At 37.8% G+C, this 144,179-nt stretch overlaps 1 long non-coding RNA gene and 1 pseudogene across 1 annotated transcript; one reads left to right on the top strand and one right to left on the bottom strand.

Moving 5' to 3' along the window:
- Window positions 1-3,880: 3,880 nt before the first annotated feature.
- Window positions 3,881-24,125, bottom strand: LOC121233645. Its single transcript, XR_005933564.1, has 3 exons — window positions 24,099-24,125; window positions 13,298-13,304; window positions 3,881-3,891 (listed from the first exon to the last, which is right to left on the bottom strand). It is a non-coding gene; the product is annotated as an uncharacterized LOC121233645 (long non-coding RNA).
- Window positions 24,126-49,006: 24,881 nt separating this feature from the next.
- Window positions 49,007-111,444, top strand: LOC115334097 (annotated as a pseudogene).
- The last annotated feature ends 32,735 nt before the right edge of the window (window positions 111,445-144,179 follow it).

Here is a 144,179-nt window from a genome sequence, read left to right as displayed (position 1 = left end):
TTCCCTTAACTGTGCTGCTAATTAATTTTGCTAATGAAGGTGTAATCTGGATGTAGAGATGGAATTTTATGGGGGTTTTGATGAATTTTTGGAACCTGTGATAATAAAGTTCTACCAGGAATTTGGGATTCATGGTAAAGTGACAAGAATGATGTTGGAAGGTCTAATTATGGTAATTCCTTAGATTGGGAAATATAATTAGAATGTACCAGTCATCATCTCATATCACTCATTAGCAGTGACAAAAAATTTTAAATAAAGCTTTTCATATAAGCTGAAAAATTGAACATTGTAATTATGAAAACCTTTTATTTCAGACATAGTGGGTTTCATAAAATGTAGAGAGATCAAGCAAAGTGGCCAAAAGAAACTGTTAGAGGCCTCCTCTGAAAAACTTTAAAAGTGCAAGTGACAATTCTTATCGAACCTTAAGAAAACTGAACATAGCAAGTAACTTTTACTCCTGTAGTAGTCTGAAATGCCACATGCACCACATGCTGCAGTAAGCTTGAGTGGTCTTTCACAGAGCACCTATGACAAGAAGTATGGTACAAGGATTTTTAAATAATAGAATCTTTCTCCTATCCCAGCATAAACTTTGGATACTACACAAGTCACCTGTTGGCTGTACAGCCTCTTCTCATCTAACCTACACCCAGATACGGCAAATCCCCATTCCATTTTGCCAGTGCCTTAGTGAGAGTATGGACTGGTGTGATGCAAGTGTTTGCAACAAACTAAAACCATCCTGGGTTTGACCCATCTCACATATAGTTTTCTCTGTTTTTTCTGTTTCCCTTCTTGAACTACAGAATTTCTAATTTGTTGTGAAGTATGTGTAATAACGCTGACCAGGACAGGCTCGTTCCCACTAGCCTACCATTACAGTTTAAAACTGATCATTTTTACTGAGAGTCTCTCCTAAAGCTCTACATATAAAGAGCTATATCCTCAAGGGCACTTAGGATTGTTCCTCAGGTGTCCTCCTAGCCTTTGGAGTTCAATTTTTAGACTCACCGAGAGAAGAATTAAGATGCCACTGAAGAGACCTGTAACAGGAATATTAAGATTGATATGAACTATGAATGGAAATGCATACATGTAAACATCAGAAGAAACAGCAAAACAAGGGTTAAGAGAGTGGCATGTACTGTTAACAAAAAACACTGTTCACAGCAATAAAATTGAAAAATGTGTTGCTTCTATCAAGGCTGGAAAGCCTGCAGTCTGTAAGATCACAGCACAGACAACTTGTTGGCAGAAGGCACTGCACTGTGACAACAGGAGGATGAAAACAAAGTTACAGCACACCACACATGCCATTATTTCTTCTCTTTGTCCAAAAGGAAGACAGGCTGTAACCATAAAGATTTGTGTATGCCAAACAAAGAGAAAGAGGCAATGAGTGGCAACCTTGTCTAATATTTATGGAGGCTTACATAAGCTGAATTCTGATGCAAAAGAATCACATAAGTAACTGTTGGCATCTAAAGGGTATAAAAAGACTAACAGAAAAACTAGTCATCACTAATCAAAAATACCACAAGAGATGTGATGAGGACTCAGTAGCTGGTATACAAGTGGTCCTGGCCAGATCATCTGAAGCCCCAGCTTGCAAAGACAGGAGTGTGAGTGTATGAGTAAGTGAAATGACTTAGAAACTTTGCGAAAAAAACATCACCTTCTCCTTCTATAAATTCCTACAGTGAGTTTTGTTACACTCATTTCCTACACCACAGGCTCCCAGAAATTGGAAAACTTGGGGAGGGCAGGGAAAGGGGGGGCACATAAACTGGCCGGGCAGACTGATGAGGAGAGCTTGTTGGACTGTAATTAAAAGTTGCACTGTGTGTCTGACACCACAATTAAAAGAATGCCCAATTCTGTCCAATATCCTTGTCCCTAAATCTTCTATAATTAAGCATCAAAACATGCTTAGCTTTTACCTACTTTCATATTAGCAGAACAAGAACCTCTCACATGAGTAACAGGCACAAAGCACTAGGCTCACCCATCTGCCCTGTTTAGGTTGATCATGCCTGGTTCCTTTTTGACCAACATCAACTCCATTAAATAAGCCAGAAGAGTTTCTACTAGAGACCTTTTATTTTAAAATAGTCAAGCATTCTCCACTGGTATAATAAACATCTGGTTTAATCATATGACACTACAAGGACTTGAAAAATGTCCACATACTTCTAAAACTAAATTAAAGTGCCTAAGGATTTTAGGTGTCTGAAATGTTAGACAGAAAATAGCAACATTTTGGAGGATCTCAAATGGCACATAAATTTCCATAAATTCCATTCTCTATTTCCAGTAAAACCTGAATTTCTTGCTAAGCTTTTATTTCTTCTTTTTTTTTTTTTTTTCAATATTTGCATAAGTTTTAAACCCATTGTCCAATTTCATCAAACATAGCAAAGGAGAAGTGGTATTAAAGGTAATTATATTTCTGCAAGCTTTGTAAAGTAAATGGCTAATTAGAAGAGTTAGTTAATCTTTTTGACTGTCTGACAGTATAGACTTCCATCTTAAAATCTCTTCATCCTAAAATTTTCACTGTCCATCCTAAGTTTCAAGGAATAATGATTGACTTGCCTTATAGAATCTTACTGTTTGTGTCCAAAGTGTGAAAATTTACAAAACTTTCTAGACATAATTATTTTTATTTGTTTCAGTGACACATTTTCTTTCTGTTTTCACTGTCAATCTGAAATGATCCCACAGGCTTCTGCTATTCTAAGTCACTAAAATGAAAATCAGAATCTGGTCCATGGTGTCATCAGTGAAATTTGAAAAGTGTATTTTGTGCAAGATTCTGTATTATATAGAATAAATTACTGGCATTGTCTCTAACTTTTTCTATTCGGTTTTGAGATTTATGTATGTTTAATCACTGAGTGACTTTCAGGGACTTTTTCATTTATTATAGTAATTTTTTATTTTTCATAAAGGAGAAAATATTAAATGTAAAATTTAAAAGTAAAACCTTAGCAGGAAATTAGAAGCCCTATCAATTCCACTTTTTAAAAAAATTGGAAAAAAAACAGTGTGCAATTTCAGATAATTACATGTAATCCTTAGTAATCCTCCACAGACAGCGTGAACTGGCAGTCATTAGTATGCTTTGAGCCTTTTATTTTGCATACACACCAGGATATGCAGAATGTTAGTGTCCTTGCTGACTTTCCAACTAAAACATGGAAAATAAAGTAAGATAAAATCAAATCAAATAACTGTTCAACTTCAGTTGAGAACAGGGAGAAAAAGAATACCGAGTACCATGGAGCAGTAACTTTTTCTCCTCTCAAAGACTTAAGTAAAAATAAAATGCAGAAGTCTGTTTTGGGGGATTTTCTTTTTTATCTCAAATCCAGTGGATAATTGAGTGCTTCCTGTTCTGACAGTTCTAAAAGTAATAAATTAATATACTTGATTCAGTTTGGGGGTTAGTTTTTTTTTACATTTCTTGAAAATCAAAGAAGTTGTCAAAAATTGAGAAGGTTATTGTCTCATGTGCACAAACTTTAGAAGGAAATTTTTAAAGGAATAAGAATACCTTTCAGCATTCATTTTTTCATGCCACCTATTGCAAACCTTGTGGTTCAAGCACTCAGCTGGGAAGAAGGGTAGGTGGCTACCAGGTTCTGAATTAATAACCACTCAATTTATACAAATTGGAACAGCTTCACACTCCAGGCTGCTCTATAACTTGCAGAGTAAGGCATTTTGCTGAGAGAGGGAAAATTTCTGAGCTAGAAATAGAGAGAACTCGACAGTAGCCTGTCCCTTCCGGTAAAATTCCCTCGGCTTGTCTTAATAATTCTGGTCTGAATTTGTGGAATTACACTTGGATCCCAACATGCCTCCCTGAGGACCAAAATCAGACTATTACACCTGTGAGTGGCTGAAATTATCTTCTCCGATATTTTTGAATGTTTCATTTATTTTTGTTCAACTGAAAGTATATATTCAGTCTGAATTTGTGAGTAGTTTCAGCTACTAGAAAAAGTTTGGTGAATAAGTTATTTCCAAACAAAAAAACCCCACAACCTCCCCTTTATTACAATGTGCTATATAGTCAAGAAAGCCAAAATTTCCTAGTACAAAACTAAAACCTGTTTCAATTGTTAAAATACTTGCAAATGCAGAGACTTAATACTGCAAAAGTCTGTTCAGGTCAATCTTTTCACCCAATCAACATCACTCTTAAAGGCATCGTGACTATTCTATTCTAACATAGTAAACCTTGGCAAATCCTTCCTTGTCCTGTAGAGTAGTTAGACCAGTCCTTTAGCATGATTTTAGCCTGATGAAACCAGTGTTCTCACAGACACTTTCTAAACATGGCTTGAAGAGAATATGAAGGCCAAGTGAATTTCCAGCTACTAGTTTGAATGCAGATGCCATATTCTGAAGGGTAAGAAAGTATAGTAATGGCTAATTAGATATGGCTTATTTGTGTCAGTTGTTCTCAAAGCCAGAAAGCAGGTCTTGACACTGTTTAATTTACTGCTACTGATATAGCTATGTGTCCTGGTTTCTCTGAACATGTGTTTGGCTGTTTTTTGGTTTTTTTTTTCTACCTAGAGGAAAAGGAATTTATTTAGGTGGGAGATGAGGAATTTGGCCATTTGTGTTGGATTCCCAGAAGTACAGTTGCTCTATCAGAACAAGAGCAATTAAAATAAATTAAAAGAAAAAGCAATTAAAAGCAGTTGCATAGAGTCGAAATCATCAGGAATGCACTGGATTGTTCACAGAGTGTATCAGTAAGCGTTTAACATACCTGACACATTTCCAGTGTGCTGAACTGGCTGCACATGTATTCAATGTCCACATGGTGTGTGCAGAATATGATAGGTTCAACAATCAAGCATTGCACAGTTCACAGCATGTTCACCATATTTCTACTTGGGTTTTTGGAGATAGAAGAAAAAAAGAGGTTTGGTATTTGCAAACTGACCTGAATATTTAGATTACAATTTAAAAGCTTGATAGTGAAATCCGGTTCATGGTGCAAAAGCTATCATTGACTTCAGTGGGATCCAGATTTGTTTCTTTCTGGTATTGCAACTATTACTGCGTAATTATGCTGAAGCGTACAAAATGCCTTAACTGCAGTAGGTTTTGCATTATGTTGACAGTGGAAAAAAGAAAGGAGATTGTGGAACAATTAGATTAGAAAGGTGTTCAGGCTATGCCACTGGATAAATGGTGGAGACAGGTGTAGTGTAGAAAAAAGTATGCATAGAGGAAGAAGTGAGATGTCTCATCACTCAGAGTAGCTTCACAGTAACTTGCTGTGGCACAAAGAAGGTGAAAAACAGTTATGGTCATTGGCATACATCTTTACTTAAGGGGTTCTTGAATAGATTGAATAAAACAGCGGGAAATAGAAAATTGTCTTCCAACCTGCATATGATCACTTAAGAAAAGAGTATATAACATGATAACCAAGCTGATACTCTAAGGAGTGGTAAATATTCATCATGCATACAATATGAGTATGTATCACTACACCACATGGAACTACTTCAGTATACGAAAGTGCTTCTTATGTCATATTAAGTAACCTATCAGTAAAATGTGTCTTAAAAATGTAGAACCTTCAGTGTGGTTTAATACTAATGCAAACATATTCAGCACTTGATACTTTGACATATTTTAGATTCAATCTCATAACAAATTAAATTTCAAAACTCTTTAAAAGCTCTTTAAACCTGTATTAAATCAATCTGAGTATGAAGTATTATTCAATATGATATGGCTATTAGTCTAAAGTACTTCAGTACACTTTTATATACCATTTACATCACTGAAAATATCTAATTAAGGCATATTTGAAGCCTATAATATTAATTTTTTTAAATACTTGTGTTGTAGTTCAATATTATTACATAAAATATTACAGAAATCAGACAGGTATATATTCTGAAGTATTTTTTCTTATTTCAAAGCATCTCTACCAGTTTTGTCAACCCTTTCTTGTATCATTAAATGTTCTAGTGAAAGAAACAGTTCATTACTGATAGGACTTAGAGCTGCTGCAATTGTTTTTTCTATGACTGCTATATAGAAGCAAGTTCCAAATTTGAGTTTGACATGCCTTTTCACAGACAGAATAAAATATCTCTGTGTGTAATGTTCAATTCTGGGAAAACATTAACATGCAGAAGTAAGTTTAACATTTATACAACGTTCATTTTTATCCCTTGTACATTTATTCCAGGTTCGACAAAATGATGCAACTGGAATGTGGAGGTGAAGTAGAAGAACTGTTCTTTATTAGCTCAAATGAGAAAAAAAACCTCTGGAAGTAGACAGTTACAGCTTAAGCAAAGGAACGGTGACAGAAACTGAAAGAAAAGATGGAACACATTTGTACTTTGCAGAAGGAAAGTGACAAAATTCATTAGCAAAGAGTGTCTACAAATGGGACAGTCATTACAGCACACAAATAATTTGAGCTATTAGAATTTTACAACATGATTTCATTTTTACTTGGGTTTTTTTTTTTAATGATAGTTCAAAAGTGCTGGAAATTGAACTTTAACTGTCTCTTCTCAACATATTGGCTTTGTCTAATTAAGCAAAATTGAATGTGCTCATAAAATCATGAACTTCTTGTCTCAAATCACACTATGTGCTACAACAATTAAGAAACTTGTGCAGCAGTAAAGGTGCTACTTAAGAGGAAGAGAACAGTAGATTAATTTAATAACCTGTGATTGCAAGTAGCGCACTTTTTAAATGCTAGCTGAGGTCACAAAAAAACATTAATCTGACAATATCCTCTTATTCCCCACTGACCTGCTTTATGAAAGGCCTCTAGAATTCACAACTGCTGGCATTTTCTGTCAACTAGGCTTTCAGAATATTTTAAGTATATTGTTTTAATTTATTTTTACTTGCACACCTCCAGAAAAAGCAGTCGTTCATTCCAATATATGTATCTGGTCTTATTTGTGTGATTCAGCTGTATTGCAGCTTAGAAATTGAAGACACTCTGACTTCAGTTTGACTTTCCTTGCAATTTTCACTCAGTAATAGAGGCTTATGTGGAAAGTGTCAGGTGCACATACAATATTTGTGTCTTGTGAACTTGCTAATTAAATCATACTTACATTGACTTGTGGTGCCTCACTGTGTTCTGACGAGGTAGATTATTTTGCCTTTGTTCCTATGGCTAACTTTAAAATTTCAAAAATTCCTGGATCTACCTATTGCGGACTACCTATTGTAATCAACTGAGTCTGATGCTTAATAAGCAGTTGAAAATAATCAATTTACATTAGTCTGCATATTTATCATACTCATTTGTGATATTTCAGCAATTCACCTACTTATTTTTTCCAGTAAAATACTTGTTTTGTATTGCTACAGGAATGACCTGACTTGTAATACTAGAAGTTCAGCACTGTAGTTCTCCATCAACTCAAATGAAACTTAATTACCTGTGACCTCAGTTCATTATCACCTTAAAGGTCCAATAGTTAACAAACAGTAATTCTCGTTTTATCACAGTTTAAAAACCGAAACAAAACAAAACAAAAGAAAACAAAAACCCAAACCCCAAAACAAAACCTCTCAAAGAATCTAAATTTAGTGTGGGTTTTGTACCCTCCCCGACTAAGTTCTCCTCTTCGAGGACTACCGTGGTTTGACTAAGGTTGTCTACCACCACCTAGTGGGCAACGTCCTTAATGAACCGGTGACAGAGCACTGTGTACCCTCAGCAAAACTGTGAGACAGCAAGTGTTCATATTATAATTAAATAACGAATACAACTTACAACATCTGCGTGGATTACATAATTGAGGCTCATGGGTTCTGTTAATAGCTGTGATTTAAAGTGGACTTTAAATGGTCCTAGCCAGCTTTATTGCACATTGTAATTGTTTCAGCTTTGTGGAACTCATTGCCTAAAAAAACCTGCAGGCTTTCTACAAAGAGTTATCACACCTCTACAGTCAGCAAATACCTATAAATATTTTTCACAAGCTGTGTCATTAAAGGATGAAAAAAAAAAATCTATCATCAATACCTTTCAAGAATTCTTTGCATCTTTCTATTATCAAAATTCTGACCAGAAAATCAGAATCTGCTTTATCTCATCTGGTCTGGTGAATGGAGTGCAAAGTCTGCAGCTTTGGTTTAGGAAAAACCTTGCCTGTTAAAGTGGACTCAATATCTGCATTGTAGGGTTACATGAGCAGGAAACTGGAGATACAGGCATCTTTGAATTCCTATCTTTCTGTCTCCTCAAGCTAAACGTGCAATCATCCGCTTTGAATCCACAGGGTAAAACATGCTTTCAAGAAACTGAACAGTTCTTATTCTCTTTTAAATAATAATAAGGAGGGAAATGGAGGTGATGTTTGCTTGTTCTACATTGGATTTAGAACACTTGTTGAGGAAGTAAAACTCCCAGATTTAGTTTTCTCTTTGTTTACAGAGTGTTTTAAACTCCACTGACAAGGTCACTTGTCTTTCACTCGCTCTCTTTCTGGGCTTCTGAATCAAGTATTTCTGGCTGCAGAGTGGCACAGCTTCAAAAGGAGGAATGATGAGGACACGGATCACCCCATAACCTTGTGGGGTCATTCCTTGTATTCATTGACAATGTCTACTCTACTAAATTAAGCAGGGCCAGGACATATGGTCTAATACTGGCACTTTCTCATTTATAGGGTTCTATCATCAGCATGGTTTCAGCATGGTTTTGGCTCATACCAGCCCATACCATACTAGCACTCTTCCAAGCACAATTCCAGACATAGCCAGACCAGGGTTTGTTCCAGTGAAACTGTATGAATGGAACCACGAAGAGAGTTTCACCATAAGGACATGAGGTATGCCACACCACTTACCCTTGCGGTCCTAGTGCATTCTGTTTACTGGTCTAGAATAGATGGAGGAGATGGAAGTTCAGACCTTCCCAGGTTAAGGAGAACTGAACCAAGTACTATGCAGCCCACCACTGTACTATGCTCCTACCACTAAACTATTTTCCAGAAAGGCAGGGTTTTTACCTGCTTGTATTTTAAGTGAAAAGAGGGACCTGTGCATATGAACCAATGTGGAAGTTGAAAACCCTAAATCCCAGTTGCACAGAAGCAGCTAAGCAAGACCCTGCAGAAAAGCACTTTCAGATGCACGTCTGTCTTTGATGCTTTTTAGTCTTTCTGCTAAGAAAAACATCCCAGATTTCAGCATTCTGGTCAGTCTTCTCTGCATCAGCCTCAGCCTAATTGCATCCCATCCTGGAGGTGAAGGTACAGGGATACCTGTAACACTTCAGTGAGAAAACTGCATTATAGTCTCAGAGTTAGATGCGTAATTTATAGACTTTATAACTCAAAGTGTTACAAGACCTACCTCTACTTATTTGGCTGACTATGGATATTTTAAGAATAGTGCCAAGATATAAGCTTGAAGATTAAATGGTGACAGTATGAAGGTTTTCAAAGTCTTTTTTTTCTTTTAGTATTTAGATGTTTAATGTCTACGTGTAATATTAAGAGCCTAAAGTCTTCACATAGTCAGTGCATATTCCAAGTGCTAATGAACCAGTCTTAATTTCTAATATAGGAAATGTATTTAAAAGATCAGCAACTTGTCCAAGGCTTTTATTTTTTTCATTTTTGTTTATCAATTTTAGTCATATATTTCTTTAAAACATACTAGAAAACCAAAAGAATGTATTTAGCCAGATAGATAGGGATAAGCAGTCTGGGTAATGGGTGTTCAGGAAGATGAACAACAATATTTGAAATAAAAAGAATATTTAGGTAAGAGAAGGGACAAAAATCTTATCCTCAGAGTGAATATCAGTTGTCCTTTATGTGTAATAGATTCATAGAGTAAAACAAACCCTAATATACAGATTTTGCTGTTGCAACAGCAGCTGGCAGTAGTCACATGACAAGATACAGATTGTGTCCTATATTTCTCTTGCTTTTATGTTTTCATAACTTTAAGAAGATCATCTTTGCCAAGCGTGCCAGGATTTTGCTCTGGAACTCTACCCATCCATTAAGACAGACAAATAACCTTTTAGGGTTCATTTGTACCTGAAATGTGCCTTTGATATAAATATGAATAGGTTTTGTGATTTTTCTGTCACTCTACAAAAAAAACCAAATCAAACTGTAAAAATAGCTCATAAGGATTTTTCAGCTGTAAAAATGCTGTATCCCCGTTCAGTTTACAGGATGTATATTCTCAAGAAATAACAGGAAATGTTCATCAGTGGAAGAATAGCATAAAAGCTCTAGGTAAAATTTTCACTAAATACTTTTTCGTACGTTTGCTTTAAGGAACCAGTATTCCCAAATGCCTAATTATACTCTAGATGCAATCTATGACCTTTTATAATTGCAAATCATTTAACACTTGAGGTTTAACCTACTGATCATTAGTAGATGTCATACATAATTCTAACACATATAATGTGTGTTATGTGAAATTTGCTGAGACTTTGGATGTAAACTCAATATAAATAAGTTGAATGTATTAAAGAAAAGCATCTTCAAAAAATACTTAGGAATTTATTTTAAAATAACAAAATCTCATATATAATTTGTCAAAGTAATCTGACACAGTGACAAAGCAGCAAGAGTCCTTTTTAATATGGTGTCTGTAAACATTAAATGTCAAGCTACAAAATATTGAGGCTTTTCCATGTTACCTCCCTTGTCAAACTGCAGGCCATTGTTTAGAAGCCATGAAATGGTTTCATCAAGAAATGCCGAGTCCCCCTTCCTATCAAGGGGAAAGGAAACTTTTCCAAGCAAAGGAAATCTACTTTTAGTAACAATAAAGAATATCCTTCTGCCTAGATTGATTCAAAGATCCTGCAGTAGGTAATGAATTAGAAGTTCTCCATTTTATTTTGTCCTTTTTGTCATACATCAGTGTGCATTTCAAGAAATTTAATTTTTTTGCAATGTGGTCTTTAAGGAAAGGGAGCTTTGGTTTAAAAAACAACAATATATAACGTGAAAACTTTTGACCACTCTAATTACTTACTGACCTAACAGTCATTCTTAGAGACAATGGCAAATACTTGTAAAGTAGTATTCTATATAACATAAATGATCATGAGATCAAAGATTAGGAGACTTTGCCTGCATAAAGGCTAATGCTAAATGACATTAAATAAGGACTTAGGGATTCGGTGCATGGGCATGCAATTTAGACATTATTCAACTTCACTTACTGAATGTTTTATCTTATTATAGGTTTGCTAAGAAAGAACCTGTATAATTCTTAAAATCAGTCAAGAGCACTCTGGATTGAAAGAGCTATAATTGTCACATGAAACAACAGAAAGAACCTCCAGTTTACAAATTAATAAAATGGAGCATAAAAGACAAGTAATTCTCCATACTCATTTGAAAAATCAGTAACACAGGAGTTTCATGTGCCCAGGTCTTTTTCTATTCTTCCAGACCCCCACATCACTAAAACAATGTCTCACAAATCAGCTTCAGGCTCTCTTCTTTTGGGGGGGAGGAAAGACTAGTTTGATTTCCTACCTAATAAAAACCACTACTGAAAATCTTATTGTAACAAAAGGGGTACAAAAAAGCCAAGTGCATCACCACAGCCAATTAAAGAGGATTATTTTTTCTTCTATAAGTGCATTAACTTACTATTATGGATGTTCTGTAGACGTAAACAGCATATTGAGGCAAAAGTACTTTCAATAGAAAGACAGGGTGCCAAGTTATCAGGAAAAAAAATTAACAACAGTTTTTGTAAATACAACCAATTAGGTTCTCTGTGCTACATTTAGTGACTAGCAGAGCTACAGTAACCTGAGGGAAAGATAGAGCCTTCTCCCATGTACCTCTAAAGAGATGCCAGTGGAGAGAAAATAGGCTTTAACCTAGATGGCTGCCATCAGCAGAACATGAAGCGATGGGCCATAGGGCACTCTTTAGGGAACAACGTGTCCAGGAAGAAGCTGCAGTGACTCAAAGGACTCCAGAAGTAGAGGACTGGAGGAAACAGATGAGACAGATATGTTGCTTCGGTTCTGATGTTCTATATCTTCCTAGCTGATAACTAAATAACAAAGAAATTTGGGCATCATCGAATCAAATTAAAATAAACGTGAATCATCTTGTGTGTAAAGAGCACATTTTCAGACCTGAAGCTTTTTTCCTTGTCAATAAATACTGTTCTCCTCCATTGTAAATCTTTAATTTCTGCAAGTGAAGACACGAACAGAATCTGCTGCACCAGTGGTGCTGGGGATAACTGGGGAGGGTGATGAGGGACAGTAATAGTTATCAGATTTATCTTTGATGTAGGCAGTAACATTGCATCAGAGTAACCTGAAGCCTGGATTTTCTGTGTGAACAGATATGAGAGCACTGCAAAAGACAATTTTCAGCCAGTACTCCAACACCTACCTGAACGATTATGGTATATGTACTTAAACAGCCAGACAGAAATCAGATGTTTTTCCTGACTGTGCAGTGTCTGGAGCAGACACTCCTGGGCTGGCAATGACACTACTGTCCATCAGGAGTCTTTTGCCCTGAATGTATCAAGTACTGTTGCATTTCCCCCATCATCCCTGCCCTACTTTTTCATCTGGATCTTTATATAACACTGATTTTTAGCTCTTGTCAATAGCCACCAATGAAGTAACTCACTGATATTTTATTTGCACTATCCACCGATGTGTTCTGGAAACTCAAATCAAGGTTTTTAGGAGCTGTCTCTGTTGTTGTTTTTGTGTGTGTCTCATTTTAAACTGCACACTGTTTCTGATATTTCTCAGAAGTTTTCAGTCACCTTAAAACATTCATTTTTTCCATATTTTTTTCAATACATACATACTATGGAGTATAGGCGAAGGGGATATGTTAATTTTGGACTACATTAAGGCTAAGATAAGGATCCATCAGTATAAGAGTATCTTGTTTCCAGATTGCTGCTTGGAAGTTGGAACCTAAATCTCCATGCACCATAAATTACCTTTATCCATACACATTTGGAAACTCATATGTCAGGAAATAGCCTTACAGATTAAAAAAAAAGATCATAATCTGAAAGGTTGTTGTACAACTAAGTAGTTATTCCCTTATTCATTAAGGAGGTAAAGCATACTGAGTACTGACTGGGTGCTTTGCACTTCAGAGGTAGAGCAAAAGCAGCCTGGTACATATTTCCATTGTTTTTTAAGAAGTATGATGAATCTGCTCACTCACACACACCTTCTCAGCTGTTTTTTGTGTTGCACTCCTATTTTTACGTGACTTTCATACATTTATACCAACTTACTATGAGATGGTATAACTCCTTATTTAAGTCACCTGTGAATCTTCTAATAAAGGTTTATTTTTGTAGAATCACAATTAATAAGTACTAGTAGAATAACAGGTGAACCTAGAGTTTCTTAAGATGTCTCAAGCAGATTAAGTCATTTTAAAACCATGCTGCTGCAGCTAAAGATAGACCACCCACACCCTGCAGTATCCCTCAGCCATGCCTTCCTCCCACCCCTCGTGTGCTGGGAAAAAAAAAAAAAAAAGTTGTCAGCATAAGGCAAGCAACAGAAACATGCAGTCAGGGTACAAGACACGGACTGGGGAACAGTTGGTGGACACTTCACCACCCCACTCCAGAGCAGGATTATAGTAGCTCAAAGGGGTTGTTACAGGTCTTTATGCAAAGCTATATGAAGTTAAAGATAAGAAATAAACTTTTAAGAAAAATATTTCATGGTTTGAAATTTACTACTTTTGTCTGTCTTGCAAAATGGCCAATGTTTCCCTTTTCATGCAGTTTCCTTCAGTTTTCTGCTCACTGTCAAGACCAGGGTCTTCTGGGGGCCACCAGCCAGTGCCCATCCCATTGCCTCACCCAGGAGCAGGGCAGCTGGGGGGCACTGGGCACCTTACTGGGGTGGGGACAGGCCAAGGTCAGGCTGGGACATGGGCCCATCGGTGGGCCTGGCTCAGAGGGCCCATGGCCAGGCTGGGCAGGGCTGTGGGGAACTGGAGACCAGCCCTGCTGCAGCATCCCTGGGGCAGGGGCTGATGGCCACAGGGGGCTGAAATGGGGGCCTGGGCCATGGGCAGGGTCGGTAGGGACCTGGAGAGTGGGCAGTGACAGCAAAGGCTGGCGGTGGACTTGGGGGACCCTCACAATTAACAGCTTTATCTGCAGTAATCATTCAGTGTGTGAAATTGCAGGCTATACATTTCAGAAGAGGGAGAAGCAGAGTAGCATGAGCAGGTAGGAACTGAAACATGTGAGGAGAAACTGTGGGTCTCCACACATGTGAGCTGAATTCAGTTTCCTCCAGTGTGGGTTTTATGAGGAAATGCATTCGCACAATCTTTCTTGCCAGAAGGAGTTGTGAAGTTGTTAAAATATTGTAAAGAGCTCAACAATACCCTTTTCGGTTTTTCTCCTTTGGCGTTAGGCATAAGGGAGTTAAAATTTAGACAGATCTTGGTGCTTGTGGAAAGCTTCTGAAAGGCTACTTGTCCTTGGACTATATCCAGCTGTTTATAGACAGATACATCTACAAAAGCCTAACACCAGTGCTTGTGAACTGCCCTCATTAAGAGTACCTCTGCGGGAGAGACCACAAACTGGTGGCACTTGAAGACTTTGGGCTCTGACTGGTGAACTGAGGTAAGTAATCTGGTGTAGGACAACATGGGTGACCATGCACCCCCTCATCCATCCCAGACCCTTCAGCCCCTCCACGTGACTCAGACTGTCTACCTCCCTCTTCCTTCTCTTCCACAACGGAGCGTAATTTTTCCATCCTCGTAGCACGGTGCTGCTGTGCTTGGGGACGCTGCCTGCTCAGGCCCAAACTGGTGTCACTGGCCACACAGGGTTTACTGAACAGGTTGATTTTAAAGTAAATCTATGCATGTGTTTGGGTGGAGGGAATGTTAGAGTTTTATTATAAATATTAAAGGAGGGGGGAGGAATGTAGGGACAGAGTTATGCTGTTGTTGGGCAAGTCTTATTCTCTTCTTTTTTATCCCTATTTGGAAAGGAATGGAAAAGGACAAACATGTGAGAAAAGATGAAGACTCCTTACATGCCCGCCCAGAGGGAAGATGGAAAAGAGAAAGCAAAGAGCAAGTAAAGTATTAGGCTATGAGTTTCTTCTCTGCTTTTTCTCACAGAAAGGGAGCCAGATGAGGTAATGTGAAAAGCAGCAGCAGCAACTAACCATAAAAGAAAAAGGCCTGGCTGTAGCTTGACCTGAAAATAATGACAGGTGATGTAGACAGAGTTTAAGGCACAGAAACAGCAACATCCTGGAGGTCTAATGTGAATTACCACCATGGGGGGAATGACATAGGGGAGCATATAAAAATAAAGAGAATCAAGATTCTGTGGCTATGACAACTTTCTTGGACTGTGTCCAGCAGCCTCCTTGGGGCTCAGTAAGTTCAAATAGTAAACCTTGCTGTGCCTGGACAGGCCAAGCAGACTCCCAGGGGTTCCTTGAATATATAAGACGCAGAGGAAAAACAGAAGCAATGGACAGCTCATATAAAATCACAGTCACTGTCAAAACAAAATATCAGCGTCTCTTCTCTCTATATATTACTCTTATGAGATAGCATTGGGCAGGTATCCCAGTGCAGTTAACATACTCAACTGGAGTGTGGAACAGCCAAGTTTAGATCCCTTTTCCGAATCAGACAAAGACAGATGTAGTGTCAGAGTTGGTCTAGATATCAACATGAAGGCTAAGCACCTGCTTATTGAGCACTGCAATGGCTATCTTTCCTGTTAGAGTGGGCTCCCTCTGTAAGGACTGTTTAAATATTCTGTGAGTCAGAGACTCATGCACTAGAATGATCTTTTGGGTTTTATCTGATATATTCACTAGAAAAGACAGTGATACCAGTTACAAGGTTTTTTTCAGTGACTGTCCAATTATTTATATGACATGAATGGGTTTCCTTCCTCCACCTCACCATTCTTTACCCTTAACACAGAATTACAGGTAGCATTACAGGTGTCAGTATGGCTTCAAATCTCTTCAAAGTAGGGAACTGAATCCCTGTCTCGCAGTCTTGGGGGAATGCTGTAATTCCCAAACTGCTGGATAAAATATATATTCAATGAATCCACTTTTCTTTACTTTTAGATTTCTTACAAAAAGCCCAATACCAAACATTTTATTTTCAGTTCAGATGGAACAATGCATTCACTACCAAATGAAACAAAATTGTTCATCTCTCTGCATGATACGCAGTGCTTTTTGCTATGCTTAAGGTAAAATAAACATGCGACAACTAAACTTTAAATAACAAATGGTGGGCGTTTAAAAATAGCACACTGAATCTGAACAGTATGTTTGTTTTTTACACCATCTAAAAGATACAGCAGGGTGTGTTGTTTTGAATGTGTGCAGGTGTGAATAATTAAAAAAACACATTTATGTGTCTGATTACGCGATCATTCTCATAGCTACAAGTGATCCTAATCAGCTACACTAAGAGGTGATGGGACCTTTATAAATAGCATGTACAGTAAGTTTGTGTAACCTCTGTGTAGTTTGGATCTCCTTCTTAGCATGCACATTGCTAAACAATAATAAACTTACAGCAATAGACAACACATTTCCAGAACCTCTTTTTCCTCTCATTGTATTGCAGCCTTCAAAATAACTATCCTTTCAATGTTAAGTAGTCGTGCAATAGCAATTTCCTTCCTCCAAACTGATCCAAAACACACGCTGACATTCTAAATGTCTTAATGACAATTTAATTATAACAAGCCAGCAGATATCGATTATTTTGATAAGAAGAAAAAAAACCAAAACACCAAAAAACCCCCACCACGCTGAATGAATTCCCCCTCTCTCTTTTCTATTCCTTTAAAAAGGAAAGGAAAACCCAAACAAATCTATGACAAAGTTTTGTATTTCTTTACCTTATGCAATTCAAAGAACGATGCCTCATTCACAAACCAAAGCCTCCTCATAAACAATACCTCTGATGACACGCTGTTGTACTCACATACAATAAACTTTTTGACAGCTCTTGAGCATTAGTTGTTGCCTTAGCCTGAGTGCACCTTGTCTTGGTTCTCCTACTACTTCTTTAGTGAAGTAGTGACATGCTGATCCATAAACCTTTTGTGCTTCCAGTGGGGCTACACTTACCAGTTGTGTAGGTGACCTAATCTATCCACCCACCACTCAGCTGTTTTTATTAATGCACCAGTACCTGGAGGGTGTCAAGGAAATAAGGGATCCAACGTCCCAACCACTTTATAAGTTGCCCATGCCTCAATGAATTAAATTATCTCAACACATACAACACATATTGCAGGTAGAAACCTACAAAGGTAGAAGGAGAAATGACAAAAATGACTCATTTGAGATCTTTTAGGAATCAATAGAAATAGAATTTGGATCTCAGGATACCTAATCAGTGCCTGGTCCCATCAGTATAGTGTTACAGTATAAGCTATCTGTCTACATTCAATTCATTAATCATAAGTCTTAAAGGTCAACAAAGTTTTCTGGGACAGACTTATCAGGTAGGAATTAATAAAACAGGTGATCAACAGGAAAAATATGTTATCTCCTCACAAAAATCAGGAGTTAGTCTGGTCCTTTTTCACATCTTAATTCTTCCAGGCACACTTGACCTCTCCTGGATAGGATCTTTTTGCTAAAGTGTTGAGCAGGCTTTTGTAAACTTTGAAAATAGGACAAGACATTTGTATGGGAAAAATCGGGCACCCATAAGACTTGTAGCTACTTTTCCAAACCACTTTGGTAAAGAGAGGTCATATTGCCTAAAGCCATGAGGTTAAACATAAAGTTTTTGATTCATTTCCAAACAATCTAAAAGACAAAAATCCTGCTACTCAAGCTTTACACCCATAAAGTAAGTTTCACTTAAGGGTGTTCAAAACGCAAGCCTAGCCTAAATGTGAATATTGATTTTGATTAAATACACACTAGAAATAAATTTTAAAAAGGGAAGAAAAGTTAAAGGTTCTAAGGATGGGATAAAATTAAGTGGGTTTGAATCTGGCAGTAAATGGATTTAACTTGTTACCAAAACTATTTAAAAATTAGTTTTTATATTACTCATTTGATAACTTACTAACAATCTGTGCTATAGTGCTGCAACTGTGAGGCAGCTGCTTTCCTCATTCCACAATACTACATAACTGTTATAAATTATATAACGATCTGACTGTTCATCTGTGAGTTGTGAAAATAATGCTTGAGTCCCATTTGCATTAGCTCCAACCCCAAACAAGCACAAAACACAAAGCAAAGCAACAGGATTTCAATAAGACATCCATATTGTCCAAAGCGTTCCTTTATTTGTGTGCATAAAATTTCTTGGATGGTAAAGGGAGGAAGATAGGTGACGAAGAAAACTTTTAAAGCCTACAATGACACATTTGAGCCCACAATTACACATCTACCATATGTAAGAGTTTGGGATATAGCTGTATGATATGAGTACCTGTCCCCTTAGAGTTGGGTGACAGTACCCTACTTTCTTGAAGGGTGATTGAGGTGGTGTGCTCCCCCTACCACCCCCCCCTGCCAACTTGACCTGTATTTCCCATAATCCTGCCCAAGTGATAACCACAAGTGGTGGTTATAATGGATGCGTCTGGTCGTGATGGCTGCATCTGCTCTACGTGGATTCAGGGGAGACAGATAACAATACAATAGCCAAGGGCTAATGAGAACAATGTGCCCACCTAACCACAGTGCTGGTCGATGTCTGACAAATTTGGAAGAATCTAACACTTGTAGTCAGTATGCAAATATTACTATGAGTCCATTATCTTATTCTATAAATAGTGGACAGCACAAGGCCTGTTGAGCATTCCTGCACAGCAGTGGGCTGCACATCAGGATCTCCCCTTGAGCAGGGACGCCTCTCAAGGTTACTCCTCAAGGGTGGCACATTCCTTGCTGCAACAGATTCTCGGTAAGTGATTAATAGCATGCTAAACTTTGAAATCTTAGCTAAGTGATATAAAGGATTGATTGCACATATATAATCCTTTAGACAGTTGACCAAGTCTGGGACTAGGAGTGGATCCAGCTGGACATAGACTCCTCTCTGAGAAGGAGTTTAGAAAGCAATGAGGTCCATTCTGAACCTTGTGACTTAGCGGGAGGGTCTCTCTGTCGGTTTTGTCTGACCCTGTCCTCTATGCAGTAAATATTAAGTGAACCTTGCCATCAAATTTTGTTAAACCACTGGCGCACTTACTATCAAACTTTGTCAAATCAGTTTTATATCAATAAACCTATTGCTACTCTCTCTTATGACTGAAGAGCTCACTCCATCCACAACAGTGATGCAGCACTTTTCCCAACATACTCCCCCATCTCCTTTCCTGCCTTCCTTAGCTGCTTGAGGAAATAATTACTTTGAAGCCACAGGTGAAATATTGAACTCTGAATTTCTTGCTCTGCCTGACAACATTCAGTTATATACAAATTCACAGAGTTGTTTCGTTCAAATTTATTTGCTTATTTCTGAACTCACAATAAAGATTCTTACTTTTCAATCTTATAAAATGAGCAATTGTTCTTACATTGTGGATCCAAAGGGAACTTATAGATTCCCTGTAAATCAGAATTATGACAGAAAGAGCATTGTCATTTCCTTTGAAGTGGTGTTCAGGATTTAGAAATTGTCAACAGTGAATTATAAGCTTCCTTCTTTAATGTTGAACAAAATTACTGAAATAAAAATAGCACTGGTTTTCATTAGAGAAAGAGAGTGTTCTCTTATTGCCCTTTTTTAAGTTAATAAGAAAATAAGATATTCATAATATGTCCATTTAAAACTGTTTTAAAAAGAAGAGTGATGTTCATCAAGATCTTGATAGAAAATAAAATAGAGGATATTCATATTAGTGGCAAAAAGTTCTATTTTGTATCAGAATGGTCATTTTACAGAAATGTGAGAAATAAGGTTTGTGTATATTTACATGTACTTCAGTAACACTACTGTTTAAGTTAAGCTTTTCTTAAGTTTCAAGTTTTGGGGGTTTTTTTGCATAACTTCTAGAAAATATAGAACATTGCATAATAATTCTGTGAAAGTACTACAGAAAAGATGATAGCTATTTTTCAGCTGTTCCCTCATTTCTGAAAAACTAGTTTAAAGTAGTTTATGAAATACATATATGTATAAAACATAAGTGTTCAAGAACACAAGAATTGTAGTCACAAAACACAAAAAATTGCAGTCACATCACAGGGTTTTACCTATAGCAGATGAAATTTTCCCATGAACATATACCTTGAAGAAAAATTATTATTTTAATTTCTTAAAATACATCTTTCTTTAAAATTTTACTTTATTTTATAATTCCTGCTTTACCAAAAGAATTAAAACACCAACAACATTTCTATTGGAGAAGCAGGAAGGATTATTCTAGAGAAAGTAAGTGAAGAAAAAAAAATCAAAATGAAGGGTATGGAATCTTAAAAATACAGTCTTGTTTGGTTGGTTGGTTTTGTTTTGCCAGAAACAGAAAACAAACAAACAAACAAACAATTTTTGTTTATATCTTCTGGTGGTTTTGGTTATTTATTGCTTTAACATGTGAAAAATAGTTGTTGATTTTCAAGCTGTTCTAGTCTGATTCTCTGTTGAGTTGATCTGTATAGATGAGGAAACACTAGCTTAAGGAAAATGTTGTGACAACCTGGCTATATTTAGTCACTATCCTTTGTGTGGTTGCCCAAGAAGCTTGCTCCTCTGCCCCTTGAAGTCAGATTCAGATACAGAATCAGGTCAAACAGCAGCTTCACAATCCTAATTTCAGAATTCAAAACCTAGAGCCTTTGAATTGTTATGGTTGCCCATATTTCCACAAATTATATCAATAAATTGCACATGGTCCTTTAATTCTTTCACTGAGCATGCACTGATATTACCCCAGCTCTTGTAGATTCCATAATCACAGCAAGTGAGGAGAACCCTACAGAGAATTAGGAAATATTGGAGAAATAGTATTGAGTTGTCTAAACAAATATCCTCCAGCTGCCACCCCAGAAGGATGTGGGCCTCTCACAGAGCCTGTGAGAGCTGTAAATTCTGAGCAGATGTCTTGAATACCCCAGAGTGTATAAAATAGCCTATGTTTAGGCAACTCGGCCTGTCCTCACTAGTCTGAGAAAGATACACCAACCATATCAGAAAGGAAACACCCAGACAGTGTGTTTTCATCAGCCCTCTTTTATCTGGCTTTTGGCTGGACAATTAAAATTTTAAGAATGTCAGGTCCCAATATCTTTTGCTGTGTGGGGAAGACACACACCAACATGTCCAACAGAAAATAGCCCTTCCACCAAGAAATAAGCCTGGGGCTAAAAAAGCTCTTTCAATTCCTGCTATGGAAGCTCCACAATATTTGTGTGAATTAAGTAAATATTCACTGGGCCTAATAAAGAGAAAATTTAGAGATCGACCAGGTATCCATTCAATCTTTCTTCATGCCAGTGAATATTTCATTGGCTTTACAATGCACAATGACTCCACAGCAGAGACTGAAGTACATACAGTCATTCAGAGCTACCAGTAGTCTAGCCCTGGAATGTGTTAAAGCTGAGTCCGAGTCCTTTTCCTAATTTGAAAACAGGTTCCCTCAGGGAGTATCAAACCGAAAGTGAGATGCTTAGTAAAAAGAAATTGGGGCAAAATAGTGTCCCAGCATAATTCTTTTCTGGGACTGCCCTTTGCCCAAGAAGATCTCACCTGTTTTGAATACTTATCTCCCACTGCATTATAACAGAGATTACACATCCCAATAGGAATTCTCATATAACAAACATTAATTACCTTTATTTATCAATTGCTGTTCTTTGGATGAAGATGTGTGTACTAAATATACCTTTTCAAATGTATTTTTATATAAACCAAGGTTTAGGCAACTCATCAATAGCGCTGCTTTTTTTGTCCACTTACCTTCTATGATACAATTATTTGTGAAGCCTGTAGCTTTAAGTTAGTCACAAGTGCACAAAGATGAAAGAAAAGGTCAACACGTTTTTTACCACCTGTCATCATTATCTTCTGTTACTTCTGATAAACTCTAAAGTACATGCAAACACATGATATCATTTACAGTTATGAAAGTAGATTATCTACATCAGCTACTTTACTTTCATCTATGCCTGGTATCGCTCATCACAGGCAATCTGTGTGTAAGTGAGACAGTGTTTAATAGCTCGTCTTGCTGGTATCACAATAAATTCTCCCTTATTGCAACTTTGTAATGAACTAACATGTATACTCTTCATACAGTCTTGCACTGTGCAGAAAGCAAATCAAACAGAGCTTGCAGCTGTTTTCATGTTTAAGAAAAAGACATAGAGTAACGTTAAGAGAAAAAGACAGTAAATAAAACCTAAATCTAACTTAATGTTATTAGTTTAATGTTGTTAGTTTTAAAGATATAAGAAAAGCCCTTTAACAACAACAACAACAACAACAACAACAAAAGTGTTCATGGTGAGTATCTATCCTAAGATTACCAGTGCTTCTCTAACAGACACATCCAAGCCAAATTCAAGTTTCTGTTGCTGAGCCACCTTACAGCAGAAAACTCATTTCATTCATAACAGTTTGAGCAAATGGTTACTATAGTGGGAACCCACTACCAAGGACCAAATGAAACATTAACATGATTCACTCCCCTGTGCTATAAACAATTCTTATAGCTAACATTCTTGCACTTTTTGCAATAAAATGGAAGGACATCAAACTCCTAAAGATATTGGCAGCTCTGTGACAAGCTTGTCATCTGTACATGAGTGGTAGTCAAGTCCTCTGCCATCCATTGGCAGATTTCCAGAGTCAGTGTGGGGCTTGCTACTTATTTGTCACGCTTAGCCCTGGGAGATGCATGGGCTGTATCTGCATTAACAAGCAGCTGCCCAATGGGAGCAGATCCATACAGAGGAACAGCTGATGCTAAGGATCCAACATGCACAACACATTTCAGGAAATTTTACTTCTGACTTGTTGCTTTGTGGACTGAGCAGTCAACTGGGCATGAAGTGTGCTAGGTGGCTCCCAAAGTGAATCATCTATTCTAGTTTCAGCAGAAAGAAGTCTAACTTATGTGCCCAAGATCTTGTTGTGTCACAAATGAAAGCATAGTACCAGATACAACTGCGAGATTTCCTTCAAACACACGTTCCTGATCCAAACTGAAACGTTAATATAGACATCCTAAAGTTACTCTGGCTCTCAGCAGAGGCCTCTCTCCCATTTACATGCAGGTAAAGTTGCAACTCTATAGCTCCCCTCCTCTGCCCTGGTAACCTTGTTAAGGAAGAGCCAAAAGCAGATAATTTTGCAGCAACTGACTTTGTGAGTACTTCTCATAGAGAAGGGACCTTTTATAGGAAGGGACTATCTGGACTATTGAATACAGTTCCTTGAAGGCAATTACATCATAGATTATTTGTTAATGAATTAAACACAATTTATGAATTACTTTTTGTCCTCCATATTCCCACTGGAAGGCTGTGGGACTCTTGCATAGTACAAGATAATTTAGTACCATCATTGTCCACTAATGAAAGCAGCTATGCTTCTGGTTGCCTCAGTATCACTCATTTCCCACACCCCTGCCCATACACACTGACCTACCATGTGCCCCTTACTTTCTTTTTCTAGACCTTTGCTAAACAGATTTACTTTTTGTACATCATGCTTATATACTTGACGTTCAGGCACTCCAGATCACCATAGCAGTTCTCGTTTGTATTTATTGAGGTTAAATTCATCCTTCTTCTACATGGGTGACTTGCATGACAGAACTGCTCACAGTATCTGTTAAATTGTAGGCTCTACATTTTGTTAATATTTTCCAAACCTGACTGGAAATATTTAGACTGACATTATCTAGGATCTCATTTCCATTTTCACAGCCATATGACACATGTTGCTCATAGTCAACCTGTAATCAATTAATGTGAAAAGTTCTCTTTCTTCCTCAGTAAATTCCAACTGCTGGCATTCCAAGAGTAATGCTTAGATTGTTGTTATTAGTTCCTAAGAGTCTTCTGAAATCCTTACTATTAAATTTCATTCATATTCATTAGACAAGTTCTCAAGATCATACAATTTCTCTTGATACTCCAGCAAGCTTTTATTGTAGTGGTATCTCCGAACTTGAGAATATCAGCAAATTTAACCAACATATTGCTTCACTGATTTTAACATTTGTCCTATTTTGATCCTTAGGGAACTCTGACAGTAATGTAATGATCCTGACATCACTATCTATTGTAATTTTCCTTTTAGCTCATTCTTTCTTATGCATTTCTCTGTAATTAATGATTTTCTGTGTCCCTCCTATGGAACTGATATTTTACTAAAAGTCCAGAAGCATGGCATCTACTCTGTTTCTTTCATTCAGAAAATAAGTTTATTAAAGAAAGTTACCAGGTTAGTTTGTCAGCCACTATGTGTACTAAAATGAAGTTGCACCTTATTTCATCTGACTGAGCTGATTCATCATGATCATTGCCATCGAAATAATGCCCACGGTAGAAATAATAGTCAGTGCTTACATAGTACTCTGAATTGTTTAAAAGCAATAGCAATAGATATTTTGGGAAAGAAAAAGGTGAATGCTTTTTAGATATGGTGGACTTAAAGACAAGAGAAAAATTACATAAAGCTGGTGACAGCACTGGAAATGAAACTTGGTTGTTTTGAAGACCCAGGTTGATGTTCAGTCTTTCATTCCACAGAGTATACCACACACAAAATTTAATAACATGCTTGCACTTTAGGAACTTTATGGTAGCTTATGGATGGTTTGAGATTAGCGTAAATTACAAAAATGACTGGATATTCTTTTGGTAGAAGATGTTGAACCTGTATGCTATTATGGTGCCAGGATGAAGAGGGAAATAGAACAGAAATCAGTAGAATTCATTGTGTTTCGTGAATACTTGCTAGTTGGTCTGAAAACAGTATCTGTCAAAACAATTTTTTTTTTCTGCCACATTTTACTAGCAGAGCTTCTGACAGAGCATAGATGTTTATTTTAATCGGTACCATAAAATTCTGTCATCCTATTCTTTTGCCTCTGAAGATTTTCAGGTTGAACTGATATGAATAGTTATATAACGGCAAGAACTGGAGCTTTTTCTGTTTAACAGGGGACTTAAACAGCTTTATTCCTCTTAAGAAAACATTTTTTAAAAAAACCATACAGATACAATGGTAATTTCACAATATTCTGCTCAGCCATTCCAGCACGGTTTCTTTCTATGCATATTAACTGGGGCTCTTAACATGTAAGGTTTTAAGAATTCACCCTCTACACTTCAATCCAGCAAAGTATTTTATGATCTCATGTTACAAGTAATCATTATTTTGTAGCATATGGCCATGAATTTGGGAAAGGTCATTTTACATGTGCATGTTTTGTCTTTGAAGCTCTTTGGGATGGTTTGTTTGGTTTTTTTTTTTTCCCTCCTTAGTAACTAGTACTCTGAGAGTTTGTCCAGAGGATTTACTGGCTTCAGACACAAGTATCTTTGCTATCTATGCTCTACAATATTAATAACCTGCAATAATTAAGATCCACCCAATGAACAGGAGTCCAAGCCTGTCCATGAACCTTCTCATTCTTACACCTACCATTTTGGTTTTTAAAATTTCCAAGCATCAAAATGTTGAAGTATTAGCTTTGTCTCTCTAAACTTCACAACACTATTAAACAAAGATTAAAAGAACTGGTAATAATCCTTTCACTAATGACTTGCAAATCTTGCTGCCTGCAATCCTGCACAATGATATGACTGTGCATATGCATACATGCATGCACACAGGTCATTGCTCTTTTTTTCTGGAAAAAAAACCCACAAAATTTTACTTTTTTGTTGCAGAAAGAGTTAGAATAGAATAGAATAGAATCACTTAGGTTGGAAAAAATCTTTAAGATCATCAAGGCCAACACTAACCCAATACCACCATGCCCACTAAACCATGTCCTGAAGTGCCTTGTTTACATGTTTTTTGAATACCTCCAGGGATGGTGACACCACCACTTCCCTGGGCAGCCTGTTCCAATGCCTCACAACCCTTTCAGTAAGAAATTTTTCCTAAGATCCAATCTAAACCTCCCCTGCTGCTACTTGAGGCCATTTCCTCTCATCCTATCACCAGCCACCTGACAGAAGAGACCAGCACCCACCTTACTACAACCTCCTTTCAGGTAGTTGTAGAGAGTGATAAGGTCTCCCCTCAGCCTCCTTTTCTCCAGGCTAAACAACCCCATTTCCCTCAGCTGCTCCTCACAGGAGCTGTGCTCCAGGCCCCTCACTGGGTTGGTTGCCCTTCTCTGGACACGCTCCAGCAACTCAATGTCTTTCCTGTAGTGAGGGGCCCAAAACTGAACACAGTACTCAAGGTGCGGCCTCACCAGTGCCGAATACAGGGCGACCATCACTTCCCTGCTCCTGCTGGCCACACTATTTCTGATACAGTCCAGGATGCCGTTGGCCTTCTTGGCCACCTGGGCAAACTGCTGGCTCATATTGCGCCCACTGTCGACCAGCACCCTCAGGTCTTTTTCTGCCAGGCAGCTTTCCAGCAACTCTTCCCCAAGCCTGTAGCGCTGCATGGGGTTGTTGTGATCCAAGTGCAGGACCCGGCACTTGGCCTTGTTGAACCTCATACAGTTGGCCTCAGCCCATTGATCCAGCCTGTCCAGATCCCTCTGTAGAGCCTTCCTACCCTCAAGCAGATCAACACTCCCGCCCAACCTGGTGTCATCCGCAAACTTACTGAGGGTGCACTCAGTCCCCTTGTCCAGATCATTGATAAAGATATTAAAGAGAACTGGCCCCAAAACTGAGCCCTGGGGAACACCACTCGTGACCGGCCACCAACTGGATTTAACTCCATTCACCACAACTCTCTGGGCTTGTCCATCCAGACAGTTTTTTGCCAGTGAAGAGTACACTTGGCTAAGCCATGAGCCGCCAGCTTCTCAAGGAGTATGCTGTGAGAGACTGTGTCAAAGGCCTTACTAAAGTCCAGGTAGACAACATCGACAGCCTTCCCCTCATCCACTAGGCGGGTCACCTGGTCATAGAAGGAGATCAGGTTGGTCAAGCAGGACCTGCCTTTCATGAATCCATGCTGGCTGGGCCTGATCCCCTGGTTGCTCTGCACATGCCGTGTGAGCATACTCAAGATGAACCGCTCCATAATCTTCCCCAGTACTGAGGTCGGGCTGAGAGGCCTGTAGTTCCCTGGATCCTCCCTCTGACCCTTCTTGTAAATGGGAGTCACACTGGCAAGCATCCAGTCGTCTGGGACCTCCCCTGTTGACCAGGACTACTGAGTTATAACAGACCAGATCCTATTATGCTCAGATCTCATTTCTCTTCAACAGAAAAATCATTGAAATAATAAACCAAAATGCACTAACACAGAAGCATAATCACCCATATTCCCATTTGTAGAGAATGGAAACTCAAGGTTACAGCTGAGAAGGAAGGGGTCACAAAATCCTGTACAAGAAGTTCTGTCTGTATCCAGGCACGAGAGCTTACATCCAGCAAGCTAGGTAGGAAGAAGCACCAATGTGCATGAAATTGAAGATGTTCCAGCTGACTGATGGGCACATAACCATACCATTTATAGCCTGTATCCCTAAGGAAACTACATCTATATGATCACATTGTGGACGTGTGTCTGTGGCTTTTGAACCACTGGCCAACTTCACCAGGTTCTCAAAGAGGTATAAAGGCCTTTAAGTAATAAAGTTCCTACAAGTTTTATGAAAACCAGCTGTCTTGTTTAAGAATAGTACTGTTAGTCACCTTACTCAGGGATAGACTATAAGGTCAACTTAGCCTTATTATGCTTGAGAGAATCCAAGCATAATGCAGGAAGCTATAGGGAACAGGCTTTTGCTGCTCACAGGATTATGTTATGTATAGGAAATTAGGGCTTAGTTTACAATTTTATTGAACACTTTTTGTATAGAATCAGATAGCAATTTAGGTTGGAGAGGACCTCTAGAGGTCAGCTACTCCTCGTCAGGCTGCTCAGGGCCACAGAGTCTCTGTTAAACCCATTCCAGAGCTTAACAGCTCTTTGTGAAATTTCTTTTTTCCTAGTATCCAATCAGATTTTTCCTTGATTCCAATTTTATTTTCTCTTTTTCTTTTGCTGCACACCTCCAAGAACAGTATGACTCCATCTTCACTATATTCTGCCATTAGAGAATTAAAGATGGGAACTAGGATCCGTATTTAGCTGTCTCTTCTTCAAACTTAACAAAATCAGGTGTTACAGTCCCACCTTATAGGTCTCATATATATATATATATAACCACAAATCAGTGAAATGGCAAGGCTTCCTTCTTTTTAACATTCGTCTTACATATTCTGATTCCTCTTCAATCACTAAATAAATAAATAACAACATTCAGATATCAAGAGGCTTAATCAGAATTATAGAATTTTGTAAGAAACGTAAGGAAGTGTGGGTTGTGTGGAAAAACTATAATCTAATTAAATTTAAAGGTGGTAATAAATCTCTTTTGTTGTACTTTTGTGGTAATGAAGTAGTTTATTGGCTACATCTGCAGTTTTTAATTGCAGTATGACATAGTATAGGTTCCTTACTTAACAATGAGCAATGAATTTTACACACCTCTAATAATCAGTCCCATTAACTCAAGTGTGGCCAGCTGAGGCACCTAACTTCATTCTCAACCCACACCATGTGAAATTCAGATGGAAAAGAGAGGCAATGTCATTTTTTTAAATCCTGCTTTGAAGTTTTCCAGAAAAAGATCCCAGCAAACCTTTCACACATCATCAGAGTAATAATGAAATGCATTAAAACTAATGTTCATTTCTCTTTTGCTCTTTGAAGCAGAAGAGGAGCCCAATGAAATGAAGATTTATAACACTTAGTGACTCCCTGAAAAATGCAAAATACATACAGCTTAAACTGTGCTGGATGGAACCTAGTATTTATCCTCTAGTAAGGGCATTTTCTTCTAATGTAAAAATCACAATCCTTTACACAAAAGCTGTGAAACATATGAATTGGCAAATGTCTTAAATGTATGTCAGATGTATCATCACTTTTTTAAATGTATGAAATCAAATACATGGGTAAGTATGACAAGTGGTCAGCAGCAGACAGTAGTGGACCCAAAGCTAAAAATATATGTATCAAGCAACTGTAGTTGAACCCACTGTTCAAAAACATGTGTATAACAGAATGTGCTTCATGCTCAATTGGAATCAGTCAGGTCTCATCATGGTGAACGTAATACCATGAGAAGAGTCAAGCATCAAAATTTTATTCAAGCAAATATACCTTTTTACTGGAGTGGGAGGGGAGGAAACAGAACAAAGTAGGTAACCATCAATGTGAAAAATATTTTTTTTCCTTAAAAACAAAGATAAGGAAGAATACTGATACTGATGACAGTCAAAGTTTTTAAAATATTTCACTATCCTCTTCCCATCTCATCTGTGTCTATGCTTATCACCCAGTTTAACAACTTAAAATTTTGTGCTAGTAAGATATTATTTTAAGCTATCATTTGAGACTGTGATCTACCAAGAAAATTTAATATGCATTATATGTAGAAGACAGTATATATATCATCCATCAACTAAATGTGATCGTGCTGGGTAACCCACCTAGGGAGCAGGCCGTGACCTTCTGGATTAATTCTGGGTTTGAATTTTTAGTCTACACCCAATTATACAAATTACAGCATCATAGTTTGGAAGAGCCAAATATGTCTTGGAGTTGGTAGGACTTTGCCTGAGGGGTAAAGGAAAATGTTCCTGGAAAAGTGCAGACAAAAAGTAAAATTTCTTTGCAAGGGTATTGTTTTGGGTTTGTGTGGCAGAGTTTTGGTAGTGGGGGAGGGGCTGCAGGGGTGGCTCCTATGAGAAGCTGCTAGAAGTTTCCCTGGCTCCAAGTCAGACCCACCTCTGGCCAAGGCCGAGCCCATCAGCAACAGCGGTAGTGCCTCTGGGAGAACAGATTTAAGAAGGGGAAACCTGCAATGAGGGTGGGGAGTGGAATGTGAGAGAAACCCCTCTGCAGACACTGAGGTCAGTGAAGAAGAAGGGGGAGGAGGTGCACCAGAGGAGGTTGATGCCTCTGCAGCCCGTGGTGAGATGGCAGGCTGTCCCCACCTGCAGCCCGGGGAGAGAGGAGCCCACGCCGGAGCAGGGGGATGCCCCCCAGGATGGCCGGGACTCCATGGGAAAGCCCATGTTGGAGCAGTCTGTACCTGAAGGACTGCAGCCTGCAGAAAGGACCCATGCTGCAGCAGTTAATGAAGGACTGCAGCCTATGGGAAGGACTCATATTGGAGAAGTTCATGAAGGACTGTCTCCTGTGGGAGGGACCCCATGCTGGAACAGGGGAAGAGTGTGAGGAGTCCTGCCCCTGACGAGGAAGGAGCGGCAGAGACAACGTGTGATGAACTGACCCCAACCCCCATTCCCTGTCCCCCTGCGCTGCTGCGGGGGAGGAGGTAGAGAAAACTGGGAGTGGAGTTGAGCCTGGGAAGAAGGGGTTAGGGTGGGGGGAAGGTGTTCTTAGGTTTGGTTTTACTTCTCGTTATCCTTGTTTCGATATGATTGGTGGTAAATTACATTGATTTTTTTTTGCCCAAGTTGAGTCTGGTTTTTGCCTGTGACCATAATTGGTGAGTGATCCCTCCCTGTCCTTGTCTTGACCCATGAGCTTTTCTTTATTTTTTCTCCTCCCCATCCCACCAGGGAGGGGAGAAGTGAGCGAGCAGCTTCGTAGTGCTTTGTTGCTGGCTGAGCTTAAGCCATGACAGATATTTTCTAGCTAACTAGAAGTAATAGTAAAATCAGTATGATATGAATGCTACAAACTACTTTAGCTATAAGACAGTAGAGAAGGACACTCAGAGTGACAATCTGCCTGTCTTGCAGGTGTGTTTTGCATGCCTCAGATCTGCTCCTCAATTAGTAGATGCATTTGGTAACAAGATTTTTTTTTTATGGGGTGGTAGAAGATCTAGTTCACCTAAGCTTAAGCAGCTACAAGGTTTTTCCATAGCAGGCTGCAGTCAAAAAGAAATACACAGAACTTTATGGTTACTTCTTTGCTAATACACACGCACACACATGCAAAAAAAAAAAAAAAAAAAGCCACAAACAAAAAAAAAAAAAAAGGCCAAGGATTCATCTCTGGCACAGAGGGAGAACTGCATAGTACAATTTATGTTGATACAAGTAAATTCTCTTCCCTTCCAAACAAGTATGGTTTTGTCCTTCCTGATTGCTAAATAGGATAGCCCCTGTTCTGTATGTAAGAGCTAACTAATCATTAATATAGTTAATCAAGAGCTGGTACTTGATTCAGTGCCCTTACTGAGTTTGATAAAACAGGCAAAGCCTGTATGAGGTTCTACCTTTTGGAGTCCAGTTGGACAGGTGCCCATGTAGGTATGCCCAACTTGCACCTGAGTTTTTCTTGCTAGCTGTCCACTCTCTTACACCTCTGGATCTTAGATGTTTCACCTTCTCTTGCCATGGCTGGAGCCAGGGTCCTGAAGACAGTAGGCGAGAAGTAGGTGAGTCACAGCTTCTTACATGACCTTAAGATTTTAACTAACGCTGTGAACAACCTCAGCCCATTTCAGTGCAAGTCAAACCGATTAGTTTGTCATCTCCAAAGGTAGTTTACACTCAGCTGTTTTGATTTTGCAGTGAAATGGACTAGGTATGCTTACATGGTTAGTGACCAGCAGTTACCATCAGTATCTTATTTTGGAGAAAGTAGTCAGCTGCTTCTTAAACTGTCTCTAAGCTGCAAATGAGGCTGTAGGACAGATGTCTTCCTTTGATCCAGGTGCCTCAGTACCTGACATTGCTCCTCAACACTTTCATGAAGCATGTGAGTATTTCACAAATCTACCATCATTGCAGCATTGTGAAAACCAGCTCCATTATTTTTGACCAAAAATTTGGTGTTAAATTGTTTTGGCAAATTAGGGAGTATTCATACAAATTATGCCTCTGACAGATCAATGAAGGCCAGAACTTCTTAGGAAGGCATGACAAGCAGCTAAAAACCCTAACCTTTTCTACTGCCATAGAGTGATCCAGAAGAAGATACCTCTTTTCAGATTGATTACATGAACTTTACTTGTCTTTTTCAATGCAGTTATTTGTTTGCTAAAACCAACTTCACTAGTGGTATCAATTAACCTGTTAGATTTCTAATTGGAGAAACAAAATAAGAGCAATCACACTGAGATCATGCATCAGCTGGGAGACAGTGAACTCAGTGGGGTAATTCCTATGTAACTGCACTTCCCAAATTATGCAGAAAGTTCTAGGATACAGATTTGTTAAGACATGCTGTTAGCAGAGCTAACCTTCAGCTATTCTCTGAACTTCATTTCTTGAACCTTTCAGATGTGCATGTGGAAACTCACAAGTACTTACTGTAACACAAAGGTGGCAGATCAAGAAATTAATCAGTCATAAACTTGCCCTGAACAAATGATATAATGTGGATGTGCCACAATTTCTGATCAAGCCCAGCAGGTATTTTGTATTACTTTTACAAAGGTTTCCATTTGGTCAAAAGTCAGTTCATCGTGTGAAACTAGATAGAGAGTTCTGTTTTCCATCAGACTTCCCATTTCCTGAAGTTTTCAGAAGAAGATAAAATAAATGTCTAGGATATCTGCTTTAGGCAACAATAAGTTATGTGGTCTAATTCTGATGATATTTTATGGCCTGTCATGTGCAAAACCCCAAATAGGTGGGTCTAAGATCTCTTCTGGCTTTAAAAATCAATTTTCAGATGTCCATTAGGTTTATGAAGGAGAACTGTCTAAATATGATAGAAGACTTTGCTTATGTTTACCAGAAATGTTCTGTATTTTGCATTCTGGCATCAAAATCTTTGCAGTCAGCTTTTAAATAGCTGTTTGGGCAGGTATTTTTCTGAGATTTCTAAATATATTAAAGTGGAAAAAGGATGTCTTTCTTGACAAATAGAGTTCAGCAAGGCAGTTCTTCCCACATCTCCCCTTATAATGGAGGACTGTAAATCCACGGATGTTATAAAATTATTCTGGGAGCTAAGTGAGCATGGTAGTCTCTAAAACAAACAATGCACTTTGGGAGAGATCACATGGTTTTAAATTATAATTTCTAGATGAAATAACTGAATCTTTAGGACCTCATATGCTGTGTATTTGGGAATTGTTTTCCTATCTAATGTTGTATATGAAAAGTGTTTATTTTAAAACAGTTTATTTCTTGTTAGACGCTAATTTCTTGTTCAATTTAAGAGACATTTCTTAGATTGCCAAACATAGTTTAGGAAAAAAGTAGTTTGTAAAAAGAACAAGAAAGGAAGAAGGAAAGAAATAACTATCAGGGAAATGAGGGAGGACACAAGTCTGATGAAAGATGTGTTTTGACTTGCATACAGAAAACAGTGTATGTTTAACTTAAAGAGCATGTGCATAAATCACTTATTTTCACAGTGATGGTACCCAATACTCAAAGGGCTGCAAAGATTCAAAGCTACTGGTTAAAACTCAGGAGCTACAATGTATTAAAAAAAAAAACCAAAAAAACCCAACCAAACCAATGATAATGAAAATAATACAGTGGGTGTCCAAGGGAAGCACAGAGAGAAAAACAAACTACTTTTTCTTTATTACCTGGAAACAGAGAAGCTTCTCAAATATTTTTACCTCTAATTATTTACATCAAAATTCAATCAATTCTTTAAGCAGCAAAAATACTTTGTTCCTCAATATTGTGATACGTCTCATTTACTTTAGCTATCCATAAATTTAATATCCAATCTAAGCTACTTCTCCCAATTCCCTCTACGGCAATGGAGAGAGGTAGTTACTTCCTCTGCTGATTTATCTCCTCTGTTTTAAACACCTGTTTTAGAACAGGATGAAAAGGCCTCCAGAGATGCCTCTCTCTCTAATTACCTAGTTATACTGGAGAAACAGTGTCCCCAACTCACACACATGATTTGAGCAGCAGAGAAACCAAGGCCACACATGAAATCTGCACCTGAGCCGAATTCAATACAATACTCCTGAGTACCACTGACATGCTCCATGTCCTAGATCAACAAAATACAAAACTCATTCTTCAATTCCTCTTTTCTCTTTCTTTTGCACGATTACCCTGTTTTTACAATATATCTTTCCTCATATGAAAAAAGATGCTTTGTGTAGTTACCTGTGTTAGAATCTAAGAAAAGGAGACAATTCTTAAAAACAAGAGTGAAAAGGATAGTCCTAGCACCATAGGAAGTGAACTGCCTAATGACTTATGGACAAAAATAAGGGGCAAAAAGAAATAAATGAATATTTTTTTTTTTTTTTAAAAGCCACATCCAAAAGTAGCTTGGTTGAGGAATACATATGTAAAGACATGAAAATATGTATTCTAACTTTTTATGTAGACAGATTGAATACCCAAAAGGTACACACAGAAGAATTCTCTTCTCTAGTAGAAAGTTTAGCTCATGTCAGGTCTGTAATCCATCTGTCACTGAAGAAACAACGAGAAAATTTCAGCCAAAATGATTCAGACATTTCTAAGAACAAGTGAAGTAAAAATATTTTCATTGCATATGTTAAAAATACTCTGGCAGACTTTTCCTGAGAACGTTTAGCAATTCTTATTTTAGGGTGACAATGTACGCATTGCTGACTGAAGGAGATGATCTTTGTGTCTGGGATGTGTCTTTGCTGCTGATGAAAATCCAACAGTGTGAAGCCAGACTGCTGTGGTTTTGGGGAAAAGGAGAGCAAAGCTTGCAAAAGTTTCATAGGTACTCTTTTCTACAAAGAATAAAAAAATGAAGGTGAAGGAAACTACTTGATATTTCCACACTCTGCAGTGTTTGATTTTGCCATATGTTTTCTAATGCCTTGTCTTTGTATGTGTGATTGTGTGCATATACGCATGTGTGTACGTGTGTGTGTTTGTGCTGTGTATTTGACACTCATATTTATTTAGTTCTTTGGGAAATAAATCAAGCTTTCTTTTTTATATGTACAGAATCAAGCACCTGAGGTGTTATTGATATGAAACTAAAATATGTCCAGGAGAAGTAGTATTTTCCAAAAAGGTATCTGTTATTTTTTATTAAAATTACCATGCACCAATTTCTTTACTCAGAGTGTACTCCTAAGTTTGTCTATTTACTGCAAATATTGACAGGAGTGCGTTTTTCCTTTGTGCACACATATATTAACAGAAAGTGAAAGCCCCACCAATGTTCTTGGTATACTGTGTAAAGCACTTAATATTCTGTCCTGTGAGTTTAAAAAATGGTGTTTGAAGAGTGCAAGAAGTGCACAGAAGAAAACTCAGCATATTGCATGCAAACCCATTTCAAATCAAGTGGGTTGTGATAGGATTTTAGAGCTGTCTGTTTCATAGTAAAGAACTGTGAATTTTTAACATAAATACACCTCTCGTTGCGGCATCTTTATTATTCCTTGGCAAGAAACTGTAGCACAAGTCACAAGCCAGTCCTGAACAAATTTCAGGTAGAGCAAATAGAAGGAACAAAAGAATTATTTAAATGTAGAAACACCTATTCTTTTATTCATTACAACAGAGATCAATTAACAGGGAAGTTCAGAAAAGGCCTTGTATTCAGTGGTAAGGCTGGCCTGTATTTGACAGAAGCTGTCCCTATCATATTTTCATTAAACATACTAAGAAGAGATTAGCAACTAAAGAAGAAATGACAAAGCCACCTTCTCCATTTACAGGTATCTGACTGAAAACTTTTGGTTTTCTTTTTCTTTTCTTTTTTTTTTTCCTTTTTCCCCAGTATAGGCTAAGGACAGGACAGGGCAATAACAGCTGGCAAATCCTGGCATCACACACTTCTGTTCTGAAAGGACCAGAAGGAGACCAATGTCCAAAGTGCTGTTACCATGTCAAAAGCATTGTGCGTCCTGACATATTTCAGTAGACCCATTGGTCCCTATTCACTCCAGGATCCAAAATGCTTTTATTGTACAATATCAATATTGCCACAAGGCCAAACAACTTGCTTGTTCAGATCAAAATTACACCCACACCTCTTTGGGTTGATGCACAGAATAGGTTCAAACAAGAGTATGAACAGTAGATTCATATATAGTCATCTCATGTGTCCCACATTAATTGAATGGAGAAAAAAATACTATTTATTTATTTACTCTGATCAATATAACCCGGAATAAATATGGTTGTTTTGTTGTATCAATGGTTGTTGACTACTAAAACACATTATTGAGTTTCCAGTAATGTTCTTCCTTTGAGTATGCTCTTCAGACTTTGTTTTCTCCTATTGCATTTATCCTTGTGTCTGTTATTGTCCCTTTTGAGCATAATAAAAGCTGTGTTATTTATAGTCCTGGACTATTTAAGAGAGCTCAGTCAGACTGTCCACTTGAGACAAGATATTTGCTTCTTGCTAGCCAGAATATATCATGAATATATCTGTTTTTCAAGATTTTATTTTAAAATTTAAAAATAGTCATGAGACAAAGGATCTCTGGGAAGATGAAGACCTCTGCTGAATTTCTACAGTTCTAATAAAAGCTGGTATTGCAGAAGTATAGAATGATTGAATGAGTTGCTGCATTTTCTTTTGTTTGATTGCTAAGACAAACAATGCAGTCTTTTAAATGCAACATCTCTAAATATGTTAGGCTACATAGCCTTTTCCTGTTTAAAAATTATATTATTGCCTTATAATAATAAAAAAAAGAAAATAAGGAGGAGAGATGTCATTAAAAGATAATTGTTTTATCTGCAGCTTAATCCCTTGAATATCAGGCTACAATTTCCCTTCAGGAGATGAAATACTTTGAAATGGCACTGCTAATTTGAGTGGAATATCAGGACATTAATCAAACATCCATAATACTACTTTGCTGGGTAGGCATGACAAGTCTTTAAGGAATTGAGCTGGCAACTTGAATTTCTAAGGCATCTGGAAACACAAATAAGCAGTGGATAGTTATAAGTCTACACGAACTGAGGTATGGGACCATCACATTTACATGCATATTTAATTCCAAGGTTAAATGAGTTGTGGAGGATTAAAGCAGTTTTGTTTGTAGTTACTATGCTAAAAACAATATTCTTGAAGCCTTGACTAGCTATATTCTCTATATTTTGTTTAATTCAGCTGTCAAAATAGAACTGCCCTCAGCATGTATAAAATACCTCACTAAAAGGTCATCTTTGAATGTATTTTCATATTGCAGGTAATCAAAACAGAGTATAGCAGAATTTTGTTGGTAACTGATAGCAGAGCAGATATGGAACAGGATCACTGGGATGTGATGATGTGAGTAGTCCTAATGAAATGCCACTAAAGCTACTAACCATTTAGACTGGAAAATAGGCTCATGTGGGATCTAATGTTTCACTCATGGTAAAGCTTGATTTTCTGGCTCAGTAGCCGCCAGCCACATGGGTGGTGTTGCACCTACCTGATACAGTGACTGAAACACACCACTTCACTCTGTTCTTCCTCTCTATTCCTTTTGAATTGTCAGGGTTATAAAGGCGGCTGTTTCATGCTGCATAATTCACAGTGTGTACTTTTCTTTAAATGCAACATTACTTTTACATTTCCAGTTTAACATTTGCGGTTTTGAGAAGACAATAATATTCTTTAAAGTACTCTTTCTCTTGACATATTGTTCTATACTCAGATTATAACTTCAAATTAATTACATATTTTTGCATGTAAACAAACTGGGAGGGAATGAAAATGCTCACTGTAAATGGCTACCTGCCTCATAAGACCCCATGCAGACTCAAGACTGAGGATCAGGGCTCTGATGTTACGTGGCAAGAAACAAGGATATTGGGAAAAATACCACAGCCGTTAAATTCATCAAGCTCTTCTTCTGGGAGATTATATTATCACTGAATGTCTGAGTTTGGAAGGGAGCTCTGGAGATCACCTAGTCCATCCCTTCTTCTCAGACCAGGGTGAACTACAGCAGGTTGGTCAGCAATGTGTCCAATTGGGTTTTTAATATCTCCAAGGATGGAGACTCCACAGCTTCTCTGGACAAGCTATTCATTATCATTATTGACTTGTAGTTTTATCACGTCTGTCAATCAGTAGAAGTTTGATCATATCAAGAAAGCAGGATTTATCCTCTCTAAATGACAGAAGTGAATTCACTCAAACACATCTGCAATATGCCCACTTTTAAACTTAAACCTTGGAAAAGGTTTGGAAAATTCACTTTTTTTTTTTTTTTTTTTTTTTTTTTTTAAATCTTTCTCATCCTTCCCACAGTTTAAGGCAGAAACAGGAAAAGGAATATAAACTCCATCAACCACCACCCTCCTAGCCAAGCAACAGAGTACCAAAAGCAAACAATCTCCTCAATATTACTGGGAGTCTAATCAACTAATTTGAGAATTCCAGTTTGATTTACTAAGCTGAACAGGTCAGATTTGGTTCATATTTGCATTCAATAACCGAGATATATATCTGTGTGGAAAACTTAATTTTTTCAAGTTGTGTTCACCATTTGTTTGTGTCAGTTAATGATTTTTTGGCTTTGTATTTGACCTTTGAGCAACACAAGTTTTCTTCTTTATTAGTCACTTTAATAATATTTAAACCAAATTGTCAGGAATATACTTGGAACATCTTTCAAAATTGATCATATGATCTAGTTATACAAATCTATTTTCAATAATCACAAGGAATGGTCAGTGCTAGCTGTTGATGAATGAATTAGAGCTTAGCTCTGGAAAAGATCAAAGATGGTAGTTTTTCATGAAAAACAGCACCTGCAACTTAATGGTTACAATAGTTACTATCCTACATGTTCAAAGAGATGAATTCTCTCAAACAAAAGTAAATTAGCAAGAAATGTTCTTGGAATTTACAGAATTCTGCTTACTTCAGTGAACTTTTGATCTGTTTGCCATTTCTTAAGAAGAGCTTATAAGCTCCAAACTAGAGCTTCCAAACTAAAGCTTCTAAGCTTCCCATCTGCAGCTCTCAGAGTCAGGCCAGCATGAATCACAAGGAGCCAATTACTGCAAAGTGTTGCCATGCCAGCAGTGGCATTCACTTTTCTTTAATATTTTCACTAACCTTATTTCCCCTGTGAGCAAAATAGCTGCTGCTGTTTGTTCAGACTTGGCGGCCGTGGTAAGACTAGCTGTCAGACAGCCTGAGCTCCTTTTGCTAATTTCAAGCTCTGTTGAGCAGTACTGTGGTGGCAAGACTATCACTCAGTGTTTAGGAACAGCCCCAGCAGGGGGTGAAAAAAAATTTAAGGATATGTATAGATTTTGCTTATCAGAGAAAAAATGTTGGAGTTTTTTATGGAAGAATTCACTGTTACTCCTTTACTTTAAACAAAAGTGACTAGAAGGAATCATAAGACACTGGACAGCACCAACTGCCGACATATACTAACACATGGTATAGGTTCAATTAGGATGATTAGAAATGTTAAGAATATCTGAATGAGAACCATTTAGCTTACTGAAACTGTTCATTTTATAATATCATGGCCAAGGTAACACATATCTGAGCACCATAGGTACAGAAAGACAAAGATAAATTTAGAAATAAAGACAGGCATAGTGATGCAGAATATACCTACCACAGACCAATAGGTCAAAACCACATTGTTGTCTTTCTTCTTCCTTTTATTTTTTATTTTTATAAGTGACATAAATTAAATGTGACACTATTAACCACAGAGAAAGTACATAGACATCCTAAGTAGGCCCACTTCCAGGCCATTAGCAAATACTGCCATTGGGGGAAACCATTTCCTAGCAGGAGGATATCAAGTTCAACAAAGGGAAATGCCAAGCTATGACCCTGGAGAGGAATAAGCCCATGCGTCAGTACATGCTGAGGGACCAAGCAGCTGAAAGGCAGTTTTGCAGAAAAGGACCTGGGGGTCTGGCTGGACAATGAGTTGAACATGAGCCAGTGATGTGCCCCTGCAACAAAGTAGGCCAAAAGCACCTCTAGTTCCATTAGGGGAAAAGCATTGCCAGCAGGTTGAGGGAGGTGACCTTTTCACTCTACTCAGCAATGGTGAGACACATCTGGAGTGCTGTGTTCAGATCTCAGCTTCCCAGTATGAGACATGGACATACTTGAGCAAATCCAAGAGAGGGCCATGAACCTGATGAAGGGACTGATGCAACTGACATGCAAGGAGAGGCTGAGAGAGCTGGAGTTGTTTGGCCTGGAGAAGAGAGTGCTCGAGGGGATCTGATCAATGTATGCAAATACCTGATGGACATGAGGTAAAGAAGACAGAGCCAGACTCCTGTTGTTGGTGCCCAACAACAGGGCAAGAAGCAGTGGGCAGAAGCTGAAACACAGGAATTTCTACTTGAACATAACAGCTTTTTTACTGTGAGGGTTACTGAGCACGGGAACAGGTTGCCCAGAGGCTTTGTGGAGTCTCGATCCCTGGAGATTTTCAAAACCTGACTGGACATGGGCTGGACTGGACATGGTACTGGGCAACCTCCTAGTTGACTCTGCTCTGAGCAGGGGGGTGGACTCCAGATCTCCAGAGGATCTCCAGATGTCCCTTTCCACCTCAGTTGTTCTAGGATTCTGTGATTCTATAAAAGGCTGAAAATGTTCAGCAGACAAGATCTGACTAGATAGAAAGGAATATCCTGAACCTCCTCCAGAACAATCTGGTGAAGTGAAGAAGTGAACAATAATAGGAGATAGATCATGTGGATAGATAGCTGTGTCTGTGATGACAATAATGACAGTATGCTGACTTAAGACAGTGAAGAACCTCATGGTCTAGGCAGTGCTAAGATGGTAACAATGGTCACGGCCCATATTTGTAGCATGACATGGGACAGATTAAGCTTCTGTTCATATACAAATCATTAGAAACAGAAAAAATCTCATTAAATAGGTGGAATGTCTATTTTATGAAACTGTCTATTTTAGATGAGCTTCAACTAAGTGAAAATAGAACCATGATGCTGAAACTTAAAAGTTTATGGGGAACTTTTACATTAAGCACTATGGGAAAGTACAGAGCTGCAGAAGAGCACACAGATCACATAGAAATAAACTCTTTAAGTAAAGAGGAATGAGGGCTTTATAAAACAATGAGGAATAAAAAGCCAAGTTCATTTTCAGCAAATGAAACTCCTTTTAAGGAAGGCATATATAAGGAGACAACCACCCCAAGAGGAAGTGGACACATTCAGCTATTTAAATGTTTGAAGTGTAAAGCATAAAATGGATGAATTAATTACCTTGCCTGATTTTTAATGAGGGCAGTAACTTAACAGACTTATGAACTTGGGAGAAGGAAGCTAATCTTTCAAACATGTCATGCCAGGTTACAAATTACTTAAGGAGGCCAGACAAAGGTTTTGGCTATAGCAAATAAAGTAATAAGCCACATGGCTAAAAATAAAAAAATTAAAATGCTTACATAAATGGGAAGAGGATGATATTACAACTTTTATATCAATTTTTGTATACTAACTGTCACTAAAAGAAACCAGAAAAGCTGAAAGAGCAATAAACACAGTAATGATGGGAAACTGTAATTATTTCCAGGCAGATTTAGATAAATATCTGAAAAAGTAGTACCAGATCAAACTTCAGATGACAGAAGCTACTTTGTTAGCTTCTCTTGAAACAGCTATTCAGAAAGCCTACTCTTGTGAGTAAACAGTTCTTGTGAGATGTACATTGGACTTGTTTCAAAATGTATCTCTCAAAAAGCCTTTCTAAGTGTGATACACTCCAGTTCAAAACTACAGCAGGAGTGAAACACACACACAAAACAAACCACTACAGAGATGTTAATTTCAAAAAGGGAAATTATGTAAAACCAGAAAACTTGCTAAAAGTAAACTAAAAGAATCAGCCAAAGAATATGTCCTGGTTTTGGCTGGGATCGAGTTAATTTTCTTTCTAGTAGCTGGTATAGTGTTATGTTCTGGATCTAGTATGAGAATAATGTTGATAATACACTGATGTTTTTAGTCGTTGCTAAGTAGTGTTTATACTAAGTGAAGGACTTTTCAGCTTCTCATGCCCAGCCTGCAAGAAGGCTGGAGGGGCACAAGAAGTTGGGAGGGGACACAGCCAGGACAGCTGACCCAAACTGGCCAAAGGGGTATTCCATACCATGTGAAGTCATGCCCAGTATATAAACTGGGGGGAGCTGGCCAGGGGGGCAGATTGCTGCTCAGGAACTAACTTGGCATCAGTTGGTGAGTGGTGAGCAATTGCATTGTGTATCACTTGTTTTGTATATCCTAATTCTTTTATTATTAATATTGTCTATGATTATTATTATTATCATAATTATCATTATCTTTATTATTATCTTTATCATTATCATTGTCATTATTATCATTATTATTATTTTCTTCCTTTCTGTCCTATTAAACTGTTTGATTTTTACTTTTTTTCCCAATTCTCTCTCCCATCCCACTGGGTTCAGGGAGCGGTGAGCGAACGGCTGCATGGTGCTTAGTTGCTGGGGTTAAACCACGAGAGAATAAAACTTCTGTAGGTAGTATGGAGCTTCCTTCAAGAAATCTTATTAGAGGGACAAAGTAAGTATAAAACCAATCTGGTTAAAGAATAGAAACAGTAGAAAACAGCAATAGTTAAACAGCAAAAATAAAATTGATAACAGAAGAGTTATCTTTCAGAAAATAAGGACTGTGTCCAGATAAGGTGAAAGGAAAAGAACACAAGCTCTGGCAAATTAAATCTGAAACTTTAATAGGCAAAAAAAAGACTCTGAAGAACAATTTGCTAAAGGCATGAAGTTATTAATAAGATGTTTTTAAACATGCTAGAAGCAAAATACTTGCCACAAAGTTTGTAGGGTCAACAGATACTTAATATAATAAAGGAATAAGACCATGGTAGAAAATCTGAAGCAGTGATTCACATCACTTTTCACTACAGAAAAACTTAGGAAGAGTCCCATGCGGAAACCTTTCCTCACAGGAAATTACTTGGAGGAACTGTCTCAAATTACAGTGTCAGCTGAATGTAAGAACAAATAAATAAAATAAATAATAACTCCTTTCTACAGCTAGGTAGTATTTAATTCTAAGCATTAAAGGAACTCAGAATTAAAAAATCTTTAACTAGTAAGTGTGTTATACAGACCAACATTTAAATTACCTGGAGAACTGGAGGAGTGAAAGGCTAAAATTATAGCAACTTTGGAAAAGTGCTTCAGGGACAGTCAAACTATTACAGACTAATAGGTTTGATTTCAGAAATAGGTTAATTGTTTAAAATTCTAATAAAGAACAGAATAAGTAAATATTCAGTTAAATAAGCTAACATGGAGAAAGAATCAGTACAGCTTTTGTAGAGGGAAACTATGTTTTGCAAACATATTAGAGTTCTCTGAATTATTCTGCAGGCTTGCAGGGTGATGATCAACTCGTTAAACACACTAGACTTCCAAAAGCTTTTGATAAGAAAGTATCAGCAGCAAAAAGTTTGCTGCTTAAGCGTAATTATACAGCATGGTAAAAATGAAATTTGATTGCAGAGAGATGCAGAGACATCTCACAGTATGGGGAGTCTGGGTAATAAAATGACAAATTATTGTAATGTAAAAGCCCATGGGTAAAACAATATTAGCTATTGATGCACAATCATGGGCTCTAAGTTAGCCATTATAGAATCATAGAATCATTTAGGTTGGAAAAGACCTATAAGATCATGCAGTCCAACTGTTAACCTAGCACTGCCAAGTCCACCACTAAACCATGTCCCTAAGCACCACATCTACATGTCTTTTAGATACCTCCAGGGATGGTGAGTCAACCACTTCCCTGGGCAGCCTGTTCCAATGCTTGATAACCTGTTCGGTGAAGAAATGTTTCCTAATATCCAATCTAAACCTTCCCTAGCACAACTTGAGGCCGTTTCCTCTTGTCCTATCACTTGTTACTTGGGAGAAGAGACCTACTCCCACCTCGCTACAACATCCTTTCAGGTAGTTGTAGAGAGAGATAAGGTCTCCCCTCAGCCTCCTTTTCTCCAGACTAAACAACCCCACTTCCCTCAGCCACTCCTCATAAGACTTGCCCTAGACCCTTCACCAGCTTTGTTGCCCTTTTTTGGACATACTTTGTTCAGCCAGGACAGTTTTCTTCCCTGCTGGCTCATCTTTTGGCACATGGCTCCTGCACCTTTAAGATTTTCTTCTTGAAGAATGTCCAGCCTTTCTGGACTCCTTTGCTCTTCAGGACTGCCTCCCAAGGGACTCTGTCAACGAGTCTTCTGAACAGGCCAAAGTCTGCCCTCCAGAAATCCAAGGTGGCAGTTCTGCTGACCTCCCTCCTTACTTGTCCAAGAAGCAAAAACTCTTATCATTTCATGATCGCTATGCTCAAGACAGCCTCCAACCATCACATCACCCACAAGCCCTTCTCTGTTCACAAACAACAGGTGGTTATTGCCACCCTGAAAGGAGAGCTTGGAATCACTGTGGATAGATTTATAAAATTATCAGCTCAGTGTTCGATGACTAATTGCACTGAAGACATATTGCATTTTTAAAATTATTAGAAAAGGATAAAGGAACAAAATAGAAAATATCACTGTGCGGCTGTATAAACCTCTAGAGAGGTTTGAAGTCTGTATGGAAATCTCAAAAGGGATAGCCCCTGAAAGGCCTAAAAAAGAAAATCATCAAGAAAAGGGTAGGTTTCACATTTGAATGTCCAAAGTGTATTGGATGTAAGAGCAAATGTAGCTTTTTATTGAAAAATATATAAAGGACTCAAAGCTACCTTTACAGGTTCATGATCTCATCTTTTTCTACAAAGAGACAAAAACAAGCAATCAAACAGAACTTTTTTCTCCAGGACCAGGGCTGGCATTCGGCCAAATCTAAGAATGAAAAATTTCTAACATGTCTAGCCAGGAAATATATAACTTGCCCCGAGTAAGATGTCTGTCACTAGATTTTATGCATTATTAGTCTACAATCCAATTCATATGCTTTTGTTAATGTGCAAAGAGTAGAAATTTAGGGAGACAATGTCTCTAAATAAGTAATAAAAAGTTGAAATTCTTATTAAATGTTTTGGAGAAGACCAGAACATTGAAAGTAATGTACAGAAACAGACAGGAGACAATTTATATCCTAAAGGTATTAATTAGAAGAAGAAAGAGCAAACAGTTTGAAAAGTAATCAGTACAATGTCTTCAGTATTACGATCCATTTGACAGAGAAGGACAGACTCAAAGACCACTAACTAGTCTGTGGCCTGGAATTCAGCTGAGCATTTTCCATCTCCTGGATCATTTTCTATATCTGTCACGATCAAATGTGAAAAGTAACCAGCAAGCACTATAAAATCATTAGATGATTTTGGTAGAAGGGCTAAAATGGAGTGGTTTACATTAAATCTTCTGTGAGTGAAACACCTCTATAGAAGCCCTATAGTGTATAGCCAGGGATGTGTGACTCTTCTTGCTTCAAAGAATCTGTGCATTAATGAACAGTTTCTTAACTGTTTGAAATCAAGTTCATGGAGCAAAAAAAGCCTTGTTTAGGACTAGCCATATGCAAAACAGGAAGTTTTTAACATCACATGCTTTTGAGTTACCCTTAATAAGAACAGAATTCTTGAATGGGATTAATCTGCCCCAGTTTAGGCATTTAAAATTTAGCCAGCTGAATTTCAGGTAATCTCACAAGGTTCTCCTTATAATTAAAGGCGAGAAATAGGCATCTCCAGGGGACAATTCTACTTCCCACTTTCCCTTATTTTAAAATCCTGTTTTGGAATGAAATGAATAGATCTCTAGAGGTTTCTGTTTCTCTCCACTGAGAGGGAGCCTTAAGTTATTACAGCTATATGGCTAACTTTTGATGCCTAAATTAGGAGAGAAGAATCCCATCTTTATTAATCTTTTCTTTTCCTTTGGGAAATATTTTTTGCCATTTTGCATCATTCAAATGAAGAAAATTATTTTCTATTAACTTTTAAAGATAAAGTGTATTTCTCATAAACTTCAGCCAAGAAAGTTTTAGTTTAAAGTCAGACTTCTGCAAGAAGTTATGTCCAAGTGGAAATAAGAGTTTATTACTGCAAGAAATTTTGCAACCTTAACTTATAGAGTTTGACTATAATACACATGTAAGAACAAATTATGTTCTGTTGCCAAGACAACAAAGTAAAAAGCAGGGAAACTAATGGAAGCAATTTACAGCTCTGTGGGACAGCCAGAGATACAATAACATACTGCATTTCTTAGAGAAGAAAACAATATGATCTATCAAAGTTCTTATTTTATTGCAAGAAAAGATGCAGCACATGACAATGAGGAAAATCACATTTCCAATAACCCAAAGTAAGGTTTATTTAATAGACCATCAGGTGAGTATGAGGAAGCATATATATTTCAGTCTAAGAATTCTGTCTCACTCACCACCACCTATCCCATCCCATACTAGGGGGACAAAAATGCTCAGTTTTGTTGTTGTTATTGTTGTTATTGCAGTGGAATCCCTGTTCCTTTATTCTTTCTTCTTCCAAACAGTTTAATATTGTTTGCAGAAACATTTAAAAATTGTAACAAGGACAGTGTGATCCAACATTTTCTGCACAGCTACTCTGCAGAAGACTGTATAGCCTATAGGCCTACAACACAATAAAAACAAAAGAACGCCTGTCTCGAGAGAAGACCAAACATTTTTCTGAAAAACTTATGGCCAAATTGTGGCCTCTGATTTTAGAACAAATTTGTTATTACATCTAGACAGAATTACAGGTCCAATGGGGGAGTCTGTCTTCCAATAGTTTTCATAGTCACAATCATATTTAAAAAGATGGCAAAAGTGGCAAAAACATAGTTTGAAAATTTTCTTTAAAAATGCTGCAGCAGCATCTAAAAACTTGACCTTGAATAATCTTGCCTGGGTCATAAGGCACTACCCAGAGTAATGCAATAGAACCTATCATTGAAAATTATAGGGTTTTCTGCAATTAGCTTCCTAAAATAAAGCATATCGAAACCAGCAGCAATAAAAAAGTAGCACAGAGTCCATACATTTCCTCAGAGCTGACAATATGTTTGCTTGATCATGTAAAAAAAAGAAGTAAATGAAGAAAGAAAATTTAAAGCTACTAAGTAACTAACTGGACCTCAGATATTTGTGGATTTTTGGAGGGATTGTGATTTTATTTTTTTTACAGTGACATAAGATCTCTGTCATTTTGTGGCTGAAAACTAAGTCATAACTAAGCCCATATGAAGATGATGTCTGCAGTTCACTTCTAAAATCTCTGAACATTAGGTCACCTGAACTAAATCTGTTTAAACCTCAGAAGTAATAAGATAGCAAAGATATAGAAAATTCAAATGCTGTTTCCATCCCATGGAGTTCAGAATTACATTATACACAGAATATAATTAACTCTACTGTATTCTATTCTAAATAGTAGGTTAAGAGAGTAGAATTCATCTATTAGCATAAACAGAATTAGAGCAATGACATGTACTATGTTAACTAAAACATCAGCAGAAATTGAGTTACAGGGGAAAATGAGGATGTAGGCAAAACGCATAGTCTTATATCTAGGGAGTGATATGAACTATAATTAAAGTAACAAACTAGAAATTAATACAGGAGTCTGGAAGATGATGGAGATTTTCAAATCACTGATTAATACAGGAAGCAGCAGGAGAAGCAGAGAATGAAAAACTCTCTCTCTGTAAAGAATAGTATTTCACCAGGGCTATGCAATTCCCAGGCCTTAAAAAGCAAGAGATCAAAAGACAGAATGAGAATGTGACATCTAATGGTGGGATTCATCTCAGTTAACTCAGTAATCTAAAATCTAGTCTGCTCTACTAAGCTAGTTATCAGTGCTCTTGCTACTGCCTACTGAAAAGGTGGGCTACTCAGAGGGCTGATCACCCTGTATTATTATACTGGGGTGAATTACGCAGATGAAGTTTATCTTTCTTTGCAACTGCGTATGGAGGGAGCCTGGACAGCCCTGTGAAACTACACTTCTGCCTTTTAAATAGCTAATATGAATGTCAGTTAATCCCAAACAAAGTAAAAAAAACTTTTGTGCAAGGAATATTTCATTTTCAAATATTTAGTCTTAATCTGTGCAGAAAATAGTGTTCAGCAGATTTAGAATCTGAGACGCTTCTTGTAAAACAAACACTGTGAACCTATACCAAAACTTTAAATGAATTCCGCAATGAAACTGAAAGGAGAATATTTGGCAAAACAATTAAAAATCTTGCCCCTCAGAAAAAATGTGAAGGGATATTTTTATAAATAGACACTGCAATAAAGACGACAGTATGTAACCAAGAAATAATGATGGTCAGAAAGGCTGGCTATTGAAACTTCTTATGCCATTACTCCTGAACAATAGAGAGTGAAGGATAGGCTATATTTATACTATCTAACATAATCATGTTAGTGAGAGGAAAGTGGAAATGTTTCCAGGAAACATTCTCACTCATTTATACAAATTCAAAATCACAGATTTGTGCTTGTTGTTCAATGTTTGTAAAATCCATAGCAGGAACAAACATTCAGACCTAATATGTTTATTAAAATGGTAACACAACTTCCTTGTATCTTCTGGGTTTTTTGCATGAAAGCATTATTTTGAAAATGTAATTTTTTTTTTTTATTCAGATAATACAAAACACAGCAGTTCCTGCAAAGTGCAGTTAATCCCTGTCCAGCGTGTGCCATTCAGCCCAGGCCTGCAATTACCTTTGCCCTGTGCAGGAAGAACATTTCTCCCTAAGACAGGCTTTGAGGACTATTTCCTGTCATGCAATAACTTATTCCTGTATTAATAGATTTTCTGGCAAATGTCTAAGCTCTTGTTAAGCTCAGGTAACAACACCACCACATCAGAATGGCCTGTTGTGAACTATATCACCTTAGTCGTGTGCAGTGTGGCATTGACACAGGTATGCACCTTTCATTCACACAGTGCTGCAGGTCATACAAATGCCTAGGTGTTTTCGCATGTGGCAGTGTTATCCCCCTCACACCTCAGAAGTCTGAACAGTGAGAAAATATTTCACAGTGTAAACCTCTTTACAAGGAGTAGGAAGTATAACCTGAAAGCTTACTTTCTTTCATAAACATGGCTGTTTAAAGGCACCGTTAAAGAAGGTGCAGTCAGTGACTATGTTAAAAGTAGTTTTATATTCAAATACAAATGATTAACAGCATCCACTCTTCCATTTCCCCTATAAAATTTCTCTTTTGCAATATTGAGGGCCTCTCTCTTGATACGCTGCATCCTACCAGACTCTGAACAGACATACGCTGAGGTAGGCCCCATCCTAGGGAACCCTGTCACAGCTGACAAAGTGCTGCACCATATTGCCAGTTATAAAATGTGGGATTTAAAATCACCAGATGTAAGTGTGGCATTTCAATCTCAATATTGTATGTCTACTCTATTCTCAGATGTAAGGCTTCATCCAAAACATATTAAAGTCATTAAGAATCTTTCATTTGGCCTCAGCGAGCCCTGAATCAGACCTCCAAAAGCAAATAAGTTGCTTTCTGATACTGTTTTCTTGCTTTTACAGTAGCCAAATGGAACCAGAGCTTACTCATCTTTAGCATACTCTGAGGTCCAATCATGCAGTGTTTACTCAAATTAAAATCCCACTGAAAACAGTGTGGATTTTTTTTCCACCTCACAAGTGTATGATAATAGGTCAACAGACAAGCCAGCAAAATTCAGCAGCTCTCTATTAAGCTTATTAAAAAATGGAATGTCCTAATTAAGGATGGAATAGGCTCCTCTGTGAAATCTACTGCCAGCAGTGAAAAGGACAATAATACAACAGTGTCTTTTCACAGTTAGGCTCAATCTGTGACATACAGTAACTGACTAATGATCTAGTTTCTTTCAGAGATGTAGACCAGATTTTGAGCTAAGGTAGACTGATCTATGTCCTTTTCTTCAACAAACCTATATCAACTTATATCAGTTGGAATCTGACCCATTTTTTTGTGATGTCGCCAGTGCCCACATGTTCCTAATTTGTCTAATAAGCCACACAGCTTTGCTCAGTCAGTAAAATATGAAATCCCTCTGCTCTTTTGCCACTGCTTCTCTAAACAAACATAGTATCAGCAAGGAAATGTGTGCTGGAGCTGATTTTTTATTTTCATTTTTTCTATATGCATGAACTATAAAAGAAACAAACAATAGATACAAAAGAATCATATGCTCTTTTTTTAAGGAATGCACCTCATCGAAAGATTAGAAATCATATTAAGTGCTGACTGCAGAGAAGTCTGGAGTTATTAGCTTCTGCAGAGATGAGGTTTTGGGGTTTTATGGCTGTTTGTTTTGATTTCTTCCTTCTGGTTTCTTTCCCTTGTTTACCTTAGTAGAAATGTAGGACATAAAATGCTTAAAAGAAGACATGTATCTGAACAGAGCACGGCAGTACGCTGACTAATGAGCATCTCACTAAGTACATCTATATGAAAGAACAACTTTGAAACTCTTCATTCTCTAAACATGTTCATTATATTCACTTTAGACCATGTAATTGTATGGCAAATTGAATCACACTAGTGAGCTGAAGGCAACTTAGGAAAGATCATTATTGTTTATTTTATTATTCTTGTTACAGAATTTAACTTAATTTGAAATCTGTATTATTGCCCCAACAGTGAAAAGCACTGAAATCTTATTCTGGGTACATTATACACTATTTGATAAGCATATCTAAGTGTGTGTGCTTATGTATCATTCATTCCATAACAATAATTTTATTTGTCCAAATAAATGCATTTAGATACTGATTTATTTTTTTTTCCTGGACAGCATATTCTTATATTTTATATTTAATTGTATTTTCACTGTTTTCTCTAAGCTTCTTTTCTGTAAAACTCCAACAAATGTAGGGAATTTTATGACAGTAAAAGGAAAATTTTTACATTCCCATATACGTTAACCAGATGTACAAAGTATCTCTCTCACACTGAAATGATGATAGTCTCAAATTTAGAACTATTTTTCCCTTTAAAAAGAACTGTTCATGATTTTCCTATACACACTCTACTCAATATGGCCAATTAATATGATTTTGAAACTCATTTACACTTGTGTGTATCAGAGGTAGACCCAATGAAATGTGCAGCACTATCCTGTTGTAAAATTGTATGCAAATCAAGCTTATAAACTTAAGAATATCAAATGAAGTAATGCATCAAATCTAGTATCCACTCTCTGCATGTGTCAAATGGTTAGTGCTTCAGAGAAGGGCAGATCTGCTCTGGAGTCCAAACATAAAACCCAACAGCCAGGCTAAAGAGACAGATCTGTGGGATGAGCAAAATAAGAGAGGACACTCAGCCCCCTGTTCCTTACGTTACCGAGCAGAAAGAGAAAGAACAAGAGAGCTGTCCCCCACAGAACTACGTCTATTAACAGCCTGAGAGTACTCTGCCATTATCCTCTTCTCTGTGCAGTGTACTGCCCTCTGAAAGTTGAGAAAGTATTTTAGAATAAGAAAATACCATCAACATTTTTTAATATTAGCTTTACACACACCAAACTGAATTAAAGAGATTTCCAAGAGTATTACTTTGATCTCAGATCCTTGGCTGGAGAGATTTGCTGGTAAAATTTATCAGTTCTTGCCATTACAACAAAAGAAAAGGGCAGTAAGGACAGGTTTAGGAACAGCTGTGCATTACCCTGCTTGTATTTTACCAGACAACACTGCTATGCAGTCTCTGAACGTTAGTGCCCTGTGAAGGACTGTGTCCTTGAATTTTCTTTGACAGACTTTATTATTATCTGCGTCAGTAGAGGTCACAGAAGCAAAAATCTATTTTACACATTGTTTAAAGGTTGTTTCTCAAGAAACAGTATAAGAGTTGTTTCCTTTTGTACTGGTTAAAAGATGCTGCTTTCCAAAATTTGTGCAGATGGATATTCCTGTAGCAGATTCACTATGATAGAACAGTTCAGCATTAAAACAAGGCACTAGAAGAAAAAATAAGTTTTAAAGTGGAAATGTGGCTTGAAGGATTTGAACGTCTGAGAAAAAGGGATTTTTCTCTCTTTTTCTTTAATTTGAAAAAAAAAAAAAATCTCATCTGTTTCCTGTGATAGTTTACTGAAACAGATTGAATATATGGCAGAGCATCTGTCATTGCTCTTTAGTATAAACAGAAAAATGCAGCTACTCACTTATTGCTAAGCTGCTTTTAATTTCAATAATGTCCATACTTTTTTCACAAACATGTTTGTGTTTTGCTGCAAAAATATTGTGAGCTGTTTTCTAAATTAAAATCAGATATTTTAATACCATATTTAATCATTAGATAATTATGGTTTCCTCCTATATATATATATGGGTGATAAAAAGTAGGATTCATCTCATCTATTGTCAGTTAAAGTTAATCCAAGCACGAGGAGCTCTCTCTGTCTTTCCCCCTCTCTCTCTGGTTAAAGGAGAATAAATGCATTCAGGATACATGTCAGGCACCTATATTAAATATCTATTGTAGGATGGAATTTGATTGTAGAAGGATATTAGATAGCATTGGTTATTTCCAAGAAGAGAAGCCAAGTCTTGTCCCTAATGAAGTCAACTGAAAGTGTGGATTGTGATTTATGTAACTTTGACTATTGATTGTAATTCTCTAGAAGTTCAGTGTCAGAACTTCTTATATCAGGAGCAGCTTCCAAAGTTATTTTATCAAAGTCCGTTCCATAACTGTGGAATATTTTAGTACAGGAAAAGGCTAGAATGATAGTTAGGAGAATGAGGACTGATGACCTATGCTAAATCAGGGATTATTAATTTACAGTTGGCTAACATGTCATGACATTTGGAAATATACTTATACCTTAAACCACTCTGCAAATCCAGATTTCTTTAAAACAAAATCAAGAGTGATGTCTGCAAAATTGTGAAGCATTTGACCAAAGCAGTTCATCAAAATTTAATAACTTTGTTTAGTAACAAAACCCTGAAAAACTGTGTACTTTCTACACTGGACAACTCACAAATTAAATGACATTATAATAATGATAATTAGGCTTTGCAATTCTTTTACATATATTTCATGCAGTTACAAATTTATACTATTAAGCAAACTTGTTCCCTGAAATTTGATATGCACAGCTAAACAGTATTAATGTGTTGGCTGCTATCAAGTCATTCATTTTAATTTTAAATCCCACAGTGCTTAGTACATTTAATAAGTGACAAGCAAGGTAACAGCAAAATCTGAAGTTTACAAAATTATTTGAGTTAATCCAAACCAGAGGATTAAGTAAAATGTTAGAGAGAACTAAACAAATGAAGTGAAGGGGGAAATGATATTCAGAATAAATAAGTGCAAAGCAATTTACACATGAAGAAAATCTTAAGCTGCTTGCTTACCTCTGTCTCAAGAAAGGAACCATTAGTCATTGCAGTAATTGAGAGATATTTTACTTAATTTACAACTACAGTCAGAAGGCAAACAAAACATTGAGCTGCATAAGAAGTAAAATGATGAATAGCACAGAGTTGCAAAGTCCTTTTGTATATATCAATATTTTAGTGTCATCTGGAACACTGTATGCACTATGGCATGGTGCTAGGAAAGAGATTACACACAAGATCCCAGCCTTTATGTATTATTCCAGCTTCTACCAGGCTTTGCAAGATCAAGAAAGAATCTGTGCACAGCGGAAGGGAATGGGTTGCCAACATCAAAATAAGACAACTGGGGACAAAGGTGAGTGCTACCTAAATCTCCTGTTTCCTGTTCCAAGAAGGTCCATGTTTTTTATTCATTACTTACCTCAAAAAACTAAAATGGAGAAAAGAAGCCTGGAAAGAATGACCAAGATTAAGGAAGCACTCATTTGAAAAGGATTTGAAAAGACTGAGATTTTTTTGCAAAGAACATTCATAGGAAGAGCTATGATGAATGCATATCAAATAATGAATGGCCTACAGAAGTTAAATGTCTGTTCTTCTGATCTTATACCACAATTAGAAAGACAGCACAATGATAACAAAAGAATCAGAGATTTTGAAAAACAGTAGGAGAAAATATTTCTTCACATGATGTGTAATTAGACTGTGGGACTCATTTCCAACAGCTTAGGAATACTAATGAGGAAACTGAGAAAGACTGCTAAGACCTTAGCCTCAAAATGTAAGCTGGACACTTACTATGAGACATCACTTTAGTGGAATGATATCAGATTTGTGAGGATAACTGGTTACTGCATATTCAGCGTAAGAGTCTAGTATGAGACGCATGAGAAGGGAAACATTAAACATCCAGGTATATAACCCCTAAGGTACAGGAGATAAGAGACAATACCAGAGATCAGGACTCTTGGGTTTCTTATTGATGGGCCATTGAAGGAATCACCCAAAACCTTGAGGAAGTTCAAACTGAACTTTCCAACTGATAAGAATGGGGAAACAAGATTATTGTTAGTCTTATGGGAAAAAGCAGATTTATTGTGGTATCGCTGAGGTGTTATGTGGGATTATATAAAAATTATTATGGGACATGTAAAAGAAGAACAAAAGGCATAAAAAGGAAGGGATCCAGGTGATTTGGAGAAGAACAAGTGCAGGAAAATGTAGAGAAATGGGGATAAAAGAGCTGCCCGAATATAAGCAAACTGTTACTATTCTTGTATGGCCAAGCCTGCACCTGACTGCTGTCCTGTCTCCTCAGTAAGCTTTATTCCTGACTATTTGCTGTGTGAGTGTGCTCTCCCCTGTGTTTCAGCGGGGTGTATGCATGCAGTCACCAGCAAACTTCAACCACCAGACTAGGTGGCAAGTCAGGCAAGAGCCCTGGGTGGCAACAACTGGAGAAGGGGCTATAGGCCACAGAGGCTTTTCACTGGGGGACCAGGAACTCTAGTGGCTGGGATCTGGGGGTCAGCCTTAGATGAATAGAGTGACCAGGGCCAACCACTTGGTGAATCTCTGGGGGTATGTGTGTGTGAGAGACATTAGCAAAGCCCCATCCTGATCTGCAGAGCTGGGGCCTATGTTGTCCGTGTTTATGTAAGTGCTGTTGGTGTTTTTGTGGGTGCCAATCAGGCACTGCTTTTGTGGCTGTGTTGAGCAGTGTGGTGGTTATGTTTTTGTCTCTGCATCTGCATGTTTGGAGCTCCTTGTTACTGGTCACCTGCAAATGTGAGCAGCATCAGCCTCTTCTATCAGACTGGGACAGGAGGAACCTGCAGGTCCAGAAGCCCACCAAGTTTGGAAACCTTTAATATTTAGAGCACAATGTGGCAAAGACTTTACCCAATTCTGCTTATGCTGAAGAACTTTGACTTTTTTTGAAGGCTCTGGTACTGGTCACTGTGCAAGTCAGGCACAGGACTGCATGGCCCTCAGGTCTGCCAATATATACCAATTTCTTTTTGAAGACTTTCTGTGTGAAAAAAACTCTTCTTAACTACCAAAATTTATATGAACAAAGAAAATACATGATATCATGTAAGAAATATTCACACTAAACAAGAAATGATGTGGACTCAATTTTGCTTCTTGTAATAAATAATAAGAATGTAAGAACAGTTTGTGCTTAATATTTGTACCATCCTTACCTATAAACTTCCCAGTTCCATTTCACTGTGACAAGCAGCCTGTAACAAAGAGATTATATTTACTATGGTAAGTACCATGCATAAGGATCATATTTCATGCAAGTTATTTTTCAAATTTAATGTTATGTAGGTAGCAATTTTCATGGTCGTAAAATTGAGTTAACTTAAGAGAGACCTATAAAAATTAGACTGTGTATATCAAATACAGTGGTGAAATGTCACACTGAAATCCATTGTGGTAGCCTGTGTAACTGTATATTCAGAACATTGGTTCAATTCACTTTGGAATAAATACTGGAGTGTACAAAGAACTGCAACTTCTATTGAATTTAGTGGTGATTTGACAGAAATAAAAAATGAAAAAAAATTAATAAAGATTTTAAGATTTGATTTTTTGATAATGTATTACATGATACTGCAATACCATGTTCCAGTTCAGTTAAGCACTTGGGAAAATCACTATTTATTTCTGTGGTTTTTAAGGACATACTTAAATGATGCACTGACAGACCATCAAACAGCAGAGCACTGTCAGGACTGTATAAACAATTCCTTTTAAACAGGCAGAGGTAGGTTTTCAGAGAAAAAATTCCATATGTACATAACAACAGGTGCAAAAGTAGTAGCTGCACCAGGGAAATCCAGTAATGTATGTGCACCATTCTTTACCCTGATACCATCAGTACTATCTCCCATGAAACTACAAAACTTTTCAATATGCCTTAATAGCCTGATTTGCCTTTTTAGTGAAGAACAAAACTCTTTCTATAATGTTGTCCTGGTTTCAGCTGGGATAGAGTTAATTGTCTTCCTAGTAGCTGGTATAGTGCTATGTTTTTGAGTTAGGTATGAGAAGACTGTTGATAACACACTGATGTTTTTGGTTGTTGCTAAGTAATGTTTAGTCTAAAGTCAAGGATTTTTCAGCTTCTGATGTCCAGCCAGCAGAAGGCTGGAGGGGCACAAGAAGTTGGGAGGGGACACAGCCAGGGCAGCTGACCCAAACTGGCCAAAGGGGTATTCCATACCATGTGACATCACGTCTAGTATATAAACTGGGGGGACTGGGGGCTGGGGGGATCTCCGCTCGGGGACTAACTGGGCGTTGATTGGCAGTTGGTGAGCAATTGCATTGTGCATCATTTGTATATTCCAATCCTTTTATTTTTACTATTGTCATTTTAGTAGTGTTATAATTATCATTATTAGTTTCTTCTTTTCTGTTCTATTAAACCTTTCTTATCTCAACCCACGAGTTTTACTTCCTTTCCTGATTTTGTCCCCCATCCCACTGGGTGCAGGGGGGAAGTCAGTGAGCGGCTGCATGGTGCCTAGTTGCTGGCTGGGGTTAAATCACGACAAATGTATGAACAGCTATTGAAATAAAAAACTATGAGCCAACAGTGAAGAAAACAGTCTAGTACTAATAGGTTAAAAGTTGGGGGATGGGTTTTTTTGTTTGGCTTGGGTTTTGGGTTGGGGTTTTTTTTGAGGGGAGGAGTATCCCAAAACATTTTAGTCCTTATTAGAAGTCTGCATACTGGAACGTACAATTTGATACAAGTGATGAATGGCAACTTTTGGCATCAATCCAGCTGCCAAATGACCACAGAGAGAAATATAGGAGTTATTTTCTCTAAGATTTCTTGCAATCTTTGGTTTCTTTGCTAAGATCACTTAAATAATACTATTTGTGATGATCTAAAATGGGCATTTTGGCTTTTGTGTTAATCTGAACAAAACAAAACACTCTAGAAGACAGCCTGCAACTGTAAAATAGCCAGTGTGTATCAAGATATAGAAATATCAGTTGCTATAATACATACAGAGTCTTAGACCTTTATATATATATAGCCCACCCTGTCTGTCTCTTTCTCTCTTTTTAATTATGTAGTCACCTTACAATTGTAAAATAACTGCCACCAAATACTATAAAGTAGTTCATCATAAACTAAGCCACATTCAAACATCTAAATGAGATGTGAAATGCTTTGTAGTCTTTCTTCAACCCATCAATTATACCGGTCCTCGATATCTTCTACTTTTGAAAGACTGACTGCAAACTGTAAACATCACCCACTTTGCCTCTGCTCATCCTCAAAGACAGCAATATTTCTTCAGATAGAACAATTTAATCTAAACCATTAGAAGACTATATTTTTTTGTATACTGATAGCTGAGACATCATTTCTTGTGCAAGTAGTAAGATTTACTAATCGCTGGTTATCTCTTCCTCCCCCTTTACTTTTCCAGTTGTCACCCCTTTGATGCATATAAAGGTCTAAGAGGAACCAAGGCATCCAAACATTTGGGGTGAGTCTACCCAGACTTTTTCTTAATGTGAAGCCTTCAAAGATGATTTGGAGGCTTATAAAATCAGGAAAAGCACACTTTTTTGAACGAAAATTTAAAACTCCATGTTGTGGTTTAACCTTGGCTAAGGGCCAAAAGCCCACCCAGCCACTCTCTCACTCCTGCTTCTCAACAGCACAGTGGGACAAGATAGCATGAGAAAGCTTATGGGTGGAGGTAAAGACAGGGAGATCACTTACCAATTACCATCACAGGCAAAGCAGATTCAGCTCAGGCAAAGTTAATTTATTGCCAAGTAAAATAGATTTGGGTGGAAAGAAATAAAAGCGAACATTAGAACAAAACCGTTCCTCCTCCCTCTCCCAAGCCAAACTTCACCCCTTCACTCCTGCCTCGGCCCACACGCAACCCCTGAGCAGCACAGAGGAGATGGCAGGCAGTCAGTCCACAGCAGCTCCTCTCTGCCCCTCCTTCCCCCTTACATTTTTCCCCTGCTCCCGCGTAGTGCTCTCTGTGGGCTGTATTTCCTTCCAGGAATGCTCCAGCTGCTCCAGTGTGGTCACCCCAGGCTGCAATGTGGTTATCTGCTTCACTGTACTCTTCCCCACGGGCTGCAGGGGTATCTCTGCTCCGGCACCTGGAGCGCCTCCTCCCCCTCCTCCTTCTCTCACCTTGGTGCTCACAGGGCTGTTTCTCACACTTTTTTTCCTCACTTCTCCCTGCCACGCGGTGTTTTGCCCTTTCTTAAATCCGCTTTCCCAGAGACGCCGCCATCTTGGCTGGGGGCCGAGCGGTGCCCTGCGGCGGGCGGGTTGGAGCCAGCTGGAACCGGCTGTGTCCGGCTCGGGGCAGCCCCGGCCTCTCCTCACAGAGGCCGCCCCGCAGCCCCCCTGCTATCGAATCCTTGACACCTACACTCAATGCAACTTTGAGGGACAGCCTGTAGTCTGCCCTTTCTTGAAATTTGAGAGTATATCCCTAAAATTCCCGATGAGGAGAACCAGAAGTGTACCCTGGTACTACCAAGTACTGACTGACTACTCATCAGGGATCCATACCCAAGAAACCTAGAGCGTCCTCTTTCTACCACCTGACTCTCCTCACGTCTAAAAAATGCTCTCCTGCAAAATTTCTAGACTCTCATTTTAGCTATAGAAGATATAAAATCATCATTATTATATGGTGTGTTTCCTCAAAATCTTCAAAAAATTTTCAAGTCTTATAGTATATATACATACCACTTCCAACCGTGACAGACAGCTGTCTTATTCTTATTTCTAGAGTAAATGTAATGACATAGTGAAGGTGTAGGCATTCAAGAAAGGAGTTAAAAGACAAAAATTTGGGAGATCTGTTAGCACAACCTACAAGAATCATGTGCGGTTTGTTTGCAGTTTGCAGTTCCCTGCATATGTTTAACTATTTGTTTGTGTGGATTTTCTTGTAATGGCAAGAAATTTCAAAGGAAATGGACAGGCTTAGCTACCAAGTAAAAATCACTGATATTAAAAGGATTTTATACTGTTAGAAAAAAGAATTCAGTGTTATGTAGGGAAAGTAAAAATATAGATTTTAGTCTCATGAGCTGCATTTAATGTTTTTTCAATTAGCAATCTTCAAAATGTAAATTTAATCTGTCGGTATTCACGAGTCTCTATATATTTTTGTTTAGGACTGATTACATTTCTCACTTCCTCCCGCACTGTCCCACAGCAAGGACATTTCCTTTGTATCACTTTTATTACTATTTACTCACATTTTAAATAGCCAAAGATGTTTCTTTAGGACTTAGATGCATGGTAAGAAAGGCAATTACATTCCTCAAATCATCAGGAAACAAGGTCATGGAACGTACAAATGTACTGAACATTCTGTGTATTGAAAATAGGCTTAAAAATCAGCAAGCACATGGAATTGTAAACGTTAATATTCAAAAATAAATTATTACAATCAGCTATCATTTATGAATTTTTGCAGGCAAGATCAGAAACAGCCGTTCTTTAGGATTAAATACGCATCCACAGCAATCATTGTTCCAACAGCTAAAGGAGGGTATGCATAAATTACTCTGCCGAAACTCTACATTTATATAAACAGGAATAGTAGTTAGGTTCATGAAAATTTGAAAATGCTCTTGACCCCTTCTTTCCCCTCTGCTCTTTCACTTTGTATTTTCACATTCTCTGGGATATGCCAAGGAGACCTCCCATATTCATTCAAAATTCAAAATGAGTGGAACTTTTGTAACACAAACCAAAAACTATTTCAGGCCTCAAAGTAGTCTCTATAGATTCATGATATTTATAAGTGAAAAGCCGGAATACTGGTCTAGACTAGAAGTAATTATCTTGTTACAAAATAATGATGACTGCTGGAGAAATAAAAACAAAACAGTTGCTTTCTTTTATCCCGTTTCCCTTTCAGAGGCAGACTAGACTTTCCCATTCCAAAGCAATTCAAATTAAAGCACCAGGCAGAAGGAAAACCATTTTGGTGTCTGTACTATGCCTTTTATTCCCTCCTTCCAAACCAGCTCTTTTTCTGCCATCTTGCAGCTGGCTTCCAAACATCACTAATTCAGCCTTATCATCATTTCTCATCTCCCAGTTTTCCAGTTCCAGTGCTAATAGTTTAACATTTCTTTCAACTCAGAAATATCCTAGGTCCTCATTAGGATTTCAGAATGCAGATAACCTGGGTTCATAAAGAAACTTTTAATTTACTTTGATAGCCTGTGACAGAAGGGAAGTATTCTTGGAAAACAGTATATTCAGAGGTATCTTCAAATAAAACACCATGGAAAAATCTCAGAGGACATCTGGGCCAATAATTTCACACAGCACAGTGCCATACCATTCAAACTTAGCAGCTCAGGCAAAGAGTGAATCCAAGTTAAAAATGCTGGAAGCAATGTCATGAAACCAAGTTAAGTATGTCAGACATGATTTCACCACATGGAGATATCCAGCCAGCTTTGACATCCACCAGAAATATAATTGAATACCCCTGAAATCTACAAAAAGCACTGTGATTATAGAGTAGTAGGATTTCTGAAGTGGCAAGGACTTTGTAATCAGGTGCAGAAGACATTTAGTAACATCATTGCCATCAACCTACCAGCCACCTATTGGTTACTCTAGAAGTAGTGGATTCATACTAGAATAGGTTCACAACTGATGAAAAGACAGATTTTTCCTTTACAAAGGACAGTAGGGACATAGAGTGTAGTTATTTGCTTAACTGCCCTATCTAACAGTCTTGCCAAGGTATTTTGGGTGGAATAATAGAAAATATAAAATTATGATATAGCAACCACAACAATAAGAGGAACATTATAACATGCTTTTATTTTTATCTCAAATCTATTCTTTGGAAACCAAAGCACTGACATAACATAGGACTGGAAATAACCTCTTGCATCATCAGATGTTGCTGCCTATCATTGTCATTAACTTTTCCAATTCCATCAAGAAACATTTAATTTTCTACCACCACTGTCATTTGGAAGGATGAACCTGATTGCTTTATAACCTAGGAATTTCTTTTAACTTCTAGGCTAAATTTACTTATAGCCAGCACACACATCCTGTTTTTCTCTAATCTTTTAGAAGCACCTGGTATGTTACACCCAGGGATAACCATTACCTTCTCTATAGCCTTACTACATGCATAATTATTAAACTTCAGTTTTCATCATATTGAAGCTCAGGGATGTCCTTTGACTAATCAAAATGGACAGATCTTTTTCTTCCTCTGTCATTTTCATCCACTCTGCCCAAGTTTATTGTGGATTCTCCTATTAACTCCTGAGCAAGTGACCTTGAGCTTTGTTTTATTATTATATTACACCTGATTTCTGTTTCTTAAAGCTTGAAAGTAGTCGACTTTTCCTGTATAACATTTTTATCATCCCCTGTGTTGAAATGCCTTTATATCAGCATCAGATTTCACTAGCTCATTACAACTTCTTCTGACAAGGTCATCTAGTAACAATCTTCAAAGACCAAGATTCAGTTATTCACTGAGTTTAACAAAAGCATGTTGTTGAGGAGGTTTTTAAGCCTCAGCACTCTGTCGAAATCATACCAGAATTAAAAAAACTCCTAAGTTTCAACATTTTTTGCTTTATTTAAGAAACATAATTGCTTCATAATAAAAAGTCAGTACCATTTTTCAGAAACCTGAAACAACTCTCATGTTTGAAATCCAACTCTAATATTCAGCACAGTTCCACTACTGTGAGTGTAACTTGTCACAAGTAGTTGAAATAATATGTAGTTGAAATAATTCCCCTAGTTTATCCTCTCAACCACAGTTGACTGATTTACAGTCTGAGGGGAACAGGGCTGTTGATAATTCTAATTTGTAACCACTTGGGCCCTTTATCACTAAGGTATTTAAAAATATGCTGAATGTAAGTACAAGTCTAGTTATCAAGGGCTTCTCTAGGAATGGTATAGTAGTGGAAAGACTCTGGTATCTCACTATATTTCCAAATATTTGAGTCTCAGTTTCCCTCTGGAACCATGCTGAGGGCTGCCCCCAGTTAAAACAGCTATAAATATGTTTCAGCCATTTTGTCTGGAGAGTCAAAATTACTAGATACATTACTAATTATCTCATTTTATTCCACACATTGGCTAGAGAACGTAGCATTCCTTAATCATACCAGCCCAGTTACTATTTTTTACTTACATACTCTGCTGAATCAGGACTGTTGGCTCAGCAGGTCTATTAGGATATTTTTTATTCCTCTGGTGTTCTACACAAAAAATAATCAGTACTGGAATTCTCCAGTCAGCACAAGTGGCTTGAACAAATACCAAAACATGTTTAATACTGTGGAAATGTATTATACAGTATATATTACAAACTTACTCCAAAGCTTTACTTTTTTCTCTCAGCAAATAGAGTCTATAAAGAAAGCTGCACTCAGAACCCTGAGGCAGATCAATTTTTATGGCCATAAAATTGTTTTGCTATTTTATTTCCTTACTAGACATCAGGAAGAATTTCTGATTGATGATGTTTTCTGATGTTCGATTAATTATATACAAAGGTAAAGAGACAATGTTGCTAGCTGGAGAACAGTAATATTTCAAAAATGTAGCAATCAAGCAGTAAAGGCAACAGAAAATCTGTAATATAAAGTTTATTGTGACCTTTTTCACCATATTGTTTTTATAGAAGAGATCAAAATTTGGGGGCAAATGACTAGTTTATCTAGTACAGCAAGCATGAATCTCAGTAAGCTTCTGTGCAAATTCTGCATTACGGAACAAAGTACTATTAAACAATGGGACCAGAGTTGTTTTGCCACATGCTGCAGTCTGACCCATCCCTTGACACTGAGGCATCTAGTGTTTCTACATTATGAAAGGAACAAATTTCTAGTATTCATGAAAGGAGTGGCAAGAATGTCCAGCTAAGCAGCTTCTAAGAATTAATAAAGTACAATTCCAAATGTAGCTATCATTCAACACAGTGACTCAGTGGCTGCATTCATAATAGTAAACAGTTTCATTTACTGAGACCAGCTGCCATGAAACTGCCAGTGCATCTGTGAATAACTGTCTTTTTCTCCAGAACAGGGTGACTGCATGAAAACTGCTTAATGGAAATGGTTCCTGGAATGTTCTGATTTTCGAGGAACATTTTAGAAGAAATTTGAGAAGATCCATTCTAACAGCTTATTAGTATCAACAATCACATCGCAGTGCAATTAAACATTTCAAGGTACTGTTTAATTTAACAGGTGTAGATTTAGAGCCCAAATATATACTCTAGGTCAATTAAGGCGAGTGTCCAATACTATGGAAAGTGACAGAGAAGGTGAAGAAAGAAATAGAACAAATAGGGGGAATTTTTCTGTAGATTTACTCCCAGTCAGTAGGGAAGGATTGTTTGAAGATCTGAAAGACAATTTGGGAGTGATTTTCAAAATCTGTTATGATTCTTGAAGAAAATTTCAAGAAAATTATTCTCAATAAAGTCATCCAATTAGTAAGAGACCTTGCATGTGAAGAACGTCAAAGGGAGAAAAAGTGTCATGAGGAACTGACATTTTCTCAAAGAAATTACATTGAGGGCACTCGTGTAAACTATGACAGCTCAAAGAGGTAGCAAGTGACCTACTTGGATAAATCCAGTGCTTTTTGTTGATTCAGAAGTAAGGGGAAAGCATGCAAAGAGTGAATGGAAAACCAAACCAACCAAGCTCCTCAGAACCAGGTGGAAGTTGATTTGACAGACATGAAATGAGATCCAAATAGGAAAAGACATCCAAAGTATCAAGACTCAAGTCCACAGTAATAATAGTAAAAAGAAAAACAAGGCTGTAACTGGTCACAACTCAACAAGAGGGAACACTTTATAACAAGCAGGTGACCTAAGTATAATTTAGGACACCTTTGCCCAATTGAAAAGAACAACTTGAATTAATAACAAAAACCAAATGCTGAGATCTTCAGACAGAAAATGAAAATGGGAGCTAAGAGCATATTTCATTTTTTCAGATTGGCTGGATCTGATGAATTTCATGATAAGGTAATTAAAAGATAGCTGAAGTAATCTGTGAAATGACAGCAGTTATCCTTGAGAATTTGTGAAGGACAGGACATGGATCAAAAGACCAGAAAAAGGAAAAATGCAGTGCTGAACTTCAGCAAACAAAAGGAGAATACCTCCAGGATTATAGATTCTACCTTCAAAAGAACTCCAAAACAAATAATCAAATAGCCAATTTGTAAATATGGGGAAGATAACAAGCAGCTGATGTATATTTGTCAGACCAAATCACATTAAGCAAAGTACATTTCTTTCTACAACTGACTAATAGATCTTGTGGGTACGAAAGAAGTAGTACAAATATGCATCTTGACTTTAGGATGGCTTTTGACACTGATTAATATGGCAGTATTGTAAGCAAGCTAGGGAAAAAAAAGTTCTGGAACAAGTATAAGATCCTCCACAGGCAGGATGCACTAATACAGGAGGGAGGAAACCATTATATATAATTTATATAAAAGATGTAATGTTGTTTAGCCTAAGAAAAGGGAGGAAAGATAATACTGTTCAAGTACAAAAGAAGCTGTTACAGATGAAGAAACTGTCTTTTCCCTTTTTCCACAGTGGATATGAGAAGGAGAAAACCGCGGCAACAAAGACTCAGGGAAACTCCTGGGGAAAAGCACTAGTGGTTTGGAATAGAAGGTCAGACCAGTCCGTGGGCACCAGGAGAGAAAGGCAGAGTGGGCAGGGCCATCACAGGGCTTTACAAACAGGGAAGGTAAAGGTGTGTCAGGAATGCAATAGGTACAGTTGATACTGCTTTGAGTGAGGAGCTAGACAAGATGAAATTTAGCACCATGCAATTAAATTTTCCTATAACTCCCTCACCAATGCCTGCTGAGGTGTCTGCTGTTCCCACAGTACAAGCCTTCATGTTCTTTGCTGGGTATGGTAGGTTCAGTTTTGAACATCTCTCTAGAAAAAGACAGATATAGCAGCCTCAAAGATATGATAGAAGGATTTGGAAGCTGATACAGACATGCTGCCTCCTTTATACTTAACCTTAGCGCTGTCCAGCATGAAGTTGCAAATTCTGAGGTGTATATATGTTTGCAGGGAGAACACAATATCCCACTGCAAAGGTCACAAACCATTAAAGGTAAACCAGAACTTCTTTGTGAAGCAGAAAACCTCATTTCAGGCTTTGGAACTCCCTTGTTTACTTTACCCTATTTGTAAAATGCAGGTGATTATATTTTCTTATTTCTTGGGCATTTGTGTTGGGCATAATGACCTTATTTCAACAAAGTAGCATGACAAAATGATTTGATTTGAAGACATACCTTAAACAAAAAAAACGAAAGTCGAAATGCTGCCAAAAATAGCAAGAAATTCCATATTTCTGCTTCTTTTTCATCAATATTGGTTTTGTCTGGTTTTGTAAAAAATGACAAACCAATAAAGATCATAACATTTTCAGCCAGCTAAAAAGAATTTTAATTTTATTAAGCTTTGGAAACTTAGAATAATTTCTAGATACCTTTAAGCATTTATAAAAAGACAAACCAACCTGACATTTGGCTTTGCAAACCATGCTAAAATGAATAAAAGTGCCCTCAGTAAGTAACAGAAGATCAGAAAATAAAAAATATTAAATGCAATTCTCTGAATTGCAGGTGGTGTTCTATCTTGAGTGATGTTGAGATCACACAATCAGATGAGTTTGGAAACCTAGAGGATCCCTCCTTCTGCATTGCCCGGACCTCCTGCGGCTGTCTGCAGGGCCTGGCTACCTTCTAGTCTGTCTCACTCACTCAGTCTCTCCAGTAGTGAGGCTGACTGTGTATACCTGGTAAGTAGTTTATGCTATCTACAATATACATTGTATATACATATGTATATATACAGGTCTGGCCACAGATCACAGGCAAACACACAGAGAACTCGCATGAACACCAACAGCACCAATGATCTCATCCTCCTCCCCTCCCTGACTGAGCAAGATGGAGTTCCGATGGTGAAAAAATATGGATATGCATATGTACAAGGTGGGTCCATCCAGCAGCTGGGCTCAGACACTCAGTCTGCCCAGTAGTGTCCCTTGATCCCAGTCTCCCCAGTTGCTGGCGTCTGGGCATATGAGCCCCCAAGGCCTCAGCTCCATGCCAGTGGCTGGTACAGACCCCCTCACTCACACACATGCCCCCCCCCCAAACCCCAGTCCCACAGCCAACCTGCCTGTGCTCTTGCCCATAGAGGCACAGAGGTATTTTCACACCCAGGCTTGGCCCTTAGAGACCCACTCACCTGCTGGCTCCCAGACCACTTCATCTACTCACTGAGTAGTCCAGCTTGATCTTTGCTAGTGATCACACACACTTGCACATCTGCACTTGCCCCCATAAACACACAGACTAAAGACCCCCTTACCAGAAAGTAGTTGAAGGTGGAGTTTAATAAAGAGATAGGACAAACTGAAGTGATCAGGCACAGGACATGGATAGACAAGTGTATCGACGAGCAAACTATTTGTATGACAATGGACCCATTTATTTCCTCATCCCTCTATTTCCCATACTTGTTCCTACCCACATCAATTAAATCCCTCCCTTTTTCTGCCTGTGGTTCCTCCCCTAAACATCCTATAATAAGCCCTGTGAAATCCCCAAAATGCTCTTTCCCTGCATCATATAATGTATCCCACACCCCTAGGCAGTGACCCCCTCCTTAGTCTGATAGGTGATCCAGAGAGCTGCTCCCGATGGGTCATTGTGACAGGTCTCACACCTGGACAACGGAGCTGATGGCTCTTCTGGGACAGCCTGTTATGGATGCACAACTAACCAAATCCAACAGGTGTTAAAACTCAGGTTTATTCTTCAGCAAAAGTTAGTTAGAAGTCCGGTAACATTTTATAAAACCACAGGCTCAATGATGTAAAGAGAATTAATACTACACGGCTGACTTAAGAATCCCCAAGATTTAAAGTGATGGCTCAAAATGCGCATATCACTCACCTAAAAGCTGAGGGCTCTCTCCCTCGAGGAGTTACCTCGGGTGGTGCCCCGACCCGAGGGGGAGTCCCCGACTGCAGACCCGCTGCTCCGAGGAGGACTGATTCCCACATGTCCTCCGGCGGGACCCCGTTTATAGCCCTGTCAAATCTGACCTGTGGTCATTTAATTCTAGTGGCCAGGAGGGTCACCTTGGTGTACCTGGCGCATCTCGATTGGCCAGTTCAAATTTCAACTTGTAGCCTCCAGGGTTTCCTTCCCCTTCTCCCTGCCTGGAGAAGTTTTGTTTCCTGCTGGTGGGATCGGGGGGGATGTACTGCCACACAGCCCCGGGAGGGGCCTGGGAAAAGTGGACATTCCTCCAGAGGGTCTGATTTGTGTTTGTGCCTGTCATTGTGCCCCTGTGCTCCTCTGGTCTTGCCGAGATAGTGGTTCCTTTGTTGCTGGTGGCCTGGGAGCAGCCAGGGCAGGTTATTGAGTTACTCCTCCTGCTATTGTTTCTCTGTTCTTTCTTTGTGTGTGCAGATGAGCTTCTTGTCACTTAACAAGTACTACATGATATTAAGTTATTCCTTGACTTGAAATTATGTAAGGTTCAGAATACAACTACTAGAGAAGGAAGGATTTGTGAATATATTTTAGTGTAGTCCTCTCTGCTTTTGTGAAAGGTAACTAATATTAATCTTTTCCTAAACTACTTTGATAGATTTTCATCTAAGTGAATGGCTTAACCCATCAATACAGCAGTATGTATGGACCTAACAGATGCTGCATTTCCATACAATAAAATGGATTTTTTCTTTTTTGGTTTGGAGATAAGAAGACTTAGGGGAAAATGATAGAATTAAATAGGCATTTCAAAACTATTTTCACTCTCCTAATCTCCATTCCACTTTAAAGAGTTTTCAGAAGTTTCAGAAATAATCTGAAGCTCATTAAAAACACACATCAGTCTCCCTTTTCTTTTTGCTAGCAGCAATATTCCCAAGGAAACATGATGCCAATAGCTCCTTGCCCCTACTGGCACACTTGCTAACTCTCCTGAGAGTTCCTGGAGTGCAGAGCATGAGTTATTTTTAATCTAATATCTTTCATTTATGCTGGATTTCATAGCAGAAAATTCACCTTGGTTCATCTGAGGAAAGCATACCTTGTTTAGCATCTGCTCCTTATCATCTACACTTCTAAATCAAGATTGTCCCTGTGATATCTAAGAGAATCACAAATGTATTAAACTAACAGAAGGAGATCTCTTTATCTTTCCTTCCTTGCCTTCTGCATTTCTCTTGTAAAGGTTATTTTTTTAAAAAAAGGAAAAGTTCTGCTTTGGTTTATTACTTGGTACATTAACTCAAGAGATTTTGCTGTTGTTGCTTGGAGACAGTTGGAATGAAGTGGGGATTTCACATTGTGCAAGCAGGTTTAGATATGTTATCTCTCATTCTGCCTACCTGTCCATGTCACCTGATCCAAATGCCAAGCCGAAATCCTCAGGCAAACAAGAAACATGTCCCATTTGCTATGCTTCCTTTTCCATGCACTAAGGTACGCCTCACATGTCTCTTTTCCTTTCACTGAAGAGAGAGGAAATAGCTTTACCAAATTCACTGTGAAAGAAACTAATTGAAAGTGTTGCCATTACAGTGATCACAGTCCAGGTGATATATGTATGGATAAATTGAAATGTTGATAGACACATTCATAGACAATACAAATGCTGTGTACAGCAACGTTAAATAAACAAGATGTTATTCATAATTCCAATGTTATGTTTTCTTCAATACCTGTAATAGTTGTTCTTCCTGAGTTTCATTCACCACACAATTATTCAACTCTTCCATATGAATGACAAAGATACTACAAAAAGAAGATACTGGCTAATGTGTAGCATTTATTGCATGGAGAAACTCCTTTTAACCCATATAAGTGTCTCTGTTCTATGCTTACTGGAAAAAATAACATGGTTTAGCAAAGCTGGTTTTGATCTCAATGTGAAAAGAATTTCGGCAGCTCCATTCCCTTAATTGGATTTGCTATGCATTGTAAACCAAGCAGTACCTTTCACTGAGCTACAAAAATAAGCCAAGCTTTAAAAATAGTGCAGTTGCAGATATTTACAATATACATTGAAAGTCACTAACAGGCATCTTTTTTCTTCCTCACATAAAGGCTAAACAATGCATTCATGTCTGCTACTTGTAGAACATAAGGGTTGGGTGCTGCAAAGTACTAAATGCCCAGAGATGCACCTGTGCGATTCTAAATATGTTCTTACTCCCAGCTGGATGTGAATTACCATTTAAACTGAGGTATGTGTTTAAGTGCTTTGCTGGATGAATGTAAAAGTTTTGACTCTTCATGAGATCAAGCCCTAGGAAAGAAGTAGTAACTTCTTCCAATTCCCTTTCCAACTAAGGAAAAGTGTAACATCATACAAACTTCAACATCATATAGAATGTAATGACATACCTAAGATAGATGTCTTATTCGAAGAATTTTGTGTATACATAAAAAAGTATATCTATATCTACTGTTGAAATGTGTGTCTTTTTAAGTGGTTATTCTAGCATGATATGTTATAGTGACTAGCCTCCGAGAGTGCTGGGACACTTTTAAAAAACCCCACAATTGTATGGGCACATCTGTCACCACTGTGACCAAAATGTTTACTTTAGCATATAATACTCTATTAAATTACAAAGTGAATTCTTTGACTTTGAATGTTTAGAGGAAACCTGGCCTGCTTTCTTGCAAGCCTTGTTGTTTAAACATAAAAAGCTGATGATGGCTTTGAAGTCCTGAATTAGATGCATGAACTCTTGTACTTGCTCTAGATTTAGGCAACACAAAGGACATATTTGCTACTTATTATTACTTATTTAACTGATAGTCAGTTCCTTTCACCTTTGACTGATTCTATTTTAGCTGGACTAAAATCATTCCTCTCCCTTTTCAAAGTCCACGGTCCTTCACCTATAAGCCCTGAGAATTTTTACACACTTGCATGCAAATATTCTCACCATCTCATTGCAACATGTATTTGTTTTCTCAAATAGTGCTTAACCTACAAGATGGCTCTTGATGCTGCTTTTCCTTGAGATTTTTCCAGTCTTTTTTCCAGTATTTTTTTGTAATAGCAAGAGTAAGGTAAATTCCTATTTGTAGCATATATATTTGTTTTAATGAGTATTTACTTGGGTAAATGAGTGCCTGCATAATTGAGTAATACAGAGGCCAGATATAATTAAGCATAACAATAAGTTTTGTTACCTGTTTACAAATAAAAGCCATTAGTTCAATGTTTAGTTTCTTGAAGCATCTTCTCAACATTAAATGATTATATTGCTGCTTCCATACTGTGGGCATCTCAAGATTCAGTTAATTTATATCTACTACCTAGAATAAAATTTTATAATGGTCAGTTTTATGGGGAGAACAAAGTGATTCCTTTTAATAAGGAGCAGAATTGACTTCTTTCAATAAAGAAAAACCTTCAGGCTGGATTCTGCCTTAGGCTATATGTAATCTCCTGCTAATTCCACCATATTTAAATGTTCATGGATATGACTCCAGTGTGCATAAGTGCTACCTGTAAGAATCTGCACAAGCTTTTCTAGGAGTCAAGAAGGGTTACAGTATTAGCAAAAGATTTCTGGTAGTTTTGTTAAATTCCTAGCTTCATCACAGACTTAAAAGATGAGCTGCTACAAGCTATTTAGAGACTAAGCCAAAACATGGATCTTAGCTCCCAAAACAAGGTTGTTCAGACTAAGTAACAAGGAACCTTCTGTGGTCCAGAGTACCTCAGGCTAGCACCACCACAAATCAATTGCATAACCTAGTGAGCAAGGTCCAACAGTCCCTGAAACATCTGTAGTTCTTCATTGTGCATATATCTGGAAACATTTTAACCCGTGTTCAAGTCTCATCCAAACTCCACTGAGACTAAGAAAATAAGCAGACCAATATGTAAACCCACTGACCTGGTCAGCGTCGTCAGAGCAGCGCTAACTCCCTCAAGAATACCCACACTTTTTGGAAAATGTAACTGAAGCAAGTCAGGAGAAAGAAAAAGGGTAGTAGTGGAGGTATGAGTACTCAGGTGAGGTACCACTTCCATTCTATTTGCATTTATCACCAGATCATGCTCCTGCATAGTTGTGCAATAGCAGCACAGCAGGAGAAGCATAGGATTAATATACCCAGATTATCTTCTACTGGGTACACTCCTGGGAGATGTGCATTTGTATCCCCTTAGGCTAAGGAGAATACTGGATCTGGCTTTTCCAATTCCCAAAGTATTAATTCTTCTTTTCATTGATTAGCTAAATTTTTACTTTTTAAAAGAAGCATGGATTTTTAAGATGACACATTTAATAAAAGAGTTTGGAATTTATGTTATAGCTGATGCTTAGGGTGCATTAAGTAACCGTAATTCAGGAATGGTAGCATTCTAAAGCAGAAACATTTCATATTATGATTATTCAGAACATAAGTTTTTAGATTGCTTTTCTGAGGCATTTAAGGCGAAATTTAGGGTTCCAGTATTCAAAGACCCAGTTTTCAGACATCAGGGTCTTTTATTTGATCTAATACGTACATTAAATATTAATATCTATTAAATGACTATGTGATGTTCACACATTACAGCATGAGATCTTCCCTATAAACTTTATTCTATAAAATCCTTGTTTTCCTTTGCCCTGACTTGAAATTTATGCTATATTTATAACTTGTATTGCACAAGTAAGTGAGTTTAGACTCGGTGATTAGTGCAAGGTGTGATGAGAAAAAGTATTTGATTATATTAAAGCTGGAAAAGCTTCAGTTTTTCTCTCATCAAAGTAAACAAAAATGAAAGATTTTGTATGAAATAAAGATAAACAATTTGTTCAACCAAAAATTAAACATTTTTTGTCATTAGAATGAAATTTTTTATCTGAACATTAAAACAACTAAACTTTTAAACAAAATATCTAATAATGAAAAGTGGAAACAGTTTTGAACATTGTAAAATACACCATTTTGAGTATTTGAATGCTCAAAATAAGAATTGAAGAGAGCAGGAGTTGAAGACAAGGCCAATCATTTGCAGAACTCGAAGTGAATTTGTAAATAGTTCTACTTGCCACAATACTTTTTTACCAGCAAAAAAATCACACAGTGCTCATCACGATCCACTGATTAATGAAAGGCAAGTTGAGCTGATCAGCAGGTGGAGCTAGTATTACACGACTCGGTACTTATTTATGGTTGAAGACTCAACAAAGACAAACAAGTTTACAGCCACAAGAATAATCCTTGTTTCAGAAAGTCAATAAAATGAATTTATATCAGCCAAGGCTGCTTACATCTGTGGTAAAGTTATATTTTTATTTAAAAAAAAAAACCAACCCGAAACAACCAAAACCCCAGCATTCAGTAGTCGGTGCAGTGCAGAGCAGCACTTATTTGCATTTTATTCCCTTTCCACTCTCCCATGTTAAGGATCATTCTTCATGGCTCAGAAGCCTCCCTGGAACTCCAGCACCACATGGTTGCAATACTGTTTAAGGCATTTGCCTGGAGAATGAAAGCTGGAGACTTGGAACCTCTGTTGGTAGTGGTAAACTTGAATTCAAACCTCTCTCTTCCCATGCATATTCTACTTGTATATTACACTAACAATGGCCACTGTCCCTTCCATGTTCTTGGCAACCTTCAACAGAAAACAACAACTGATGTCTGTCTATAAAAATATTTTTGACTGACTCGAGGGAAACAAGAAGGAGTTTCTGGGTAGTGAACCTTATTTCATATGGTCATTTATGTCAGTACTGAATGCCTGTTTCGTACACACTTGAAGATCCCCCAAATCTATTGACATCATGCAGTTAATTTTCTCCTGGGTAGCCAGCATAAATCCCAATGACATTAATGCTTAATGATTGAACTACAAACAGTTTTTCAAATTAATTTATTAAGGAGAGTGCCATAAAGTAAAATAAAATTCTTTAACCCTTTTCTAACCATCAAAAAGCATAACAATACCTAGCTTCACTCCCATATTTGAATGAAAGTTACTTTTAATGTCTAAGTTGTTCTAATGATTATTGTACTCATCATAAAATTGAACAAAGTTGCAAACTTAGATCTAATTCAAAGCCCACTGAAATCCCTGAATGAATTTCACTGTCTTCACTGATATTTGGATCAGACCTTCTGATATGAGGAATAATCATAAATAATCAGTAAGAGAACAAAAATAAACCTGCATCTCATGAATACAGGGTGAAAGCTACCATGCATAATGTGAAAATGCAGATAGGAAAAAAAAAAAAAAACATAAATGGGAAATCCTGAACAGCATGCTCAATCAGATCATTTCAATGATATGCTTGCTGGTGACCTTCCACTAGGTGATAAGCATAATTGGAAACTGTAATGCATTATGCATTCTAGTGTATAGTCCAAAAGCTCAGATTTCCCTTTTGTCCATCAATCATTAGTTCATATGGGGAAATGAGCAGTGTTTCATAGTTAATGTGCTAGTATGTGATTCCATATGTACTCAAAATCTGTGAATTTTACCTTAAAATATATACCCATGCTCCAAATAATGACTTCTGGAATTTGTAAATCTATTATTTCCCCTCTTCACTCTAAATGTGTACAATACTCAGTGGAGTTTTCAATTGTGCTTCTGTCCTGATAAAGACAAAACCTTTTCCATTACCTCAAACTCTTCCCTTAGGACTCAGAAGCTGTCAGATTCATGTTTTTGTCTAGACTTCATTGTCATCTAGAGACAACTTCATCCATGCCAGTAAGGTAATTTTTCCCATAATCAGTGTTATCCCTACTGCTACATTCTTATGTAAATATGATAATGTTGTAGTATACATTTCTCATTTGATCATTATTTCTTTTTTCCCTTAGATTTCTACACCTTTCATTAAGTAGAGATTTACTAGTCCCTGTTAAATTAACCTGACTTTAGTCATCTACTCTAGTCATCTAGTTTTATGACTTAGGTTTATTGACCTTTACTTGCTAGATAATTATACCTTTTATCATAATTTTGGACTTTCTGTACTGCTCTTTAAATAGATATTCCCATTTAGATAACCTGCATAAAAAGGAATGAAAAAGTCAGTCTAAAAGAGAGGATTAGGAAAGAGAGATATGTCACAAAAGGCAAATTCTATCATGTTTGCATTAACTTTCTCAAATTAGTGCTTGGTTACGAAAGTCCACTGTTGTTACTTTGTAGCTGAACTGAGAGACTAATGTACAGTAGGCAACATCAAAACCCAGAAGGAGCTTTTACTATCTTAGAGGCTATCTATTTATAATTTCAGACAGATTCTAGGACTGTGTAGTGAAAACCTTTACAGAGGATTACCTAGGTATACAGCTATTCCATTTTAGGTTTTTTGCTCTGAATGACCTCAACATTCATAATTGCTCAACAAGGCCAATGTTTATGTTATCAACTATAAACATTGGGAAGTATCAGTCATGCCATCAGAAGAAAGAAGGACATATAACATGATGCAAGTTTTTATTAGAACATATTCTGAGACTGTCTTAAAGATCTGTTTCCCTCATTATTATCCTGTAAGATGAGAATCACTTGCCTTGTATTTAGATATAAAACCCCAGCTGGTTATGAGAATTAATGATTGAAATAGTCATCCATTAAACAGCTTTTGATGGTAGCTACTGATCTTGAAATCTCTGTGAGTATTTCTTCGCATTTACTGGTAATTCTGGAAATGATTTAGTTACTTACTTAGGAAAATTATGTATCACTAAGGTTATTTTGTAAAAGGATTAAAAATAAAACTTTTGTGGACATGTATATATGTGTTTCCACTATATATAAAAAGTATATATAAAAAGTAGGTGCTGGATGTAGGTGCTAAGGATAAAACCATACAAAACAAGAGAGGTACATTGTAATCAAATATCGTGACTCTGTGGCTATGTTCAACTATGTACAAAATAATTTTATGTAACTGTAGAAACAGACTAACAAAACTTTTACCTGGGCTGCATTTCAACAGAAAGCACAAATGCAAAAAAATCTATTGAACTTAGTAGTATATTTTAACAGTCTGCTCAATAAAAAGTATTTTAGTCCCAGAAGATACTGTCTAGGATACTCAGGATGTAATAACTTGGGCACGTTGTGGAGGTGTTCAAAATGACTTATTTTTTTCCTGATTATATAAGAAGAATCTGTTGGCAAGATGAGCAATCTATTTTGGCATCTATAGAAATTAAGGTCTGCAGTTCAGCAAAGACTTAGTCATGAATATCTCTTATGTAAGTAAGCCCAGCACCTTCAGTGGAACTGTACATGTACACAGTTTGACTATAACATAAGACCTTCTCAGGATGATGAATCTTAACACAATGGGTATTTTGAAAAATCTATGCTAATGGAAGCAATATTATGATATTAATATATTTTAATAGTTTCTTGTTGTTCATTTAGCCTGATATTTCATTAATCCATAGTCTAAGGTTCCTTGAATTCTTCACAAAATGCGAGCTTTCAGAAGGGCCGTGGTCATTTTGTGTACCTCATGCAAGGGCCTGACCCTGCAAGGTACCAAATGTCTTCTGCTACCCAGAAAGACTTATCAGCAAGTGGCTGCATAGTGAACCTTGCAAAAAAAGATCTAAAAGAAGACAATGTCAGTCAGCAGAGAGCTCAGAAAATGAGTCTTGCAGTCCATGGTATAACATTTATGTTGGCAACAGTGAGTACTGGGGAGAAGGGAAGGATTTGGGAAGAGCATAGCGCTGCAAGAGTGTAAATCATGTAATTATTTGTTTTGGCAATTCACTTGTTTTCTTTTTGATGTGTCACATTTCTAATTTTTAATTAAAAATAAAAGCTCTGTCATTATTTTATAGTGAGCTAATTGACATAAAAGCCAAAAGCATAAGTAAGTAGGTCACAGAACTTTAATATCTATGTAAAACTGCAAGAGTTTCAAATGCTCCAATATCCTTCATTCATGTATGGTACAGAGAAAAGAATCACTCTTCAAGAAGTTGCCAGTACCTTAGTTCTACAATAAAATGTAGGTTAATTTTAATGTAAGAGACTGACCCTGCATGCAGATACTCAAATTCAGCATTATGTACAAGGCTGAAGTCTGTTATTGCTTTAAAACTGCTTATTGGGATGCATATACATGTGCACATATGAACATATATATATGTATGTATGTTTTATTTAACTGCATAGCAATTAAATAGAATTAGATATAGAGAAGTTGGCTTCTTAGACGCACTACACTTGATCAGATATTGTGTCCCTACTAATGCTTTCTGCAGGATCATATCAACACATTATTTTCAGTTTTAAAAAGAAACAGCACCACCTTGTATCCTGAAATAAAGCTACAACTATTCAATATATTAGTGGCCATACAATATATACACATGCATAGAAACAACTATTCACAAAGAAGTAAATGGGTTTGTATTAAAAATGTCAAAATAAAACATTAAACCTTGAAACCTTGTTTCAAGACACATCTATTTTTAGAAGAATATTATTACAGGGAGTTGGGTGAGTATTTGAACTAGATTATGTTTCTTTTCATTACTGAAGGCCCTTGAATTTTGTTGTTTGTGAAAGGAAAGATTAGGTTCAATCTGCATTATCCACAGGATCATACTACTTGGTTTTGTTATCTAAACAGTGATAGATGTTGGTGAAAATGCTTCCAAAAAGGTCTGTATAAATTGTTCACCAACTATATTCTTTAGCTGATACTTGCTCTGCTGCAATTTAAATGTTTATCATTGAAAGCAGAGATAATACAATATGATGTAGGTAACTAGCCATCTACCATTGAGTAAGACAGACAAATTGTTATGTAGTCCACAGCTGAAAAATTAGTTGACCAAATTATATAGTGAAAATTTATTAATATTTTAAAAGTAACTTATGATCTATTCATAAGCCATACTTAATAAAAAAAAAAGATATTTGTAATGAGAACTGTTTGAAACTAATCTTTCAAAGTACTTGTTAGAGAGAGAACTCTTTCCTCACTCATCACTAGTGTATCATGGTTGCTAAGACAAGGATGGTTGGAAAGCTGCCCTTCAATTAGATACAGTTTTTAAAGTATTGCATTAGTCAAACAAACTAAAAAATCCCTTACAGAAGTGGAACTCATTAAAATTGCAGTTAAGTACTGTGTCCTATCTTGTTTTGTTTCCTCTCCATTGCTTACAACACCCTGCAGAAGGCAGGAAACAAATATTCTTTCACTACCAATTTTGACTTTTCTACCTCTAAATACTGATTTTTCCCATGTCACTCATCTTCCAAGCTCTAAGGGCAAGATTTGACTGCCATTAGAGCTGACTGAACTACTGAAACAAAAATTTAATCATTTCTAACTCTCAGAAAAGAATGCAAGTCTGACCTCAACTATTGCTAGTTTTATCATTTTAAAATCTCAGTATATGCATCAAAATGTAGTTAATTTGATGTTTATAAATGCTTTTGGACAAACTCTTAGGTACAGGGTTTTCTGCAGGGTCCTTTTCATGGGAACCTGTAGAATACATAAGCTTGAATTTGAAGGAAGGTCAAAGCAGCTGGAATAATGACATTAGCATAACAGCAAGTGCTGGCCCCTTTTTCGGAAGGCAAGAAGCAGTCAGAATTAATTGAGTAGGAATATTAGTGAGTTAGGGACCTGTACAATTCACTAGAAAAAAAAAGTATTTTGATTTCCTGGTTTGCAGAAATTAAAAGAAAACTGATGTGGGATATATACAACCAGTTCAACTGAACACAGAAGACTCCAGGAGAACTTGGCATCATTTGTAAGTCATTCAGTTTGAGAGATTAGTGGGAAAGCAGTAGACAACATGAAAGAAGGATTAAAGCAAAGAAGGAGGCTAAACACAGTGAGAGAGGTGAATGGAGAAGAAAGGAGAAGATATATAAAATCAACTTTTTTATTAAAAATCACAAGAACAACAGTTGTGGCATAATCTAAACCAAAGAATGATTTCAGATCCTTCCAATGTTCATTGGAACTACAGCTACATAGGCCTTTCCTGATGTTTTCTATATTTTTCACTAGCAACTTTCTTTTGATATATTTCACATGATTTTGTTATTTTGGGACAGAATTTTTTTTTTTTTTTTTTTTTTTTAAACTTACAAGCATTTTTAGAAGGCTTAAGCTGGCTTTGAGGCAGCTGTTGCCTAACTGTGGTAGTGCTTGAATTCATGCTGTCCCTCACTGCTTGGCCTCAGGACCCAGCCATAAGGTCTCTCGTGTAGAACCACTTTTTATGAGTTGCTCCATTTCTGTTTTCAATGGAAATTGAAGTGCTATCCCAAAATACATAACTCTCTTCAATCTCCATAGAATCCATAGCTGTTGTCAGAGCAATCCTAAAACATACCAACAGGAGAAACATTCACCAAATATAATGACAATGACTAACATAACAAAGACATAAAAACCCGCCACATGGTTTTTTCTCCCCCTTTTTGTATGAAAAAGCCAGGGAGATAATAAATTCATCTACAAGAAGAAGGTTATGTTCCTGATTCCAGGACTTTTCACACAGTGGATCCAATAGCTGTTGAACAATGTTTAAGAGAGTTAATGGGTAGATGAGAAATTTATTTCCTTTAAAAATATGACAAAGTTTCTGTTAATAAGGCAGATAGTTGCTGTCACGATGGAAATATGGTTTTCCTATCATGCTTTTTCATAATATTTTTATCTACTCATTTTTTTCTTTTTTCTTTTTTTTTTTTTCACCAACAACATGGTAATAACAATGTATTTCCGTTTCTTGAAATCCCTAGCATGTGGAGCAAAAAATTATATGAAGTATGCATACATAAATGCATCTCCAGGAGCAACTATTGAAGATACTGAACAGTAACTGACTGTGCCAATTTCATAACATTTTTATAAAGTAAAGAATGCAATGCTGTTGGTCACGTTTAACCACATTTTAATTTAAACATAATGTGATATTTCTACAATTCATATCCAGCAGCAGCAGATCTCTCAGCTTCATAAAGAGCCCCACCCTGCCTCTTTCAGTTAAAAATACAAGGTATAGGGGATATATTAAATCCCTTTTCTGTGTATTCTTTCAGACATCTTAATAATGACTTCTTCCATGTATGCAAAAGCATATGTACCCATAATGATGTTTACAGCATCATTAGTATTTAGTCATGATTCTGAGACTATAATTAAGCATTACTACTTTATATTTTGGGGGAAATGGAACAATTTCTAGAACATCCCATGATATCATACACTTTGGGTTTAGGTTTTTTTGCAACTACTGACATACATTTAAGATTTTATGTTTTTTTTAAATGATTGCAATTAGCTTTTATGATTGCATTTTCCCAATTATTCATAAATATTTCTTGATCTCAGTAGTATTCATTAGCTAACCAAGATAATCTGGGGCTAGTAAACCACTAAATCTAAATAAATGTAACCACTACGTTTCCAATAGCCTGAACTGAAACACGAAAATTGTGACAGACATATCCATTTATCCATAGTCCTCTTATAAAAAAAATCACTTAAGAGAATGGACAAACTATGTGTTGGAAATGGAAAATGGAATAAGAATGTTCTGAGGCTGAACCAATGATGCTATGCAATATTGTATCATGGTGTTTAAAAACAGTTGCAAGTTAGCTTGTGTTTACTATTTGCTTGCACTGTTTACTAGTCTACAGACGATGATACTGTTTGTTTTGATTCTATGAAATGCATTTTATTAACAGCAGAAAAATACACTGATTTGTATTTTTTTTGTTAATCAGCCCCTGAACAATGCAACATATGCTCTTATTCATGTGTACCTATACGAAGAGTATCTATCTCAGCTGCAGGTGGTGCCATATTCTACCTCTTCTACTGAAGTTGAGAGCACGAATCTTCACTAGAGGAGGGAAGATGAAAGAAATGTATTTCATATGGTCCTTCCACAAGCATCTGTCCTTCCCTGGTGATACTAAATGAGTAAAGGGAATAATAGTGGCTCCAGATGCCCATAGTGACATAAGAGACTGATTGACTAGGAAATTCACAGGCCTGGTGAAAGCAGTGGCCCGAAGGAGCTTCATGCAAGTGAAGGGAAACATTCTACATCCCTTCTCAGTACCCCCTCCTTAGCCAGAAGAACATGGTTTTACAGCTATTAATGTGTGTGGCTTCAGATTCCTCTCTGTGTGTGGTTCATTCCAACATGAGCACTTGACACAAGTGATAACTGCTTTTCTGTGTTTTTCTGTACAGTACCAGACATAAGATAAAAGGAGTATAGGAGGAATAATTAAAAATTGATACAACCATAATTGTCCTTGGTAGAGATGTTCTTCTTTCTCACTTCTTATAAAGTTATTGTATTATTAGTGTGATTACTGTATGAAATCCAATCACAGTGTGTGAGAAGAAAAAATAAATACAAATTTGAAATTGGAACAAGCAGCTTAACAGCTTTCAGAGGTGTTTTGTGTGCTTTTGGTATTTCTCTCACATCAGGCTCTGGCAAGAAGCCCAAGGCCTGAATGGCTTTGTACATTTTATTTATTAAAATACTCTGGAAACAGATTAACTTCCTTTGTGCATTATTTATTATTGTTTCACCTGCCATCAAGAGGAATAGCATGCACACTGATGAATATACTGAAGGCGGCCTACTTTCAGTGTAATGAAACCATAGATGCCTGTCATTCAACTTTTGCAATGCTACTTCAAGAAAGACATCTTTTTGAACTCCTGCAGAAAAATTACAGTAGCAAGATGCTTGCATGAGGAATCACAGAGCTATTATTCCATCTTCTCAGTGAAGCTCATCTTTTTCTCCTGGATTGACAGTTGGTACTGCTCTTGGACAAGTTCTCTGTTACTTATTTTGAGTGAGGTCTACAATATGAATATCAAACTACAAAAGAAGTTCAATTTAAGCTATAAGCCAATGCAGAGATGAAACAGTGTTAGTATTTCTATTGGAAAGGTTTTCTATGCATTTCCTTTTTTAGCCTTGTTCATTAAGGATAGAGGTCTTCCTTCTGAGACATTAATTTCTGCTACCTGGTTCTCTGGTTTTATGCATGAGGTAGATGAGGAAAAGTTACAAGGAGCACTTGCATATTGGTGGAAATTCTCCACTGACCACAGGGACTCTGCCTTCATGCAGAGATTACCAATACTTCTTACAGTGCAAATTCCAAAAGATATAATATACACTGCTGTATTTGGAGTTATTCCAATAGTCAAGTCACTGCCCAGCATTTGTCCTGACAATAGGTTTAGCCTTTCTTTTTTTTATATTATAGATAAATGTATCATACTTTGCTTAAGTAAAAGCAAAATGAATAACCCAAGGTAAATCAAATTTCTCTGTTTACAAGCAAAACAAAACGATGAACATGGAATGTGACCCTTAAAAGTGATGAAGCTGCATCCCAGTAGTAACAAATTTGCTCCTGACTGGTTTAAAGTATATGTGTTATGGTTTCAGATACCTCTTCACAATATACGTGCTGCTCGATTTTCACACTTGCAAATGCATAACCTTCTCATTTATACACAATTGCTAGCATGCTATTTACTTCAGGTATCTGCCTCGGCCTTTGCCTCTCTGTTGCTGGATCTTTAGCATCATTGTCATGTAAATATTTGGAATTATGTCCTTTTTTCATTTCCTTGATAAATAGTTTTCTTCCATGGACTTTACACCCTTTAAATATCATATCAAGTCATACCTATTGTGGCTGCTTTATGTGTGCAGTGTATTTAGCTCTTATACTGCTTTTTCTTTTCTTCTCAGAAGTCAATCCTGCCTGGTTTGCAATCATTTTAGTGTTTCTCTCTCTGACCTCTCTACCTAGAAAACCTCTTAGAGCTGTCCATATATTTCAGGTGTTGAGATGCCTGGAATTGAGCACAGAATTCCTGGCATGACCTCATAAGAGCTATGCAGAGATTAACACTTCATTTCTGCATGACTTCATGCTTTAGTTCAAGCAGGCAAAAATTGCCACTTGCCATTCTCCCCTGAGATGCACTGAATGAGTTCATCTACAATTTACTGTCCAAAATCACCCCAAGGTCTCTCTTAATATTAGTCCTTTTCAATTTTATCCTTTGTATAGAATATTGCGATTCAGATTAATTCTTTCATATATGAAGGGACTGAATTTTCCAGAAAGCCATATTTTTCATCTAACTTCACTATGGTTTTACTAATATTTATTTCTCCTTATTTTTGTATAAGTACTCTGACTCCATACTGTCCCTTAAGCCCACAAAGTATCACATGCGTGTCATAAGTATCACCCCAAAACTGAGCCCCTTATGGAAAATGTGGTAGAAACACAAAGTTGTCAATAATTTACACCTCAGTTACCTGCAATCTACACATAAGATAGTCTAAAAGAGTTAAGAGTCAAGCTAAGCGTGGTGGGTTGACCTTGAAGGGCTGCCAGACGCCAATCCAGCCACAAAGTTGTCTCCACCTCCTCAGCAGGATGGGGGGACAAAATAAGATGAAAAAGATCATAGGTCAAGATAAAGAGATAAAGGGAGATTGCTTACCAGTTATGGTCATAGGCAAAACAGATTCAGCCTGGGGAAAACTGATTTAGTTGATTACCAAGTGAAATACATTTGGACAGTGAGAAACAAAGACAAAACTTAAAACAACTTCTTCCACCAATCCCTTTTTTTCCCAGGTTCAACTTCCCTTCTTCACTCCCGACTCTTCTACCTCCCCCCACCCTGAGCAGAGCAGGGGGATGGGGAAGGGATGTAGAGGTCAGTCCATAACAGCACCTCTCCGCTGCTCCTTCCTCCTCCTCACACTTTCTCCCTGATCCTGCACAGGTCCTCTCCACTAGCTGCAGTTCCTTCAGGACATATCTACCTGCTCGTCATGGGGTCCTCCGTGGGCTGCAGGGGTATCTCTGCTCCGGCACCTGGAGCGCCTCCTCCCCCTCCTCCTTCTCTCACCTTGGTGCTCACAGGGCTGTTTCTCACACTTTTTTTCCTCACTTCTCCCTGCCACGCGGTGTTTTGCCCTTTCTTAAATCCGCTTTCCCAGAGACGCCCCCATCTTGGCTGGGGGCCGAGCGGTGCCCTGCGGCGGGCGGGTTGGAGCCGGCTGGAACCGGCTGTGTCCGGCTCGGGGCAGCCCCGGCCTCTCCTCACAGAGGCCGCCCCGCAGCCCCCCTGACAGTGCCTGGGCACCTGCACCCAACACACTAAGAACCAGAAGCAGGCTAAAAATATGAACAGCATAATGACAATGAGTGAAATATTGGTCTCTAAAGATTCTGTTGTGCTTTTTTGGTGGATTTTAATCAGAAGATTAAACACAGACTGGAAGCAGGAAGAGGAGTCAAAGAAAGAAGGCAAGAGAGAAAAGAAAGTAAAAGAAATAAAAAGAAGAAAGCTAATTTAAGGGAGATCTTGTGAAGGTCTGAGTAGACAGGATTTGGACCAAAATGTTAATCAGTAAAGGAAGAATGATACATCTACCTCCTTTCAGAAAAGACAATGGAAAACTTCAGCCCCAGATGTGAGTGTTAGAGAAAGCAGGAGGTGGCAAAGAAAACTGGTTTGCATTCTTAAATAGAGCAGCTATGAGCAAGTGCTTGCTATAATAAGTAGAATAAATAACCTCCATTACAGAAATGTATGTTTTCCCTGCTGCTCTCCATCACAGTTGATAGCTGTTCCCTTTAGATTTTCAAGTCTTTTTAGCCTACATATAAAAATAGGCACTTTATTAAATTTCACCTGTTTATTCCCTTTTAAAGATAAAAGTAAATGTACTTTGCTAGTATCATTCATGTTAGTATGCCCATGTGCTCATGAACCACCTAAGTATTGCTTACAAATAAGACGAATGCATCTCTAGGGGGTGTTCTCCGGATAACTAATGTGTAAACTATCTAGAAAACTGTATTACAACATCTTCCAGGCATGATACTCCCACTCTCCATAAGCATTTTCAGCAGTTCTTTTTTTTATTATTTATTCTTCTTTCCTTGTCCTGCATTTCTTTCTGCTCTGCTTGCTACCCTTTGTTTGAACAAGACTCTCTCTAACAGTTATCCACTCCTTCGTTCTTTGTGTAGGCAACCTCAAACAGGATTACAGCTGTTCCAGGCTTAGAAAATGTTTTTCAGGACTGGTTGATCTTCGCAGCTCCTCAGAGGTAGGTGTTTCTTGGACAGAAAATCATATAGGAATATGAAGGTAGTGAGAAAAGTATCATAGAGCTGTTTTATGTCAGCAGGCAAGAGTACACATGCAAACTCACAATTTGAAAGATGAAATGCTTTACAGATGGAATTTGACTAGGAAACTTGGAGCATCACTCTTACTTCTGATCCTGGATTTCTACAAGGTATTTTGGGCTGCTTAATAATAAAGACAGTAGTACCACATTTAGATTTAGGCTGTTGTAATGGCTGTAGTGAGAATAGTGACTTAATTGAACTAACTTTTTTTTCCCTCTCACTTCTTTATGCAGCAGAAGTCATCTATTGCTTTAATTATCATCTGTATTTGTTTTGCCCTGTGAGCTAACGTAATACATAAAACACTTCTTTTATAGTGGGGAACCTTAAGTAATGAAAACTTAATTTTTATTGTCCCATTCTACCGGTAAAAGAACCCAGATATACAGCATGGAAGTGATGCATCCAAAGATATGCAATATGAGAGTAACACATTGAGGAATAAAAGTGCGTAGGTATAATTATAAAAATAATAATAATACAGGTCTATTAATTCCTCATTGTCACCTGCTAGAACTAAAAAATAAAAAAAGCACTACTGTTATTTCATAATGCACTATCAGGTTTATTACACTTCATCTATATTTTCAAGAACTGAGATCACATCACCAAACCACATCTTTCTGGGGGATTAAAAAGCTCAAGTCCAGGAACTGGTAATCCGTACCACAGTGCTGCAGGCAATGTATGTAGTTCTCTATGTCGTGGAGGATTAATGGTATTATTATTTATATTCACTGTAATAGTAACTGTACATCAATATAATGGTGGATAAGTAGTCATTGGTTTTTTCATCTTAAGCATTAAGTGTGTTTACCATCTCTCATTTTCACACAGAGTGTTGCTCTGTAAAACAAATAGTGTAGGCAAAAAAGACATCTTGAAATATATACGTGTATTTTCAAAGTACAGCAGGGAGAGGGAAGGTCACTGAACAATGTAATTGATGGCAGTAGCAAAATGTTTCCTAACCTGCAACGTTGCTAGACTATGTTGATCACAAATGCCAAATCAGATCAAAGTATAGAAATGCAAGGTAACACCCTCTATTGTTCACATTGATTGCATGAAGGGAAATAGAATGTAAATTAAGAAAGCTTTGATGAATGGATGGGCAGCCAAAAGAAGTACAATAAAGTGTTGGGTTTCTCCTTCCTAAGAGAAGCATACACTGCATCACCCAGCTAATCAAAATGCGAAGTGCATATTTCAGCAGATTGAAATCAATTGTAACATGAGATAGCCTTTTATTTTATTCATCTTGACTCTACTGAGTGATTACCTTCTGCTGTTCAGCAACTTTCAGAATAATGCACAACTCAGTGGACTTACTTAATGCTTGTGTGTTGAATCTTTACTTTATTTAATGTATTTACCAGAGACTGGTGGTGCAGAAGACTGCAGCCTCATATGCTTCCTTGAAGGATATGTGGGTCACAGCTTCACCAGAGGAAACTTTGATTTCTGTGCCTGATATAAAGTTTGGACGTTGATGGAATCGCATTCTTTATCCTTACAGTAGAGAGCGATGGCTATACCATTTTAGCATTGCTGCCAGCCAATTAGTGAAACACCATTGATCATGTATTTTCACAAAAGGCCAACAGGCTTCCCACATTGTAAAACAAGAATAAATTCTGCAAAATTTATGGCCAAATTACTGGCAGCTGAGGTGCACAGTGAAATGTAGTCAATTAATGTGATCACTGTAAATCATGGTTACAGCTTGCTGTGTAAATAACAGTTTATAACAAACATAAATAACAACACAAATGACTCGGTTTAGCGGTGGCACAAACTGTTGTTGATGGTCCACGTACTGAAGTGTGGAAATGAAAACAAGGTAAACATACAGCAGAAAAAATTGTTTAACCACTAAGGCAATGTTTTAAGTGACATACAAACAAATGAAAAGGTACGAAGTGGCAGATTGACAGAACATAACCAACCAAAGAAACTCAATGACAGAGAAAAAAAGTCAAAAGATGTACAGGAATCAATGAACTGAGATACATTTCTAAACAATTTTCTAAACAAAAGTCTATCACCAGTCTCTTGAGCCATACTCATGGGTCTCATACCCTCTTAAATTTATTAGTCTCTTTATCATGGTAACACCTTACAACCCAGTAGTTGCAATCTACTTTTTCTTTCCAACTGCATACTACCCAATGCAGTCAGATATCAAAATTCAGAGCTTTGAATTAAAATTCTATTTTGCTCTAATAAATTGAATGAAATTTCCCTAGACAAAGATGTCCGTATGTTTTTTTAAAGAATAGCAGGCACAAGATCCAAACCTCTCTATGAAATCAATGTATTTTCTTGGACAAAAATTACTGATCATGTAAATTAAGCAAGTATTGATTTTTCTCTTTCATCGAGGGAAGTGTAATTATGCCTTTTTACTAAAAAACCCACAGGTCTGTCTAGTTTAATAAAAATTAAGAACCTTAAAAATATTCATGGTAAGCAGTTTATGCAAGTTCTCTGTGTTACTGGTCTCCAAGTTTGTTTTTAACTCAATATAGAGGGATTTTTAACTCTGGTGTAGAGTGGAGAAGTTTTGAAGGCATGGGTTTGTATTTCAGAATGCAAAACTTCAGGGTTGCTCAAAGCCAGCTGTCTGATAAGAGCTGTTGTGAAGAAAGCTAGAGCAAGTCCAAGCGCAGGGTTGCCACAAACAGCTCTGTTTAAAAGCCTCAGCAACCGCTCCCCCATCCTTTTCCTGGGAGGTGCTTTTAGAGGAGGCTCTTGCTATTGAGCTTCTACCTCAGCTGTTTTGCATCTGTTTTGCAGCTGTGCTTGTGCTGTACTCCACCAGGTACCCCCTTAGTCCAGACTGTGACCCCCACCTGCAGGCTGACATCCCAGCCTGGCCCAGCCCATTCTCACAGCCCTGCCTGCCCATCCTGGGACTGTGTCTGACCCTGGGTCCCCTCACCAGATCTGATCCTGACCCCGATCCATGGGCCAATGGCCCAGCCTGGCCTCTGACTGTCCCTGTCCCCAGGGAGGTGCCTGATGCCTGGGGTTGGAGCTGCCCCTGGTGCTCCTTGGCTGCCCTGCCTGGGATGGTGGGACAGGTGCTGGCTGCCAGGCGCTGCCCTGATGGAACCCAGGGAGTCCCTGGTGCTCCGGCCGCAGGGAAATCCTGGCCCATGAGGCACCTGACAATTAGATACAAGAAAAAATTCTTCAGCAAGAAGGTAGTTTAACATCATGGCAGGTTCCCTGTTACGCAGAACCACTGGAAAGGCTGTTGAATTTCCATTTTCAGAGACGTTTCGGAACTCAAATGGACAAAGCTCTGAGCCAAGGACAAGGCCATTCTGCAACCTGGAAGCTGACCTTGATGTGAGTGGGTTGTTGGAGGAGATGACCTCCAACCACACTGAGAAGAGGAAAAAGAAATTTATGTGTGTAAATTAAAGAGAAAACTCGAGGCAACTTTCTTTCACGACCACAACTTCTAGCATCTGTTTTTAAAAGGAACAGACAAGGCAGCTGATAATGCCCCAAGAGGCACACCAAGGCATCAGTCACAGTTCTCTCTTCAGTGGAACTGTAGAGGTTTAAGCACTACAGTGAAGGAGATGACTCAGTATTTAAGTATAATTAGTTAGATAACTACATCAGATACCTACCCAGAGCAGGATACTTTAGAATTATCCTTTGCTATACCTAAGTCTTTTTGCAGATCTGAGCCTTAATGACTACTGATTTTCTAAAATACAGTATAATTAGTAACGCCAAAACTAAAAAAAGGGCTCCAGAAGTAAAATTTGCTCTGTTTAAAATTGTTGGTGATTCTTTATGTGTTAAATATAAGATGTATGAATCAAATTCCTAAGAACTAAGGAAAAAAGTACTAAAAAAGTCTTAGCTGATAGCAGGCATCAAGCCTTGCTATCACGGATACCACATTTTATAATCTCCAGTTTAAAAACAGCTAAATTTTTTCATCCTAGTACTCTCAGAGAACAGATCCAAAATCTGAGTGCTCCATTGGTCAGAAACATTAATCTAATTTTCAGCCGGGATTTATTCATAGCTAGTTTATACCAATCTGTTCTTGTGCCAAAATGATTCTTTAGTTTAAACAGCATTTCTTCTCTCTTTGGATATTTGTAAACAAACTCATACCCTTCTCAATTTTGCTTGGCTAATCAAACTAAGCTCTTCTATTAAAAGGCAGGCTCTCCTAACAACCTTAGCAGCCCTTCTCCTGGCCTGTTCCAGTCTCAGTTTATCTTTCTGGAATATGTCTGATCAGGATTTTGCACAGGAGAGGTCTTACCAGGGCCTTATACAGCAGCATTGCCACTTCCCATTTTTGCCAACTCTTTTGATTCAATTCAGAATAAAATTTTGCAATTTTAGAACTGAATCCCCTTGGCAGCTCTAACTCAGCCTGTGGATCAGGTAGAACACCTGAATATGGCCCATCTGCCATATGTAGGTGATGGTCACTGAGGTTAAAACAAAACTTCCTACTATGGATCATCAAGGGCCTGACCTGGCATTTTGTGCTTTTTAATTTCATCCCTTTTTTATTACTTCATTTTTTAAATTTATTTGGTTTTTTGTTTTGTTTGGTTATGTTTTTTTCTTTATTTTATGAAGCCTACAATCTTCTGCTTTGAAAAGAGCTTCCAATTTTTGTGTTAGTATTTCATCAGCACAATATTGTGTCACAAAAGCAAATATTCAATATGAAAGAGCTGAAAGGCACTTTCTTTGGAGCTACGTCCAGCTGTCTTATGTTTCAAAGCTTTACTGATCCTGGAAAGACTAGTTCAACACTCCTAGTTCTATTAGTTATCTGAAGAGATAATCAGTTTTTTCAAGTTATCTATGGGTTAGTTTGACATGACAATCTAACGTTAATAATCCATACATAAATTGAGCCAGGGGAGGTTTAAATTGAAGACTAGGAAAAATTTCTTCATAAAAAGGGTTATCAAGCATTGGAACAGGCGGCCCAGGAAAGTGGTTGAGTCACCATACCTGGAGGTATTTGAAAGACGTGTAGATGTGACACTTAGGGACACGGTTTAGTGGTGGACTTGGCAGTGCTAGGTTAATGGTTGATCTTAAAGGTCTTTTCCAACCTAAATAATTCTATGATCTCTTTCTACCCTTACCATCAGGACTCCAATTATATTTTTATTTTCCCTTTCTTTTGTGCCTTTTCTTTTATTTTCCTTTTCCTTTCTTTTATCTTCATACCCTTAAGAAAATGCAATTCAGTTTAGAGTTCAGCAGTTCTCCTTTTATCCCCTATCTTTCTGCTCCCAGGACAGGTTCTTGCTGATTTAATCTTTCCAAAGATATATTCCAAAGATATATTCCAAAGATCTTTTTTTTTTTTTTTTCCTCCTTAAATATATATCATTGGTTGGCTGACTTCAGTGGACTCAAGAGTCCTATTGTAATTGAAATTCTTACAATATTGTTATACCAATTAAGAATAAAGCATTGCTGTGATCTAATATTTTTCCGAAGAAAGAGCTCTCCTATGACCTCAAGTATATCTGTTCCTTTTCACATGAAGTTCTACCAAATTCAGCAAATACTATTGTGTTTAATTGAGAAAAATAGTAGTCTATTTTGAATTACTGCCCATTTATGAATCATGACTATAGGCACAAAACGTCCATTTATTTTTGTTAGTGCTAAATGGAAGGAGAAAAAAATATCATGTTTTCTCAAGAAAATGTAAAAATGTGCCCTCTGTATTAACAGCATGTTTATCATTACATAGTTTGCCTAATGTCAGAAAAAATCTAAACAAATCTATCATTATTACGTGTAGAGGTTTACAGCTTAGGTCATTTGTCACAGTATGTGGTTATTATACACCAAAGGTCAGATCTCTATCAAGAAAATGGAAAGTTTATTTTCTTTTCTTTGTATTTTTTAGTACTTGACTTGCTTCAGTCCAAAGTGTTTAATGTGGACTTTGGCAATTAAATTATTCATGATAGAGAATATAGCTTTAAAAAGTTTGCTGAAGGTAATATACAAAGGATAATGAAAACCAAACTCGAAAGGGTAGTTGATAAAAAATTACTCTCTTCTTGTTCATGTGAGGTGAGGGTATTGCCCTGTCATGTTTAAAGGGAAGAGGAGGTATGTCAAGAGGTTAGAAATAGACAATCCCCTGTAAAAATACGCAGGCAAGGAACAGTGGCTTCCAAGTTATTCCAGGCTAAGAGTTCACTTCTACTATATGACAAAGGACAATTAACAATTAAGTATATAAATACCAGCAGACAGCTGATCGTGTTGCAAATCGAGATATATGCGTACTTTGGCAGATTAGTCAGCTGTTTGTGCAGTTGCTTGTTGCCTATGGGACTCCAGAGGATTAATTACACTGTGGCAGCAGGTCTTTTCGTTACTTAGTTTTGTCTGTACAAGCAATTGAGTGTGCAGCTATGAACAGTGCATGCTGCTGTGACCATAATAAAGACAGACAGCAAGAGACAGGCATGCCATGACAACACAGCTTACAGACCACAGTGCCATCCCAGGAAGGGGAAATGGGGAGCAAATCACATGTTTTCCCCGAGCCTAAGGTTCACTTCTGTTGCCCCAAGACAAGTTGCTCTGGTTAATTGAAAGCAACTTATGTAAATGGAATAATAAAGAATTCTAGATGGTGCCAGAATCGTTATTGTTTTCATCCAAAGTAGAGCACAGTAAGACAGATTGCCAGCTGCAGTAAATTAGCACAGTGCAGCTACATTCACAGCTATATGAACTTACACCAAATGGGAATCTAAGGAGCTCAGTTTAGGAGCTATGACTGTTTGAATCAAGCCCAGAGTATTTTAAATTTTACTTAACTCTTTAATGAATACTGTTCATGAGGATGTTGGTAAGCTTCTCTGCACAGATCCGGGATAAATAATCCCTTTATCTAAAAATGGTAAGATTTTTAAAATTATTATTATTATTATTATAAATATTTATTTAAATAATATGCAAATGTTCCAGCCCACAGGGTGCAACCTGTTGCTATGGTAGATGCTAGATATGTAGGATAGGCTTAACTTTCTGGTGAACTTTAACATACCCATAGTATAGGATGCCACATCCGTTCTGAGGCTGCTTCTTCCCCACTGTTCTTTAGATTGCTTCCTGGCTCCCCATCCAAAAGTCGCTGACTATTTCTGAACTGCTTCCTTAATTGCAGGACCTCCGTACATTCTTCACCTAGACACAATATCTGTTTTCAGCCCCTGTGCAATCATTTTAAAGACTGTTAGTAAAGCTAAAGAAAAACAGATTGCATATTGATTAATAAACTTTCTGTAACTATCTCAGTTTGCCTTTCAGTAGTTGCAGTATAGCTTTGGGCTGGAAGACCTTATACTCTTGGTAGTCTCAATGTGGATAAGGAAGTATCAATAAGAGCTGTAGAAAAAATTTCTAAAGATCCTGAAGATCCTGGAGATGCTGAAAATGACTGGAAGACAGTGGTTTTCTGGAGGAACAACTGAAGGAGGACAGGCATGCAGCAGATGACAGTGAAAAATTGCTGGATGTTTGAGTGATGAAGTAGCAGTAATTTGCTAAACGAGACATAGGCTACAGTATCTATCCCACCAGATGGAAGCATTGTTCATGATGAGTATTAGGCCCATAGTACTGTAAAAGTAGATTTCAGATAAAGAACAGCACTGGAGTTTCTGTTCTTGACTCTTCAGAGGCCTATAATACCTTCTGCAGAAGACATCTATATATTTTCCTACCTAGGTTGTTACAGCAGTTCTAAAGCCATGTGAGTTACGTCCAATAAAACCAGCACTTGGACATTTCAGAAGACTGGCATGCTGGCAAGCATTTTGTTAGTCTCTGCTTTATTTACTATGTTCACCAGTGATATGCTAGAAGCCATTTCCAGGTTCACATCTGATAGGATAGCACCTAAATGACTTTAAAGAACTCTTCTTCCAAAATCATGAAAAGTATCTGAACGTGACACGACTGCCCCAGATGACCATGGCAAGAAATCTGTGTTGAAAACAAATACAACACCGACGATGTCAAAATATTTCTATTAATAGCCTGCTTAAATTCGAACTGGGTTAAGACTAACTTTTAAGAGCCAAAGTTTAAATTAGTGGAATTAAGGAACATCCTAGATCAAAATTTCATGTAAACCAAAACTAAAATAATTTCTGCTTTTCATCTCTTGAACTAGTTGCTGAATAAACAGGAAGGATCAGTGGAGAGCCAGTGTGGAAACAAGGCAGGCTGGTGTTCTTCTGCTGCTATTCTGTAGCAAATGCACTCTAGTCAAACCCTGTAGAAATCAGATTAAAAAACATAGTTTAATCATACTGTGGTTGTTATCATAGACACATTCAAAGTACTGTAACTAATGTTGTCAATTTTGTAGAAAATCTTTTTTCCTAAAATTCATTACATGAATCAGTTAAAGAATCACGTGTTACAACAAATGTCTCATTTTCTACTAGTCAAATACACTTAGGTTTTATTCCATTAACAGGAAATGAGAATAGGAGAAGGGCATTGTCAAATCTAGGAGATGAATAGGCTCTGAGTTTCAGGTTCAGCCTTTTCACACTTCAGGTTCCCATACTGCCTTTGTAGCAACTTAAAAAATTCAGCATGGTGTTATCCAAGTTGCCAGAATTAGCCGTCTTCAGGGCACCTCTGACCCCTATAATTGGTGGAGATTGCTACAAATACAATGCAATGGCCTCCATGGAGGTCTTCTTGTGCTGAGTACCACTGACTTAGAGGCCACTGTCTGACTCAAGGACATTTAGATGTGCTTGTGTGAGTGTTTTCTACTGATAAATTTGCCTATATGAATTACTATAAAAATATTTTTTCCTGTGTCATTAGTGTACTAATCTTAGCATGATTATTCCAAAAGGTACTACAACCATACCCCATGCTGCACAATACTAAGTAGCACTAAAAAGAAGTGAGAGGATGGGAAAGAGATCCTGACCATTTTCACCTCCAGTATAAACTCATCCTTGTAAATCTCCATCAACCTCTGTAACGTTGATTTCTTTATAGGTTCAGCTCGTCACTTCATGGGCTTGCTGTGCTGTCTTTCAGTGTTGTGTTCTTCCTTAACAGACGGTATTTTTCTGAAGTCACATACTGAACAAATACAATGACCTTTTCAAGTACTTTCCTCTTTCTAAGCAAAAACTGAAGAACTGCTGTGTAGAAAGTTGAACTAGTTATTCAGATGCTGGTGTCATGGACTGGACAATCAAAATATCAATTTTTCTTCTCTCAAAAATTAAGCCACTAAACATTTGTTCCACAGAACTCCTAAGTTATAGCTTCTGTGTACACAGTATTTCTGAACCACTGAAAAGCATGCAGATCACAAAACTTTGTTTCAAAGCCAAAATCTTCCATGATAATAATTCAAACATTTGTATTTTTACATTATTGTCCTGTTCTGGGGTTTTTTTTGAACTGTTTAAAATGCAAAATAATCTTTAGTTTGGCATAGTGATCATGATTCAGGTTAGATTTCAAGTATGACATTAGGCCAACGACATATTTTCTTCATCTTAATGCCTCTTCTGTAAAGTTTGTGCAAAATGAGTGTAATAAAATCAGTCCTTCAGAGGCTTAGCAAAGAAAAACAGTCTGTGCTACCTGACAGTGTGTTATCAAGCACTGCAGAAAAGTCTGTATTTATAAATAAACTGGCTATAGACTAAAAATGGTCTATTTGCATTCTTAAAGTTCCATAAAGTTTTGGGGTTGTTTTGGGTTTTTTTTTCATCTTTGCCCCAATGTTTTATCTCTTTTGTAGTCAAATTCACTAGAGGAAGTAGACGAAGAATTGTCACATGAAGTTTGGCAGCAAGAAATGAAAAGCATCCCACTGCAACAAATTTCATCTATTTTATAGGCTAGGTATGAAGAGATATTATAACAGGAAAGTATCTAATGTACTGTGAAAAATAATGTCAGGAAGAACAGTTAAAAACTATTCAGATCCCTTTTCTCTACATCGAAAGGGACTTTTACTCTTTTAAAGGCATATGCTTTTTCAGCTGCTACTTTGAATGCCTTTGCAAGACTGAAAAGCAAGTATAAAGAAATCTTGTATCTGATTAAAATTATTTTTACATAACTTTTTTCAAAATTAGGAGAATACGATTGATTTATAGGTTGCACATTTCTAAGGAGAGTTGTATGGTGTTCTAGTGCTCTAATAACAATAACCAACCTACCATTTCACCTGGAAATGATAAATTTTTATTTCATCTTCCACTTTTTACAGCAACTAAAATGTAATTTCCAAAAATTACTTCAGTTCAGTAACTTCACAAGCTGTACCTGCTTGAGTATTGATCCTTCTAGAAATATTTCATGTGTCTGATTCTCTCAGTTGACAAAATTACGGTGTCAACTGCAATTTTCATAAACTGGAAGCAACAAAAAAACTAGTACCCTTCTTTAGTTTTTGATTACTGCAGCTGTTCTTAAAGCTGCAACAAAGTGAATCATCAAAGTAGGAAAGCTACGCAGAGACTGCTGAGAACTACTACAACAAAGAAATCTAGCTTAAGTAAGTAGGTAGTGAATTTCAGCTAGTTTTGTAGGTCTTGGCTTATAACATATGGCATCAAGCATAGGGGCTCATAGTGAGGAAGCATGATAATAATTAGAAGACTACTTGGAAAAGTAACTGGGTTCAGTAAGATAACAAATACAAGGGTTTCTGGCAGAAGATCTGAAGGGAGGTGGTTAATGTTATTATCCCCTCTTCTCTCCTTTAGAAGTGCAAGGCTTTGATCAGTTTTTTAGAGGTGTGAGGTTAAAGTATTCTTATATTATGAAATTTCACAACGTTGCAGATTCTTTTTTTCTTTCTTACAAGCCTGCAACTCCATACATATATCTTCTAGTTTTGCTCTCTTAAATATGTATTACACACACATATACACAAGAACACATATTTTTATAATGTATCATTCATAAAGATGCCCAAGGGAGCATTTGGTTTCCCACAGGCCCTCGGGAAGTGTCTGATGGCAACAATCTCCCACGTCTGGAAGAGTGGCCTATTCATGATCTTGAAGAATCTGTCCTATGCCACTCCATGAATAAATATTTCAATAATCCACAAAGTAAACTCAACAGAAGTCCACTCCAGAGTACTTTTTAGCTTAGAGTCCTGGAGTGATTTGAAACTAATTCTCTCATACCAAGAATAAGTGCTTCACTGTCTGGGGTATGGAATCAAACAGAAGTTGTTTGCTTCTTTACATATACAGCACTTTATTTTCCATGGCTATTAGTGTCTCACCCCTACCTATTTTATTCAGTTTAAAATAATTCTTAATCTACGTTGTTTCTTTTATGTTTTATGGAAGAAAAATCTTTATTTTTATTAATACTTTCTCAGTGAACTCAGTGAAGAAATGAAATTACCTGGCTCGTGCCAGAGAAAACTCAGTTGTGTTGTGATAAATGAAAGTGGATAATTTCACATATTTAATGTACATAAACCCCAGAGTATATGATTTCTGCTTAACTCAGCTGTTTTACCAAATAGCTCCATTTAGCATTAAAATAGATAAATAAAATCTCTTAAGTTAGTACTGTAGGACAGGGTAACAGTGAATCACACTCTTCCATGTTTTTCCTTATTACATTTCATATACGTCTGGGTATGTTCCTACACCAGCTAAAGTGCTGCAATGTACTGTATTTTGACTTTATTATTGGCAAATAGTTTGAAAATACTGAAAACCCTGGGAGCAGGGGAATATCAATAGCCAGAGAAGAACAACCTGCATGTTTACAATACAAAAGAGGGATATATTGATTTGTGGGGAGTTCACCCAAATTAATTGTGCCAGCCAATAAGAAGACACCATCAATTATTTGTTTAGCTTGAAAACCATTCATGTTATGAAAAACAGAGTAAAGGAAAATACACACAAGTGGAAGAAAACTGCGCAGTTAAGCATAAATAACTGTGAAGTACTGCAGCTATATAACTGTTTAAAACAATTTTATTTTAGTAAAACAGGAAAAAATAGGAGGAAGAAAGGAAACGAATTAATCAACGGGGAATCTAGTAGTAAGGAAAAAATGTGTGTATATTAGAATTTTATGTATAATAGACAGAAAGATGAAAAAATCTGAATCAGAATATCTAACTGATAATTGTTTTGACATCCCTCGAAATGAAAAGAAATTAAAAGAAGGTTTAATGATGACTGAAAATAGTGAAGAGCAAAGGGCTGAAAGAAGCAGGAGTGATTTCCTATGAAGAGAAGAAAGGAGACAGCCTTTTTTGCCAAAATCTACCATACACACAGCCAAAAGAAGCACTAAGGTTCTTTCTGCCTTGGAGCAAGTGGGGAAAGATAGAGATCAGTTATGAAGAAATCATCCAGAGGTTACAAGCTGAGTTCCAGCTTTCGATGAAACAAGAACTGGAATGGAGGAAAACCATGACATCATAAATGTGCTCTGGAAACCCTATGCAGACGTCAATGAAATAAAGACTGATGTCATAGACGGTGATCATATCCACTGCCAACTTCAGCTAGTGTTAGTACATATTGATTTACCAATCCCACCTTCATTGGAAGAGCTGCATCTGCCCTCAATCCCAAAACCCTGCAAATTCTGTAAAAAGAAGCTGAGCTGCAATAAGAAAAAATGGTTTCAGCCACCCATTCAAAAGCTGATTTAAAAGAGAGATTGTTTAATCTAAGAGTAATTTATCCATGCTCTATTGCTCTTGAAAACAAAACCAAAACCACTTGCAGTTAAGATACATAGGAAGATAAACAAACAGCTAGATACAGTTAATTTGTTCCTGGTTACTAATTTAGCTGAGCTTCATATATTAAGTTCTAGATTCAGTGTCCATAGCAGTAAAATTCCAGTACATAGATCTGTTTAATAATATCATACATCAGCATAAGCCTTGCATTTGGTGTGCCCTCTGAAGATAAAACTAAGGAATTTGATTTTCAAGCAGCTCAGTAGCAGCCCATCAACATGAAATTAAGTTTCTCAAAGTTATTCTTTTTTAAAAAGTTATCCCTAAAAGTGGGAAGTTTCCCATTTGTATCACTGTATTTTTATTTGTTGCGATTGTGGATAGTTCTGCAAAAGAAAATGTAATCCAATTTAATATTCTATGGCATAAAGTATGCATTCGTCTAAAAGAAGACAAAAACACTCTATTACCTTTTGTTATACTGCAACCAATGTTGAAGGCAGAAAGATATAAAATATAAATGTAACATTTTTAAAAATAATTCTTTTCATCATACGACTTTCATGCAACCAGCAGAAAAAGCTACTTTAACTGAGCTTTCTCCTTCTTAGCATTTGATCTGAATTATCTTGATGAGAAAGGCAATCATATTTTGAAACATCTGTTTCAGAAAAATCAGAAGGATTTGCAGTTCTTGAAATACCTCTGGTAAGTGAAAATACACATCAACTTTCCATCAGCAAATGAAGTGTCTTAGAAGACGATGTGGGGTACTGACTGAAACATACAGAAATCAAACTGTAACATAGTTTTGCATTTTGCAAAAAGGTACGTTTGTATTTTAGTCACTCAAATCAAGTATAGATGTAACCGTAAATCTGTGAAATAAAAATGTAACACTAACACCCACAAGTAACTACAATAAATTCCAAAATTCTCCATTGTTTGCTATAATAAAACCATTGCTAATGGCAGTAAACAATTGTGTAGTCCTCCAGCACATAAAAAATGGATCACATGATCCTACAGTTTATGAGGCAAACCATATGCCTTGACAGATCTTTCTATTCTATAATACAGCACGGTTAATGCAATATAGTTCCTTTCAACCCAGTTATATCTTGCTATATGTCTCTGCAGGCATCCTTTTTTGGAAGATATAGATAGAGTAGAAAATGATAAACCTGTGAATAGGTTTGGAAAAACTCATTCCTTATTAGGAAAAATAAGCTGAAACAGAAGTGAGAGCAGGCGTCAAATTTACAGGCATCAAAACTGACAAAAGCAAGAGCACACAAGAGATGATCTGAATGTACAGAATGATTGACCAAGGGGGTAATACAGAGCTGGAACATAAGAAATCCTGGGTTGAACCTATGGTCCATTGGACCCTGTAATTTGCCTCCAACAGTGGCAACAGAAGAGATCTTTTGAAAATATTTGGGTGTGACTAAGTAAACATGTTCAAGGAGGAAAACAAAGAAAAGAAAAAAGCTAAAATAACCTCATATTCTAAACATCAGTGGGGACAAAAATCAGAAAATATTTTTTAGCTATTTTATATTTGAATAACTCAAGATATTGGCAGCTAAACGGTAAACATGATTGCAAAACTATTGTAAATAACCTATCTAGTTACAGCTGCAGTACTGCTATTCCTAGGCTGAGCTTTTCCAAACTCTATTCTGTGATCAGACACAAGTCACACCATATCTGTAATATGTCATCATTGAAAATAAGATCCAACTTTAGAAATCAGTCCAACAACTACATCTTTCAAGGTCAGTGGAAAATCTTATTCTGTTTCATTTGGTTTTCAACCCAAATAAGATAACTACTTGTGAAACTAAACCAGAGCAAATCCAAAATGATCAAAGTAGTGATGGAAGTGCGGTGATTAGTTCTTAGTTTAGAGGACTGAAAATATTAATGGTCTACTGCAGTGGGTTGACCCTGGTTGGACACCAAGTGCACACTGAAGCTGCTCTATCACTCCCCTCCTCAGCTGGACAGGGGAGAGAAAATATAACAAAAGGCTTATGGGTTGAGATAAGGAAAGGAAGATCATTCAGTAGTTACTGTCACGGGCAAAACAGACTCAACTTGGGGAAATTAGTTTAATTTGTTACCAGTCAAATCAGAGTAGGGTAATGAGAAATAAAACCAAATCTTAAAACACCTTCCCCCCACCCCAACTCCTTCTTCCTGGGCTTAACTTTACTCCCTATTTTCTCTGCCTCCTCCCCGCCAGCAGCGCAGGTGGACGGGGAATGGGGATTGCAGTCAGTTCATCACACGTTGTCTCTGCTGCTCTTTCCTGCTTGAGGGCAGGACTCCTCACACTCTTCCCCTGCTCCAGCGTGGGGTCCCTCCCATGGGAGGCAGTCCTCCACAAAATACTCCAATGTGAGTCCTTCTCACAGGCTGCAGTTCTTCATGAACTGCTCCAGCATGGGTCCCTTCCATGGGCTGCAGTCCTTCAGGCCCAGACTGCTCCAGCGTGGGTCCCCCACGGGGTCACAAGTCCTGCCAGCAAACCTGCTCCAGCGTGGGCTCCTCTCTCCACGGGGCCACAGGTCCTGCCAGGAGCCTGCTCCAGCGCGGGCTTCCCACAGGGTCACAGCCTCCTTCGGGCATCCCCCTGCTCCGGCGTGGGGTCCTCCCCGGGCTGCAGGTGGAGATCTGCTCCCCCGTGGACCTCCCTGGGCTGCAGGGGGACAGCCTGCCTCACCATGGTCTTCCCCACGGGCTGCAGGGGAATCTCTGCTCCGGCGCCTGGAGCACCTCCTCCCCCTCCTTCTGCACTGACCTGGGGGTCTGCAGGGCTGGTGCTCTCACATGTTCTCACTCCTCTCTCCGGCTGTAATTGCTGGTGGGCAGGTTTTTTCCCCTTCTTAAATCTGTTCTCCCAGAGGCACTACCACTGTCACTGATGGGCTCGGCCTTGGCCAGCGGCGGGTACATCTTGGAGCCAGCTGACATTGGCTCTGTCGGACACAGGGGAAGCTTCTAGCAGCTTCTCACAGAAGCGACCCACGTAGCCCCCCCCCACCTGCTACCAAAACCATACCACGCAAACCCAATACATCTACATTATGAAAAAAATTTCTTGCTTGTCTTTCTCTAAGCTTCTCTCTAACAACTCACAGTCACACATGACCACACATACAACTATAATCATGGCTTTGTTCTGAAGGGAGCACATTATCAGGGTATTGTAATAAGTGTATAATGATCTTTCATGAAATGGGAGTAAGCATAATTTCACATGAAGAATCACATTCAGGGGAGCAGTTACTGTGTCAGTGATTACTTTTTCTTTAGAAATGAGCATTTTATGTCATTTAATGTGATGGACAATAGATATGGGTCATACACCAGAAGACAAAAATATGTTCTGAATGCCTATTTAAAAGTGAGTAAAAGGTTTATGCTTGGCAAGATGAAAAACTCTGTTGACTGTTAAAGCACTGAGAACCAACATCCCTTTTTTCCTCATTCAACAGTGTATCTGATAAGCCTGCATGTTTCCAAATTCAAACTTAACTTTCCTTTTTCATAAAAAATATATACCATTTAATTAAACATATTTGAGCTTGCTAATCACTTTTGTACACTGGTTAACACAATAAATATTTCATAAGGATTTACTTCAACCTTTATACTTAGAGTTGTATAAATCTTAGATTTAGAAAAGTAAAGAAAACATACTTTACACTCCCCATGACTGAAAAGTCTCAGAGATTTCGGTGACAGAGAATTTCGTTTCTTCTAATTCTGATAAGAAGGACTGTCCTGTATGTATAACCTGTACTTTGGTATTATTTTCACAGAGGCACAGAATAGTTGCGAGGGACCTCTGGAGATCATCTATTCCAACTCCCCTGCTCAAAGCAGGGTCAGCTAGAGCAGGCTGCTTGGGGCTGTGTCCAGCTGGACTTTAACTGTCTCCAAGGATGGACACTCCACAGCATCTCTGGGAAACCTGTTCCAGCGTTCAATCACCCTCACAGGAAAAAAAAGGGGGGCTCATATTCAGACAGAACTTCCTGCGTTTCAGTTTGTGCCCTTTACATGTTGTTCTCTGACTAAACACCACTGGGAAGAGTCTATTAATGAGAATAACAAGTAAGAATTTTCTTAGTGGGAACAAGGAGATACAAAGTACGTTTAGTAGACAGAACTGATAAATGGAATCAGCCCAAGAACAGAGCTGGGCTTAACTAGTCTGCTTCACAGTCTATAAAGATTCTGCTTTGTCTAGCCCATGTAAGGTCACAGTTGTAGCCTTGTCTCTAATTCTGGGCACCATACATCAAGAAAGTCCCTATCAGCTGCAACAAAGCAAGAGGAAAAAAAGAATGATGAGAGGTCTATTAGCAAGCCCTCTCAGGAACAACTGAATGACCTAGGTTACTTGGCCTGAGGCAGAGAAGACTACAGGCAAAAAAGACAACTGCAAGATTATATTCATGATATACACAATGCATAAATACATAATTTTTTCCTAAAGAGAGTTGTTCTTCATGCCTGTGGCAGACAGAACTAGGGATAACACTTTTGCATTGCAGTGAGGAAGATTCAGATTAGCTATTAGAAGAAATGTATCTTTTGCAAAGGTAGTGGAGCACTGAATTAGATTGCTCTGGAAAGCATCGCTCTTCAAAACTGGAAACATACAGAAATATATATTAGGAGTGACATAAATATGGATCCCTGTTGAACATAGGATAAATGACCTCTCAAAATTCATGCAGTTCTATGAGCCCATAATATTAAAATTGCATAAACAGGCTCTTATTAATTATACATGCATTTAAATAAAGTTAATCTGTACTGATTTAAAAATGAATTAAGAAACATCAACTTATCTCTTGACAAAAATGAAATGAAATACACTGTTTAACCAAAGAAAGGAGTAAAATTAATATGGATCTATAAGAGTAAGAACCAAAACTTAATAAAATTCTAGAATTATAACTTATATCATGTTTTTCTTAAGAGCTGAACTAGTATTAAATTACTCCCTGAGGAACAGAATAATAACTGGAATCAGTTCTTTGTTACAGAATTAAAGAAACACTGCTGTGTTGCTGATGCTGACCCAGTATTTTGGGCTTCCTTAATCTATTTCTTCCTAGATCTATGATTTATGACATCTGAGGACTGACCTTTAAATTTTTGCCCTAACAAGCAGGTTTATTTGCACTCCTTTGTAATAAAAAATAAAGGCCTCCAGGCCAGTAAGTATTAACTTCTTTAAGCATACCACATTGTCTCACATATAACCTCCTAGAATTTGAGAGAAACAACACTATTTGAGGTCTAACTGGTTTCTAATCTTCTAAAACAAATCTAATTTATACTGTCTAATGTAACTTATTTTGCTACCTAACAGCTATTTCTAAAGGCAGCAGAAAACTACCCTTCTAAATCAATCTGGCTTCTGAAATGCAATACAGCAAAGAAAACCACAGAATTTTTTTTTTCTAACATGACTATGAAATAAGCATTTCTATTAATCTTATGTTTGTCAAACACCACACATATCAATTGTCTTGCTACTTCCAAAGCATAAATGTCAAATTTTCTCTTGTTATCTCCTAATAAATGTGACATTAAAGTTAATGAAAGCATTTATTTAGACAAATTTTAATATAGATGCTTGGCTTCTTCAAGACAGGTATTATATACATTGGGTCTGCGGTATGGTGGCTTGAAATCCATGTGGATACAAATACAAATACATATACATGTGGACTTATACTAGGAGAGAATATGACACTTTACTTTCTCTTTAGAGATACCAAATTGTGTTAATGTCACATCAGAAGTTGAAGACAGTCATTTGATTAGATTCCTAAAAGGAATTGGCAAGGTAAAATGACTTTACTTTCAGACTCCCACAAGTTCAAACAAACATGTAATACATGTTTATTCCAGCAGAACCTTTGAAAAAGAAATTGTTGGTCTCATCACTCAAAAAGTGCATTCCTGAAAAGTTTAAAGTTACTTAATAAAATATTAGAGAGTTTAAGGAAAAAAAAGAGGCTCATCCAATGACTAATTAAAATGGAAGAGGCATTCATCTGACTCACTGGTTAGTCACAGTACTCTAAGCAGTAAAAATAGTGTCTCATTAGTCTTTTAAACATTTATTCCTTGTTCTACATGAAATTGATACTTAATCATTTTCCTAGTGTACAGCAGGCACTTATTACACACGGAAAACTTGGAGAATGGAAAGTTTATAAAATCTCTGTCAATCTCTCCTACATGTTAGGAATGATTCATTATAATGGGCCATGAGCGGCAGGGTGACTCTGAATGGAAGCCTGTAATTAACTTTACTTCATGTTTTATTGATAGCATTTGCTGTTTTCTGAGATCTGATCATACATCTTGAGCAATGTGCAAACCTATGGATCATGCTGTGCTTATATACCCTGGTATTGGGAGATATATGCAAAACTAAATAGATTAGATGGAAAATGTACCACATCCCTTGTGATCTGTATACACATTTAGACTCTCTCTTTTCTGCCACTTGTTTGATGTTGGATTTGTCTCAAAGCACACTTGACATTTAATATGAAACATGGAAGTCAAAGTTCTTTTTTACTGTCTTGGGCCAATATTTACTTATATCCGTCATGGTCATGCTGTTAGAGAATAGGAAAAAATGCACAGTCTCCCTTACAAACAAACATATCTGTACTTTGCAGTGCTATAGATCTTATGCTTCAGAGCAAATCTGGAGTTGCAGACAATTTGCAGTCACAAACTTGAGGAGAGATGAATGGGTGTGGATGAGCCGTCTGTTAGCCTGGAAGCAAGTCACCCACAAACTGGGAAAAATATGTGGGGTTTTTGTAATATGGGTAATTTGGCAAAGCTAAAAACAAATTTACAAAATCCTTAAAAGACTGTGGATTATTAAGGAACAGATGGCGTGAAAGGCATTTGAAATCCCTCCTGTAAACTGTGTTCTACTTCATATAAACAATATAAGCAGAAGCTCACAGACCAGGATCTTCCTCCAAACAGTTCTGACCCTAGTCTTCACATCTGGTATCACATTCCTGATCAATTACATTTTGAGTTTTGTTTTCAGAAGGAAACAGTGTCAGCGGGATTACCTATCAGGAGACCCCCTCCTCACATGATTTGGACAGTAGGAGATTAAAAAAGTGGCTTAAATCTCCTACTATCTGCAAAGAAATGTTATTCTGAAAATTTGTAAACTCTAGTTCTAGATGTGGCTATTTTTTCCAATTGAAAGAATTTGCTACGATTTTTAAAAATAATTTTAAATTACCATAATAGTTTTTGCTGTGAAGTTCTAATTCCCAGCTCTGCTCATTATTTCTACAACACATATCTACAACACTTAATGAGATCAACTTTAGAATCACAGGATTCATTGAAAAAATTGTATTTTTTTTTTCTTTTGTCTTTCTTTTCTGAGCTCCTATGGTACATCCACTTCATGTTTCTAAACTTCAATAGCTTCCTTAACTATAAAGCCTCAGTCTGAGGAGGTCCCTCTAGTGTGATGAATACAGCAAATATTAATGGGGAAAAAAACCAAACACAATACAATCACATAATTAAAACTGCATTATAGACAAGAAAGAGAGAAATTAGAAATGCAGAAGCACAATTTCTGAATTTCCTAACTATTGAGTATCCAAGTTAGCAAACCTAATGTTATTTCTTCAACACTATTTTTCTGCCGGTGCACTTACTCAAATTCAGTCTTGACTAATGATGGAAGAAAAGGAAGCAAATTGACAGACAGCGCTGTGTCATGGACAAATATAAAATTCTGGCTATATGGAAGATCTTCTTAATTAAAACCAAACTGAGAAAATAAGTAATGGGTAATGGGAAGCCTTTTGTCAGAAACACAGATTATATTTTGGTTTCACTGACAAACCTGGAATACAAAAGTGTGGACTGAAACACAATTCTGTATACTGGCAGCCACAGGCATTCAAAAAAGCATGACTCGTTTTAAAAACTCATAGACTGGTTTAACAATTGTGAAGTTAACAGAAGATTTTACATGTTTTCCCCTTGTCTTCTAGTTCTTCAGTTTTAATAGCACATTTAATTTGCATTTCCAAGCATTTTTCTGCCAATATGACAGGTAGATTCTCATATAAGCTCTTGATTCCATGAGTTAAGGGTTTGTGACAATGAGCTGGAAATTATGAGCCTTGCAATGAAATCCCAAGATGGAAAGCATTGCTGCAGTCTCATACTGGCTCCAAATAATTTTTCTTGATGTAGTACAATCATTAGGGAATTTTTGCTCTACTCTTTTCAATAAACCGTTCCCTAGTTTGACAATCTAAGCTGTTTACAGTGATTTTTAGTAGCTATCTATCAATAGCTCATCTTTTCAAGCAATTTAAAAGTCACATAGGCATATATGTCACTCAACTTGTATTACAATCATCTAGTGTGAGTTATAAAGCACTGAAATTTTCCTATGAGACAAAACATCTAATATAATAAAGGCCTAATCTAGTTTGACTAAACTTTCAACTTCATGCAATGACTCATTAAGACATGGTAAGAGTTAGTGTGTAGCCTGGAGGAGTAGAGCCCAGGTTTGTAAACCAAGAAACTGCATCCAAAATTCTGCCTATACCCTAACTTTGACCTGTATCTTTAAAATTACTTCAAAAAACAGCAACAACAAAAACCCAAACCACAAAACTTAGTATATACATATCTATTTATTTTTAAATATTTTTATATTTAAGGAGAGTTACAGCTAATGAGTAAGCACTTTCCTCACATAAGCAATGTTAAACCAGATGCTAACACATAACTAACTCTCATCTGCTTAAGCAGGTCTTAGGATTCCAAAACCCCTGAAGATGTTTTACATAAAGATGATAAAATAGGACTTTTTCCTGTAAGGTTCTACTCCTGGTATCTTTTTCTCACATGAAGAAAAATGCTTATTTTTTTTAGCCAAATGTCAAGAGAACAGAGATGTGGCTCACTCTGGTCTGTAGTTGGGAGTCAGAAAAATGCTAGTAGGTTACTTTTCAGTAAAAATTTAGAATGCTGCTTTTATAAAATTATCTTAGCTGCAAACAACAAGAAAAAGGTTATCCAAATTGGTTTCTGTGAAAAAAATTGTAGAACAAAATGAGTTTCCATTTGGCCAATGAGGATTTTTCAAATGTTTCAAATCAGTCCAGCTCCTGAACTCTTCAAAAACAAGCTATGATTTTTATACACACACACACACACACACATCTTTTGAGTTGTGTTTCATTGTAAAAACTGAATATATCAGGGAAAACAGTTACTTGAATTGGTCTCTCATGTGTATTCATTAAAATGCAAATAACCTTTCAAAATATACTTCTTTACACAACTTTTTCAAACTTGTGATAACCTTTCAGGAATGCTTTGAAAGCAGTCAGTCTTGCAGCTTTTTCTATCCCTTCTCCAACCCATAGCATTTTTCTGTTCTATATAGAAGAAATGAAGAAGATGCTATCATCCATTCCAGTGCTACTCAGTTGATGCATTTGCCAATTAGTGTATGAAACATCCTCTGAGAGCAATATTTAATTACTGCAGATATTTAGATGATATCATGAGATGCCAGTCAAGGCTCAAATATTTTTAAAATTACCTAGGTAACATTTTTTTTTCTTAATTATTAGCCCACTCCCTCTGAAAAGCAAGGTCTCTAAATTAAAGAAATGTGGTGGCTGAAATGTTATTTTTTGCCATCATCAGCGAAAAGATTTTCCTCTATGAGGTTGTGTCAAATAAAAAGCTTAGTAGGCCACTAATGGCCATGACCTGTGGCAGCCTTGCTGTACTGTGTAACTGAATTATTTCCTTTTCTAAATCTCCAAGCGTGCCACTGAGAATGCTAGGTCAGCATATATAGTAAACAAATCACCAATCACCCAACAACTACTGTTGTTGTCTGCCTCCAGAATGAAAGATCTCTTCCCTAGCTTGAACTTTTGGACCTTGAATTTGACCTTGTCTGAGCTTTTGTTATGTTAACAAATGATTTTGATGGTAAAACTGTGAATCTACATATAGAACTGGTGAGGGAAACACATCAATAAGAAATTACTTAAGTAAGTCAGGTTGCTTGACCCTAGCATGCAAGCTCTCTAAATTTATTTCCTTCTCACCCTTCTGTATTGTCACTGCAGCTTTAATTTCTCCCTTCTCCTCCACGAATCCATTTATACTGATCGCATCAGTGCTCTTGGCAATTTATTCCATATTTCTAGTATTCTTTGCATGAAATTGCTCTGCTGGAATTCCTGTTTACTTCTAATTTCAGTTTGTTTCCACTGTTTTTTCAAACAGCAGGTTACAGTTAATTAAAATAAATCTGAAAACAGATACATTTAGTATAGGAAATGTTTGTAAATTGATACTTTTTTTTCTTTAGCAATGTTTTGAAACTCTATGTTATTAATAAATTTTCAAAAATAATTACTTGAAATCTCATATTCAGGTAATTACAAAAATAAAATGAACATCTGTTATTACAAATGCATAATGCCAAGTCATAATGTGCAGGTTAGGGGTTAACACAAGCAAATTGGACATGGTACATAAACACAAAATAAATTATTGTATGGTAATGTAATTACATTCCAACCATTATGTTAATTATAATTTATATCAATTCAATAATTAAAGAAAACAAGCTCTTCCTTTGGTTTCCTATTCAGATTCCTCTGCATACTAAATTATTCTATGTCAGCTAGAGTGGCACTGGACCATGAATCTGACAGCAGTGCATGGTGACATTATTTTTAATATGTAAGAGAAAGCTTAGTCTATATGCTAGATTTGAAAGAAATGTTTTGTTAATTAAATTGGGTCAAAAGTAAACAAGATAGAGTTAAACAGGGCATAGAAAATCCACTTGTTAGCTGTCCAAAGAATTAAATTAAACATTTATTACCTTACAGATACTGACCTAAAGTGTTACTTTAAAATGTCTTTATTGCAAAATTAAATTAGAATGGGATAAATTCCCTAAGGACAATCCTAGCAAAAAAACAGAAAATCCAATTGTGTAAATATATGGCTGCAAAGAACTTCGTCCTGGTTTCAGCTGGGATAGAGTTAATTTTCTTCCTAGTAGCTGGTATAGTGTTATGGTTGGGATTTCGTATGAGAAGAATGTTGATAACACACTGATGTTTTCAGTTGTTACTAAGTAGTGTTTAGTCGAAAGTCAAGGATTTTTCAGCTTCTCATGCCCAGCCAGCAAGCAGGCTGGAGGGGCACAAGGAGTTGGGAAGGGACACAGCCAGGGCAGCTGACCCAAACTGGCCAAAGGGGTATTCCATACCATGGGACGTCATGCCCAGTATATAAACTGGAGGGGAGTTGGCCTGGGGAGTGGATTGGTGCTTAGGAACTAACTGGGTGTCGGTTGGCAAGTGGTGGGCAATTGCATTGTGCATCACTTGTTTTTTATATTCCAATTCTTTTATTATTATGATGATGTTTATTATTGTCATTTTATTATTGCTATTTTATTATTGCTATTATTATAATTATTATTTTCTTCCTTTCTGTTCTATTAAACTGCTCTTACCTCAACCCACGAGTTTTACTTTTTTTTTTTTTTCCCGATTCTCTCCCCCATCCCACTGGGTGGGGGAGAAGTGAGTGAGCGGCTGCGTTGTGCTTAGTTGCTGGCTGCGGTTAAACCACAACAAACTTTTAGAGACATTTTATGCATTTTCTTTCAGTAAAATACAATCTTATCTATATCTCCTATATACAGAGAAAGATTTTTAAGAACAGTTTGGATACTGACATAAATGCAAACAAACTTTGCAATGTGCTGATAGTGAGTATGAAGATGTTTTACCAGGACATCACCTGACTAGTCGTCTTTACCCTCACAGTTAGAAGGTTAATATTAATATGTAACCTATCTTCATTCTGCAGATTATGTCAATTACCCTTTGTTTTCTGTAAGAAGAATAGAAGCATTGTCAAGGTCCTCATTATAATCCTCTTTTCACTAGGATGATAAAGAGATAAGAGAGGCAAAATTTGTATGGAGAGGTAATCTCTTTTTAGACTGATATAGTGGGAAAAAAAACCAACTTTGGGGCACAATGTTTCTTCGTCAGGTCTGAGGAGAAGCAGAAATATCTAGACCTAGTAGAGAACAGACAGACATGTTCTTGTTGCTTCCTTCAGAGATTTTTACTTTAGAACTTTCTTTAAATGTGGTAGCAAAACTTTATGGAGTACTTTGATCCAGTCACATCAATACTGAGGAAAGCTGAATAAACAGGAATTATCTCCCATATCTTTGCATTTGTCTCCATTATTAGCATGTTCTGACTCAGGTTTTGCAACAGCAGTACATCAGGAACTTACACTTTTATATTTCAATATTTCTCTCTGTAGCGTTTTCACCTACTGAGATACTCACAATTTCACTTCCAATTTCTTATCTGCAGCTCTGAACTATCTTCACTGTTATATTTTCCAAATAACCTAAGTCACTCAGAGTTGTGATTTTATTCTTCAACATGCTTTCAGGTTCTTCCAGCTTCCTAAGAGCCACAGATTTTATAAGTGTACAGGAAGGCATGCTGTACCTTTTATAGCTGTAATTAAAAATGTTGACCAGAATGAAATCAACAACATGGACCTACCTGATATATCCTGTCCAATCACTATAACTATATAGATTGGGCTTTTTCAATCATATATTTTATGGTCATTTCATGTCTATTTGCAATTCCTAACAAGAAGATCTTGTAAGTAGTCCGTTCATTTTCCAGAACGTTCATTCATTTGTTTGTTTGTTTCCCCAGTGTTTTCCACTAAATCATGAGAACAGTGTTTAGTAATCTATGAAATGTTTTCTTGGATGTTAAAGGTCCATAGAGCAAAAAATTGGTCCATCACTGATCTAAGCCACTGGTGGCCAATGTGGGATTCATATATAAGATGCATTCTGATATAGATCTTCTCAGAGTCCTTTCCCATGAATACCTCCATTAAGGGACACAGACAAATGACCCTGGCCTGAGGTTAAGCAAACTGAACAGATCAGGAGAAACCACTGGACGTGACATAAGTAGTTGCTGAATATAACAAATGACAAAGTGAGAAGCTGGCAAAAGTTGCAGATAGAGCCACGAGGCATCTAATTACACAGATGTTTAAGATGGGGAGAGGGCATTACTGGGGACATTTCAGGGTGTGGAGTCTTGCAAGGCCAGAATTACCTAGGTAGCCTGACTGTTGAGGAAACTCACAACATATTCCTGTGGTACATGGCTGCAAATAAACTAGAGCTTCTGCTGACAAAATAAAAGGACTTGTGCCTCAGCAATGTCATCAGTTCCAGTCATCTGTGTATCACAGTAATCGGTGGAGGTACAGAGGGCTGTATGACAGTACTCATTTTGCTGTAGACAAATGGTCATTTAAGAGCAGGACTGAGAATGTATGGATCAAGCTGTGGCAAAGCTGAATACAGCGTCAAAATTGAACTGAAGCGCTTAGGGGGGTTGTCCTTGCTAAAAATCTGACAAAGTTTACCTCCAATGGCTCCAGCAGTACTTTCTCTATGTGGTTTGAACACCCTATGCAGGTTGAGCAAGACACGTTCTAGCATGGACGTGCTATCTAGACAGTAATGACACGAGTGCAGTGTGGGAAAGTGATGTTCTGGTTCCAGCACTCCTCAGACAGTGTTAATGGAACTGGAGCACATGGCGGACAAACACCTGAGCTCATTTTCTATGCATGATGCTCTTCACATTGATTGTATTCCAATATTCCAAGGATACATATTAAGGGATTTTTCAATTTTACGGCAAAACTCTACAGCAGTATGGAACGTTATGCTACTTACCTGCCTGCTACAGCAGGCTATACAAATAAGTGAAGGAACGCTCTTGAATTTAATCTTATTTTAAATATTCATAAGCTATTTGACTTAATTATTTAGACTGCAACAAGCATAAAAATGTTAAATTTCACAAGTACTCTACATTTATATTGTATATAGATAACTAACTTGTAGACTGCAGCTGGTTTGGAGGGGGGGGTTTGTTTGTCATTTTTTTACCAGGGGAAAAATCTGGAGTAAGGAAGATGTACCCTTGGTGGAAGAGGATCAGGTTAGGGAATATTTAAGCAAACTGGACACACGTAAGTTCATGGGCTGTGATGGGATGCACCCATGAGAGCTAAGGCAGCTGGCAAATGTCACTGCAAGGCCACTCCTGATAATCTTTGATCGATCATGGCAACTGGGAGAAGTGCCTGAAGACTGGAGAAAAGCAAATGTTACTCCTATCTTCAAGAAGGGAACTACAGGCCAGTCAGCCTCACCTTGATCCTTGAAGGTGATGGAGCAGCTAATCCTGGAAACCATTTCCAGGCACACGAAAGACAAAAAAGTCAGCAGAAGTAGTCAGCATAGCCTCATCAAAGGGAAGTCATGCTTGACCAACTTGATAAACTTTTACAATGAAATGACTGGCCTGGTAGATAAGGGGAGAGCAGTGGATATCGTCTACCTGGATTTCAGTAAGGCCTTTGACACTGTCTCCCATAAGATCCTCATAGACAAGCTGTTGATGTATACACTGGATGAGGAGACTGTGGGGTGGATTGGAAACTGGCTAAATGGCTGGGACCAGAGGGTGGTGTTCAGTGAAACAAAGTCTACTTGGAGGCCAGTAATGGTGTACTTGGAGGCCTTGGTGTACTCCAGGGGTCAATATTGGGTCTGATCCTGTTTATATAAATTCTATACAAATCATTCTTTAGTAACTCAAATCTATGCCCTGCAGCAATAAAATACTGAAATTATATTTACAACATTTGGTGAGTAGTTTTAAGAACTTTCCCAAATAATTTTTAACACCTTTGTAAGAAAGATGACATTCTGTTTGCCTAAGTCACTGAGGTATTTCTCTATACACCGCAACATCTTTTCTATCAAATGAAGGATATAACTCAGCCATCAACAAGACTTTAATCTGATTCAATCACTAAAGACTCCAAAAAGATTCAAAATTCTTGATGTTATTTAGATATCGAATACCTCACACTGTAAAACATCTACATAAAGTAGGTGTCTTTGTGTTGCTCCTTTCCTGAATTTGTGTCACTGAGTACCTGCCACTATTTGCATTTTCTTTGAAACTTTTTTCTTCCTCAGAATCTCAGGTGTCTTGACAGTCTCTACATTTTCATTTTCCTGAATTATTTGCACCAATAATAAGGATATTCATTCATTTGCCTCGCAAATATCTGTAGCCCTATTTTCATTCTACTGATCTATCCTGGTATACTACTTGTCCTTTGCTGATAGTCCAGAAGAACTCTGGTCTTCCATACATCGTCTATTATATGCCAGTCCTATATCTGACTTGGATATCCTACTGCGTCTTAGACAGTACAAGTTGCCTATATTTAGCCCACTGATTCAAGCCCAAAGCATAACTTCCTTTCTTTTGCTGAATTATTTCATTACAAAACCTTGGGCAGACTGGACCCTATGTTTAAGATTCAATGGCCAAAAGAACCTTAGTGTTTCTCTCTGAGGATGTCTCATCACCGATTTCTGTTCTATTTTCAAGATATTTCCCACGCAGAATGCAAGCTGGCCTCCAGGAAATTAAGCCTCTTTATCAATAACTTTGCATCACAATTCAGGATTGCACTTCAACAAAAGCAGTTGAAAGAAGTGGCATTCAATTTCCTCATTTAAGAATGTATTTTTTTAGTTTGCTCAGCTGAATGAAATTGTAATACAAGTCCTTGTCTGACAAGATAACACATACTACTTTGTAGTTCCATTATGACCTCATTATTTTCTTCTTGTCTGTTAGTACCGAAAATCTAGGACAAATGTCATCAATCTTCTGCATGATCTTTTGTAAAACATTCACCACTTTTTGACGACATGAAGAATGTTGATATTGTCTGGACTTATATAAAACATTTTTCAAATTAAGGCATGTAGAATATACGAAAACATCTTAACCCTCTCATATTTCAGTTTGTACAAGAAGGCTGTAAATAGGTGAATTAAAGTATGTTGTCACTGTCAATAATGAAGCCATTAGAAAAATCAAACCAAGTGGAACAAGAGAAACTGTTTCCCAGACTATGGCACAGGACTTAAGATGTCATTCCTGAGATGCCTCAGAACTACTAATATTAAAGGAAGTCATGTTTCAGTTTATGTTGTAGAAAATGAAAAAGAAAACTGAGTAATACAAGGAAAGACAATTCAGCACTTGCTATGATATGTTTCTTTTTGGAACTGACTATTCTTTATTTCATTTCAACACTTTGATATACAGTCATATTTATATTTTATATTATTTACTTGATCACTGCTTTCTTAAGAGGAAAGGCATAGGATTAAACAGCAAGTGATAAGCCCCTGGATAAACACAGAAATCAGGGGGAAATCAGGCTGGGTTTTTTTACGTTGTCTCTAGTGTTAGTGTACAATAAGGATCTAGTCTTACATCCTTTAACAGCATTTATATTTTAGATGCCAGCTGAAAAAAGCCCTCCTACAGCCCTCCCTGTATAAGTACCTTCCATCCAGTTGGCTGGATGTCCTTTGCTGGCCTTTGAAGTCTGAGCTGGCTATTTTAGGGGCCCTAGCTTACTTAGACTTAGTCCCAGGCCAGTTTTTTATTAAAGCAACTCAAAATGCAGCAGAGAGGAAAACCTGCTCATGATCTTTTGATTACACTGGAAAATAGTTGCTTTTTCAATTTATTCATGCAACATTCCTGAGTTCTTTCCTTCTGTAGAGCCTCTGGCAGGAAAAGACCACAAATTAGATAGCAGATGTCCTCCGACCTCCTCTGTCCACTCCTTCTGTCATAATGGCATAGATGTGGCAATTACTGCTAAGTCCTCTCTTAGTTACTAGACACAGAAGGTACCCAAAGCACATTCTCAGAAAAACCTTTAACCAAGGTCTGGCTACTGAGCTGGCACTGAGGTAGAAAAGGGACTCTAAGTATTGAGGCTGGAAAACTGTATTCCTCCTGGACCGGAGCGTAGGAGGAAGATGACAGAGGACTCTCTCTGCTGTAAGAACATGCCAACATAGAGATCGCACTGAGCAGATGCGATTGTCCTTTCTGCTTCATAATTCCCATCTATATTGTCAGAACAAATAAATTCCTTTGATGGGTGTCCCCTGGCAAAGGCATTATCAAAGACTGCAGTCACAAGGGAGATACCAAAGCAATGTTACACCCAACTTGTCAGCTCCCCTGCTTTTTGTACCTCACTTCAGCTATTTACTGGAATTTAGACTAGAGTTCTTTCCTAAGGCAGCGGAACAGAAAAGCACTGTCCAGTGCAAACTGTGGGTCTTTATATGAGGAAATTATCATATAAAGAAGATATTAATGAAGATGGCAATTGCTCCCAGATGATTTTCAAAGGAAGAACTTTATACAGTTTTACAGCTAAAAAAGGAGGTAAACACATATAATATTTTAGACATGATTAATTGCTTTCAAGGAAAAGGTATTGCATGGTAAAGCTTAAATTATGAAACAAATTGACTTTGGTAGTCTTTTTTTATTGTTAACCTGGATCGTATCAGCACGGTCCCATAACAAGTTGCATTACTACAACTAAAGTGCTGGAAAATGAACACTCTAGTTTGGACAGGAATGTCCCAAGCAGGTGTCACAGGTGCAACCTATGATTGACATAATTATGGTGTGAATCAACAGATATTCTTATATAAACATTTCTTTTTGTTTGTAATACACCTGTGTAACAAGAATATTCCAACATATTCTCCTGTATTTTAGCACACAAATATAAATATCTTCCCCTGTGTTTTTTCTTCAGAAATAACTTTACAAACTGTGGAACAAGACTATCATATATTATATGTATTATACGGATTCCTCACTGGCATGGGGATATTATTTATTATTGGCATCCCTAGTTCTTGTTCCAAAATAATCCTGAATTCGGCTGTCACTGTAAACCCTACTAATCACCGTAGTTACTAACATACCAGCTTTTGCAGGTAATAGTTGATTAGCTGCTGGTTGCTATATTAAACAGCTATGTGCAGTGCGGTACCAGTATGTAGCTGTCACAGCCAACATTGCCTGCCACTCCTTTACCATTGAGTCCACCACATCATTCAAATACTTCATTAAAATACACATCTTTGAATTTATACTGACATATGTATTAAAAAATTGAGTGAACATAACCTGCAAACACTGGCACTAAATAAAATACAAAGTTTCAGAGAAAGCACATTCAATAATAACTGTACACTGAATGTCTCAGGCAAAAACTTTTGTTGTTTATACTACTATGCAGTTGTGCAAAGATAGAACTAAAATAAAGATGATCTTCTTATCTTTGGGCCAACACAACTGCTGTAACATAAGGTATGTTGGCTACATTATTCTGCAGCAATATACTTTTATTTTTAGTACATGAAATCTCTTGCAATGATTCCACTTTCGTCCATACTCGATATGCTATGAGAAACACAACTTAAATCTTAGTGCTGAATGCCCTGGTAATTTCTTGTTTCATCATCCAAATATTGCGGAACTGTGGGAATCAATGCTTATAGGACTTGAAATTATTTTGATGGGATTTTAAACTCCATACTTATACAAAAAGAATGAAAAAGAACCTTTCTTAAAATGAAACAAACTTGTGAAGAAGAATGACAGTAACATGCACTAAAAGTTATTATCCATGCATTTCCTTTGATTTGTAGAGTGCAATATTAACCAGGGTGACCCCTTTCATGTGTTACTTCATCAATAATAGTTGAATTAAAATTTACCTTATTCATTTTCCTCTTCTGAGAAACACAGTGAGTGTAACTAATTTGGGACGTTTTTCACTACAGCATTTATTGCTTGATTAAATGATGTGTTAACCCATCATAAGAAGTGGTTTATATAATGTATTAAGTCTGACAGGATTAGCCAATGAAGAATAGTTTCATTAGTTACTTTGGTTTAATTGTACACAAGTGAACTCAGTCCTTGCAGAAGTACATTGGCATAAGAAACATGTTTTTCATTTTTCACCAAAGGCAAAATCATTCCTGTTGGTGGCTGGATGCACAAGAGAGAAAGGGGGAAGCAGAGGACACAGGAAGCCTGCCTGGGAACCTTAGTTTGATGTATTGGCTGTGTCCAAACTGAGAAATAGCTATGTTCATGTTTCAGTCCTTACCCCCTCATGCCAGGCAGAATTTCTCATAGAGTGCACTGCAGATCCATTCCTGTATACACACACACATTTCCTTTCAGAAGAAACAGAGTTCATAGGGATCGATGGAGCGTATCAAGGTCTGAGAGCTCGAAATCACTCTCTGATCATCCAGTTCAGACATTCCTGCTGAAAGTGTGGGGATGGTCCAAAACTCCAGTGAAACTGTTTCTCCTCAGAACATGTTCATAAGATGAGGCTTAAACAATTTGTTTTGCATACTTAGGGAAAAAAATAGGCTCTAGTGCTGGATGGATGAAAAAGTGAAAATTAGATTCCTACTCTGAATCACCTGCTAGAGGACCTGTTTTGAAATGATTCAGAGCAGTAGCCTATATCTAGGTACTCAGAACTGCTCCCTGCAGCAGGGTCTCCCTCATCACCAGCTACAGAGAAAGCTAAAGCGAGCATTTGTGAATACCAGGCCCTATCATTGTCTCACTGATATTTGACTGGAATCTCAGCGTAAAGATAAAATTCTAATGATGAATGGTCCGTACTGTCCTATATTTGACACAATGGAAATTCGTTGTCAAGGAATCAAGTTCAGGGAAGGGGGGAAACAACAACTAAATGCTTTCTAAGAGGAATAAAGAGTGCCAGAAAGGAGTTTGCTTGTTGATAACTCTCTTCATGTTCAAGGCCTAAGCTTTTGAGATCCTGCCTATTCTTTGAGGATGTACCCACCTAGGTCTTCATGATGCAAACAAACCTGACAACATAAAAACACGCTGTGCATACTCTTTATGTGAGAATGCACTTTTTACATGGCATGTTGTACACCCGTTTTTTTTCTTTCCCTGTGGACTATTTTACCTAGTGTTCTATAAGAACAGCTATCTAAAGTTTATTTTGCCTTAGGATCCCCAACACAGACCTAAGCATCCACTGTTGAGGAGAGGAATAGAGCAGGGGATGGGAGGAAGGAGACTGAGCAGTTTTTTTGGTTAACTTGCTTTCTTGAAGCAAGAAAAAAAACTATTATGCTTTTATAAGTTATTAGTGTTATAAGAGATGCCATGATAAAACAGAACAATGTGTGATAGTAACTGCCATTAAGGTCTCTAGAGGAACATTAATTATTGATCTTTGCCTCAAAAGCATCAGAATGTTGTAATAGAGCTGCAACTCTGTTGCAGAACTGTTCACCTTACAACCATTCAACTGAACTATGTCATTCAAAGGTGACAAGGTTTAGCTCTGCTACTATATTCAGAGCACTTGGAAAAGTGCAATAGAATTGCAAACACAGCCAAACTTGCCTGACAGAAACAGGCTATCCAACACAAATAACCTTTCTGTTGGACAGGACATTTTTTAACTCATTCTCAGTTTCTTATTCCTTGTTCTTCTGAGTTCCCTTGCTTCCTGCAAACCCTGCTTTTAGTAATAAGGGTCTGGCAGAGGGTTTACCACTCTTCCTAAGTGAGTGGCTCTGCAGTCAGTTTGGTTGATACCATTCAGAGATGAAAGGGCCTTGCAGGTAAACTCCAGATTTACAAGCCAGTAGCCCTCCCTGGTAGGTGTTCCACAACAAGTAAATAGTGGTCTCCCTGCTGTGGTACAGGCTGAGGTAAGTACAAGTGGTAGAACACTACTCAAAATCAATCACCGGGAGAAAGTGAGGACTCTTCCTGCTGCGGTGCCATCAGCAAAGCCTCTCTCCTTGGATTTGCAGGAATTTTGAAGTTTCCTTCATTAATTTGAGCTACTGAAGAGTTACAGCCCTGCTGACAGAGAAACTGTCTGGTGTGTTGTTTCAGCGTGTGGTGTCACATAGCACAGTCATCCCCCTCTAGTCCCTGCTATTCATAAGCATATGCCTTACTTTTAGCATTAGTGACTGACACATGGTAGGATTAGAAAAATACTTTAGGTAGATATCTTTTAATCACCTGTGACTATACCTAATTTTTCTTAACCCTTTTTCCTCTGTCCCCCTCATTTCTGTCTCTTACAGAAAGCACAGAATATTCATTTCTGTCTCCTATTTTTTGTGCTGACTTTGAGGGAGCATCTTTCCACTTCTGGCCATTCTTAAACCTAACAGACTACAGACTGTACTTTTCACACTCACAGAAGTATAGGGTAGAAAAGTCATTTGTCAAACAACACTTTTCTTACTGTAATTGCCTTTTGTCTGCCATTTTTCCCCTTGCTGATGGCCATTAAAAGAGGACTGACTGACTGATGTGGTGATGTTGGTCAAACCTGGCTGTACACATGACAGCTTGAGCATAAGCAAGTGAGGAATCAGTCCATGGGGCTGGCAGATTAATGCTCTTAATGTTAGCATCCTCAAATTACCACTGCTCTGTCTTGACACAGTGCTGTTGCTGCAGAGTGTGGCGGGTTTTCACACAAACCACAACAACCCACAGTAGTAGAGAATCTAGTTCTGATAACATGCCGGGATGGAAACATCTAGATTAGACTGAGACATCCTAAATTACAGATATATTAATCTATTAAAAGATAATGCGTGTCCCTAAAAGGAATTTCTAACTCTATGTCACCTGCACAACCAATGTTAAAGGTTCAGATTCTGGTGTTTTGGGGTTTTTTCTTTCAGTATCATCATGATTGCTGAGTAACAATTAGGTAAATCTTTGTTCCAGAGGCTCTGCAAGAGACCAAGAAATGAACAGAGGGAAGGAATGCAAGTTCCTTAGATCCTGGACTATATGAATAAACTATATGAGGTATCAGCTATAGATCACGAGCTATCTGAATCAACTGCATCACAGCAGAACAGATGTACTCCTTAGGTGAGACGACAATGTTCTGTCAATGTAGCTATGTTGGGAAAAAAGTCTATGGATATAAAATCACACTGCCTGACTGGTACAAGTTGGCAAAATCTCTAGAACGGATACAGCTATGCCAGCAAACAAGAGGTTTTTCTCAGCTTAGCCTATGACCTGACAAAGGTAACATGGCTTTATGAGGAAAGCTCTCCTTTTGCCACATATAAAGTATCATCTCAGCTAGGGAGCTCTGTCAACATGTGTAAACACGGTATATAGTGAGCAAAATCTGAGATGTAGATATGGGTATGTTAAACAGCTTACTGACAACCACATAGAGGATATACATGGAGAGAATGGAAAAAAAGTCCAGAATTCATTAGACACTGGAAAGGAAACATAAAAGAGTAAGAGGGACCTTCCAGCTACTGTAAGACTTGTCCCATATTTAATTTCATGATCTCTGGTATCATCCACAGCACATGTAATTGTATGATGAAGGAAAGTGAGATAAGCTTGCTATTATTACTTTCTTTCTAGATTCTGCTATTGTAACTCTGTGAAATAACATGATGACTTGAATTCAGAGAGTTTCACTGAAGTTATTTCAAAATTAAAGGTATTCACTAGCTACCACGCAGAAATGATATCAGAATTCATTTGCAAGGATTTAAATCTCTCTGTAAATTGACAGTTAAATCCAGCTCAAGCTGAAAGCAGCCAACAGCCATCTGATGACTGTTCAATGCACCGTGTAAAATTACTTTAATTCAGTGTTGGACAATACCCAAATAAAAATATGCATCTTCTCCAACTCAGTGAGTGACACTTTTACTGATGATATCACCATTAAATCTTGTGTCCCCTTAGACAGTTCCTCCAGTAATTGGCCTTTTGCCTAGTGAAACTGATAGGCATCAAAGTTATAACAATTCAGCTATGTCCCCATTAGTCTCTGCAGTTGTGGCCATACTGAGCATCACTGCCTTTATTGGAGCTCTGTGCAAATTTAAACCTTGCCCACATGGAGCATATTAAGTGGACAAGCACTGGTTTGGATTTTAGGTCCCGTCTAACACACCCAGTTCCGAGCCAAATTCCAAGGGAAACAACTATTCAAATGAGGATCATGCATTTAAAAAGAAATGTATTTAACTACTGGGCAGTCTGCCATACATTGAACAAATTTCCACTCCTGTACTTGTTCCCCCTGGCTGTGCTCGGAAACTGGGAGTTGTAATATCGAACCACTGTAACCAACAGAAAATCAGCAAACCTTGTGTTTCTACAAGCCTAGCAAATCACTGAGAATCCTTAATTTTACCAGTGTTTAGTGCTTAGAATAAATCATATCTAGCATTTGAGAGTTTCCATGTAAGTGTCAAAAATAAGGCCTAAATAAAATCTCAGCATAAACTTGAACACGTATCTACCTGTGTATTTAGTAGCCTAATCTTTAATAATGATGCCTTGCTCCTTTGCAAGACCTAATAATGCTGTTATAAAATAAAATAAAATAAAATAAAATAAAATAAAATAAAATAACCTACTCCACTGTCTCATATCCACTCGGGGGATCTGAACCAATATTAACTAGAATAAATGTCATAAGTACATTTTTTAATACACCATACAGATAGAAACAATGGTGCTAACTTCTCTGCCTTTGCACTGAGTGCCATGTCAATTCTCCAAAATACAAACGAGTGGGCCATAAGACCATTTCCCTGAAAAAAATGAAAGGTATATTCTAATCTAAAGTCTCTAAAAAATAATGGTCCCCATATCTCCAAAATGAAAAGGTTTATTCTTATACTAATGCTTTAACCCTCCTATATAATATTTCCTAAACTTCTAATCTAGTTTAAAAACAATTTTATTCCCACTGGATTTAATCTACTTTCAAGCAAGTGGTATTTACTATCATCAAAACATATTTATTTAATGTTTTACTAGAATTTAAAAGGTAAACATTACCTGAAAACCACTATTGTTGTTTTTGTTCTCTAGGAAACAGTAATTTATAAGCTTCTTTAGATTTTGAAATCTAGAGCCATAGTGGCCTCTATTGTTGTCATATTAGAATAGCATGTATTGTGAGCGTAGTAAATAAACTACCTTTAGAAATTTTTCATTCTTTGAAAATACATGACTATAAGTCTTGTAAATCAACCCATCACCTTGGCTCCAAGTTACAGACAAACTTTGAAAGACATTCCTGTGATAATTACATCCTCATGCATTCATCTAACATCAGATCAGTCACAGACATGCTAAGCTTTGTTGTCAAGTGAAACTGGGTTCTACTTTGAAAATTACAGAGGATGCAAGGCCTACAAATTTGTACTGAGAGTATCAGGAAAGTCACAGAAACTAAAAGCAGTTTTTTCTTCTTGCTAATCAAATGATTGCTTGTGTGAAGACAAAAGATGGAATTGCATGCAACTTTAGCCATCAACAAATGTTGATGAGATCTTAGCTTTTACTCTAGGCTTTTCCAGTGCTATAAAGACCTCTGTTAATAGAAAAATTGATACTTTTTTTCAAATATAGTTTAACCAAACTTAAAATATACAGTGTAAATCTGTTTTTGAGACTATGTCTCTCTCTGCCCACTGACCATTCAAGAATCCCAGACAGTTCCTTTAGATGATATATCTAGATGAATAAAGTTAGGCAAGATGAATGTCATCCTAACAGATTAAATCTGAGGCCAGTTGACAGAAAACCAACATAGTAATTACTCCATAAAAATCCCCAAATGCAATTTATGTCAACACTTTATATAACAGCATGATTTTTTCATCATTGCAGTAGTTTAAGCTCAGCCAGCGACTAAGCACCACGCGGCCGCTCACTCACTCCTCCCCCCCCGGTGGGATGGGGAGGAGAAAATATAAAGAAAAAGCTCGTGGGTCGAGATAAGGACAGGGAGGGATCACTCACCAATTATGGTCACGGGCAAAAAACAGACACGACTTGGAAAAAAAATCAATTAAATTTATGACCAAACAAATCAGAGTAGGATGATGAGAAATAAAACCAAACCTTAGAACACCTTCCCCCCACCCCTCCCTCCTTCCTGGGCTCAGCTCCACTCCCAGTTTTCTCTACCTCCACCCCCGCAGCAGCACAGGGGGATGGGGAATGGGGATTGCAGTCAGTTCGGTTCCTCACACGCTGTCTCTGCCGCTCCTTCCTCCTCAGGGGGAGGCCTCCTCACTCTTCCCCTGCTCCAGCGTGGGGTCCCTCCCATGGGCTGCAGTCCTTCAGGCCCAGACTGCTCCAGCGTGGGTCCCCCGCGGGGTCACAAGTCCTGCCAGCAAACCTGCTCCAGCGTGGGCTCCTCTCTCCACGGGGCCACAGGTCCTGCCAGGAGCCTGCTCCAGCGCGGGCTTCCCACGGGGTCACAGCCTCCTTCGGGCATCCCCCTGCTCCGGCGTGGGGTCCTCCCCGGGCTGCAGGTGGAGATCTGCTCCCCCGTGGACCTCCCTGGGCTGCAGGGGGACAGCCTGCCTCACCATGGTCTTCCCCACGGGCTGCAGGGGAATCTCTGCTCCGGCGCCTGGAGCATCTCCTCCTCCTCCTTCTGCACCGACCTGGGGGTCTGCGGGGCTGGTGCTCTCACATCCCACTCCTCTCTCCACTGCAGGTTTTTCCAGCAGGTTTTGGGGTTTTTTCCCCTCTGAAACCTGTTCTCCCAGAGGCACTACCACCATTGCTGATGGGTTCGGCCTTGGCCAGTGGCGGGTCCAAACTGGAGCCAGGGAAGCTTCTAGCAGCTTCTCACAGGAGCCACCCCTGCAGCCCCTCCCCCGCTACCAAAATCCCACCACACAAATCCAATACAACTGTGGAAAAATGACTAATATCTAATTAATATCAGGTTTTTCCCAACACTATCAGGAGAAAATTAAAATGAATTTCAGTTCTATGAAGTATTGAAGTCTGCTATTAAATATTCTATTGAGAATAGACTAAAACTGAACTCCCTTGTTCCCTTTCCCCTCAGGAAGCATGACTGATCTTCCTAATTCTCACTACTACAAAGTGATATATATTCCTTGTGATTAACATCATATGGCAAAATTGTTTCCTTTCCCAATTTTTGAGCCAAAAATAATCCCCATTATTATACTATTGAACCTATGAAAAAAAGCAGTCTTTTGCACAAAAGAATGGGACTGGATATTTAAGATTTCATATTTTACAGCATCAAATGTTATTAATATTCTGGGGGAGAAATGAATACGAAATAAAATAATAAATAAAGATCTTAGTAAGCTTACCATATCTGCAGTAAAGTGTGCATATATTTGTTGATTGACATTTGGAAAAATAATTAAAAATAAAAAAATATTTGCTGATATTGCAAGCTTTAAAAATGAGTACAAAGGGCTTTTTTCATCAATAGCCAAGGACAAGAATGAACCTTGGGTAACATGGACATACAACTTAGAAAGGAGACAAGCCTAGCACAAAGTAATCAAAGATATTGAGATATCACTGTTCTCATATTTCAGTGACTTTGCAGCAAATGGATATGGTATATGCACTGTGAATGGGCAACTTGATTCATGATCTGAACAGATCACTCTGCCAATATCTTATATGGCTGCAAAGTTTCCAATTTTATGTTAAATTCAGGTTGTGAACTTTTCCAGTTGCTACTTCCTTGACATCTCTTCATCAGCAAAAAATAGTAACAATCAGCCAGGAGGTAGAACAAAACAAACATACATGTATGAGGTATTTCCCTGTGACAGATGTTTGTTCCCTTTCAGGTATCAGTGAAGAAAAAAATTAAAGTAGCTTCTAATGGTAAGACTTAACTGGAAGAGCAAGTCAGTAGTAGTAGTTCAAGGTATATGTTTGCCTCCTGTCAGTACCTTGCTACTTACCCCAAAGAAGGATGATATTAGGTAGTTAGATAATTCAGTAGAAATAGTTAAGTTACTAAACAATTAGCATTACTGAAATAAGCACTGGGGCTGTCTCCTAAAAAAGTTTCTTTTTCCTTGCCCTTCCAAGAACAGATTTAGTAGATGTGACAGAACCATAGAACAGCCCAAGCTGAAAGGAACCTCAGAAGATCATCTGGTCCAACCTTTTGTGTGGGAGGGAACCTAGATGAGATTATCTAGCACCCCATCTGATTGCATCTTGAAAACTTCCAGCGATGGGGACTCTACCACATCCCCGGGGAGCTTGTTCCATTGAATGATTGTTTTCACTGTAAAAAATTCCTTTCTTACATCATGATGAAACCTTCCCTGGTAAAACTTGTATTCATTGCCCCGTGTCTTCTCCCCATGGCTCCTTGTGAAAAGAGAGCCTCCATCCTCTTTGCAGTCACCCTTTAAGTACTGGAATACTGTGATCACGTCCCCCCTAAGCCTTCTCTTCTCCAGGGAAAAAAGACCCAATTCCTTCAGTGTCTCCTCATAGGGCAGGTTCTCCAGCCCTCTGATCATCTTCATGGCCTTCCATTGGCCAGTCTCCAGTCTGCATCTTTCTTGAATTGTGCGGACCAGAACTGGACACAGTACTCCAGGTGCAGCCTGACAAGTGCTGAGTAGAGTGGGATGATCATGTGTCTATCTCTGCTAGTAACGCCCCTAACGATGCAGGCCAGGATGCAATTTGCCATCGTTACTGCAGCAGCTCACAGCTGACGTGTTTGTCTTGCTGTTCACCAGAGTCCCCAGATCCCTTTCAGCAAGACTGCTCCCCAGCCACACAGATCCTAGCCTGTACTGGGCTGTTTGGTTCTGTCATGCCAGGTGAAGGACTTTGCACTTGTCTTTGTTAAACTTCATACTGTTCTTGCTAGCCCACTTTTCCAGATGGTCCAGGTCTCTCTTTAAAATGGCTCTCCCTTCTGGCTCGTCCATGTCACCACTCAGTTTAGTGACATCAGCAAACTTGATGAGCATGTGTTCAATCCCATCATCCCATTTACGAAGATGTTGAACAGCATGGCGCCCAGTATCAATCCCAGGGGGGAACTCCACTTGTAACAGGTTGCCAGTTTGAGTAAAAAACATTGATCACCATGAAATCACCAAGAAATATTGCTCTATTACAAACTGAAAACAGGTAGTAAGTGATGGGGAAAATATAAAACTGTAGGTTAGATAGCACATTACAAGAAAGATTAATTTACAAGAACCTCCATCTTTAAAATGTCTGTAGGGTACGTTGAGCAAATAATAGTTTTTTCTGAAGATACAGCACTTTTTCCTCACTGTAGCACTAAGAAGTGCTACAGTAAAGATGGTGTGGTGACCTGATTTTAGACATGTACAGGCTTTTTTTACTTTTTTTTTTTTTTAATTCAGCTGAAACAACTTTTGATGACAGGATTTAGTAGGAGGACTTTTTTTCTGAAATTAGTCAGATTCAGAAGCCTGGTGGTGTAATTTTCATTTAAAAGAGTTAAGTAAACTTTTAATCCATCTTTAGACTTCTTGTAAGTCCGTGTTATTCAACACAAAGCATCTGCACAGCTCTCATTTCCCCCAGGTCTTCATTTGGAGCAGGAAGGCAGAGCTAAGTTCAAATGCAACTTTGTGCTTTCGATGTTCGGAGGCTGCTAGAGGTTGCCCATCTTTCTCAGAAACTCACAGCATCCTTGGGGTTCTGTTTGCCATTCTAATAGCAGAATTAAGAGAAGACAGATGGTAAGAGAAAGAATTAGAGCTGAGGAAGCAGATGTTATGAAATCTGCTTCGAGAATACAATTACTTATATAGACTTATTCAGACAAAGCCAAAAAAGGAAAACATATTTTTCACCCTGGCATACCAGCTGGTGTCATTGCTATAGTCAATGTAACTGTACTGCTTAGAAAAACACATATTAGAAATTGCATCATCAATGACAACATTGAAAAGGACAGAAATACAAATTAATATAAAAGTCTCACTCATTCCACCATAAATCTTGAACCAAGTGGATTTACGTAAATGAAACATAAGGTAGCTATAGAAATAAGTTTTAGCTTTTAAAATGTTTAACCGTTGAGCATTCACATTGGTATGCTGTCTTACAATGTTGCTGGGGATAGTTAATGGGGCACTGATTAAAACAATGTGATGGTGGTGACCAGGAAAATCAAAAAGCAATATTGTCTATATCAGACAAAGCCACATTTCCAAACCCCTGTCCTAGAGTGATCCAACTTCTTTTCTGCTTTATGTCACATATCAGCATGAATGATGGAGCTGTCCCAACATGTAGTAATGTTATTAGTGACATCTCATGCAGACAAGTACTTCAATGTGCACAGATGAGAGAGAAATTATATATACAGTCATAGAACCCTGCCCATAGGTGAGATCTGGCTTGTGGACCACCAGCTGGACCACTCTGATTTACCTAGACATTACCAAAATGCCCATTCCCTGACCTAATCAGTAATACGTAACTTCACACAGTCAGTTACATCATAGGCATGACTGGGAACAGAGATGATAGGGGTGAGGTTCAGTTGTCTGAAGAGAACAGCATCGTTTGTGATGTCCCAGCATACTCTGCATGGGTTCCCACTGCTACTCCAGAAGAGTGCAGGTCTTCCATCAGTTCTGTGCCACATCCACCAGCACCACGCTGTTGGCTCAGACAGCCAAGAGCATTAAAATGACAGCAAATTACTGTTTTCAGGGAACTGAGTGCTCAGTGACTCTCCCTTAACTAATCTTGAGTGTCAGGTGCTACTAGAAAATCTCTAAGGCTAGCTCTAGCAAATTAAATTTGGCCAGGAAGAGTCCTGGATATGAAAGCTAAAAGGCACAGAATGACCTGTATCCATATTGGTGTCCAACTATCCTGGCACTCAAAACTAGGGTTGTCACAATTAAGCCACTTGTTGGCTTTGTCCCACATCGCTTTGAGAAGGTACTGAGACAGGCTAAAAGCTTGCAAGGGGCATTCAGAGCATTTAATAGTGTGGATGATCATATTTCAGTGCCAAGGACTGATGCTTATTAGGTACTTGTTTGTGAGCTACCAATCTACTCTATCTATTTATTTCTAAAGCAGGCAGGTGGGGAGAGTTAAATATCTCTAATGACACTTTCCATAGGTGCCCGTGGAAGGTTTAGTATTTTACTCTCTAGGGACTAGAAAAAGACTCCCAAATCCATGGCTTATATGAAGAAGGGTGATCATCAGAGATTCTGAAGCAACAAAATATCCAACTGAAATAAAACCAAGCGCAGTGAAAGGGTAAGCAGGCGGTATCTGCTTCATTATGGTTATCTGAACAAGGACCTTTTCAAGCAAAAAGGGATAATAAGTAAAGGGGCAAGCAATAAACAAGAACTCACAGAAACACAAACCCAGTAGACAAGTGATAACAGAAAATGCCAAAGACCAAAAATCTCCAGTCCCTAACAGATGGGTTGTTAAGAAACTACAGGTGTAGCTTTGGAGAGGGCTGACCTAGACTTTGTAACTGACAAAAGGCAGGAAACAAGAGTAAAACATGGATTTGGGATATTTGGGGGGGTTCTGTGGGACTATGCAAAACTTAAAAAGAAAGCGCAGGGGAAGGGGATCGGGGAGGAACAAGGATGTGCGTGTGTATTCACAAGCAAACACCAGGCTGGACCAGCTGGCGAACAGAAGGCCATGGGAGGTTCCTGACAGGGGTATTGGTCAGGCAGAGGGTCCATGTGCTGGTATTTGCGGGATCCTGCAAATGTGGAGTGCCCGTGTGACAAGCATGCAAGCACTGTGTGTTTGCAGTGAGCACCAAGCTGGACTGGCTGGCAAGTAGGGGACCCATGGGGCAGGGCTATCAGGTGCACAGAGGGGCCGTGCCAGTACCTGGGGGGTCTACGAATGTACACGCGCTTGTGAACCTAGCGAGTGTCACGTGCATGCTCTCACTCGTGAGCTACAGCACTCGTGAGTCCTACACGGAGGTGCTGTTTGAGGCAGCGCCTTGTCTGCGGTGGTCAGTGTGGCCAGCCTTGTCAGCGTCCTCTGTGTGTGCCTGCATCTCTGGGATATGCACTTATCTTCCCTACTGGTTAAACTGGCAAACAGTTCAGCCTGGGTCTGATCCCCTGGGTCTCTGAGCCCCCAGGTCTCTGAGCTCCTGGGCTGGGCTCCAGCGGATGGGCAGGAGGAAAGCCTGGGCTTGGAGCTGCTGGGGGTGGCAGCCGCTTATAACATCCCTTAACACACACAGTCCCAGAAACCTCTTTTGTGATCTGAAGGAGCTTGAAGCATCTAACTTGAAATATTGGCTCCCATACCATAAGATGGGCAAGAACAAGCTACACAGACTGTTAGTGAGCTGCAAAACCTTTTGGAAACAAACAGCAGAGGGAGTGAGGTGGTTAATTATGTAGATCACTTTCTCAGTAAGACTCATTAGAAAATGAGAGTTCCTGGCAATTTAAAAGCTTCAGATACTTTTTCCCTTTGGATGACTACTGAAATAGAGGTTGAAGCCAGAGCTTGACAGGTCATCCAAAATACAAGCTTTTCCATAATCTTGAGCTAGCTGCAAATTTCCTGCTCTCAAGAAACCACAGATTCAAGCCTAATTCAAGTAAAATATGTACCTATTTGTTTTCATGAAAATATTGTCCTTAATTCAACAAATACTCCTCTAACCTTTTGTCATACTTTTCAAAGGTATTTACAGACAACAAATATATCCCACCTCAGCCTGCATTGTGCTGATCTGAACAAATGAATTTCTTCTACCCCCCTCTTGTAGGTTGTCTAATCTAGTGGGAGATTTGTCAGTCCTGTCTTGAACTCAGAGGTTCAGTTTATCTTTCTTGAACATAACTGGCCAGACAATATCATACCACTATAGTGGCTTTTTCCTTCTTTACTGTAAATATCTCTCCTGACACAATTGAGATTTTAATTGGTCATTTTCGTGGTTGAATCACAGCAGACATTCTCAGTTACAAATCTACGAGTTTGGTCTACTCTTTATACTCTTATTTTCCCTTGAGGGGCTTACTACACAAATGCTGTTATTAATGCTGAAGTGTATCACCTCATACTCTGTAGTACAACTTTTCATCTCAAATCCTTCAAACAGATTTTAAAGTTAACATTTAAAATGGTGTGCAGCACAGGGTCTGAGTTGTTTGTGGCTGAGAAGGACATTGCGTAGGATTTTCAACTCCCTGGGAAAACCCTCTGATTATCCTCTAATCATAATGAGGGAAACAATCCACAACAGTCCACTATTTCCTGAGGCCCCACCTTTGGGGCTGTGGTCTGTGTAGGTGAAGGTACATGCTTGCAGACTTGGGTCAGGTACATACCCTCCAGAGAGGGGAAGGATATCAGAAATATTCAGCTTGGCATTTCCCGTCTTCACAAGCACACCTCACTGTTAGCAGCTAGGCTTCCAGTTCTCCCCAGAGACCAGATAATGTGAGTTAAGCCTTGTTGAGTATCATTTGCAGGTCATCTTTATTGAATCTAAAGTCCTCAAGCGGATTAAAACAAGAACTATGGTGTCTTGATATCTTAAGTAGTCATTAAACCTCAGAGGAGGGGGAAAATGATGGGTGCAGCAACACAGAAGTACAAAAGCATTGCATAGTCCTGACAAGGACTAAAGGCTCACAAAATGGGAAAACAGCTCTTACTTTATTTAGCTAGTCTAATGAATTAAAACTTTTGAAGACGCTATTTTTGCAGTCAGCCTTAGGCTGAAGTTAGAAGGATGTCAGAACTGGAACCACAGAGCACCGTGTATTAGCTGCAGGTGAAATGAAGGGAAAAGGTTTTCTTCAGAAATAACTGCACTCTGGTTCTAAACCCACTTTAGATTGGCTGAAATTCCTACCATGATGCAAGAATGTCTCTAGGGGATCCCATTTTCCTAAGACCGCTGACATTATAGCAAAAATGCTAGCATAGCAAACTGGAAGAAAACATGATGGATTGTTGTTTTCAGGCGATCTTTCAGAAGGTGTTTATCCTCTATCTAGATATTCATATGACATGGATGTAAAACTTTGAAATACAATTTTAGTCTTTATTAACCTACAGTAAATGTTCCCCAGGGGATATTTTAATGCTCTAGCATAATTTATTAGAGAAAGATCAACTAAAATAAAATCAAGTTTAATCTGTTCTTCTGTTTACTACACTTGCTTTGGTTGGGATAATTTAATTATTTTTAATTGCAGTTTAAATGGCCATAACGCTATAATTTTCAATATTCAATACATGATTCAGACTATTTGTGATAGAATTTTGAACATTAACACCAGCTGATTAATCTATTTAACAATCACTAACTGCTGAGCATAGTACAGCATATGACAACAATTCATAAGATTTATGGTGCTCCTCATGAAGAATGAAACAGACATACAATTTTCATTTTGATTCAATGCTTATTTTTCTACTATGTATAAAGGGAAAGAATAACAATATTTTGTGCTGTTAAAATATGCACAAAGAAAGCAACAAATTACAACGTTAAGAATTACAGGTAGGAACTAGGGATAAGGGAACCAATTTTGGGGAAAAAACAAATTTAAAACAAAAATCCTCACCACAGTTCATCTCATGTAAAGTTCAGAAAAATTGCTTTTATTCAAATAAGAATGGTGGCATTTTTCAGCTGTAAGTCAGCCTGTCCAAAATAAACTTCTTTAATATTAACTTTGACTTCAAGGCAGCATTCACAGGTACGTTGCAGATCTTCTGTTCTTTGGGTCATTGGAGTTTCTCCAGGTCCAGCTTTGGAGACTTGGACTCCTGACCCCAGGGAGACCAAGCAGTGGTACTGAAGTGATAAATGCCTCAAAAGACCCCCTGTTCTTGGAGAGCACTTCCAAAGTTGTGAGAGTACTATTCATCTCACAGCCACCACAATTTAACAGCCTCTCCTATTAGCACATATTTTAAGTGGTAATTCTTTAGCAGGCATTCACAAATCAGTGACCTGAGGGGCTGGGGCACAGAACCGCCTCATTCATTCCTGCTACAGGGGCAGAAACCTTCTCTAGGAAGAGAGAGCGGGCAGCTCTGGGCAATAGCGGCTACATCGGCACAGCCAAGCCTGCTTGCAGCTCTAGGCAGAGCCCTTGGTCTTGCACGGCACACAACGTTTTGGAACTTCAGGGTCCACCTGACCACCAGCAACGTCTACCGTAGATGATCTGAAGCATCAGCAGCAGCGGTAGTTAAGATTGTAAGATCCCTGGGAAAAGAAGTGGCCTAGAATCCATACAAAAAGCAACGCCTTACCCTCTCCTCTCCCTCCCCCAAACAAAACAAAGCAAAACAAAACAACAGCAGGAAATCAGAGAACCAGCTACAGAGAGACAAAAATTTACAAGCAATTAGGAGAATAATACATTATGCTCTCTCGAATCCTGACACAAAACCTTTCTACGGTTCTTCTACCAGGCCTTATTTTACAATTTCTGCTAATTTTTAGAACATTTTTATTTCTTTCAGAATATTTTAATCAAAGGAAATTTGCTTGGTTCTGATGTAAGGAAGAGTGTGGTTGTAGTTTAGTTACAGTTGTTGGTCTCAAGCATCACCTAACCCAGGTTTATTCTAATCCAGTCATCCTAAAACCATTGGGTATCATCAATCCATCTGTGGTATTTTCAGGGATTAGTTAAACTAAACGTTTTGGGAATCATGTAGCAGAGAACTGGAAGACCATTAATCTATTAACCTCTCTTATTCCAGTCAGGAAGTACTTGAATTCACAGGTGCAATAAAACTTTATACTGAAGTTGACTTTTCATAATATCTCCTAAATGTTTATTTTTAGCTTATCTTGAACAGAAACAATCCTAAGTAGCATGTATATTTAATCTCACTTAGTGCTGCACCAAACATGATAATTAGGACTCTTCCTTATCTTTCAGAAGAATATTACATATTTTATGCAGTACTATTCCTCCTCTGAAGAATATTACATATTTTATGCAGTACTATTCCTCCTCTGCACAGCTCCAAATACATGGGGGGGTGTGCCAAAATGTCACTTCAGCAAAATTTCACATAATAAAAAATACATAGAAATATTGCAACAGAAAGCCAGTATGTTGGAGTCCCAAGAATTAAAATATGAATGGTACCACTTCATTCTCATACTCCCAGAGCACGAAAGCAGTGCCTATGGCTTTTAGAATAAACCTAAAATCATTTTGTCTATCGACAATTCATGCCTCAAATAAGCATAATTGGATCATTGTGATGGAATCAAAGAAAAATTTTGCAGCAGATATATGCTGCCCTATCAAGTATATTGCAGCTCCAGTTATTATGCAGTCTTCTTTACTTTGTTTTGTTAAATAAAGCAACACATAACATTACTCATAATGTCAATAAATTGTCCCTGTTCTGAAGTAAAAATGCACTTAAAAGCAAAATCTTTGCCGACTAATTTCCTTGCCACTACTTTCAAATTAAAATGCAGTGACTTGTAACTTACTATCAACAATCTGTGTGAGTAAAATATATCCCTGACTCGAGGACACTGAAATTAAAGGTGGAGGCTTAAAGGTGCATCAGTGGATGCAGAGGCAAAAGAAAAAAAATCCCATCGTTTTCAAAATAATCTTAAAACTGATTGCTTTGCAGCTCCACACCAGAAGCTAAGTACAGTCTGGTGAAATTGAGTACACAGTTTAAAAATTAAAATCAAACCCAAGCATTCCCAGGTAAAGAAATAGGTTTTCCCGGAACATTTTGTAACCGAGAGAAACCACTAGAGGGCAAAACGTCCATTGCTAAAAACATAAATGAGCCAGGCACCTTCGTATGAAGGCGAAAAGTAATAGAGGGGGAAAATCCCCCCAGATAGCCTTTTTTTGCTTTAACCACCCCCCCCCCAATTAAACATAAGCTTATAATCAAAATATCAATTAATAATACAATCATTGTCCCTTAACATCTTTCTCTGAGATCATTAGGTGACATTTCTCATGAGGTCAAATCTATGCTGTGGCTTCTTGTTTATACAATAGCTACTTTCTGCAGACATTTAGGTGTTCTCAGAACTAAAACTTTTGGGTTTAGGTATCTATAAATAACAGGAACTTAGGCCTGCAAATTTACCAAAAGTGAGGAAAGAAGATAACTAGAAAGACACAGGAGTGACGCCTTTATTTAGCACTAACTTTCATTGGGCCAGCTGTAGGAGTAAATAAAAATTGCACTTTTTTAAAGATCCAGCTGTATAGCTAGGTTGCATTTATGACCTCTATTGCTTTAGTAATAGAGCTCTTCACAGTCATCAGCATGCTTATGCTCAAAATCCTTCAAGGAGCAAGCATTCTCAATAACTTCCAAGTGACACATTAAAACAAGAGACTAAAATCATACAGACACAGAGCTATTAAAGCTATTCCAAAATTCAGCTTTATCGTGTCTTTCTCTCCAGTTGAATTACAGCCACAGGCTGGGAGGCCAGGCATCACAGAGAATACAGGGGGAAAGTCTGGCGCTGAAGGGTACAACCATGCACCAGCACATGCCGAGGCTGCCTGGCTGTAAAGCAGCTTTGCAGAAAAGGACCTGGGGGTCCTGGTGGAGTCAGCAATGTGCCCTTGCAAAGGAGGTGAATGGTGTCCTGGGCTGCAGTAGGCAAAGTATTGTCAGCAGGTCGAGGGAGAGGGGTCTTCCCTTCTAATCAGCACTGGTGAGGCCACACCTGGAGTACTGTGTCCAGTTCTGGGCTGCCCAGTACAAGAGAGATATGGTCTGACTGGATTGAGTCCAGTGAAGGACCAGTAAGATTATTAAGGGACTGGAGCATCTCTCCTGTGAGGAAAGCCTGAGAGAGCTGGGACTGTTCAGCCTGGAGAAGGGAAAGCTCATGGGGATCTCATCAATGTATATAAACATCTGCAGGGAGGGTGAAAGAAGATACAGCCAGGCTCTTTTCAGCAGTGCCCAGTGACAGGACCAGAGGCAATGGGCACAAACTGAAACACCAGAGGTTCCCTCTGAACATCAGGAAACACTTTTTTACCGTGCGGGTAACTGAACACTGGCACAGGTTGCCCAGAGAGGTTGTGGAGTCTCCCTCCATCCATGGAGATACTCAAAAGCCGTCTGGACACGGTCCTGGGCCAATGGGTCTAGGTGTCCCTGCTTGAGCAGGGGGTTGGACCTGGTGATCTCCAGAGGTCCCTTCCAACCTCAACCATTCTGTGATTCTGAGAGCAACTCTGAGAGGCGCAGATGCGTAGAGTGACTGTGTTCTCAGCTGGCCAGCTATAAATGACCTTGGGTTGTGATGATACATGACCTTGTTTTTAAGAGATCTAGAAGGTGGCACTATAAAGTGCAAATGATGGGGTGGACACTAAGTGTAATGAATGGCTTCATAACTAAACAGAAAGTTTTCTTCAGTTTTTAACAGTGCATGACATTGACCTTGCAGATAACAGTAAGGCAAGTAAGTGTTTACAAACATGCTGTAATATGTGTATAAATGTATACAAATATATATGTGTTTAAGTGTATACAAAATACTGTAACAGAAGTGAAAGCAGATCTCAAGGAACTAAACATTTCCAAATTATAAGCACCAGGTAAACTCCATCCCAAAATTCTGGAAGAACAGAAAAATGAAGTTGCAGGCCAGATAGCATGTATTTTAAGATAGCTTCCATAAGGGGGGAGAACAAATCTGAAGAACAGCAAAATATATTACATGTATTCAAGAGAAAAGAACAGCCCCATAAATATAGACTTTTTCATATGACCCAAATAAATAACACGCAAGGCTTTTGGACACATTTTTCCATGTATGTATAGACTCAATTTTGTTTGTTAAAAAAAGTAAAAATGTAACACGAGCTTTTAAAAAATGAAATTATTTCCTACAGCATGATAATGAAGCAAGAGCTCATCCATCTGGGCTCTAACACTCTGACACATTGAAATCTAGTAGTTTAGCTAAAGAAGATAAAGATTAATAGAAGTCTAACCTGAGCAAGGAATTGGCCTAACAGGAGACAACACCAGACAGGATTAAGTAGGAAACACCTGGGCTGGGGTGATTGATTGGGGAAGCAAAGATTGGCTTCGGGCCTGATCTCTTTACAAATTTCCTTTGCTAGAGAAGGAAGCTCTCATCACAAAGGTAGGAGACACTGTTCACAAAACACAGGGGTGAATGACCTGAAGGACCGTGTTAGTGGATATTCAGCAATACTAAATATGTGGCTGTGCACTAATAACCAAAAATATTTAAGTTAAAACCTATTTTTAATTTCAAATTTACTCTTATAACGTGAAAGCAGAAGGACCTGATCGTATTTGTTAATCACAGGTTAACTACTGTGATATTAATGTGATACAACTATTTAAGAGCGAAATGCAATACTGGCACATCATCATTAAGAATACAGTGACTGTCAAGCTTAAGACATACTAAATAAAGAGAAATAGGGAAGAGCTATTAAGACAATGAGGACAATGAAAAGCCTATCATAGGACAAAGGACTAAAAGAGCTCTGCTTTTTTAATCTACCAAAATGAAGGCTGAGGTACAATTTAACTCTTCTTTCTAAAATACTTCAGGGACATAAACACTAAGGAGGAAGAAAAGTAATTTCAAGTAAGGAACAATGTTGGCACAAATACAGCTATGAGTAAACTGTCAAAGGGAAGTTAGGAGAAGCCCTCAAGCAGCTTTCCAATGGGAGCTGGGCAGAAAGGGAGGGCAAGGGAAGTGCAAAAAACCTCACTCTTGGGATGGGCTTTAATATACTTATGAAAATAGAGTCCAGCTCTCTGCTGTCGCAGGCACCATCCACAGAGATCCACAAAGTCCCTTCTAGTTCTGGTTTTCTCTCGTGGGCATGGTCTGAGATCTCATAAACAGAAGAACAAAGAAATTGTACTCAGCGAGGTCAGCTACCACCTAGGCATATATCCATGCTTTGAACAGTCTGACAGTCTTGGTGAGCATTTGACCAGTTAGGCAATACCTGTACCAGTACACTGAGGAAATTTAGGCATTTTATTAAGTTAGGCAGCAATGGAGAGATCTGAGGATCTCAGGTGAGGCTTAAATTTCAGTCACTGGCCCGTCAGGGGCTCTAGCCCACAGTGAACTATGCATATGCACAGTAAAGTATGTGGCACTACATAGCTCCATCATGATAAATCATTTAACTTGTTTTTCTGTTCCACTGGCCAAGCTAGCTAGGGCTCCCTGTATTGAAGACTGCACTGTACATACCAAAAATATCTCGCCCGTAATGAAAAATAAATCTGCAGCAGTAGACAGCTATAGTAATTTTTGAATATTATTATAAAGCAGTACACATGGAAAGTCACATCTCTCCTTTCTCAGAATGAACTTTCTAGAAAACTAGCTCCTTGATAAGGGATAAAAACCCAAACCAACACCCACCCACACCAAAAATAAAACAAAACAAAACAAAACAAACAAACAAACAAAAAACAGGTCGAGGATGTTGTAGGCTTAGAAAGCTTTGAGCTAGTACTAGGAAAAAAGGAAAGAAAAGTCAGTCAGACACACCTACTGGACCAAGTAAATGACTGTCCCTATCCTGTTCTTACACTATGCTCATCACTTTTGTACTCAGGCTTAGGGGACAGAAGAACTACATCTTTGAGTAAGGGCATAAAAAAAGTGACTATAAATGAAAACCACACCATGAAGACAATCAAAATATTCCATGTTAACTTCTACCTAGGTATTTGGAATAGGAATTGAATGAGAATCAAGAAGAATGAAAAAAGAAGCATTAAGTGATTGTGCATGTGACAGATGTAGACAAGCCTTAGCAAGTAGAACAAAAAACCTAAAATATTTAAGAAATAATTTTAAGTAAGATTTCTATATTGACGTTACCAGCTCAATAGAACTGTAAAAGAAACCAAAGGAGGTGAATTGGGAAAAAAAAACCAGCAACCACGCAAACAAAAAGCAAGGGGTAATAGTTCTTCATTACCAGGACATAGCAGCACATGTTAAAAGATAATAGAAGGGAGAAGTGATGGAGCAGCTGCAATAAGGAAAAGATTGAATTAAATGGATTAAATGAATCTATATTGAATTCAATGAATCTATTCAATGAATTCAATATAGATTAACAAAAGTGACAACAAAATAGCTTGCATTTTGTGTATTTTTTAGGAAAGCTGAAACACATGTGACTTCATGCATCAGCCTAATAGATAAAAACTAATACAGAAGCACTTAAATTGATCTAGTTAGTTACATGTTACAAATAAGGTCTCTTCCAATTTATCCACATTTTGGAGCTGTGCTTGTTTTATTTTATTGGTAGTGCAAAGAAAGACATTTCATGATAAATGCTAAATAAATAGTGTTTAATGAGTTGTCACTTTACATTGGACCTGAAATTGAATACTGCCACAGTGAAAAGAAAAAAAGGAAAGTGCTTTATAAGACCTGTGCCTGGTGATAGAGGGGGAGAAAGAAGGAAACTTTGTCCTGAACAAAAGTTAGCAATGGTTTTAATCTGAAATACCAAATTTCTTTTTGGGGGAATACCTGGATCTCTCTCTTCTGTGCTGAAAAAGGCTGGCTTTCGCTTTCAGACCATAGAAACAAAAACTAAGCCTGATGACTGTTTCCCACCACTTTCTTCTCCTCAGCCTAACCTTGGTGTCCATGTAAAGGTTTTATTTTCTGGAAAGAAACAGGTGAACACTCTTCTGCACTCCCACATAAATCCTTCTTTTGAGAAGATGAGGATGTTGAATTATGTCAAACTGCCATCCTTATAAAGAAAAACAAAATGATGATGGATAGTCATATGATTACAAACAGTCGTGTCACAGAGCTTAGCAGATAATGTCTCATTAGCAGAGCTGTCAGAACAAATCTCCTGGTCTATTATAATGGAAAATAAAATGTTTCAGCAAGTTACCATGAAAGTAGGCTAAAATAAAATTTATAGAAAATATTTTGTAAATTGTATGTCCTTTTTACATACTCAATATTTTACACAAATGAGAATTTTCATTTACTCCTTATAATTTATCCAGGTACTCATGCTGGAGATTTTAGGAACATATTCTGGAAATTGTTCTGGTGGGGTTGGTTTGTTTGTTTGTCTGTTTGTTTGTTTTCTAAGAATGCTCTCCTTGAGTCACTGCTCCTTTTTTTAGGGAGATATTTCACACAGTAGAGCTGTCTCTGGGCCCACTGAAAACAAATTTGTAATTATCCTTGACACGGATCTTATTGTTTCTAAGACCCTTGATATAGAAAAGTCAAACTGTGAAAATGATCTTCACAAGATCTGGATGGCAGATTGGAAGTCATTCCTTTAAAATCAATAATCCTAGTAAAGTCAAATATTTTTGTGATGCCCTGGTAACAATATTAAATTTTATTACTGGTATAATTGCAACAAACTACTATGTCTCCTTAAGAAAAAAATACATTCAGAAATCCTTTGAATCTCTATCCCTCCCCACTTCTTAATTTCTCTTATTCCTTACTAGTTTCAGCTACTTCAGCTGCTTCCTTTTGCCCACACCTTGTCTATTTTCCCCACTCCCCCACCTCCATTACTAATAAATCATGTCTTTACGGAATTATTTTCCACCTCTCTCATTGATCTTATTTGCTTTACCTGAAGTTTCCAGGGTTTCATTGTTTGCCGAGGTTCCATTAGCCACTGGAACCATCTAGCTCGATATAATAAGCCAGCCCAGCCAGGCTGCCTTTGCATTACAGCACCATAAAACTCTGCAAGAAGTAAGTGAAAAAAAAAATGAATTCATTTATTGCAGCATTACATTTCAGAAGTTATAGCAAAATTTTGCACTTCTTTTTGGTTTGTTGTTTTTTTGTTGTTGTTGTTTTAAGAAAATTAAGTGGCTGTTAAATCAGCTAGAAATATTTTTTAATACAATTGGACAACCATATAAGGTTAAAACATGTATATTACTTTAAATCAGGTGTTTTAAAAAGGCTGAAGTAACAGATTTAACAGCTAAGGTTATTATTATTTTTTAGAAACTAATTGGATAGCTGGTCCTTTCTGTACAACATTTTTCCTTTCCCATCTCTTTCTATCACACAAAAGCTAGCGGAGATGGGCGAGTCCCAAAAAGCTGTGCTTGTGCCATGCCGCCGTGCACATAAAATCAGTGCTTTGCTACAAGAAGCAGCAGAAGAGCCAAAGGTAGCTGGGTGGCAGCCTTTAAACTCTGAGCAGCTTTAAAACTTAATTTCATAGAGTTTTAGTTGAAATTTCTATAGCAGGCCTGGGACTAACTGAGAATCCTTACTCTTGAATCTGAATGTTAAAGTGGTGCGGTAAGAATGCATATGAGCTAAGCAGCTGAAATGGACCGTCGGACCATAAAATAAAAGCTACAGAGAAGGGTCTGATTCTGTCAAGAGAATCCCTAAGGTCAGGAGAATTACTCATGAAGGACAGTGGTAGTCCATTCAATAAATAGAAGCTTTCACTGAATGATCAGCTAGAGCATATGCCTCTTTCTTAATCTGATGATCTAGCTCTGCATAAGAAACTGCTAAAGTTTGGAGAAAAAAAAAAATTCCAAACCTGTTTTTCTTTTTAGGCTTCTCTCCAGCTCACTCTTTTTGAATTCTAGCTGCACTCCTTTTGAATTCTAGCTGAAGGTGTACTTAAATATTTTGGACTGGGGATGGGTTACCTAATGCACTGTTTCAGATGCTTCTGCATACCACTGTGATCCATCACCACCTGTAAAGTGGAAACAAGAGCTTAATAGACTTCCACTTACCAGAAACTTTCATGAATTCACACTGTGGTGCACTATTACAGAAGTACAGGAAAAAAGAGACTGATGAACTCTGCAAAGACAGTAGTTAGGAAATAAAAATTTTATTTTCTTGCATAAACACTCCAAATGTACATGTCTCCATTTCTACCACAACTGATCTGTAACCCTTCAGACTCACTCCAGCCAGATGGGCGGGGGGGGGGGGGGGAAGTCTCCTGTCCTTCCTGTACTTCTTCAGCCACGTTGATCATTTAAACAATCATTTTGTTTAAATAATTTCCACTAACAACATAGAGCTGTGCTCTGAGCAGGGGTTGGACCAAAAGACCTTCAGAGGTCCTTCCAAGCTGAATTACTCCATGATTCTGTAAATAGCCTTTTTTTTCTTTTTCTTTTTTCTTTTTTTTTTTTTTTTTTTTTGTGAAAATAGCAAAAAAACTACTAAACTTGCTGATGTCAATTTCGTGCCTGGAGATGAAGTGTCTAATCATAACCTATAGTTCCTTGAAGATACACAAGCTTGAAATCTCTTTGGTGTTGTGACGCACTTCCAGGCCCTCTCACGACAATAAAAATGGGTGGCAAGAGCAGAAAGAGAGGTTGCTGAAGTTTGGTTTAAAAGTAAACTTCAATTATAGATGAGCTCTTAGTCTGAGGGCATTTAATTTGACAATAAACAAGTAGCAATTTTTTTGACATCTAAATGCCAAGCATCATATTTCCAGCAGTTCGAGGCACTTACATGCATTGTTTTCATTCCCCCTGCTTCCAGCTGGCAGTCCCACATGGATTTCTAATGCAAAATTAACTATGACTGGCACAAAGCATATGCCTGCAGGCAAGGGCATTGGAAGAGGCATACATATTTTGCCTTGGCTGAAGCTTGCATTGGTTGGTAACTTCAGTTACCTTCCAAGCTGGCCTTTTGCAGAATGTATTGGTTTACATTGGAAATCAGACTCTCAAATTTTAAATAAATTAGTGTAACACTTTTTAATTATCCTCCTGTCTCTTTTGTCTAGCTGCATCAGATGCTGTGTATTTTGTCAGCATTATTCTTTGTAATCAAATTCATACTTCAGAGAATTATATATATTTTACAGTAGCTTTTATTGTTTGTATCATTATAAACTAAATCAACTGTTCCATTTTACATATAGAGCAGAAAGTTTATGGTCTTATTAAAACTCCAGTAACAGCCTGTTCAATTTATTGTTGTGCATAACAAAAGGCATAGCTTAAAGAGGGAAGAGTTTTATTGTTTCGGGGTTTTTCTCCCTGAATTTCAGCCCAGTACTCTCCATCCTCATGTCTACCAAAACAGTAATGGTAAAGACTGAAGGACATGGGGATAACAACAATTGAACCAAATTTCAAGGCTACCATAATTCCTCACTTGCTGAATTCCCATGTGGTACTAGGTATATTCAAGGATATTAGAGTCCCTATATGTAGACATATACAGCTATCTGCTCTCTCTAAGATATCAGATCTCCTGTAAAATAACCTCCTGATAATACACTTCACACCCTATTTCTCCTTACTTTCCATTTCCTTCTTCTTGTCAATGCCCTCAGAAAGACACCTGTTCTCTTGCAAGAGTATGTTCCCCACAACTGAAATTGGCACAGGTCCTCTCTCTGCTTTAGGCTTGGGGGACAACAAATTTCTGTGTCAGAAGAGAGCAAGCTGAATTACTGGTTCTCCTTCTCTGTGCTGGCTGTATTTGTCACTGCTTCTGCCCTTCTGTCATAGCGAGAAAGACACATTGAGCATTTGCACTCCTTATTGCCTGAAACAGTCCATAAAACCAAAATACATGTGCAGACAATGAAGAATTAAAAACACAGAGGCCTGAAGATGATGAAATTTGTCATAGACTTTTTGGTATCAAGTAAATGTGAAAGGTGTTCTCTCTGCTTGAAAAATGAATATTGCTGTGACACTCCAAGACAGATTCTCTCTCTACAACCGTCCTTTGAAGCAGTGCAGCCTGTGAGCAAGCTTGCTAATGTGTGGTGTGCTGCCTGGCCTGACTCTGCTTACCCAGACTCGGTCTGTCCACACTGTCATACAGAGAAAGCCACAACTTTGTCCCCTGTGGTCAAACCACTGCAGTATCAGTCTGACCTTGCAACATATAATGCTGAGAACTGTATAGGAGGGACTCAGCTGACTGATCTGTTGTGGGACACTTGATGGCGGATGTAGCCAATCCAAGAAAAAATATTGTTGTTCCTATGTCCCAAACTTTCTCCCAAACTTGTACATAAGCTTGCCTGTCTGCATCTCAGTATGGGCCTGTATCAAAGTACCAACATTAAAAGAATCACTTGGCCTTAAGGGTGGTTTCACACTACCTGGTTGGATCTTAAAATACAAATGTAACTAATGACAATGAGGTGTGCACTTTATACAAAATTGTGTTACGTCTGCATTTGGTATGAGTATACCGTCTGTAAAATAGCATGTCCTGTTGGTGACCCTGTTTTAAGACAGACGTTAGTTAGCTGAAAAGGGCTAAGGTAACCACAGCAAGGTGTAATGGTCTGAGAAGGGCACTCTATACAGTTTCAAAGCTCCCTATTCAGTTTATGAATGATCATGCCTAGGAAGATCTGAATTTGTCTCTACTTAAGATGTTACTCTTTGATTATCATCTTACTAAAGTTCTATTTCCTGCAGTCTGGCTATCTTTTAATGTGTAGTCCTTGGCATATCAGTATCTTGTAACAAATATACAAAAGTTATTAGGTTTTTCATAGCATGTATGATTTTACTACCTCTAAAAATATTAAAAGCTATTGTGCAGAAGATCATTCCTAAATAATTCTGTCACATAAACTAAATGCAGAAAAGGATATAGACAAGTAATCTAAAGTAGTAATAGATAGCATGATTGTACATCTCAAATACAAGATATACTTGTGTTTCTCCTTATTTACTACCAGTTCCTGTAAACAAGCCAAAACAAACCTTAAAATAGCATTGCCTTACTTATTGTATTAAACTAAAAATGCATTCTTACAGAAGACACCCTGACAGCTTCAATGTTAACTAGTCTCTCCATGTCCAGACTACCAACCAATGTAGATATGTTTGAAATGGTTTCCTTCAAGTAAGTTGAGAGATGTCTACACTGAAAACAATAACATGATGAATCAAATGTCATCCAAATTAGTGCCCTTACCTACAATTAAAATTTTCCTTTCTCATATGCTCCACCCTTTCTAAAAAAAAAAAAAAAAATCATAGCTATTCTTTGTGTTCTTTGAAGTGGATTCTCTAGTTCATAGGGACATGCCAAAATTTTCTCCTACGCTGTAGAGAAAGCACAGCATTTTCTGAAGTGTAAACACCTTTGTCAACCTTGTTTGCCTTCACGCAGTCCCAAAACAAAGAACCTTTCATTACAAGATCTGAACCTGACAGCCAAGCCAAGAAATGACAAAAGTTTGGCACATTCACATAAACAGAGAAATCTGTTTCTACAGGTTCTGAGGAATTCTCAGGTACGGGCTCAATATCTCACAGCATCAAGGACAAAACTATTGACATCCATTTGCCCCGTAACTCCCCCTCTCCTCCTCCTGCTTATGCTTCCAGTCCAAAGCCATCCAAGCTGCGTGAATTGTTTTCACAGTTTCTGAACAGCCACATCTCTCTAAGATGTCCAGAGTTTCCAGAGTGACAGATCTTTTAACCTGTGCCGTTTGTTCCACACCCC

This window comes from Aquila chrysaetos, chromosome 2 (genome assembly GCF_900496995.4).
Source record: "Aquila chrysaetos chrysaetos chromosome 2, bAquChr1.4, whole genome shotgun sequence".
In the NCBI taxonomy this organism is placed as follows: domain Eukaryota; kingdom Metazoa; phylum Chordata; class Aves; order Accipitriformes; family Accipitridae; genus Aquila; species Aquila chrysaetos.
This window is presented reverse-complemented; position numbering and strand designations above follow the sequence as displayed.